This window comes from Hypanus sabinus, chromosome 12 (assembly GCF_030144855.1).
Source record: "Hypanus sabinus isolate sHypSab1 chromosome 12, sHypSab1.hap1, whole genome shotgun sequence".
In the NCBI taxonomy this organism is placed as follows: Eukaryota; Metazoa; Chordata; class Chondrichthyes; order Myliobatiformes; family Dasyatidae; genus Hypanus; species Hypanus sabinus.
In genome coordinates this window covers 90,968,901-91,090,796 of record NC_082717.1, presented here as the reverse complement: position 1 = coordinate 91,090,796, position 121,896 = coordinate 90,968,901, and the positions used below count along the sequence as shown (strand labels likewise).

Here is a 121,896-nt window from a genome sequence, read left to right as displayed (position 1 = left end):
CTGGTTAGCTCGTCTAAATCGCAGAAACTTCATATGGGGGAGGGCGGAATACAGCGAAAACTTGGGATGATCAAAGTTTAGTGAAACATGTTACCGGTCAATGAGTAAAAAAATCTTTTTCGGGAGAGGCATATCCTTATATTATATGTGTGCAGAGCACAAAAACCGACAAAGGTCGCTGTATCGTTGGCCGTTTTTGCAAACATCCGTGCGATGAGAAGGGCAGGGAACAAGACGAGGCTGTACCAACCGGTCAGACAGGTACAAGGGCTTGTTGACACCGTTATTTTCTCAGAACGCATGCGCCCTGGCAAATTTCCTGTTGTATTTTCAATTACAGGAGCAAACTTTTTCCTGTTAGCGCAAAGGTAGCTGGCCAGGTGGGTCTTTCCCTCAACACTTCGTCTCGCCAATCCCTCTCGAAAATAAAGCAAAGGCTCCGGAGGAAGCGGGATCGGCCTCTCCCGGGACACCTGGAGGCTCGGGACTGAGCCTGGAGAAGGATCCGATTTGTATGAAGGAAAGGGGGGTCAGGTGGGAACCCGGCTTCTACCGCATCCCCGCCGAGCGCTCGCAGCCATGCCCAGGGCATTCCTGGTGAAAAGGAAGGAGCCTTATCCCGAGATTCGCGACTGGAACGAGCTGCCCGACGAGGAGCGCGCCGACACCTACATACCAGGTGAAACGGACGTGAGCAGGCTTGGCCGGGGGTGAAGGTGGCAAGAGCTGGTGGGAGGTGAGGGGGGGTGGGGGTGAGGGCGCAGGTGGGGGGAAGGGGAGGGGTGGGGGTGAGGGCGCAGGTGGGGGGAAGGGAGGGGTGCCGGGGCAAGGAGAGCAGAGGGGAAAGGGAATACGGGATAAAAATAGGGAGAGGGGCAAAGACTATTGATTGGCCTCCTGTCCCGCGTGCACACACACAAAAAAACCCTCTTACTATCAGCATCAATCTACCTTTACAGCCTGTTCGGAGAATGCTCGGACAAGGTCCAAACAAGTAAAGCGGGCAGAGCCCGTGAAACAGGCGCAGTCTCACCTAACATTGAGCTGAAGACGAACACTCTGGCCCCCACCCCCTCTCCACTTCTCCTTCAATTGGGCGGGTTTCCATCTCGGAAGAGAACGGGGAGCAAGTGCTCCCGGATACCGAAGTCCCATAAAAGGGCAGGTAGTGTTTATACTGCAGCGTGGGAGCTCGCTGCCCTCTGATTCCACCAGTCTCCAGGTCTGTTGGCAGCTTCGGGGGGGGGGGGTCGGAGGGCACCCCTCCCACCCCACATTGTCACTTAAAACTACAACCTGCCAGCGTAAACATAACGGGACCCGGGGCCCCGCTCGCGCTTCCGCAGGCGCCGTCCAAGGGTCGAATTCATGGCGGGTATCACGTTGCATTCCTTTCAGTCGGAGAGTGATCGGAGTGCCCGACTACACCCAGAATTCAAACAAGCTAAAAAAAAATCTCAACCCATTGTTCAAACTGCTCCCAAAGACCAACGGTCCCCGCAACGATCGCCCTGCACTGGTCACCATTGTGTAAAAGTTTTATTTCCCACTTCCAGTCATTTTGAATAGTTTCCCGAGTTACCAAGATGAGAAAACCGAAAATACCGCAGCCGGAACAATCGGTTTGGACGAACTGTTAAACGATTCAAACGAGCGCCGCCTCCTTTGCAAGACCGGACCGGGCCAGGAGAATGCGGAGGAGCAAGTTCTGGAGTCGGAATTCAAAAGGCGCAGTGTCTTGCGAACGAAAATCAAGGTAAGGCCAAGCTCCTGGAACTCTGGTTAATCATCACCGAACTCGGGAAAGTAAATACAAATCTTCGTTCTCTAAACGAGACCCCAGGTAGCCGCGCATTAATAAGGATCGCAAGGTAAAGATCCGCCCCTCCCCCCAAAAAATACCTTGGCATAGCAAAAAATTATCTTCCATTTATTAAATACAACGCACATTGTTTTGATGCATTTTATTCCAGAAATCGAAAGTAACGTATTCATTTTAGTGTATTGAAATTGCACACTAATCAAAATCACAGGCATGCCTGTAATATAACGAATAATATGAAACAATGTCAAATATGAATGAAAAACAGATTTTCGTTATATTAAACATTATGTTAAATCAAATAGGAAAACGTTGCAAATGCTCAGCAGGTGGGAAGAGAAAGAAGGTTAACGTTACTGAGCATCTGATGTTATATTTTAGATTCACAGCGTCTCCAGCTTTTTTCTTATTTCCATAAGACAGCGAGGGAGAGATCCATTTTCCCCTAAAAGCACCTTCTGTAGCTTATTTTTATAGTGCTACGTTGTTATATGTGTACTACATAACCGGACTCCGCTGATTATTTTATTGATCAATAGAACGTAATAAACTGATCCACTAACGAGCTCTGTGACTTATAGTTTTTAAATCTATTATTGAAAGTAGTACTTATTATTTCCGATTACACATCGTATTTATGAAGCAAATTCAATCGTCTCTGTAGAACTTAATATCGCTGGGCAAACCGAATTATCCGATTGTGCATTATGTAAATATTATATGATTGAATGTGGAGCGCCTTGTATAAAACATTATTTCAGTTGTACCTATGCACAATCCAATTTATTGATCACATTACAATTCTTTATCAATTTACTAAACGAAGTTTCGATCATAAATTGTAAATTATGATTCCATTACAATTTTGTATATGATCTTTTTGCACAGAAATATTTCAAAGGATCCTTTTTTTGCTGAATCAATTTGAAGCTCTATAAAATTAGCAGAGCAGTGGGGCAACTCAAATTATTATATTCTACAAGAAATTATATTTAAATTGTACAGTTCAGGTAGTCCAATGCCAGTGTAAAATCTACAGAACTTATTCAACTTATATTATATTACACTTAGCATATTATATAATTGGAACTAATGGAAATAATTGGAACTAGTGGAAATAACTGGAACTAATGTATATTTACAAATATGTATTGTGTCATTCATACATGATATTAAATGTAATTCCAATTACGTTATGTCAGATTGTAAACTCTATTTGATACCAATTAGTTATTTCGGCTTGCACATATTTCAGATTACAATTGATATATATAAAAATATAAATTGCATCACTTCCGATTATATATTAAATAATGTTTAAGTCGGTACATTATTCCTGATTATATGTAAGGGTAATTTCACTCATTGCGTATTATGCTAATTTCATATTATTTACTAATTAATAAGTTGCTAATCAATTATAAATGTTGTTTTATACTACATAAAGACAATTCAATTTGTATATTTTTAATTATACACACACAGTATTAATAGAAATGCCACTCTGAGTAAAATATGCCGAACCTTCTCAAATTCACAATTAATATTAAAAAGATGACATAAAACTGATTTGCTTGTAAAGAATTGAAAGTGTATTGGTGCTGGAAGAAAGCACAGATTCACGCTTTCGATAAATGGCGGTTCGGGATCCTTGGAGTCCCCTTTGACTTTTGGTTAGTGAAGCTGCTTAATTGGTTGATTATGTATGGCGTGTGTGCTGCAGCCTCTTCAAGGTCACACCGCTTTATTGAGACACTCTTGCATTTTTGTAATGGACTGGGAAAAAGGGAGGACTTGTGGTGTCGTTGTGCTCCTTCTGTGGGGCTCTGCGTGCTCAGAATCTGGTTCTAACGGTGCAGCTAATTAGTGGCTTCGCTTCCCCTTCCTTCCCCCTGCAACAGATCACAACTGGTGAGTGCAGCGAGGCCACCTTCTGCTGCCAGGTGTGCAGCAAGGGCTTCCGGTTACAGCGCATGCTCAACCGGCACATCAAGTGTCACAACCAGGTGAAGCGCCACCTATGCACGTACTGCGGCAAAGGGTTCAACGACACCTTCGACCTCAAGAGACACGTCAGGACGCACACTGGTACGTCTGCCCGTAAACCCCACCCTCATTGAGAGCGTCATGGGAGTAGTAGTTCTTTTCAGTTGCTTTGAATTATGACCTTTAGAAGTCGTCAGAGCCATGGTATATTTTTATCAAAGTACATATATGTTACCATATACTATCTTGAGATACATTTTCTTGAAGGTATTTAAAGGAATATAAAGAAATACAATAGAATTTATGAAAATCTACCCATAAAGACTGACAAATAACAAACAAGCAATATGCGAAGGTGTGTTATATACAGTATGTGCCCACAGTGTCAAATGGGATCAAGAGGAGAGAGAAGCACATAATACAAAATGCTGGAGGAACTTGGCAAGCCAGGCAGCATTAATAGAAAAGAATACACAATCAACATTTTGAGCCGAGACCCTTTATCAGGACTGGAAAGAAAGCAGGAAGCAGTTCGGAGAGTAAAAACTAGAAGGTGATAGGTGAAGCTGGGTGGGTGGAGGAAGGAGGGATGAAGTGAGAAGCTGGGAGGTGATAGATAGAAAAGGTAAAGGGCTGGAGAAGAAGGAATCTGATAGAGAAAAGAATGGACCATGGGAGAAAGGGAAGGAGGAGGGACACAAGAGTGTTGTGTAAGGAGAAGAGAAGAGGTAAGAGGGAGCCAGTGTGGGGAGTGGAAGAAGAGAGGAGAAAGGGAGAAGGGAGAAAGCTACCAGAAGTTAGAGAGATCAATGTTCATATCTTCAGGTTGGCGGCTACCCAGACAGAATATGAGCTAGTGCTCCTCCAAACTGAGTGTGGCTTGATGATGACAGGAGAGGAGCCATGGACTCACCAGTCGAATGTGAATGGGGACTGGAGTTAAAATGGTGGGTCACTGAGTAATCCTCCTTGGTGTGGAAGTGCTTGGCTAAGTTGGCCTCACCAATGTATAGGATGCCACATTGGGAGCACTGGATACAGTAGATTCACAGGTGAATTGTTTCCTCAGCTGGGAGAATTGCTTGGGGTCCTGAATGGAGGTGAGGGAGGAGGTGAAAGGCTAGGCTTGGCACGTCTTCTGCTTGTCAGGACTAAGTGCCAGGAGGGAGCTTAGTGGCAAAGGGGCCTCAGAGGGAGTGATCCCTGTGAAAAGTACAGAGTGGAGGGAAGGTAAAGATGTGTTTGGGTAGGATCCCACTGAAGAGACTGACATTGTGAAGAATAATGTTGTGGATGTTGAGACTCATGGGGTAGTAGGTGAGGACAAGTGGGACTCTGACCCTGTTAAGACAGTGGGAAGAGGGGGTGACGGTGGATGTCCGGTAAATTGAAGAGATGCAGGTGAGGGTAACATCAATGGTGGAGGAAGGGAAACCCAGTTCTTTGAAGAAGGAGGACATCTCTAAAGTTCTGGAAAGGAAAGCCTCGTCCTGGGAACAGATGTGGTGGAGATGAAGGAGCTGAGAAAAAGGAATGGCATCTGTACAAGTGGCAAGATGTATAGACAAGATAGCTGAGGGAATCAGGTTTATAAAAAATATTGGTAGCCCTTTTGCTCCAGAGCTGGAGACAGAGAGATTGAGAAAGGGGAGAGAGGTCTCAGAAGTAGAGCAAGTGATTTACGGGGAGGGTGGAAGCTAGAGGTAAAGCTGATGAAGTTGACGAGCTCAGCATGGATGCACAAAGCAGTACTGATGCAGTCATTGGTGTGGTGCAAAAATAGTTGGGGAGCACCACCAGGGAAGGCTTGTAGCCAACAAAATGTCAGGCATAGTTGTGTCCCATAGCTACACCTCAAGTTTGGAGAAAGTGGAAGGAGCTGAAAGTGAATTTGTTGAGTGTGAGGACTAGTTCCGCCAGAGGAGGGTTGTAGTGGAGGGAAATTGGTTGAGTTTTACTAAAGTGGAGGAGTTCTGTAGTCAGTCGTTTTCAAAGAGATTCCCCCCCCCATTCTTCTAACCTCTACTGAGTACGGGCTCAGACCCATCAAATACAACTCATATGTTAACCCTTTAATTCCTGGGATCATTCTCATAAACCTCGTCCTGACCCCCTCCAATGACAGCACACTCTTTCTTAGATAAAGGCCCAAAACTGCACACAATACTCCAAGTGCAGTCTGACCTATGTTTTATAAAGCCTCAGCATCACATCCTTGCTCTTATATTCTGTCCTCTTGCAATGAATGCTAACAATGCATTTACCTTCCTTACTACTGATTCAATCTGCAAGTTAACCTTTAGGGAATCCTGTCCTAGGACTCCCAAGTTCCTTTGCACCTCTGATTTTCGAATATGCTTCCCGTTTAGAAAGAAGTCTGTCTTTATTCCTTCTGCCGAAGTACATTTCCATACACTTCCCTGCACTGTATTCTCCTAATCTGCCTAAGTTCTCCTGTTTCCTCAACACTACCTCTCCCTGCACCTATCTTTGTACTGTCTGCAAAGTTAGCCACAAGGCCATCAACTCTATCGTGGAAGTCATTCACATGTAATGTGAAAAGAAGTGGTCCCAACACCGCCCCCTGCAGAACACTGGCAGCCAACCAGAAAGGCCCCATTTCCTCCCACTCTGTGTCCTGCCAGTCCGCCAATCTTCTGTTCATGCTGGCATCTTTCATGTAATATCACAGGCTCTTATCTAGATTAGCATCTTTCATGTGCAACATCTTGTCAAAGACCTTTTGTAAATCCAAGAAAATGTCATCCACTGTCTATTCTATCTGTTTTCCTCAGAGAATGCCAACAGATTGGTCAGGCAAGATTTCCCCTTAAGGAAACCATGCTGACTTTGGCCCATTCTATCAAATGAATCCAAGTACCCCAATACCTCACCCTTAGTAACAGACTAACATCTTGTCAACCACTGAAATCAGATAACTGCTCTGTAATTTCCTGTCTTTTGCCTCCCTCTCCTCTTAAAGAATGGAAGTGATATTTGCAATGTTCCAGCTGTACAGAATCATTCCAGAATCTAGTGATTCTTCAAGGATCACTACTAATGCCTCCCCAATCTCTTCAGCTACCTCTTTCAGAACTCTGGGGTGTAGATCATCTGATGACTTATTTACCTTAGATCTTTCAGCTTCCAAAGCACCTTCTCCATTGTAATAACAACTACACTCAATTCTGCCCCCTGACGTTCGAATTTCTGCCACACTGCTGGGGTCTTCCACAGTAAAGATTGATGCAAAGTATTAAGTATAGGAGGTGGAATATTATGTTGAAGTTGTATAAGACATTGGTGAGGTGTAATTTGGACTCGTGTGCAGATTTGGTCATCTACCTAAAGAAAAGATGTAAATAAGGTTGAAAGAATACAAAAAAAATTCACAAGAATGTTACTGAATCTGGAAGACCTGAGTTATAAGGAAAAAAATAAGTAGGTTAGGACTTTATTCTTTGGAATGTAGATGATTGAGAGGAGGTTTGATAGAGGTATACAAAATAATGAGGGTATAGATAGGGTAAATGCAAGCAGGCATTTTCCACTGAGGTTGGGTGAGGCTATAACCATAGGTTAAGGGTGAAAGATGAAAGGTTCAAGGGGAACATGGTGCATGCAGACTCAATTTTAACATTTAAGAGAAGTTTGGATAGGTACATGGATGGTAGGGCTATGGTCCAGGTGCAAGTCAATGAGAGTAGCCATGGTTAAATGTTTAGACATGGATTAGATGGGCTGAAGGGCCTGTTTCCGTGCTGCAGTTTTCTATGACTCTAAGAAAATACTTAAGGAGCTCATCTGCCATTTCTTTGTTTCTTATTACTACCTCTCCAATGTCATTTTCCAGCAGACCAATGTCCAATCTTGCCTTTTTTCTACTCCTTATATACTCTATCTGAAAATCTTCCGGTATCCTCTTTCAATGTTTTACACAGAGTACTGGATGTGTGGAATATGCTGCCAAAGTTGGTGGTAGAGGCAGATACATCAAGGATGTTTAAGAAAAACTGGGATAGGCACATGGATGAAAGGAAAATGGAGGGTTATATGGAAGGGAAGGGTTAGGTTGATCTTGGAGTAGCCTAAAAAGTCAGCACAGCCTGTACTGTTTTACAGTCTATTCTTCATGTTTTGTAATTCTACTAATTTGTGTGATGTCATATTCCCTCTCTTTTGCTTTTATGCTATTTTTGACTTGGTCACCACATCCTCCTTTAGAATGTTTCTTCTTCTTGGTATAAACTTAGCTGCTTCTTCCAAATTACCTTGGCTTTTCAGAAGGGCTTTGATAAGGTGCGGCACATGTGGCTGCTAAACAAGAAAAGAGCCATGGCATTACAGGAAAAATACTAGCATTGATAGAAGATTGGCTGACTGGCAGGGGATGGAGAATGGGAATAAAGGGGGCCTTTTCTGGTTGGCTGTTGGTGACCAGTGATGTTCCACAGGGGTCGGTATTGGGACCATTTCTTTTCACGTTATATGTCAATGATTTTGATGATGGAATCGATGACTTTGTGGCCAGGTTTGTGGACAATACAGAGATAGGTGAAGGGGCAGGTAGTGTTGAGGAAGTCTGCAGAAGGACATGACAGATTGGGTGAATGGGCAAAGAAGTGACAGATGAAATACAGAGAATTGTATGGTCACTCATTTTGGTAGAAGAACTAAAGGTGTACACTATTTTCTAAATACAAAAAATAGACATGCAAAGGGACTTGGGAGTCCTTGTGCAGGATTCCCTAAAATTTAACTTGCGGGTTGTATGACTTGTAAGGAAGCCATATATGCAATGTTACCCCTCATTTCAAGAGGAATGGATTATAAAAGCAAGGATGTTACGTTGAGACTTTATAAAGCACTGGAGCATTGTGAGCAGTTTTGGACCCCCTTATCTAAGAAAAGATATGTTGGCATTGGAGAGGCTCCAGAGGAGGTTCATGAGAATAATCCCAGGAATGAAAAGCATATCATATGAGGATCATTTGATGTCTCTGAGCCTGTATTCACTGGAGTTTAGAAAACAAGGGAGATCTCATTGAAAACTATTGAACATTGAAAGGCCTAGATAGAGTGGATGTGGAGAGGGGAGTGGGGAGTTGTCGTACGCTGTCGTGGGGAGAACATACAAACTCCTTACAGACAGCAGCAGGAATCAAACTCCAGCCTTCCAGCAGATGTTACACTACTGTGCCAATCCATGGGAGAGGCAGGTCTGGAGAATGAATGGAGACAGGACAGCATTCTAGGGACAGTAGGTGGAGAGGGCCAGAAGGGTCTAGGGAGACTGGGTGCAGCAGGGTAGCGATAACCCGGTGATTAGACTAGTCACCTTGACATAGATGACTTACATTGCCAGTGTATTTCTTTACATTTTTGTGTTCCCTCTTGTCATTGTTTTCATTACTCTGGAACTCATATTTATTGGTCGTATTGAGTGGAACAGGATCCCATTCAGATGGTGAATGAATCCTAAGAACAGGAGTGTTTTACAATAGTCCAGAAGATAACTCACATCCAGCACCTTATTTTCCATAGATTCATCAAATGTGTGCTACGGAATGTCTATGACTGATACTTACTCAGCATTCTTCTTCATGAAAACACATTCTACCCCGTCTATTCTTTTTGGAGTAAAGGCATTGAGTGTGACTGAAAATCTCCAGAAAAGTACTTAAGAGTTGTTGACTGCTGTGGGTTTAATTTGGTGACTTGAACCTGGAGTCACTGTGTGTAGAGTGTGAAGCCTAATAAACATCTGATAACTGAGTGCGGTGCTGTGTCTGCAGCTGTACCTCCAGCTGGCCAGACAGTCAGCCATGGAACCTCCCCCTGACCAAAACCCTCCCATTCTTTACCCCTAAAGGTACTCCCAAAAAGTGAATCTGTGACCACTTCAATTAATCTTCTCGTCCAGGCTCCTGGTCAGACTGTTCTAGCAGTATTACACAGCTTTGGTCTCATCATAGAACACTACAGCACAGACCAGCCCTTCAGCCATGATGCTGTGTCAACCTTTTAACCTACTCAACCACCGCCTCCTGCATTTTTTTGTCCATGTGACTACCTATGTCTCTTAAATGTTTCTAATGTATCTGCCTCTACCAGCAGCACGTTCCACACACCCATCATTCTACAGGTTCAAAGAACTACCTCTAACGTTCCCCCCATTCATCTCTGCAATCACTTTAAAATTATGCCCCCTTGATCTCTCAACCTTCTTGGCTCAAAGCAAAATGACCCGAGTTTTGGAAACTCCTCTCTGTTGGGAAGCATCTCTGTATGTTACACAACGGTTGAGAGCTTCCAGTCAGTATGATAACGGGTGCTGAAGTAACCCAGTGAAGCCCCACACACCACAGACACTGCCTGACCTGCCAAGTGTGTCTAGCATTCACTTCTGCTCCAATTAGGAATGGATACTTCTTACGTAAAAATAAAACATTGTATTGGCCGCAGAGTGAGGAAGTGTTGAAGGTGAAATTTCTGACCGATTCAGTGGCATTGCTAATGTGGTCTGTTAAACTCATTTGTACTGTTGTGGAAGCCATTTTCTCACCAGTACACCTTTTTACAAGATGTACATGTTTACTGCGGGCTGTGGTTGGCAGCTCATCTGGAAGGAAAACTCTGATTTGAAACCTCCACTGCCTTGCGGCTATACCCACTCCTGAGGAAGACTTTGGGAGTAAATGCTGACGAAAACTCCAGAGCTGGAGTCCCTGAGGCCATCCTATGTTGAGTTCAATGCTGACTGGCAACTCCTGTGATGGTGCAGGCACAAAACTGTATTGATCTCGGACATTCCTTTGGGTTCATCAGCTGCATGGGCTCTCCATATCGTACCGCCCTGGTTTGTGTAGACAGCAAGGTTGCAACATCTATGGTTGACCCTGATCAATGGAAGGCCTATCTACATGTTTACGATTTTACTCTCACCTCTGGAAGGAGTATGGCAGGTAGTAATTGAAAGGTCAGCTGTGGAAAGGGTGAGCAGCTTCAAGGATCAACATCTCTGAGGATCTATCCTGGGTCCAACATATTGATGCAATTATGAAGAAGGCGCACCAGTGGCTACATTTCATTAAGAGTTCGAGGAAGTTTGGTACATCACCAAAGACTTAGCAAATTTCTACAGATGTACTGAGGATAACATTCTAACTGGTTGCATCACTGTCTGATATGGAGGAGCCAATGCATGGGATTGTAAAGAGCTGAAGAGGGTTGTAAACTCAGACAGCTCCACCATGGCACCAGCCCCCCCACCATTGAAGACACCTTCAAACGGCAGCATCCATCATTAAGAACCCCCATCATCCAGGATTCACCCTCCTTTCATCAATACCATAAGGGAGGAGGTACAGGAGCCTGAAGATACACACTCTGTTTCAGCAACAGCTTCTTCCCCTCTGCCATCAGATTTCTAAATTGACAATGAACCCATGAACACTATCTTACTGTTGTTGCTCTTTCTGCACTACTTATGTACCTTTTTTATATACACTCAGTGGCCAGTTTACTAAATATCTCCTGTACTTAATAAAGTGGCCACTGAGTGTACTTTCATGATCTTCTGCTGCTGTAGCCAATCCACTTTGAGGATCAATGTATTTTGCATTCAGAGATGCTCTTCTACACACCACTGTTGAGTTACTGTTGCCTTCCTGTCAGTTTAGACCGTCTGGCCATTCTCCTTTGATCTCTCTCATAACAAGATTTTGCCCAAAAGATGTTTTTTATTTTGCACTATTCCCTGTAAATTCTGGAGACTTCTATGCATGAAATCCCAGGAGGTCAGCAGTTTCTGAGATACTCAAATCACCTTGTCTGCCACCAACAACCATTCCACAGTCAAAGTCACTTAGATCACATTTCTTCTGTTGTTTGGTCTGAACAACAACTGAACCTCTTGACCATGTCTGCATGCTTTTATACATTGAGTTGCTGCTACATGATTGGCTGATTAGATATTTGGATCAACAAGCAGGTGTACAGGTATAAGGAATAAAGTAGCCATCGAGTGTATATTTCTTCTCATAATTTATAATGTTTTATGTATTGCTCTGTACTGCTGCTGCAAAACAACAAATTTTATGACATATGTCAGTCATAATAAACCTGATTCTGACATTGCTGCTCCCAGGTAAGAAAGATGTACCATATGAGAGATTGAAAAAGCTAGGCCGTGTTTCTAGAGTTCACGAGAATTATGAGATGCAACAAACAAGCTGCTGGAGGAACACTCCGGGTCAAGTGGCAAATGTCGTCAGTCTGGGGGGGAAGGAATTGTCAACACAGATCAAGACCCTGCCTCAAAGTTCAGTGTGGGGAAGGGAGGTAGCCAGTATTAATTTCCCCTGGACCCCACCTTTCACCGTGCTAGAATCCACGTCCACCAAAAGCATGGGTGGGCCTGGGAGGGTAGCATTACTGTAATGTTATTATAATGCCAGGGTTCAACTTCTGCCACTATCTGTAAGGAGTTTGTAAAACTCTCCCTGTCACCATGTCAGTTCTGGTTTCCTTCCACATTCCAGACACTGGTCAGTAGGAGAATAGTCACATGGGTGTAATTAGGTGCCAAGGGCTCATTGGGTCAGAAGGGCCTGTTACCTTGTTGTATCTCTAAATATGCAGGCTAAGCCACTGAGTTCACTCAAAGCAGGGATTGATAGATTTCTGGATTCTCGGGGAATCAAGGAATGCAGGAAAGTGGCAGAGGTGGAAGATCAGACAGGATCCCAATGAACGGCAGAGCAGACTTAAAGGCCAAGTGGTTTACCCCTGCTTGTGATTCTTTGGTTTTGACATCCCGTCACCATTGTTACCCCTTCCATTAGCCCCCCCCATGTGATGTAAAATAGTCATTCGTATCCGTATCTATCGTATCCGATGTATCTATCGTATCTATCTGTCTATCTTATCCGACGGTGACAGAGAAACCTTTGCAGCAGCGTTTTTAAAATGGAAAAGCTGTTGCACTGCAGCAGTTTCACTCTCTCGGCCTCTGATGTCTGGGTCCAGTGGTTCAAACAGTTGTCACAACTGGTACAATTGGTTGCAGTGGATGACTATGACTTCTTCTGTGCCTTGATATGCACTCTGTTGTCCATGAAGCACTGGATCTCACCTACTGGAGCTGACTAGCAATGTAATAAAATACAAGTTATCCCCTGGACATTGCATGAGGCTCAGCTTATTTCTGAAACTTCCTCAGAGAAACAAGCTCCCCTGCTACTGTCAGCAAGGTATTGTGTACATTCCATTGACCTCTATTGTCTGAAAGCTTTCTTCAGAGAGAGTCTACATTATGGAGAAGGTGAAGGCAAGGTAATAAAGTTAAAACTGTTAATAAAAGCTGCAATGTTTTTATTTCCTGTGTAGGTATTCGCCCCTACAAATGCAGCCTTTGCCACAAAGCCTTTACACAGAGATGCTCCTTGGAGTCACACCTGAAGAAAATCCATGGCGTGGCACAGAAGTACAGCTACAAGGAGAGGAGAGCTAAGCTCTACGTCTGTGAGGAGTGTGGCTTCACAGCCATAAACCAAGAGGACCTCTACCTCCACATGAGGCAGAACCACCCAGAGAACCCCATGCTCAAAAAGACTTCCAAGAAAATAGCTGCCTCCTTGCAGAAGAAGCTGCTGCACAACAGTGATGAGAGCAAGGACTCTGAATAGGAACAAAGGTATCAGAGCTACACTGAAGCTTCAATGCTTTAACTTGATGGTTGGTGCCAAGGAGTTAGAAAACACAGCAGGAACTATCAGTGTCAACCAATGCCCTTTGACCTGTCTGCCAGGTAGATGAATCAGAGGACACTTAGGCTGTTGCTGATACACAGAGATAAGATCATATTTTCAGGTCCTGTGAAAAGAAGATGAACTCTAGGGTCCTACAGTCATGGATGGAATCTTTGTCTTTCTATCCCGTGTCTGGGAAGGTGATGGTACTTACAATTTGACCCAATCAATTGAGCCTCTTCAAAGGACAATTACAGTAAGGCTCAGTGTCTGAGCAGTGTTTGGGGCTCTTCAGCATTTTTCAACAGTCTTGTCTGTTAATTTTCTTCTTTGCCCTTTAATTTTTGGTTCTGGGTACATTTAGCTCCAAAGTATGCACTGTATCCACTTATAAATTTGTGAGCTTGGAAAATAAAACATGCACACAAAGGAAAAACATGGTGAACTTCTAATATTTTGTGCAAATTTCTTAACTTTTGGAGATTTTCAAAATGATAACATAATGCTTTACTAACCAGAAAAAGTACAACACTTTGTAAAATAAACACTTTACACGAAGACACAAAATGTTGCAGATGCTAGAAATCCAGGGCAACACACACAAAATACTGGAGGAGCTCAGCAGGTCAGGCAGCATCTATGGAGGGGAATTAAACAGTTGACATTTTGTGCTGAGACCCTTCACCTGAACTGGAAAGGAAGAGGGAAGAAGCCAGACATAAGAAGGTGGGGAGGGAGGGGAAGGGGTACAAGCTGACAAGTCATAGGTGAAGCCAGGTGAGGGGATGGTGGGTGGGTGGGGGATAAAGTGAGAAGCTTGGAGCTGATAGGTAGAAAAGCTAAAGAAAGGGCTGAAGTAGGAGGAATCTGACTGGAGAAGAGAGTGGACCAAGGGAATGGGGGAGGGACACCAGAGGGAGGCGATAGGTGAGAAGGGAAGGGGTAAGAGGGGAGCCAGAATGGCAAATGGAAAAAGAGAGGAGGATGATGTGAGAGAAATCACCGGAAGTTAGGTAAATCAATGTTCATGCTGTCAAGCTGGAAGCTACCTAGACAGAATATGAGATATTGCTCCTCCAACCTGAGAAAGGCCTCATCATGGCAGCAGAGGAAGCCATGGACTGACATGTCCGACTGGGAATGTGAATGTGTGGACCCAGGGAAACCCTGCCTGTTACAGGTGGAGTGAAGGGGCTCGACAAAGCAGTCCCACGGTCTATGTCAGGTAGTACCTATGTAGAGGAGGCCGCACCAGGAGTGCTGGCCACAGGAGATGACCCTGAAAGGCTTGCAGGTGAAGTGTCACCTCACTTGGAAGGACTGTTTGGAGCCCTGAATGGTGCTGAGGGAGGAGGTGAAGGGGCAGATGTAGCACTTGCAGGGATATGAAGATACAATTTATAGTCAATGTCTTCCCAGTCCCTTCAGCAGTTACACATTCTGCTTGAAACTGTTCTTAAGAATCACTTCAGAAAACAAAGTTGGGTTGTTTATTCTGCAGATTGCATGTCAACCACTTCAAACCATATTAAAAATTGTCAAGGTTGCTGGTGAACCCTGGGCTTTGATTTTGTTCTGACTGCAAGAAGCCTCAGTGTTGTCTCTGTAAAACTTCCAAGTAGCTCTAGAAGAGGGATTCACAGACCCCTCAGTTAATGGTAGGGGTCCATGGCATAAAAAAGGTTGGGAACCCCTGCTCTAGAATGTTCAGTCTTGAGAATTAATGAAGAAAAGGATTCCTGGTTACAAAATGGCCATCAGACATGCCAACTGACTTTAGTAACGATGATGGAAGAGTGGTCAGTGACGTAATGCAGGAAGTTGGAAAGTGGCAATTTGCACACGTCAAGGCCACAAGAGAGACAAGATGAGATAACCTTTAAAAGATGCTCATTCATGAATGATACAGTATAGAAATGGACCCTTCAGCCCACCATGTCTTTACTAGCCATCAACCATTTACCAGCACACGGTCTGTAGCCTCCTCTGCCCTGGCAATTCAAGGACAAATCTAGACAATCCCGAAGCTTTGAGTCTCTTTCTCCATCCCACTGTCAGACAGATATGCCCCAGATTCTGAGACCCCTCTGGATGCAAACGTTCCTCCTCCAATGCTCTCTAAACCTTCCACCTCTTATATAAGAACAGGATGCAGTAGAAGCAAGAGTAGGCTACTCACCCCTTCAAAGGCTATTCTGTCATTCAATATGATCATGGCTGATCTGCCCCAGGCCTCAACACAGTGCCAATTCCCCAATTGTTCTAAGATCTTTCTACTTTCCCTTTAAATACCCCCATTGATCTTGCCTCCATAGTCCTCCCAGACAGAACATTCCAGAGATTTACCAATGTCTAAGCGAAGAAGCTCCAACACATCTCAGTTTTAAACTGCCTGCCAATCTTGTAATTGTCTTCTAGTCTTGAACTGAAACATCTCAACATCTACCCAGTCAAGTTCCCTTAGAATCTTACATACTTTGAACAAGATCCACTACACTCTCAGCGAAAGAAAAATACTATTCTTGGTTAGGAATGGCTGACCCTCTTGAGATATACCTCAGGATTCCCTGCACCAGAGACAAGGAAACATCATAGATGGATCAGCAAGTTTGTAGATGACACCATGATTGGAGTTGGGACATTGCAAAGGACTATCAAGTAATTCAGTGAGATGTAGATCAGTTATAGATATGGACAGGGAAGTGGCCGATGGAGTTTAATCCAGGCAAGAGGTCTGGTGTGGGTCAATAGAACTCAGAAGAATAACAGTTCAGCATGGACTAGATGGGCCAAATGGCTGCTTCTGTGCAGTGGTAACCTATGACTCTAAGTGTTGCACTTTAGAGGGTCAAAGGAGAAAATGTTAATGGTTAACAGTTAATTGCAGACCCCTAAATAAAACTGAGGTACAGAGTAACCTTGGGGTCCAGTTCCATAGATCACCAAAAGCAGGAACACAAGTGGATGAGGTGGTAAAGAACGTGAATGGCAGGCTTGCCTTCACTGGTATGGGTGCCGAATATAAGAGTAAGGTAGTCATTCTGTAGCTTTATCAAACATTTGTCCAACTGTACTGGGATTATTGTGCCTGGTTCTGGTCGCTCCATTTTAGGAATAATGTGAAGTCCGTCGAAAGGGTACAAAAGAGGTTTACCAGGATGCTGCCTGGATTCAAGGGAATTAACTATAAGGAAAGGATGGAAAATCCTGGAATGTCAGAGGCTGAGGGGAGACCTGTTAAAGGCTGTTAAAATTATGAGAAGCATAGGTAGGACTGACAGTCAGAATCTAATTCCTAAGGTAGAAATGTCAAAACCTTGAGGACATGCTTCTAAAATTAGAGGGGGGAAGTTTAAAAGCATCATGAAAGGCAAGATTTTTTAATGCAGAGAGTAGTAGGTACTTGTAATAGGTATAGGTTACTGGAGGCAGTAGTGGAATCAGACAGCTTGGTGGAGTTTAACAGACTTTTAGATAGATATGTGAATGAGAAGGGAATGGAGAGATATACATAATATACAAGAGGAGGACATTTAGTATTAATTGGCAACAGGGCTGGCCCACTTTGTGGGCCAAATGGCCTGTCCGGTGTTGTACTGTTCTATGTTCCCTGTATCTACTGTCAAGTCCTGTAAGAACTTTGTGTTTCAATGAGGTCACTTCTCCTTATTCTGACTCCTGAATAGTATAGGTCCAGTCTTACTAATCTCTCCTTGTAGGACAAACCCTCTATCTCATGGATGAATCCTTGTTGGACACTCTCCATCACAGGTATATCCTCCCTGTAGAGACCCAAGAGCTGCACACAGTATTCCAGATGTGGTCCCACCAGGGGGTCATAATTGCATTAACACATCCTTAATCTTCTACTCTAATCCTCTTGCAAAACGGTCTACACACTACTTAATTACCTGCAAGCTTGCTATGCCTGTACATTAGTCGTGGAGCAATACAGCACCAAAACAGGACCTACAGCCAATACAGTCCATGTCATCCTGCCTAGTCCAGCTGACCAGAGCCCTCCATACCCCTCCCATCCATGTACTTATCCAAATGTTGAAATAGAACCTGCATCCACCACTTCTGCTGGCAGCTTGTTCCATACTCTCACCACCCTGAGTGAAGATGTTTTCCCTCAACCTAAATAGAGTGTTACCTCAAGCGGAGTGGCCTGTGGAAAGCGCCGAGTGTGTGGGCCAGTGAAGGTGTGGAGATTTGAGGCTTTGACTCAGGAGGCGGAGGATGAGCTTGTTCCCAATTAGTCTTTACAATGCCTCCTGAGATGGTGATGTGCCTCTCCTGTGAGACGTGGCAGTCTTGGGGAAACTCCCCTCTCCCACAGAGTCACATCTGCCAGAAGTGCTTGCGGCTGGGTGATCTGGAAGACCGTGTGAGGAAATCTGGAGCAGCAGCTGGATGACCTTTGACTCATAAGGGAGAATGAGGCAGTCATAGATGACAGCTACAGGGAGGTAGTCACACCTAGACTGCTGGAAGCAGGTTATTGGGTGGCAGTCTGAGGGGGGAAAGCGAAGAAGAGTAGACAGGTAGTGCAGAGCACCCATGTTGCCATTCCCCTGAATAATAAGTTTACCGTCCTGGATGCTGTTGGTGAGGATGACCAACCAGGTGTGAGGCACTGAGTCTGACCCTGTGGTGCAGAAGGATGGGACGGAGAAGAGGAGAGCTGTCGTCATTGGAGACTCTATAGTCAGGGGAGCAGACAGGAGATTTTGTGGGCGTGAGAAGGAAACCTGCATGGTTTGTTGTCTCCCGGGTGCCAGGGTCTGGGATGTCTCTGACCGGGTACATGACATCCTGGTACGAGAGGGAAAGCAAACAGAAGTCGTGATACATGTTGGGACCAACGACATAGGCAGGAAGAGGGATGAGGTCCTGAAGTGGGAGTTTTGGGAACTAGGCAGAAGGCTGAAGAACAGGACCTCAAGGGTGGCGTTATATGTTCCACACACACTTTATTCCTAACAAGCCTGATAGAGTTCTTTGAGGTGACCAGGCATATAGATGAGGGTAGTGTAGTGGATGTGATCTACATGGATTTTAGTAAGGCATTTGACAAGGTTCCACATGGTAGGCTTATTCAGAAAGTCAGAAGGCAGGGAAGTTTGGCCAGGTGGATTCAGAATTGGCTTGCCTGCAGAAGGCAGAGGGTCATGGTGGAGGGAGTACATACAGATTGGAGGGTTGTGACTAGTGGTGTCCCACAAGGATCTGTTCTGGGACCTCTGCTTTTTGTGATTTTTATTAATGACATGCATGTGGGGGTGGAAGGGTGGGTTGACAAGTTTGCAGACGACACAAAGGTTGGTGGTGTTGTAGATAGTGTATAGGATTGTCGAAGATTGCAGAGAGATATTGATAGGATGCAGAAGTGGGCTGAGAAGCGGCAGATGGAGTTTAACCCGGGGAAGTGTGAGGTGGTACACTTTGGAAGGACAAACTCCAAGGTAGAGTACAAAGTAAACGGCAGGATACTTGGGAGTGTGGAGGGGCAGAGGGATCTGGGGGTACATGTCCACAGATCCCTGAAGGTTGCCTCAAAGGTAGATAGGGTAGTTAAGAAAGCTTATGGGGTGTTAGCTTTCATAAGTCGAGGGATAGAGTTTAAGAGACGCAATGTAATGATACAGCTCTGTAAAACTCTAGTTAGGCCACATTTGGAGTACTGTGTCCAGTTCTGGTCGCCTCAGTATAGGAAGGATGTGGAAGCATTAGAAAGGGTACAGAGGAGATTTACCAGGATGCTGCCAGAGAGTATCGATTACGATCAGAGATTAAGGGAGCTAGGGCTTTACTCTTTGGAGAGAAGGAGGATGAGAGGAGACATGATAGAGGTGTATAAGATATTAAGAGGAATAGACAGAGTGGACAGCCGGCGCCTCTTCCCCAGGGGACCACTGTTCAGTATAAGAGGACATGGCTTTAAGGTAAGGGGAGGGAAGTTCAAGGGGGATATTAGAGGAAGGTTTTTCACTCAGAGAGTGGTTGGTGCGTAGAATGCACTGTCTGAGTCAGTGGTGGAGGCAGATACACTAGTGAAGTTTAAGAGACAACTAGACAGGTATATGGAGGAATTTAAAGTGGGGGGGTTATATGGGAGGCAGGGTTTGAGGGTTGGCACAACACTGTGGGCCAAAGGGCCTGTAATGTGCTGTACTATTCTATGTTCTATGTTTAACCCATGGCCTTTAGTTCTAGTCTCATCAATCTCGGTGGAAAAGGCCTACTCTATCTATACCTCCCGACCAAATCACCCCTCATTCTTCTACACTCCAGGAAATAAAATCCTAACCTAATCAAACCTTCCCTATTACTCGGGTCCTCAAGTCCTTGTAAATTTTCTCTGCAATCTTATTAATATCTTTCCTGTAGGTAGATGAACAGGACAGCACTATACTCCAAATCAGGCTTCACCAATGTCTTACACAACTTGTGTATAGGTCTCTGTGCATCAACATCTTTCAGCCTCTCACCATTTACAATTTACCCATCTTCATCGTGGTTTCTACCAATAATCGCAGATTTTCTCATTTCTTCACATTGTATCCTGTCTGCCAAATCCCTGCCCATTCACTTAGCTTGCCACGTCACAAAGTCTTGCTGCATCCTCTTCTAGCTCACACCGCCACCAGTTCCATGTCATCCTCAAACCTGGACATACACCAGAGCCTGTTTTATTAGGTACACCTGTACACCTGCTCATTGATACAAATACCTAATCAGCCAATCACGCGACAGCAACTCAATTGATAAAAGCATGTAGATATGGTCAAAAGCTTCAGTTGTTCAGGCTAATCATCAGAATGGGCAAGAAGCGTGATCTAAGTGACTTTGACCATGGTGCCAGATGGGGTAGTCTGAGTACCTCAGGAACTGCCGATCTTTTGCGATTTTGATGCAGAGTAGTCTTTTGAGTTTACAGAAAATGATGCGGTAAACAAAAAAAAACATCCATTGAGCGGCAGTTCTGTGGGTGAAAAATGCCTTGTTAATGAAAGAGGTCAGAGGAGAATGGCCAGACTAGCTGAAGCTGACAGGAAGGTGACAGTAACTCAAATATCCACACATTATGACAGAGGTGTACAGAAGAGCATCATGGAATGTAGAACATGTCGAAAGTCAAAGCGGATGGACTCTAACAGCAGTAGACCATGAATATACACTTAGGAGGCGCCTAATAAAGTGGCCACTGAGTACAGATTGAAAATGAAAGACAAATGAATCAAGTAATAGGAAATGACAACTTTATACAGTGAGCCATCAGGATGTGAATACAGTACACAGATGTAGTAGTGGCCGCTTCAATTATAGACCAAGATACATCTGACAGGAAACCATCTCCAGGGTTAAGGGGACAGGTTGGGGGAATGGGACTGGATGGATTGGTCTCACATAGAGCTGATATGGTCTCAATAAGCTGAGTGGCCCTTTTCCTGTTTTTCTGCTGAAGGTGTTTGGATTGCTTCAGGGCACACAGCACAAAACAATTTCTTTACACTTCACTTACAGGGACAAACCTTGCACCTAATAAAAGCAGAGACGTTGAAGTATGTGTTCTTCTGCTTTGCTAGTCAGAAATGCATCTATTTATTACCATTTTGTCTGCAGTGTACTTGGTGGGATGCTGTAACTACTCCACAACTGAGTCTTGAGCTTCAGTCTACATCCGCTGATGATGTCACCAAACCTTACAGTTCATGGTGACAGCTGGTCGAGGATGCAGTAATAGAAACGGTACATAGTGAAGATTTCTAGTCATAATAGTTCTGTTAACAGATAGAAAGACATGGTTTGATATCTGTCTCCTCACATTCTTAGGCTGGTTCAAAATCCCCTAGAGCTTATGTAATAGTTATGGACATCAGGAAACAGCAACAGGAGTAGGCCATTCAGTTCTTCAAGCCTGCTCTACTGTTCGATATAATGGTGGCTATTCATCCAAATGCCTTGTTCCTGCTATCTCTCCATATCCCTTGACCTCTAAAAAAAATCTTGAACTTGAACTCATTCTCGACTATATTTAATGATCTGACTTGGAGTCGATTTGGGGACGGAGCCATGGTGTTGTTTTCCCCAGTCACTCGCCTCTCTCATGTGGGAGTGCCGATCTTCTCCTGGTACTTCTGCAGCCGAAGCAGCCACCTCTGCCAGCAAGTGAGAAGCAGCTCTGGCTCCATGAAGTGAGCATGTGCTGGCCTGCCGTCCTTGTAAGCCACCACGATTAGTCCCTGCTCAACCTGCCGCAGTTAAGGGAAACACATTATAGCAGCAGCACAAATAAAGGAATTCAAAAATAAATTTAAACATTGAACCAAGAGCTGGAGGTTGCCCAGTTCCAGACAATCACTACAGTACTGTGCTGAACTCTGCTGGGGCAGCACCCTGTGAATCAAATGGTACTGTATACCATAAGACATAGGAGCAAAATTAGGCCATTTGGCCCATTGCGTCTGCTCCACCATTCCATCATGGCTGATCTATTGTCCCTCTCAGCCCCATTCTCCTGCCTTTTTCATGTAACTGTTGATGCCAACTGAAAAATGTTAACTTTAAATATACCCAATTACTCGGCTTCCACAGCTGTCCATCGCAATGCATTCCACAGTTCACCATCCTCTACCTAAAGAAATTCCTCATCTCCATTCTGGAGGGACATCCTTCTATTCAGAGGCTGGAACCTCTAGTTCTAGGCTCGCTCACTATAGGAAACATCATCTCCATGTACACTCTATCAAGGCCTTTCAATATTCAATAGACTTCAATGAGATTCACCCACTCCATTCTTCTAAGCTCCAGCAAGAACAAGCCAGAGTTATCAAACACTCTTCATACGCTAACCTTTTTTACTCCTGGGATCATTTTCATGAATCTCCTCTTGACCCTCTCCAATGCCAGATAAGGGGCCCAAAACTGCTCAGAATACAAGTGTGAAGTGGTTCATTTTGGTAGGTCAAATATGATGGCAGAATATAGTATTAATGGTAAGACTCTTGGCAGTGTCGAGGATCAGAGGGATCTTGGGGTCCGAGTCCAAAGGATGCTCAAAGCAGCTGCTCAGGCTGACTCTGTGGTTAAGAAGGCATATGGTGCATTGGCTTTCATCAATCATGGAATTGAATTTAGAAGCCGAGAGCTAATGTTGCAGCTATATAGGACCCTGGTCAGACCCCACTTGGACTACTGTGCTCAGTTCTGGTCACCTCACTACAGGAAGAATGTAGAAACATAGAAAGGGTGCAGAGGAGATTTACAAGGATGTTGTCTGGATTGGGGAGCATGCCTTATAAGAATAGATTCAGTGAACTTGGCCTTTTCTCCTTGGAGCGTAGGAGGATGAGAGGTGACCTGATAGTGGTGTACAAGATGATGAGAGGCATTGTTTGTGTAGATAGTCAGAGGCTTTTTCCCAGAGCTGAAATAGTTGCCACAAGAGGACACAGGTTTAAGGTGCTGGGGAGTAGGTACAGAGGTGATGTCGGGGGTAAGTTTTTTACTCAGCGAGTGCATGGAATAGGCTGACGGCAATGGTGGTGGAGGCGGATACGATAGGGTCTTTTAAGAGGCTTTTAGATAGGTACATGGAGCTTAGTAAAATACAGGGCTATAGGTAAGCCTGGTAATTTTGTAAGGTAGGGACGTGTTCGGCACAATTTTGTGGGCCAAAGGGCCTGTATTGTGCTGTAGGTTTCCTATGTTTCAAATACTCTAAGTACAGTCTGCAGTCTGACCAATGTCTTATGAAGCACAGCAGTGCATCCTTGCTTTTATATTCTAGTCTTCTCAAAATGTTAATCCAGTTAGCCCCTCAGACTCAGCCAGCTACATGCATACTACCTCTAAGTCCTGCCCTACACCCCCACCCCTCTCTCCACGGCCCCAGACATACTTTTCCTTCAGATAACCTGCTGCCTGTTTGAACGCAACCACTGGCCTCCACTGCTACCTTATATTCTGCACATTAGCCACTAACCAGAAAAAGTATTCCTGTGTTGCCTTTGCCCTTTATTCTGTATTCACTAGGACTTAAGCCCACTGCTAATGAAAACAATTTCTCTCCATCTGCTTCTTCGAAGAATGTATGGTTTCACCCTTGTGTGCTAGTCGACAGATACCCTTCAATTACTGAGTCAGATAATTAGCCATGGGTTTCCGAGTCTTCCCTCACACCCTGACTGTCTTATCAAGTTGGTGTAGTGCTGGAGATCTCGGCGAATAACCTCAACTAATGCAAGTTCATCACTTAGGGATTCCAACTATATTCAGTGTACAGAGATCTGCCATCTTTGGAGGACTACTGAAAGCTACTGAACTCTCTGAACTGAACTAAAGACCTCTCTGGCCTAACAGGAGAGCTTAGAATCAAAGACCTCCAATCATTGACCTCTAGGTTTCAATGGAAAAGAACTCCAGGTGCCCAAAGCCTGGGCAATACTCTGACAAGAGCCATTAACTTTGGCGAAACTCCAGATGGCAAAGGGTGTTCAGTTTCCCTGTCCCACTTTAAAGCCACAGAACGTACACATCTTTCATAAACCGAAGGAGCGTGGAATTCTGTAGAGCCCTTCACAACCATTACTGCAAAGTATTTGTCTCTGAACACGATTCCAGGTTGCTCATTGTCATTCTTCAGTGCACAAGTGTAAAAGAGATTGTTACTCCAGATCTATCGCAGAATTAAAACAATATGCATAAAGAGCACAATAAAAAATAAAACAAACAAAACCACAATAAATATAAATATAAAAGTAATCCTATAAAACACAGCGTACAAGTAACTGTTTTCTACAGGGAATGATTATATGCACGTGAAGTGAGGCTCCGTGATGCGTATTTAGTGGTGGGTTAATGGGTGGAGGTGCTGATCATCCTGACAGCTTTGGGGAAGTAACTATTTTGGAGTCTAGTGGTTCTGGCGTGGACGCTGTGTAGTCCTTTTCCTGATGGGAGTGGAACAATGTACATGAGTGAAGTGTAGTTACTATTTTAAAATAGTAAATAGCCCAGAAGCATAGATCAATCTAACATAAACTAACAGCTGGTTTACAGCAGGAGCAATAATAATTCCCCAGGGCAAGAGCCCCATGGCACCAAGGGACTGTTTACTTCTCCCACCAAGTCAAATGGGGGTCCTGTTCTGGGAGAGGGCAGACTCGGCAGTGCAGCACAGAGTGCCAACCTAAATTTTACTCATGATTTTCTGAGGCAGGACTAAAACTGGCAATCTTCAGATGAGAATATAGTCCTTCACCACTCTCACCAGCTAATGGCCAATGAAAAGAATGAGGTGAGCTGACCTGGAAGTCATAGTTGTTGTCGTGGTTGAGGGCCCCAGCATATGCTGCCACCTGCAGCGGGTTGTCGAAGGTGTTTCGAAAATAAGGCTTTGGTTTCTCTGAGGTTTTCCAATCGATAACGCACAGCTTGCCCCTGCACAGAATACACAGCATCAGATATACTGGCATTAGTTCTTACCCTTACAAAAGTGACCTTAAGTCTGTAAAACAATCTTACTGGGGAATCTTACAATAAGCAAACTTATTGCTGAAAGGGCAAAGGCAAGTGGACCGACTCGTTGCTTCCTGCACAGCCTATACAAGAGGAATTCATCGGCGTCTGCTGGCCAGATTCCACTAAGTTTCAAGCTTAAAAGGCAACTTCCTGGATTGACAGAGGAAACACAGTGCCTGAGTGACAAAAAGTGCAAAGTTGGGTCCGGCCGTGCTAAGTAAGCTGATGATAGGTATGGCATCAGCTGGGTTGCTAGACTTCCTGGGATTGTAAGGCAAGAAGCTGGATCCCAACTAGCAGCCGGAAATTGAAAATTGAATGTGAGGAGTTGGGGGTGGGGGTTGGACTGGATGTACATGCCTGGCCTGTAGAAGCTGTGGTTGAGGGTTTGCACTTTGATTTGTAGAAGCCTACTTTACAGGAGATGAAATAAAAAGAGGTATTACACAGCCTCTAAAGACAACCTATCCATTCTGGATATTAGTCTAGTAAACTTTCAGAACCATATCAGATCGATTGCGAGAATGTGGCAAGCTCGCGGTGGGCCCTCTACATGCGGAGGGCTCTCGCTTTTGGTGCAGGCTTTTGAGTGTGCATGTTTTTGTTGTAGCGGTCCCAGTTTGTCACGCCCACACTGCAAGTTACCCAGAGTGTACCATGGCTAACATAACACAGTAAAAACATTTAATCCTACTGCCCCATTGTCATCCTTGCTCCAAGCATAGCTGACAGTTTCTTTTAATGGTTTTCAAAACATTATCATTCTTCGTTAAATAAGGAGACCGATATAGTCTACACAAGCAGTCCTGGGCTCCACAAGGGTTCCGTTCCTAGGAACTGTCTGTAAACTGAATTTTCCACATCAGAAATGAACAAATTCAATGAGAGTCAATCACCATGAACACTTTGTTACAATGTAGTTGTATCCCCATGTAGTTACAATGGCACAGAAACATGACAATTGCAAAGTATCGATGGATTTCACATTGTTTGACCAAGTATTTCTCAAGTGTCAATACAAGAGATTTGCCTTGTCAGTTTCCAAAGAGAATCTCTCAAGTGACATCCTGTTGTCTACCAGTAGCCCATGTTCTTAAAACAAAAGCACCCGTTTGATTAGTACAGGAACATCACATGCCAATACCTCTGTCTGAAGACCTGTCTGTTGTCTTCTGAATTAACTAGCTTGTGTATTGATTTTGACAGCTAGAACACAACATCCATGGTTGACCTCAACCAACAGAGGGCCAGATGAATTAGCTTAGCTGTTACTGCTATTCCACAACTCCTGAGGGTAGAGGGAGAGCCTAATGCCAAAGGGCACTGCCTCAGAATAGAAGTATGTCCTTTTAGTACAGAGATGTGGAGGAATTTCTTCAGCTTGATGGTGGTGAATCTGTGGAATTCATTGCACAGATGACTGTGGAGGCTAAGCCATGGGATATAGTTAAAGTGGAGGTGGATAGGTTCCTGATTAGTAAGGGCATTAAAGGGTACAGGGAAAAGGCAGGAGAATGGCATTGAGAAGGATAATAATAAATCAGCCGTGATGGAATGGCAGGGCAGACACAACGGGCCAAATGGCCTAATTCTGCTCCTATGTCTTATGGTCTTATAACACTTGCTAAATGTCTTCTATACCTGAATTCTAGTCTTTAGTGAATCTTGCACTGGAGGCCAGATCTTTCGCATCTCAACTCTGCAATCACTCATTAATTTTATAATGTATTTTTCTTTTCCCTGGCTAAATGGGAAATTTTACATTTTCCATTGTCCTTTCACTTAAACTACATGTGGGTTCCATCCCAGTGGGGTCCAATGCTAGATTATTGTCCTTTCACTTAAACTACATGTGGATTCCATCCCAGCATAGCAGTCAGTGCAATACTACGACAGATCGGGGTGTCAGTGTTCAGTTCAATTCCAGCACTGCCTGTAAGGAGGTTGTACTGTGATCACGTGGCTCTCCTCCCACAGTCCAAAAATTTACTAGTTAGTAGGTTAATTGTTCTTGGAAAATTGCCCCATGATTAGGCTAGGTGTTAAAACTGGGCTTGCTGTTCTGTGCTGCATCTCTAAATAAATAAACAAAGAGATAAATAAATAAATGGGCATTAACCTCCTTGTGTTCTATTCACAACTCAGTTCCTACCCAGTCTGGTGTCACCACCAAAATAAGCAACCTTTACTAAAATCATTTATGTAAAATGTTAAAGTGAAGGCTCTAACGTGAGCTTTTGTATCACACCAGTCCATCAATCTTCTCTTGAGTCCCTCCAACAAGCATTCTTTCACTACTAATGTGTCCTATAGTCAGGCAAGATTCTGCTAATCATAAAACCTGTCAGTGGAACACAGAGCCAGATCTTACCGATACTTAGCCACACAGTCCACCAGGCCTGTATACTGTAAAGGCAGGTGATTCACCGCACTCTCCAATACTCTGGTTCCTTTAACGTCTTCCAGGACACTCTTTACACTTTGCAAGTACCCTGCTACATCCTCATTGCTGGTCTGCGGAATTTTGGATGAGAGAAGAGCGTCCTCTAAAGCAGAATGGAAAAGCCGCCCTCGATTGAGAATGTCTAGGGAAATATGGAAAGTAAGTATTTTGCCTTCAGCATCCAATGCAACAAGAACAAGCACGACAATGGATAGCATATTTAAAAACAAAAAAAACTAGCATTTAGTGCTCTTAAATTCCTAAAACATCTCTAAACACTTAGACGTGATAGAGCGGCAGGGATGGAATTACCAGTCATGAAAACGTTACAGCAGTGCTCAGTCAGGACAGACTGTACAGCTCATCTACAGAGGCTTCATGGGTAGAACTGAGCAATAAGAAAGGCACGACCGTGTCAAGGGATTAAATTATAGACCACCCAACAGTCTAAGGCAGTTAGAGGAGCAAATTTGCAGAGAGGTCAGACTATTGCAAGAAACATAAGGTTGTGATACTACGTGATTTTAACCTTCCACATATTGACTGGGACTCTAATACTATAAAAGGGCTGGATGGAAAAGAGTTTGTCAGATGTGTTCAGGAAAGCTTCCTTACTCAGTACATAGAAGTCCAAACTAGAGAGTGTGATACTAGATCTCTTCCATCCATCACTTCCCAGCTTCTTACTTCATCCCCCCTCTGCTACCCACCTTCCCCCCTCACCTGGCTTCACCTTTCACCTGCTAGCTTGTACTCTTTCTTCTCCCCCGCCTTCTTATTTTGACTTCTTTACTCTTTCCTTTCCAGTACTGATGAAGGGTCTCGGCACAAAGTTTTAACTATTTATTCTTCTCCATAAACGCTGCCAGATCTGCTGAGTTCCTCTAACATTTTGTGTGTGTTATCTGGTTAGCTGTCCGGGTAGAAGCAAACAAACATTCATCAGGAATTCTCGTTGGCACTGAAATGTCAGGATCTCAGAATACACTTACTTTTAGTGTATGCTTTAAAGCCATCTGGGCCCAACTCTTTCATCATCCTCCGTCTCCATCTTTCCAGATAAAAGGCTTGCTCCAAGCTCATGGTTAGCTGCAGGATCTGTGTTACGCTGGGCAGCCTGGTCTTGGCACTGTTCCTCTGCAGAGGAATCCTCAGCGGTGGCTGGACAACAGCTTCTGGCTCACGCTGAGGACAGTGCCGCTCACCGTTCAACAACGGAGGCAGATTCAGGAGGCCCACAGGTGCCAGCTCTTCCCCAGCCAGCTTTGATTTGATGACAGGTCCATACAAAAGGTCATCCTCTCCCAGCAGTGTCTCAGGAGCCTGCGGACTGACTTTTGTTGACACAACAGAGCGGACCAAGGAGGCATATTTCTCATGGTCTACCTTCTCATATTTGCTTTGGTCCTTTTTCTGGTCATGGAGGCACAGGGAAGTACAGTAACTGTGTTGCAAGGATACCAACTCCTTCAGGAGTGCACCATTGTACTGCTTCAGAGAACTCCTGGCTATTCCGCAGGTAGCAAGACTCAGCACCCCGAAGTAATTCATTTTCCAGTGTGGTTGGGAGGAGTCAGTCAGATCCTCTTCATTCTGCAACACAATACAAGGTTAACACTTTCATTATGTCATCTGCAACAGGACTTCGAGTATAATATACTTAAATAATGTAAACACAAAAGATTCTGCAGATGCTGGAAATACAGAGTAACACACACACACAAAATGCTGGAAGAACTCAGTAGATAAGGCAGCATCTACGGAAAGGAATAAAGAGTTGATGGTTCAGGCTGAGACTCTTCATGAGACCCGATGAAGGGTCTTGGTCCAGAACATTGATTCTTTATTCTTTTCCATAGATGCTGCCTGATCTGTTGAGTTCCTGCAGCATTTTGTGTGTGTTACTTAAATAACATGAAAGGTTTTCCCAATTTTTCTCAGGATGCTCTACAACCAATGAAACATTTCTCAATCGACTGCAATTCTTTCTGTGTTATAGATGCCACCTGTTGACAATCCCTGCCTTGGGATGTGAGATGATGCTGGAGCATGGTAACTCACTACAAGTCACTCTCCGCAGGTCTCCTTCTGTAACAACCATGCTACTCCTTTAAATCCAAACTAGATGACTTGAAGAATTGCTACACCTTATTCTGCATTTTGTTGCCCCTGGTACTACCTCAAGGATCAAGGTTCAACTATACACGTATTAGAAATTTGCTGTGATGTGTTGGTAAGGTATGCAATAAAAAAAAACATTCACCATTTATAAAGAATTATATAAAAATAAGTTAGAGGTTAAGTACAGATACAGAATAAATGTGCATACATACGAGCATGTATTTATAAAGAAAACAGCTTTATAAAAAGTGGTTTAAAGTGTTTACAGTGCAGTGCAGTGACTAAGCTAATAAATAGAGAGCTGTGGGGGTGGCTAACTAGAAAGGCTAAATCAAATTAACTACCTGGGGGAAGAAAGTTATTTGTTTTAATAGCCCGAAAAAGGCAGTTTGCAGGGTGGGTAGTGAGTGCAATAATTTTTCCTGCCCTGTTCTTTGTCCTGGACATGTATTAGTCCTGCAGTGATGGTAGACTGCAGCCAACCACCTTCTTAGCTGACCTGCAGTGCTCAAGGCACTACTGTAATGAAGTGATCTGTATGGAAGGCACGCCCAACAGTTTTTCCACTGTACCTCAAGTACGGTACCTGAAACAAGAATGAAAATTTACATGACTGAAAATGGTGATGGGTTGGTTGGTGTGTCCATAGCAGAAGGGTTGCCAAATCTTTGTGTGCGGCCTTATAAAATCAGTAGTACAGTAAGACTCATTATTTTGCTGCCAACAGCAAGTCCTTCATCTTCTTAAGCCCATCACCCCTACTGGGGCATAGGCCCCCGACTGCAGCTTGCCTGAGTCCACTGTCCTGGGCCGTGGGTTAAATGACCCTGCGGCCTCCACTTTCACAACATAACTTTATACGTCTTCTAGGTGAAGATATTTCTATCCCAGGGATGAGGTCTTTGAACCTTCTGTTGGCGTTTCTGTAGCTCTGGAGTTTTACAGGATGGAGTTGCTAGCCACATGCCTAACCTTCCTCTTTTCACAGCCAGGCTCTAGATCAGGCATGGGCAAACTACGGCCCGCGGGCCATATGCGGCCCATTAAGCTTTATAATCCGGCCCGCAGAACTTGATGAAATTATATTAATAAACCTTGTTAACGTTTTTTTCCCCGCAATTCTGGCGTTTTCCCAATAGATGACGTACTCTATATACATTGACCTTTGTTGAGGTGCAGCGTATTACTCCACATTTGCGCTTTACTCTTTGTTTGGCTCGACCTATTTGTGTGAACAGGCGTTCAGCGTCATGAACGTCAACAAAGCCAGCCACAGATCCAAGTTAACTGACCAATATCTCAGATCCATCCTGAGAATCGCCACAACAAAACTAAATCCAGACTTTGATGTGCTGGCTAAAAAGGGAGACCAACAACGCTGTTCCCACTGAAATTAAAAATAAGTTTCTTCATTGTGTTATGTAAAAAAATGCATCTGAGAATATTTTTTTCAATAAGCCTTACATGTTACATGTCATTTCTGTTAAATGATGGACATGAGCAGTGCGCAGGTGCACGTATGTTCTCAAAATAAAAAATGCGCTCCAGATCAAATAACGCGCTCCGCATACTGGCGCGCTGTCAGAGTTCTGTCTTTGTGCTGGTCGTTGTTGAGTTTTGGCACAGGGAACAATTGAATAAGAAGGAGCAGGACAAGTAGACCTGCATCTACTACCATTTTTGAAATAAAGACAGTCAGGAGGAGAGTGATGATGATAATATCTTGAAGGATAACAGAATTTTCAGTGCTTTAAAATAATAACTGTTACTATTAAAAAAGCTGTATTTTATTCATTTAATTTTCAGTGTTTTAAAAGTCATTTCAATAAATAGCTAAATACCATGGGACTTCAAAGACAGATATTTTGTTGTAATGCATTTGTTCATTTTCAATTGAATTAAAGCACCTGTTTTCTACATATCCCATGATATTTTATTTTCTCTTATGAGGTGTATTACCAAAACACTCCGTCCATCTGCTCCTGGTCCGGCCCCCCTGTCAAATTTTAGAACCCTTTGTGGCCCACAATTCAAAAAGTTTGCTCACCCCTGCTCTAGATTGTGCATAGTGGAGTTGCTAACAGCAAGCAGTAGGAGATATCTGTACACCATAACATATGGAATGATTTTCTTGACTGCACTTTCATGTTTCTGTCAACATTACATTAACTAGCAAAAAAATGTTACAGGAAGGAAAAATATCATAGCTGTAGTGTTTTAGCAAACTATGAATTAATTTTATGCTGAATAAGTTAATAAAGAAAACAGAAGTGCTTCAGGGAAGTAATGGATTGCTTCCATGATTAACTAAAAATCTTCGAGTTCTTTGCCCTCACTCTTGTAGAATTACATATAATCCCTTGAAGATAGAAAATTAAAGTTGACTTACATAAGGTTTGTAAACTAGTTAGAGTCATAAAGAAAACTTCTGGCTATAAATCAAAGCATTCAGTATAGGAGATGGGATATTATGCTGAAGTTGTATAAAACACGTCACCTACCTATAGGAAAGACCTGAGATATAGGGAAAGGTTGATTAGCATAGGACTTTTTCCCCCCGGAGTGTATGAGAATGAGGGGACATTTGATAGAGATATATAAAATTATGAGGGGTATAGAGAGGGTAAATGCAAGCAGGCTTTTTCCACTGAGGTTGGGTGAGACTAGAACTAGAGGTCATGGGTTAAGAGTGGAAAGATAAATATTTAAGGGGAACATGAGGGGGATCTTCTTCAATCATATAGTGTTATGAGTGTGGAATGAGTTGCCAGAAGTGGTGGGTGGGGATTGATTGCACCATTTAAGGGAAATTTGGGCAAATATTTAGATGGGAGGGGTAGGGGGGCATTAATTTGTAGAAAGAACTGAAGACATAAACTGGAAAGAAATAAAATTAAGATAATAACAGCTATCCCAAGCATTTGGTAGCTCAAGTAAAAGCCAGCTGAGGCATCCCACAGGAAGCTAAATAGAAGGACTAAGCAAACCTCAACTAAGGATTTAAGCCAGAAAAGCAACACACCAATGAACTTCCTTTCCTTCTGGATATTTTGCTGAACACTAATATAAAATCGGAGTTACTGCTACCGTCTTCTTACTAGCTTTGTTCCCATTGCCATTACTTAAAGTGACCCACAAGTTATAATGTGAAAAGGTTTAAAAAATGTGAATCTTCAAAGACAAGTTTACAAAGAAATCATTCTCATGATACAGACATTGCTGGAACTTATCGCCTGATGGTAGTCATCTTTCAAGAAGACTTCCCACGGAATGGAGGGCAACAAAAGGCTAATCACAAAATGTGAAGGATGTTTACTAACCAGATTGTAGTTGCAATTGCTTTACAGCCTGATCACTTCTTGCTGGTACCAATGCATTTATTTCTTGACTATTTAAATAAAAACCTGAAACCAAATCTTCGAACTGTCACAGTAGAACTAGGGTACCATCTGTTCTGTCATTCAATAAGATTCTGCCTGATCTTTTACCCGATGTCCACTTCACTACACTAACCTAATGTGTATCGATGTGAAAGCATAGACATACTTCAGTAACCTCTTGTATTGGTAACCCAACATTAGTAGACTTAGGGGCTTAGCACAATAATGCTTTATTCCAGGTGGTTCTGGGCCTTAACATGGTCAATAAAGGGATAGCACCAGTGTGGGCTTAGAATTTTCCAGTTTGAAGACTTTTTCATCTTCAGTAGCCCCATGATTGTAAATGACTTCAGTGACATAAGTCACCCCTTGCTATCTGTATACACTGGATCTGTTTACAGGTTAAAAAAGAATAACTTCAGCTTTTATCATCCCATTCAGTAATTGTTATTTTTCAAAACCTCTGAAAATGGATGTTTGCCTTCAGCATGTGTTCATTACACAGATTTCATTTACTTTAATAATCACCATACACGATATCTGATAATATTGCAAGAATGTCAAAGAATTGAAGAATCACAGGGAATTTCAAAATGAGTGATTATAGCTGTGTCAGCATGCAAATATTGCCAAGAGGAGAACACGCTGATAATGCCCAACAGGCTTACATTATTAGTATGTAAAAAGAGGGACAAAAAGGGAGTAGAATTAATTTATCTATCATAACCTCAGGACAACTCAAAGCACTTCACTTTGAAGTTTGTATTGTACTGGGTGGTAGATTTGTGGTACATTGCTACAGGTTCCTGTAGAAGCCAAGTCATTGGATATATTTAAAGCTTAGGTTGATAGGTTCTTGATTAGTAAGGGTGTCAAAGGTTATGGGGAGAAGGCAGGAGCATGGGGTTGAAAGGGATAATAAATCAGCTCTGATGAAATGGCAGAGCAGACTTAATGGTCTAAATGGCCTAATTCTGCTCTCATGTCTTATTGTAGATATTTACAAATAAAAGAAAGTTAAGCATTTTATATTTACTGAAACCCATAACACGTTATCGAACTCCTAAACACACAAAAGCACATTAAAAATCCTTATGTAACAATATCATGTCAGACCAGTCTCTTAAAATGAAACCCAACTCAATATCGGTGGTTGTGAATTATCCACATTTCTCCCCAATTACGTTACCCCTCATGGACCCCACTAGAATTCACTAAAACTGGCATTATGTGCTTGTCCAGATCTTGGATGAACCACCCAGCTTGGGTCCTGTGCTCTATGAGTGGAGGAACAGCAGATGTCTCTGACTTGTTCACAGGTGCGTCAACACGCTTATGGCCATGTTGTGACACCAGGGGCATGGTAGTGGAATACTCCAAATCTTGGTGGGCCAGTTTAAAGCAATCTATCAAAATACATTCTCGTTTATCCCCCTCATCCATGATAAGCCTTTTCTCCCCATTCCAAAATGCAGAACGGGCCATCATAAGGGTGTGCATTATGGCGGACAAAAACAAACGAGGTACAGGCAGTCCCCGAGTTACAAATGTCCAACTTTGAACAACTCGTACTTACGAATGGAGGGAGGAGAACGCCATCCGCCATTTTAAGTTGGATCACGACGCCGTCTGCCATTTTATGTCATTGCTGTTGACACTGTGTTGAGTGTGTAACTTTGTATTTGGCTTAAATATTTCTAAGCAAGATTCACCCTGACCCCCCCCCCCTTTTCCAGTCAGCACCGCCCCCACTTGTCCCATTTAACCTGACTCAGTGCGGGTCTAGGACTAGGACCTGGGGGAGCAGAGGACCCATACCTGCTGCTGATCCTGCAGTTTTCTGTTCTGTTGATGGAAAACGATCGCGATTGAAAATGAAGTGGAAATAATAAAGTGATCGGAAAGAGGTGAAATGCCATCAGTCATTGTAAAAGCGTTAGGCTGCAGCCAGTCAATGATTGGAACAATTTTAAAGGATACAGGTAAAGGATAAAGTGAGAATAATGGAGCATGTGAAAGGCCCTGCCCCGATGAAAGCTACAATTATTATTAAACAACGCAGTGGTTTAATTACTGAAATGCATATGGTTCTTAAGTGTTTTATATAGTGTTTTGTAAAATATATACTATATACTAAGACAAACATTTGACTAACTGACACTAAATAATAACAGATCTACCTGTTCCGACTGAAAGACGGACTCAGGAACGGAGCTCGTTTGTAACCCGGGGACTGCCTGTAGAATGTAACCAACACACACAAAATGCTGGAGGAATTCAGCAGGCCAGGCAGCATCTATGGGAAAGAGTACAGTTGATGTTTCGAGCTGAGACCCTTCTAGCCTGATGTAGCAGAATGTTAACAGGAACCTAAGAGTGCTGTATGCCATGATGGGAGGTAGGAATAGGTGCAAAGGAATTGAACTTACTGAGGAGGGTGGAACATTGTTGAGAGGCTGACCAAGTGGTCGTGGCGTCAGAAGTGAAATCACCTTGCATTCATAGCAGATGCCCGTATACCAACTCAGCCATGGACAAGAGCAGGTCATCTTTTGGAGTTCTGACCCCCAACGGAACCCATGGGAGATGATCATGCCAACATTCATCGGTCAGGGAAGGCCTCAGAGCAGCCTTTAAGGAGCAATGAAACCGCCTGCATAGGCCATAGACTGTGTGTGATACACCGTGGTGTGATGCAGCCTAATGCTGAGATTCTGGGCCACTGCAGCCCAGAAGTCTGAAATGAATTGGGGACTGTGTTCAGAGGAAACATCAGAGGGGTGCCAAACTGAGCCGCCCAGGTGCTGATGAAAGCCCGAGCCATATCTGTGGCCATCGTCAATGCTAGAAGGATGACCTCTGGCCACCTGGTGGCACAGTCCACCATGGTAAGGAGCTGCACGAAACCACGGGAGTGGGGGGAAGAGGACCTACAAGGTCCACATTGACATGGTCAAACCATCTCTCAGGGACCTCGAAAGGTGCCGATGGTGCCTGAACATGGCAGTTAAGTTTTACCCACTGGCACTCCACACAAGCTGCAGTCCAAATACGCACGTCCTTTCTGAGGCCGTGCCAAACGAACTTTAATGCAACCAGTTTCTCTGAGGCCTTCCAGCCTGGATGCAAAAGGCCACGTATGGAGTTGAAAACAGTCTAGTTCCATGTGAGGACGACTGGTTGAGACATCGCACAGGAGAACCCCTGCTTCCCCAAACTTAATGTCAGCCAACTGCAGGCCCATGATTGCTGCTCGGTAAGCCTGGTCCTCTGGGTCAGTAACTTGGTAGGCTGCCATAATCTACCCCTAGGAGTATGGCCTCAACTGCTGGCTGTGAGAGGCAATCAGCCACAGCATTATTTTTCCCCTGGATATGTTGTATATCGGTTGTGAACTCCAATACGTAGGCCGGGTGGTGTTGCTGCCGTGCAGACCAAGGGTCTGATATCTTAGCCACTGCGTGCACAAGAAGTTTGTGGTCAACGAACGGATGAAATGGCAGACAGCCAGGTAGAAACCAAGAAGCTCGTGGTCAAATGTGCTGTACTTCCATTCGGGGGTGACGTAGCTGCCAACCGAAGACGGCAAATGGCTGCCACATGGCTCTGGCCAACTGTTCATGCACAGCACCCACAGCACAGTTTGAGGCATCAGTTGTAATGGCTATGGGTGCGTTGGGGAACGGGTGCACCAGTAGGATCTTGTTGGAAAGAGCTCATCTGGTATCATCAAATGCCCTGGTCATGTCCGCTGACTAGTCAAGCTCTTGATTAGAGGTATTGCCTTTAAGTACACTATACAGGGTGAGCATAAGTTCAGTTGCTTGTGGAAAGAAGTGGTGATAGGAATTCACCATACCTAATACCTGCTGAAGTTTTGTTGTAGCAAAACTGAAATCTGTAATAGCAGCTGCCTTTGATGGGAGGAGTTTGCAGCTTCTGCAGAAATGCGATGGTTGAAAAAGTCAATGGATGACAACCCAAACTGGCATTTAGCCGAGTTAATAATCAACCCATGTTGGCTTAAGCATTCGGAAAGTATGCAGAGAAGAGATACGTGCTTGGATTTGGATGCATTGGCGCCAAGTATGTTGTCCAGGTAAATAAAAAGAAGTCTTTTAATAGAATCCATCACCTGTTGGAAAATCTGCTGCATTTTTCAGTCCAAACAGAAACTCAAATAGGTCAAATGGGGTTATCACAGCCATTTTGGCAATATCCTCTGAGCACACAGTTACTTGATAAGCCCCTAACTAGCTCGACTTTGGAAAAAATTAACATTCTGGCTAAACGTACCGAAAAGTCTTGGATGTGTGAGGCTGGGTAATGATTGGGGGGGGGGGGGGGGGGGTCATGGCCTCCTTAACTGATTGATGATCACCACTTGTGTGGCAACCACCGTCACACTTAAAGACCACATGGAGGGGTGAAGCCCAGGGGCTATTCAACCGGTGTACAATTCTGAACCTTTCCACATTGGCCAACTCAGCCTTTGTAGTTGCCAGCTTTTCTGCGCGGGCATGGACTGGCAGCTAGATGTGGGAACGTGGTGCACGACCCCATGTTTTGCAAGTGTGGTGGAGAATGCGGGCTTGGTGAGGTTTGGGAATTCGCCCAGCAGTCGAGTAAGCTCACACGCGGTGGTGCATGTGCTTGATAGAGTCATTGTGGGGAACTTACTGGGGGAGCAAGCTAATGAAACAAAGCCCATGAGATCCACAAGCCAGGGGTTCTAAAGATCAACTAAAAGTCCTTGGGCACACAGGAAATCTGCACCGAGCAGAGGTCTAACCACATTAGCCAGGACAAAATCCCAAGTATAACATCACTCACTGAAGTAGTGCATAACCTGTCTTGTCCTGCAAGTCTGGGTGCTGTTGCCATTGGCAGCCTCTAGTGAGGTTTCACCACTCTTTACCTTCTCCTCAATAGGCGACGCTGGCAGAATACTCACTTGAGCACCCGTGTCACAGAGGAATTGAAACCCTGAAAAGGGTGTCTCTGATGAACAGTAGACAACACTGGCAGCTGGAACCCACAGTGTTCACAGACCTCTGAGTCCTGATGTGCTGGCACTGTCAAAGCTGCAAGGTGGTTGGCACTTCCTAGCACCCCTACCAGAGTGAGCATGGTAAAAGCACAGACCTGGCGTAGTCTGCTTTGCTGCCACTGGCATTCAGGGTTGGGGGTTCTGTTGACCAGGCTTATTGAGGTAGAGAAAGGAGGAGGAACGATGTACTGCTACCTGAGTGTAGACTATCAGCCACTTTAGCAGCTCCCTATAGTCCATCATGGGTGCTCAAGTGAAATATTTATGTCTTAAATAATCAAAATCAAAAGATTTTGATATCCCGGTAGGGATATCGAAAATAAGATGGCAAAGTTTAAGTGGATAGATAAGTAAAAGGGAAGCTGAGGAGATGTCTTATTTTTTCCAGCAAAACATCTGGAATGAACTGCAAGAGGTGAAATGAGTAGGTTTAAGAGGCATTTAGACATTCAAACAGACAAGGCGAAGAAGGATACAGTCCTAATGCAGACAAATGCGATTATATAAATGGCCAAAAAGATCAGTGTGCACAAACAGCAGGCTCTGTTTCTGCACTGTATGACTTTGACTTCTCTTACACCAGGGGTTCGCAACTTGTGGACCACGGACCCCTTGGTTAATGATAATGGTCCATTTCATAAAAAAAGGTTGGGAACCTGTCTTAACAGTCCCTTGGGATCAAGGGTGTCCTGATGAAGAGTCTCTGCCCCAAACATCAACTGTACTCTTTTCCATAAAAGCTGCCTGACCTACTGAGTTTTACACGTGTGTGTGTTGCTTGGATTTCCAGCATCTGAAGATCTTCTCTTGCTTCCACTACAGTTTCTGAGATGAGTGATCAGCCAACATGGGAGCTGCAAATCCTTTTGGAGATGATAAAGCAGCTGCCCAAGTGGGTGGGTGGCTCAGTAGTGCTCGCTTCTCCTATTTACATACAGCTTCTCACATATTAACTTGAGGCTCTCATGTACTCTCAGCACTCATAGAAAGAAGCCTTTGAGTACATTCTTCAATCTAGAATTCACAGCATTCTCAAAATACAAGTATTACCAAAACACTCGGTTCATCTGCTCCTGATCCAGCCCCCCTGTCAAATTTTAGAACCCTTTGTGGCCCACAAGTCAAAAAGTTTGCCCACCCCTGGTCTAGTCTCAGCAGCTGATCCACTGCTAGTTACCAGAATTGGGTTTATGAGAATTATTTGCACGGGAATTGGTTTATTATTGACATACCGTGAAAAACTTTTGTGTGTGCCACGCGAATAGATTATTCCACACTCAAGTAAGTGCACTGAGGTAGAAAAACGAGAATAACGCAGAAAGTAGTGTTAGTTACAGGGAAGGTGCAGCTTTTGGTAGCACCTAAGAGTTGAGGCTGGAGTAGATCATCCAGGATCTACAAACCCCCTAGCTGGAACGAACTGAATAATTTGCAGCCGCGCCACGGTACGAACTCAACGGCAAGGGGCAGCTCCCTCCCCCCTCCCCCAACCCCCAACCGACAGAAGGGATGGGCGGAAAACCACTGCCTGGGCAACACAGCAGGCCAGGCAACAGGTGCTGATCCGCGGAGTTACTCGGGCATCTTATGTCTTCCTCAAGATTCCCAGCATCGGCACAATCCCATGGGTAATCCACTGCCTGAGGTACTCACTCTCCATCACAGCCCGTCCGTTGCCCGCTCGACGGCCGCGTTGCCCGATGGCCGCTGGGAATTGTAGTCCGTTGGGGCAAAGCGGCAGGAATGGCCCTATCCACAAGAGATTCTTCAGATGCTGGGAATCCAGAGCAACACTTAAAAATACTGGAATAACTCAGCAGGTCAGGTCGCATCGGTAAATAGTCGACGTTTCGGGACAAGACCCTCCCACAGGACTACACTTACCACAAATCATGGCGCGGAAGCCGCTGCTTACGTCATTAAACTCCTGGAGGAGGAGTCCGTGGACGCAAAGGGCGGGCGGATTTCCATTGTACTTTTTTTCACCCTACCGCCGTAGTCTCCGATTGATTGATGGTGCATTGGACCAATAGTAGAGCCAGACCTCTGAGAACCGCCCGGTCGCCGCATCAATGAGAAGGTGATAAAGGCGGGACCTCGCTCAGAGTCGAGCGGAGTGTCAGTGGAGTTTTGTTTGCTGGGGGTTAAGTTTAACTTCGTTCCACGTTTACCACGGCATTTGGGTTGCATGTATTAGGGTTGATTTCTCTCTTTTTTTGCAAGAGGGAGCGATGTCTGATAGCCCAGCTGACCTAAGTGAGAGTAATAAGGTATGTGAGGTGTGGGTTGTAAACTAGTCGTTTCCTGCTTGTTCATAAATAACGTCTAATGCAAGTTAAGGGACTGGGCGAAATTTAGTCAACCACAAGTCTCAACACAAATGAGATGGAATTGAACGTTTGCGGATGTAAGCTGTATCTTTCTAATGAACGGTCGGATGTCATTGCACATTCAGTCGTTCTTTGCAATGAAAAAAAAAGCAGACATTCTTGCAACCGATATAACAAGTTGGGTTAAAGCTCCACCCCACGTTCTGCTCATGATTGAAAACTTGTTGCTGGTTTTAACAACTTTTTCGGACTCTAGTGAATATTTTAATCGTGGAGACAGGAGTCAGCAGCGGTGCTGCTGTGTTGTGACATCTTGATGGAATTATGCGGTTCCCGTGTCCAGAACCATGCATCCATTTTCATTTAAGGCTCTGAATTTGATGTATGCTGTTAAGGCATCTGTTTTTGGTATCTAAGTACTGCATTGGCATAAAGATAACAGAGTAAAGTAATGACAAATGTCTAAGGCGGTTAAAAAGAATATAGTTGCGTTAGGTGAGTGGGCGTAGATCAAACCGGTACAGTATAACTTGGAGAAAATTTGAAATTCCCTACTTTAGTTGGAGAAGTAAAATAATTAAACGAGAAAGATGGTGGAACTCCGAAATACACAGCGATCTGAGTGTTCTCCTGTATGTTTACAAGAGCTTGATAAAAGGATGAATTGGCTTATTGTTGTCCTATCTTCTGAAGTACGGTGAAAATAATTTTGATTTGCATGCCATCCATCTGTAAATTGAGATAGTACAGGGAACGCAGTTACAGAGAACGGTGCAGGCAGACAAGGACCACGGTGAGATAGATTGTGAAGCTAAGGGTCCATCTTATCGTACTAGTAACAGAGCTGTCTTTGATCCTGGTGGTACTTTCAGTCTTTTAATTCTTCTACCTAATGGGACGGGCAAAGTGAACGTCTGGGGTCGGAGGGTTATGGAGGGCTGTGGTCCCTAGGGAGACTTATGGGACTTGTGGGACTAGGCAGAGTAACGGTTTATGAACTAGGACGGGCTGAACGGCCTTTTCCTGTGACCTGATTCCCAGGCCGGCGCTGACCTCAGCAGGCTAGTTGGCGGGAAGAGGTAACTGGGTAGAGGTTCCTGCTGCTGGTTCACTGATTTGACTGAGGGTGAAACATTGTCATCCAGAACAATGGAAAAGCATGGGTTAACAAGCACATGGGGGGGGGGGGGTGATAAACAGGATATTCCAATGGGGTTAGACGAACAACACTGGGAGGAGGTTGGGCTGAACCATAAACACTAGTCTGTTTCAATGCTGTAAATACAAAATTCTGGTAGAAGCCATTTTCAGAGTCATGGAACACTGCAGCTTAGAAACGGGCCCTCTATCCTACCAAGTCCATGGTGAACGTTTATTCTGCCTAGTCCCATTGACTCCTAGACCATAGCCACCCCTCACCCCATCCCCAACCATCCATGTCCTGTCCAAGCTTCTCTTCAGTGTTGAAATCGAACCTGCATCCACCACTTCAGCTGGCTGTTCCTTTCACACACTCACCACCCCCTTAAGCTTCTCACCTTTCACCCTTAACCTAGGCACTCTGGGTTCTAGTCTGTTACAACCTCAGTGGAAAAAGCCTGCTTTCATTTGTCCTAGCCATTCCCTTATATCTCTATCAAATCTTCCTCCCCACCCCCCTCCATTCTCCTAAGCTCCAGAGTATAAAATCAACTTTTTCTTATAACTCAAGGCCCGTTCTTTCTCCATTCTTGCTCCTCAGCTTGATCTTCATCATCCATCTTGGATATGTAGGATTTGCAATGGCTCCATGGTATTTGAGCCGTTGTCAGTTTTGCTGGGCAGTTGACCATACCAGTGCCCTGGGTTCAGCTCCAGCAAAACCTATGTTGCCTGTTAGCAGAGTTCAGTGGAGAATTGCAAACAGAAGATACCTTTATTTTCAAAACGCGATGTTAAACCCAAACTCCTGTTTGTGGGTGCAAAGATAAAACTATGATTCTAGTTGTGGAGGTTCTCTTGGTGATATGCTCGACAATCATTCATAATGGCTAGAATTATTTTGTATTCCATTCTTTGGAAGGGAAGCAGGGAAATTAAACAAGTTCCTGGCAAATAATTAAACATTTTAGTGATTTTTTTTCATATCTTCATTATGTGCCATGTTGTATGACTTGGGCAATCATGGTCTTTCCTTGATCATGATTGTTCTTGGCAATTTTTTTCTACAGAAGTGGTTTGCCATTGCTACCTTCTGGGCAGTGTCTTTGCAAGACGGGGTGACCTAGACATTATCGGTGTTCTTCAGAGATTGTTTGCTTGGCGCCAGTGGTTGCACGATATGTACCAGCTGCTCATATGACCATCCACCATCTGCTCCCTTGACTTCACCTTGTCCAAAGGTCACCTGCAGGCTAGCAGAGGGAAGAAGCGCCTTTCACCTCCTTTGGTAGCAATGCATCTCCACCCTGCCACCCAATATTTTATTTAAAAGGGTATTTGATTATTATCACTTTGAAGGCCTATTGTGGCAGAAAACAACTGTTTTTTATATTACAGAGGGTAACAATTCAGAAGTACTTAACTAGATCTGAAGCGCTGTTGGATCTTGATGCTGTTGTGATCCAATCATTCTTTGTAAGTTCAGAATGAACCATAAAACTTGTTGGGTACATAAACACAAGTGATTCTGCAGTCCTGAAGGGCCTCAACCCAAAACGTTGACTGTCTGTTCCTCTCCATAGATGCTGCCTGACCTGCTGAGTTCCTCTATCATTTTGTCTTGTGTAAAATTTGTTGCTTACAATCATTTTATTAAGTGTTACAAGAATGGAGAATAGAAAGGACAAAACATGGTGCGAGAGAACAAACAGTAAAGGGAAAGAGAGAAGAGCAGGGGAAAGAGATCAGACAAAGGAGATGGGGTTTTATATCAGACAGGCAAAAGTGAATTCCATTGATAAGGCTAATCGTGAGTAGCCAGATTCAAGTCATGTGGTGACACCATCACTGATGCAGGTTTCCATAAAATTACAAAGCCAACTGCAGCTACTGAAAAAATCACGTAACAGTCACACGTGCACTCGGTGGCCACTTTATTAGAGACCTCTTGTAACCCCTCCACTTCAAGGTTGATGTGTTGTCTGTTTAGAGACTATTGTCTATTTCCTCTGCACACCAGTTGTAACACATGGTTATTTGAGTTACTGTTGCTTTCCTGTCAGCTTGAACCAGTCTGGTCATTCTCCACCGACCTCTCTCATTGACAGGCATTTTCACCCACTGAACCACTGTTCACTCCATGCTATTTTGCTTTTCACACCATTCTCTGTAAACTCTAAAGACTGTTCATGAAAATCCTAGGATTCAGCAGTTTCTGAGATACTCAAACCACCACATGTGACAACACAATCAAAGTCATTTAGATCACATTTCTTCCCCATTTTGATGTTTGGGCTGAACAACAGCTGAACCTATTGACCATGCCTGCATGCTTTTGTGTGTTGAGTTCTGCCACATGATTGGCTGATTAGATACTTGCACTAACGGGCAGGTGTACCTGATAAGGTGGTTGTGTATATTGGTGATTTTATAAAAATACAAACAAGCATTAGAAAGTCAAACACAAGAAAGTAACAATTCTACACCTGAATCTATCAATATTTTGAAACATCATTTTGGAAGACTACATAATACAACAATTCTTTTGTGATGATTAGTCATTTGACATCAAGGCTGCCTACTGTAGAGTCAGTCATGTAGAATAACAGCAGAGAAACAGGGCTTTTGGCAGATCTAGTCCATGCGTAGTCTCTTCAACTCGCATCGGGATCAAAGCCATCCATCCCCCTCCAATCCAAACTTCTCTTGCGTGTTGCAATCAAACCTGCATCCATCAGTTCTGTTGGGAGCTCACTCCACCATGAGTGAAAACATTCCCCCTTAAATATTTCACCTTTCACCATTAACCCATGGCCTTGAGTCCTAATTTTGCCCAACTTCAGTGGGGGGGGGGAAGAACCTGCTTGCATTTACCCCTGTCTATTCTTAAGCCCACCACCCCCACTGGGGCATAGGCTGCCAACAACAGCTTGCTGGAGTCCTCTGTCCTGGGCTAATAAAAGGCTCTGCTTTTACTTCATGACTTAATACGGAGTCATTCCTCTCTCAGGGACGAGATCTTTGGAGCTGCTGTTGTTTCTGTAGCTCTGGGTTTTTGTGTGATGAGATTGCTAGCCCATGCCTAACCCTCCACCTTCCACAACTGGACTTGGGTCCATCCATGGAGGAGTTTACCCCTTCTATAATGCTCTAATTTTGTGTACTTCTATCAGATCTCCCCAAATTCTCCTACACTCCAGGGGAAAAATGTCCTGACCTATTCAATCTTTCCCTATAATTCAGGTCCTCATGTCCCAGCAACAGCCTTGTAAATTTTCTCAGCAGTACCCTTCCAATCCCAGTGACATCTTTCCCGTGGGTAGGTGACCAGAACTGCACACAATATTCCAAATCCGGCCTCGCCAATGTCTTGTACAATGTGAAATAAAATCACAAGGTGTAGGAAATGCTAAGGCTGGGCAGCATCTGTGGAAAAAGAAACAGAATTGTCATTTTGTGCCAAAGATCCTGTCTGTTTAGATTTCTAGCATCTGCAGTTGTCTGATTGCCAATTATAATGTGTTAATGTTTACGGTTAGCTAGGGTAGAAACAGCTGTGGCATGATACATGTGTGTGGAAAGGCTGACAAATGTTTTTTTTAAATTTTTCATGCTTTTAATCGGGATTTTGAATTTTTTGACTGGCTGGTTGGTGAATTTCCTCTCCTGACCAGAGGCAGTATGTGGAACATCCTCATATCCTGCTCACTCAGCACTGGTGTGCAACAGGGGTGTATTCTCTCACTTCTGTTTTCTCTATACACCAGTGACTATGTCTCCAGTGAATCATCAATTAAACTGATAAAGTTTGCGGACTGTCATTGGACTAATCACCAGAGGCAACAAATCCAAATCCAAGCCGGTGTCCTGGTGCAATCACAACAACTCAGAGTTGAACACTCTCAAAACTGTGGAGACGCATATTAGCTTCAAGAGAGATGTGCCTCCTCTCCACCCACTCCTCATCACAACTCTACAGTCAGCACTGTTTCTACATTCAGATTCTTGACCATCATCATTTCACAGGATGTCATGTGGGAAAATCCTTTATCTCCTCCTTTAACAAAAAGGCTCAGCAGAGGATGTACTTGTTGAGACAGCTGATAAGTTTCTATCTTCTCCAGAGCATCCTGGTGTAATTCTACACTGCCATCACAGAAAGCATCCTCACATCAGCCATTACTGTATGGTTAGGTGCAGAACCCTCTCACAATACATGAATTTGTGCATATTTTATTTCATCTATGTACTTTAACATCTAACTTTATGTTTCATATAATTCTTTTATAATTGTTGAATGTTGTTTTGTTGCATGTTGACCCCTGATCAACACAACACAACAAATTCCTAGCACGTGTGAATGTCTATGGTGAGTAAAGCTGTATAACGTCAGCTGTTGAGATCAGCAAGTGCATTTTCTTTTTACCGTGGGGATTGTGATAATTCCCTCTTGCCCTTAGCAGTGCCAAGCTAAATTCTGGGTGTAGATGCTTCTTTCACATGGGATGACATGAGTAACTTCACCTGTCAAAGCCATGCGACGGTACATGGTACAACCTAACGTGAATTGGGTCAAGATCCTTTTGCTTGGCCGTTGCTCAAGAAAACACTATTTTCATTTGCACGATTTCAAAATTTCAAAGCAAATTTATTATCAACTAGGGAAAAAAGCAATAAATTTCAAGGGGCATGGGATGAAGTCTGTGAAAGTGAGTCTAGTGGTTGTGGGAACATTTTAATGATGGTGCAAGTGAACCTTTGGTTCAGGGTGATTGAGGGGTAGTGACTGGTGGTGAGAGTCCTGAGGCTCCCATACCACCTTGATGGCAGCAGTGAGAAGAGAGACCCTGATGGTGGATGCTGCTTTCCTGCGGCAGCGTTTGACGTAGAGGTTTCAGGTAGCGGTTTCGTGTTCCTCTGCTGGAGAGGGAGTTCTAAGTGAACTGTGAGCTGATGGTAGCAAGTGCTGCTCCCCTGTGTGAGTGCAGTGCCTTCTGTAGCTTCGCTCGCTGGTACAGCAGTTGTAAACAAATGCAGAATGCCTCAACCACTTCTGTGTGGGGGGGGCATCTTTTAAGCCCTCCTCACATCTGCACCACCCCTGAAGCACGCTAGTGCTTTGTGTCAACACGGTTATTCCTGAAGTGTTATTACTGCTGTGGAGTTGCATGGAAAGATCCTACTGAACCTGGTGTGCTGATGTCATGGGACCATCTGCATCTTGATTTGGATTAACACCTCGCCTCTCCCTCACCACTGCCTCGATTCAAAGTAAATTTATTATCCAAGGGCGTACGTCTCACCATGAGATTCATTTTCTTGCAGGCATTCACAGTCAAACAGAGAACTACAATTGAATTAGTGGAAAAACTGCACACACAGACTGGCAAGCAACCAATGTGGAAAAAGAAGAGACGCTGTGCAAATAAAAGAACGAGTAAATAAAACCAAACACCTGAGACTATCTATTAAAAACCAGTTTTACCACTCAGTCGATTTTGGCGAGATAGAATCATGATTTGTCTTTCAAATTATTAGTTAGAACTGATTAGAATAATTAATTATTAATTCCGATTTTAAGAGTAAAATTTTTATAACCAAACTCTACCATTCCGCAGTTCTATTGGAGATAATATAGTGAGCAAACTGAGTTAGTAACATAAATGCTGGAGGAACTGGGCATCTACGGGAAAGAGTAAACAGGCGACGTTTTGGACTGAAGCAGTGCCTGGTATTGCAATAAAATCAGTGGGTTCAAGGGGAATGTATATTGAGTAAAATTACAGTTACAGTCGGCCCTCCTTATCCGCGGATTCAACCAACCATGGATCAGGAAAACCCGGAAGTTCTCTCTCCAGCAATTGTTGTTTGAGCATGTGCAGACTTTTTTCTTCTCATTATTCCATAAACAATACAGTATAACAACTATTTACATTGTATTAGGTATTATAAGTAATCTAGAAATGACTTAAAAGTACAAACTGTACAAAAGAACAAAAAGTACAGGGCCTGACAGAATATTCCCCAGGCTGCTCCACGAGGCAAGGGAAGAGATTGCTGAACCTCTGGCTAGGATCTTTATGTCCTCGTTGTCCATGGGAATGGTACCGGAGGATTGGAGGGAGGCGAATGTTGTTCCCTTGTTCAAAAAAGATAGTAGGGATAGTCCAGGTAATTATAGACCAGTGAGCCTCACGTCTGTGGTGGTAAAGCTGTCGGAAAAGATTCTTAGAGATAGGATCTATGGGCATTTAGAGAGTCATGGTCTGATCAGGGACGGTCAGCATGGCTTTGTGAAGGGCAGATCATGTCTAACAAGCCTGATAGAGTTCTTTGAGGAGGTGACCAGGCATATAGATGAGGGAAGTGCAGTGGATGTGATCTACATGGATTTTAGTAAGGCATTTGACAAGGTTCCACATGGTAGGCTTATTCAGAAGGCATGGGATCTAGGGAAGTTTGGCCAGGTGAATTCAGAATTGGCTTGCCTGCAGAAGGCAGAGGGTTGTGGTGGAGGGAGTACATTCAGATTAGAGGGTCATGACTAGTGGTGTCCAACAAGGATCTGTTCTGGGACCTCTACTTTTTGTGATTTTTATTAACGACATGGATGTGGGGTGGAAGGGTGGGTCGGCAAGTTTGCAGATGACACAAAGGTTGGTGGTGGTGTAGATAGTGTAGAGGATTGTCGAAGATTGCACAGAGACATTGATAGGATGCAGAAGTGGGCTGAGAAGTGGCAGATGGAGTTCAACCCAGAGAAGTGTGAGGTGGTACACTTTGGAAGGACAAACTCCAGGGCAGAGTACAAAGTAAATGGCAGGATACTTGGTAGTGTGGAGGAGCAGAGGGATCTGGGGGTACATCCGCAGATCCCTGAAAGTTGCCTCACAGGTAGATAGGGTAGTTAAGAAAGCTTATGGGGTGTTTGCTTTCATAAGTCGAGGGATAGAGTTTAAGAGACGCGATGTAATGATGCAACTCTATAAAACTCTAGTTGGGCCACACTTGGAGTACTGTGTCCAGTTCTGGTCACCTCACTATAGGAAGGATGTGGAAGCATTGGAAAGGGTACAGAGGAGATTTACCAGGATGCTGCCTGGTTTAAAGAGTATGGATTATGATCAGAGATTAAGGGAGCTAGGGCTTTCTTCTTTGGAGAGAAGGAGGATGAGAGGAGACATGATAGAGGTGTACAAGATATTAAGAGGAATAGACAGAGTGGACAGCCTGCGCCTCTTCCCCAGGGCACCACTTCCTCCACAAGAGGACATGACTTTAAGGTAAGGGGAGGGAAGTTCAAGGGGGGATATTAGAGGAAGGTTTTTCACTCAGTGGTTGGTGTGTGGAATGCACTGCCTGAGTCAGTGGTGGAGGCAGATACACTAGTGAAGTTTAAGAGACTGCTAGACAGGTATATGGAGGAATTTAAGGTGGGGGGGGTTATATGTGAGGCAGGGTTTGAAGGTCAGCACAACATTGTAGGCCGAAGGGCCTGTAATGAGCTGTACTATTCTAATTCTAACTTCTAACTACAGGCAGTCCCCGGGTTATGAATGAGTTCCGTTCCTGAGTCCATCTTGAAGTCAGATTAGGAGTCAGAACAGGTACATCTGGTATTATTTAGCGTCAGTTAGTCAAACTTTTTTTTAGTATATAGTACATATTTTACCTTTCTATGCATATAAAACACTTAAGAAACATAAGAAACATATGTATTTCTATAATTAAACCTGCGTTGCTTAGTAATAATTGTAGCTTTCATCGGGGCAGGCCTTTCACATGTTCCATTAAAATTGTTCCAATCATTGACCGATTGTAGCCTAACGCTTTTCAAATGACCAATGGCGTTTCACCTCTTTTTGATCGCTTTATTACTTCCACCTTATTTTCAATTGTGATTATTTTCGTGAACAGAAACACTGCGGATTCAGAGCTGCACTGCCAGGTCCTAAAGTCCACTGCACTGAACATGTTCAATAAAGTCCGGGGTTCCGCTGGGTCCTGAAGACCACCGTACTGGGACAGGTTAAATAATGGACTTGAGCATCTGCGTTTTTTGGTATCCGCAGGGGGGTCCTGGAACCAATCCCCCGCGGATAAGGAGGGCGACTGTATACATCATGGAAGCGGGCCCCTTGGCCCACTGAGTACTTGGCAAACAGTGCCCTCCCCTATCCCCTATTTACACTCAATCTAAATCCTCACAGGTTAAGTTCAAACCTAATTGCTTGCTCTGGTAATCTGCATTGCAGTGAAAGTAAATGTCCTCTTTTAAAAATTTCAGATGGCTTCAGTATCCATGGAAGGAGAGCCCTTAATGCTGGTTGACATTCCTGACGCGCTCAGTGAGAGAGAAAAGGTTAAATTCACGGTTCACACCAAGGTAGGTGACCAAGTATAACATGGAGTCTGAAGGTGCTGCTCCACAAGTTCTGGCTGCACTTTGGACACCCCCCCCTCCCCACAGAGTCCTGATTTCCTGCCCCCCAGTGTGAGGGGGGCAGTGGGGTTGGTGTGAGTCGCTCGGGGGATCTCCTGGCCGGCTTGCTCCTGGGCCTGGCCAGCCTGCCGATTCACAGGCAGTCAAAGGCTCTGCCTGAGCTGATTGCCTGTCCCTCTTCTGGCATGTCTGTGTCCGAGTGTCTGTGGAGAAGGAGCTCGCAGTCTCTAAGGGCACAACATTTAAAATGTGCATTTTAATTTGAAATTGTAAATAGTTATCATGCCTTGCCTACTGTATAGTTTTTTTTGTTAGTGAATTAACTTTTGTTTTAAAAAAACTGGCTCTTGTTGGTGGGAGCCGTAGTAATGACAGTCAATAAGCAAAGTTGTTTTTCAGAGTCTAGTGGAAAAACAGTTAGCAGTTGAAGTGATGCAAAGTTTTATCTATTTTCTTGGAAGAAGGACATATATCTTGACAACTGACAGAGGTTCAGTTGTTGTTCAGACCAAGCATCAGACTGGGGAAGAAATGTGATCTAAGTAACTTTGACTGTAGAATGATTGTCAGTGCCAGATGGGGTGGTTGAGTATTTTGGAAACTGCTGATCTCCTGTGATTTTTATGCATGGCAGCCTTTCAAGCAGGGTTCCCATCCTGGGGTCCACAGGCCCCTTGGTTAATAGTAGGAGTCCATAGCATTTTTTAAAAAAGTTGGAAACCCCTGCTCTAGAGTTTACAGAGAATGGGGTGGGAAAAACAGAAACAAAATCCAGTGATTGGCAGTTCTGTGGGGGGGCAGGGGGGAATGGCCAGACTGGTTCAAGCTGACAGGAAGGCGACAGTAATTCAATTAACCAAGTGTTACAACAGTGGTGTGCAGACGAGCATCTCTGAATGCACAACACATCAAAGCTCGAAGTGGATGGGCTACAGTAGCAGAAGATCACAAACATATACACACAGTGGTCACTTTATTAGGTACAAGAGGTGGCTAATAAAGTGGTCACTGAGTGTATATTTAATGGGTATTTCTATAGTTTTGTTATCGTGCTTCTCTTCACTTGCAACTTTGCAAGAGTCGGTCGATAGCTGGACAGAAGGCGTTGGAATATCCCCACTGAGCCATTTGAGGAAGTGAGCTCTCTGGTGTTGAAATTGTGAGTCTGGAAGCCTCACAGAACTGTTGTCCTTTAGATTTTGTAGACACGTCAGCTCAAGGCCAAACAAAACAACATTCCTCCGAACCAAGGTGCACATTACAGTGCATATACTCTCACAGAACACAAGTAATATTACCACAAATAAATTAACAAATCACAATATGCATTTATGACACAAGCTTAAAAAGTAAACAGTATAACACCACTGGTGCTTCATATGTGTTGAGGCCTGGTTGGTGGCAGGGAGTTCAATAGTCTCTCAGCCTGGGGGAAGAGGCTGTTTCCATCCTAACAGTTCTTGTCCTAAAGCTATGGTACCTCACACCAGATGGTTGGGGATCCTTGACAATGCCAAGGGTCCTGCATACACTGTACTCTGGATAAATATCTACGAGGGGTGGAAGAGAGACCCTGATGATTCTCTCAGCAGTCCTTGTGGTTAGACGCCTTGCAGTTCCCCTACCAGATGTAGATATAGCTGGTCAGGAGATTCTCGATGCTGTTCCTGTAAAAGTTGTTTAGAATGGGGCGGGGGGAGCCTCGTATGCCTCAATCTCTCCAGGAAGTGTGAGGTTGCTGTGCTTTCTTGATCAGAGGTGGTGTCCATCTCCCGCCCCCCCATCCTCATCACATTCTACAGGGGTTGTATTGAGAGCGTCCTGAGCAGCTGCATCACTGCCTGGTTCGGAAATTGCACCATCTTGGATCGCAAGACCCTGCAGCGGATAGTGAGGTCAGCTGAGAAGATCAACGGGATCTCCCTTCCCGCCATCACGGACATTTACACTACACGCTGCATCCGCAAGGCAAACAGGATTATGAAGGACCCCACGCACCCCTCATACAATCTCTTCTCCATCCTGCCATCTGGGAAAAGGCACCGAAGCATTCGGGCTCTCACGACCAGACTATGTAACAGTTTCTTCCCCCAAGCCATCAGACTCCTCAATACCCAGAGCCTGGACTGACACCTTACTGCCCTACTGTCCTGTTTATTATTTATTGTAATGCCTGCACTGTTTTGTGCACTTTATGCATTCCAGTGTAGGTCTGTAGTTTAGTGTAGTTTTTTTTTCTCTCTGTTGTTTTTTATGTAGTTTAGTCTAGTTTTTGTACTGTCATGTAACACCATGGTCCTGAAAAATGTTGTCTCAGTTTTACTATGTACTGTACCAGCAGTTATGGTTGAAATGACAATAAAAGTGACTTGACTTGAGGGACCAGATAAGATCGACCCGGTTTAACTGGGGAAAGGGTAAAGTGCAGAGCATTCCACTGTGTTGTGAAGCAGTCCTCCTGTTACCTTGCTGTTAGTGATGCTAGATGCGAATGAAAAATTTTCATCCTGACCCTTCATAAAGAGATTATTCACTACCCCATCTTCAGTGTGAGCTTCTATCAGGAGCCCTAACTTCAAGACTTTCCTGTGCTGTATACTGCAGCCATGTTAATAATTACCATAGTCACACTAGTTTTAAAGCACACCTCACATTCTCCATAAATTATTCTAGCGCCTCCTTCATGAACGCACAAGAGTCAACAGTTTTAATTATTTTATCCATTGTTCTGACATCTCTACCCACTCGCAGGTTCTTGACTGTAGTTCTGCATTTTCTTTGTCCTGTTTGTCTCTCATTGGGAACCTTATTGCACAATGTTTAGTTTCTTCCTTGAATCTTACATTCTGAGGCATTTTGTGCATTGATTGTGGGTTTACCCACGGCCAGAGTTCCTCAGAGTATAAGACCATGTGATTGTATGACATTGGAGCAGAATGAGACCATTCAGTCCATCAAGTCTGCTCTGCCATTCCATCATGGCTGGTTTATTATCCCTCTCAACCTCATTCTCCTGTAACCTTTGACACTCCTACTAATCAAGAACTTGCCAACCTCCGGTTTAAATATACTCAATCACTTGGCCCTCACAACTGTCTATGGCAATGAATTCCACAGATTTACCACCCTCTGGCTATAGAAATTCTTCTGTTTTTTTTCTAAAGGGGCATCCTTGTATTCTGAGGTTGTGCCTGCTGATCCTAGACTCCCCCACTGTAGGAAATATCCTCTCCACATCCAAACACAAGAAAATCTGCAGGTGCTGGAAATTCAAAGCAACACACACAGATCTGAAACATAGACCATTTACTGTTTTCCACAGATGCTGCCTGGCCTGCTGAGTTTCTCCACCATTTTGTGTGTTGCCCTCCGCATCCAATCTTGCTAGGCCTTCCAATATTCGATTGGCCTTCCCCTTGTTCTTTTGAACTCCAGGGAGTACAGGCCCAGAACCATCAAATGCTCCTCGTACATTAACCCTTACATTCTTACATTCCTGGACTCCCCCTCTCTCCCCCCCCCCCCCCCCCCCAACGTGCCGTCTCTGAGCTCTTTCCAATGCCTGCACATCCCTTCTTATCTAAGGGGCCCAAAACTGCTCACATACCCCAAGTGCGGTCTCACCAATGCCTTGTGAATCCTCAGCATTACACGCTTGCTGTTATATTCTAGTCCTCTTGAAATGAGTGCTAAATATCTGGATTCAGTGATAAAGAAGCCGTAGAGGAGCTCGAGTTTTTCAGTCTCTTGATCTTGAAGATCAAAGACTGTTGCAATTGCTAATTTCTAGCTTTCTATTTGTGTGTGTGTGTGTGGTTTTTTTTAAGTCCTTGTCTCATATTTTAAGAGCACAGACATTTCATCAGATCCTGCCTTAAAGACGAATTCTCTCAACAGTTCTGATAAATGTGACTGATAGAGTACGGTTGGGCAGTGGCAGCATGCCCGGAGATTACTTGGCCAAGTGGGAATGACTGAAAAGGGGAAGGTTGTTTTTTTATAAAGTCCCCCTTTTCTTTTGTTTGATAGTATGGGGAAGTTGCTGTGAATTGAACTAAAGGATTGCAAACTGTGATAAATCTGATTCCTCAGCATAATTTCTCTTACCTCCAACTCTTTGTAGTTGCTGCAACACATGACCTTCGCTACAGAAGTGAGTGACAAGGGGATCGGTTAGATAGCGCTGACTAACGTTGTTGCAAGAGAGATCTCGTGGTTAGCTAAGTCTTGAATTGTGGTCTCACTGGATGAACTTCACAACAAAAAGGAGGAGTGATCATAGTTCTGGGTCTCTGAGGCCAGTATTCTGCTGAAAGAGAGGTTTACCCATCATGGTGACGGTTTTCCTTGGTATCTTGCTTGAGTACCCGTGCAGTCATGTGGCATTGCCAAACCTGGCAGGTTAGTTCATGTGGAAAGCTAAGAGTAAGAAAGAAGACTACAGACTTGGGAGCAGAATTGGGTCATCTGGCCTATTGAGTCTGCCCTGCCATACAATCATGGCTGATTTATTATCCCTCTCAAGCCCATTCTCCTGCCTTCTCCCCGTAACCTTTGATGTCCTCATCAAGAACTTACCAGCCTGCACTTTAAATTCCTCCTCATCTCTGTTCTAAATTGACATTTTTCCTATTTTGAGGTTATCCTCTGGTCTTAGACCCCCTCCCCCCCCGCTACAGGAAACCTCCTCTGCACATCCACTCTATCTACGCCTTTCAATGTTCAGTATGTTTCAATGAGATCCCCCTTTATTCTTCTAAATTCCAGCAAGTACAGGCCCAGAGCCTTCAAACGCTCCTCATTGTTGAGAAGTTTCTAACATGAAATGGAGCACTGATATGTAAGTATTACATGCTAAGTACTGGAACTGATGGGGAAATGAAAAGTCCGAGAAAGCAGGCATGAAGGTCAACAAAGGGAATGGTTCTGGTCCAAGCCACACAGGCAAAAAAATATTGTCACATATACTGAGACACAGTGGAAAAACTTGTCTTGCATAGCATTCTTACAGATCAATTAATTACAACAAAGCATTGAGGTAGTACAAGGTAAAACAACAGGATGCAGACTGAAGCATTTTAGTTGGAGAGTGTAGTGGAGGTAGCCGATAAGGAGCAAGGTCTTTACACACAGGTTGTGAGAGTCCATGTTATTTTCCTAAGGAGCCATTCAATAGGCTTATTTACAGAGGGATAGTAATTGCCCTTGAGCCTAGTGGGACATGGTTTCAGGCTTTTGTATCTTCTGCTTGGTGGAAGGGGAGGGGGAGAGTCAATGGCCAGGTGGGGTGGGCTCTTTGCTTATGCTGGTTGCTTTTCTGAGGGAGCGAGATGAGTAGAAAATCTTCGGAGGGCAAGCTGGTTCCCAAATTGTGCCGAGCTGTGGTCACAACCTTCTGCAGTTGTCTCTGATGCCTCTGGGTGGGAAGCTTTCTTTGGTGAGGGTCAAAGGCCACATGCCAGGTTTCTTTAGCCTCCTGTGAAATTAGAGGTGCCAGAGCTCTTCCTTGGACGTGGCTTCAATGTGGTTGGAACAGGACAGACTATTTGTGATGTTAATTCTCAGGAACCTGAAACTCTCCACACTCTCGACCTCACACCATTGATGTAAAGAGGAGCATGTGCACCCCCTCCTTTCTGAGGTCAATGACCAGCACTTCTGTGTCGCTGACATTGAGAAAGCTTGTTGTCCTGACATCACGTCGCTAGCCACTCTGTCTCCTTTCTGTACTCTTAATTGTCATTACTTGTAATTTGGCCCACTCTGGTGGTACGATAAACTATAGACAGTGTGGAGGGGATCGAGTTGGGGGCTGAGGACATAGTAACCATTGCGAAGGTGTTGCTGCCCATCCTTGCTGGAGGGAAGTCAAAGATCCAGTTGCAAAGCAGTCTCGGGTCAAGGAGTTTGGAGACGAGTTTGCTTTGAATTATAGTATATAGGTAGATAGGTAGAGTAGGTGTCTTTACCCATCTAGATGCTCTCAAAAATGAGTACAGGGCCAGGGAGATGGTGTCCACTATAGGCCTTTTTCGTTGGTTGTCAGATTGCAATAGGTCGAGGTTGTCTGGAAGACTGGAGTTGCTGTGTCCCATTACCATCCTCTTGAAGCACTTCATGATGGATGTCAGCCAATGGGCAGTAGTCACTAAGGCACGTTACCTTGTTTTTCCTTTTTCTAAAAGTTCAATGTACAATAATTATCAACCTTGAGATATGTCTCCGTACAGGCAGCCACAAAACAAAGAAATCCAAAAGAACCCATTTAAAAAAAGCACTCTGTGTGCAGAGACGAAAAATTGCAAATTGTACAAACAATAAGCGCAAGCCAATAGTGTTTTAAACTATTTAAATTAGACCATCCACAGACTCTTAGTTTGGTGTGGAGTCAGGAAACCCTTGCAGAGCGATGAGCTGAATTGGCCATCACTCGTCTCGGGCCCCGACACTCCGACTCTTTCAAAATCATCATCTAATCATCGGGTTCAGTCACCTCGATACGCTCTGTACCTCGCTGTCTCGATTTGGCCTGACGCTGAAATTGTTGTCCAGGAGAAGTGATTAACAAAGTATTTAGTTGTTTTCTTGCCAGAGGTTGCTGAGATTCACCAGAACCATCTTAAGCAAGAATCTGAAGTTCTGAGATGATGGTTGTCCTCTCCAAGCAGGTTGAAGCAGAGAGAGTCTGTAAATACTTTGCCAGCCGATCTGTGCTGAGCCAGCGCAAAATTTACAATGTGCATGGGGCCTCTCGGGACCTATCAGCGGGCTGCAGTCATCGCGAGCAGTCACTCGTTTTGGGGAGAGCCAGCACGAGGTTTTAAAAAGTGAGTGGGCCTTTGGGGACTTCTGGGCAGAATTCGGTCATTGGGATTTATTAGGCAATTTGTGATGGCTAACAAAGAGAAGTTAGACTTAACGGGAACAACCATTGTGTGAGTGGACCAGTGTTAGAGTGGAGGGTTTGAGGCTTCTGCTCGAGGGTTAGGCAGGAAAAGGCACTAGGAAAGGTTTGTTCTTTGTCATTAGTGCGAGACTAGTACAGTGAGAATGGGCCCAGGGTCAGTGGTGGGAGATTGGCCCGATGACTATAATGGCATGAGGTGTATCCGGGTGGGTGAGCTTCTGGAGAGCCAAACAGTGCAGAGTATCCACATGTGGAGAAATTCATTTTGAAAGGTTGAATTTAAGGCAGGATACAGGGTTAATGGCATGATTCTTAGCACTGTGGAGGAACAAGGGGAACTTGGAGTTCACGTCTACAGATTCCTCAGTGTTGCTGCACCGGTTGAGAGGGCTGTTAAGAAGGTATATGGTGCACAACTCTTCATTAGTCAGGGGGAGGGGTCGATTGAGTTCAAGAGTCTCAGGGCTCCATAAAACCCTGGTTAGTCCACTCTTGGGATATTGTGTTTGGTTCAGTTTACCTCATTATAGTGAGGATGTGGAAGCTCGAGAGAGTTGCCGAGGATGTTTGCCGGGGTGCTGCCTGGACTACAGGGCATGCCTTATGAGGATAGATTGAGGCTACATCCACACTACATCGGATAAATCCGTAACCAAAGCTTTTTCTTTGTTTTGACCCCCCCCCCCCCACCCCTGTTCACACTAAAATGGCGTTTTCCTCCCCTGAAAACAGAGATTTTCAGAAACACTCTCCAGGGTGTGTAATTTTGAAAACTCCACTTGGCTGGAGCAGTGTGGATGGGGTAACTGGAGAGAAATAAAAACGCTGTCATGACGTGCTGGAACAGATGGTGACGGCAGTGCGCCATTTCATTGTTTTCTTGAACACAACCTAACAATTTCAGAACAGACAGCAACGAGACTGAAGTTAGAAGAGTTAGAAATGTACTCACCAAATACTTTGACCCATAACTTACTGAATAAATAAGTATACTCTCATTGCCCTGTTTTCTGTCCTTGCTCATATGAAGGTGGTTTACCTATTTATGCAAGTACTTTGACGATAGATGTGTAACAGCCTAATGTAACATTGTATGGAAATACAAGATAACACTGATGCAGACGTGTTTTACACATTTAACAAGGTGCTTTATTAATGCAACAGAGTTAGTTTTTCAATGTTCGTTGTCAGCCAGGTCAATCTGTCCGTGAACTCCCTGTTGTTTGCCTCCATACGCTCCAGTATTTTTTTTTTTTAGTTTTAAGTCCTCCTGAGTGAGAACCTGTCTGTCATTTAAATTTTTCTGGTCTGTAACTGAACAAACGCACTGTCTTTCACAGTGAGATTCGACACCAAACATGTTACTTGTTTTCGGTAGATGTGTCCTGTGCATGTGCAGTAGGAGGAGATTCGCCAAAATATTCATCTTAATTTGGACAGAGATATTTTTTAAAACACCTGGTGTGGACACCTATCATTTTTACGTGAAACCGGCGTTTTCAAAATTATCCGGTCTAGTGTGGACATAGCATGAGTGAGGTTTTCTCTTTAGAGTGGAGGATGAGAGGTGGCTTGGTAGATGTGTACATGATGATAAAAGGCATTAGAGTGGACAGCCAGAGACTTACTCTGCAGGGTAAAAATTCCTAATATCAGGGGGCGTAATTTAAGGTGATTGGAGGAAAGTGTGGGGTGGATGTCAGAGGTAAGTTCTTTACACAGAGTGGTGGTTGTGTGAGTGGTGGTAGAAGCAGATACATTAGGGACATTTAAGAAACTCTTAGATAGGCACATGTGATAGAAAAATGAAGGGTTATGTAGGAGGGAAGGGTTAGATAGGTTAAAAGATTGGCACAACTTCATAGGCCTGAGGTCTGTAGTGTGCCATAATGTTCTGTGTTTGTTAGCCAGGGACACCAAACAGGTTTATTGCCATTGGCATAAAAGATTGTCACAGGAAAGCAATCTCCATCATCAGGGACCCCCACCACCCAAGACACGCTCCATTCGCACTGCTGCTTTCAGGAGCAGGGGAGAGGAGTCTCTGATCCCACACCACCAGGTTCAGGAACAGCTGTTCCCCCTCAACCATCAAGCTCCTGAAACAGAGGGGAAAACTTCACTCGCTGCATCATTGAAATATTCCCACAACCTATGGACTCGCTTTCAAGAGCTCTTTATCTTAAGTTGTTGATATTTATCGTTATTATTTCTTTCGTCTTCTATTTGCACAGTTTGTGCATTTTGCACTCTGGTGGAACGCCCAAGTCGGTACAGTCTTTCACGGGTTATGGGCATTATTCCACAATGGATTTATTGAGTGTGCTTGTGAGTAAATGACTCTCAGGTTGTAAGTGGTGACATATGTGTAGTTCGATAATAAATTTACTTTGAAATGTGTTGTTTTACAGCAGCAGTACAGTGTAGTCCATAAATTCAAGAAACTGTAACACAAAATAAGTGAATGGTGGTGACTGTGGGTTCAATGTGCTGGAATCTGTCAGTGTAGGTGGTGACATTCCAGTCCTCTTCAGTATATGCATGGAATACATTAAGTTCACAGGAAAAGTATGTGCTGTTGTCTGCTTTAGCATGCAATCCCTGCCACAACCGATCTATAGTTTGGGACTTGATTTTCGGACTGGTATTGTCTCTTGGTGTCCCTGATAGCTTAAAGGAAGCATTGTCTTGATTTCTGGTAAGGTCAGATCATCTTATTTGAAAGGTGCCTTGTGTAGCTGGATCCTGGACTTCCTGTCAGATCGCCATCAGGTGGTAAGAGTGGGCTCCCTCACCTCTGCCCCTCTAACCCTCAACACAGGAACCCCTCAAGGGTGTGTCCTCCTTTACTCTCAGTATACCCATCACCGTGTCACCACCCACAGCTCCGATCTGCTAATTAAATTTACATTGATTGGCCCAATCTCAAATAATAACGAGGCAGCCTACAAGAAGTCATCACCCTGACACAGTGGTGTCAAGAAAACAATCTCTCCCTCAATGTCGCAAAACAAAGGAGCTGGTTGTGGATTACAGGAGGAATGGAGACAGGCTAACCCCTACTGACATCAATGGATCTGGGGTCGAGAGAGTGAACAGCTTTAAGTTCCTCAGCATCCACATCACCGAGGACCTCACGTGGTCTGTACATACCGCTGTGTGGTGAAAAAGCACAACAGCGCCTCCTTCACCTCAGACGGTTGAAGAAGTTTGGTGTGGGCCCCCAAATCCTAAGGACTTTCTACAGGGGCACGATTGAGAGCATCCTGACTGGCTCTGCATCACTGCCTGGTATGGGAACTGTATTTCCCTCAATCACAGGACTCTGCAGAGAGTGGTGTGGACAGCCCAGCACATCTGCAGATGTGAACTTCCCACTATTCAAGACACTTCCAAAGACAGGTGTGAAAAACAGCCCAAAGGATCATTGGGGACCTGAGTCACCCCAACCACAAACTGTTCCAGCTGCTACTATCCGGGAAGCAGTATCATAGCATAAAAGCCGGGATCAACAGGCTCCAGGACAGCTTCATCCACCAGGCCATCAGACTGACAGTTGTATTTCTATGTTATATTGACTGTCCTGGTGTAGGTACTATTCATTATAAATAACTATAAATTGCACATTTAGACAGAGACATAACAGAGATTTCTACTCCGTGTATATGAAGGATGCAAGTAATAAAGTCAGTTCAATGCCTAGACTTCTGTAGGGAGTGGATCTCCTGGTTCACCCATGGTTTCCAGTTTTGCAGCACCTAGATTGTCCTCTTTGGTACACAGTCCTCCGCACGCTTACTGAGAAAGCCTGGGATGCTGTTATCGCTCGGGCAGCTGCGGAGTCGTTACTGACTCAGAGCAGCACCGTGCTACTTTCTGTAGTGGGCCTTCCTGTTTCAGTTTCAGTTTGTGTGCTGGCGGAGGAGCTGATTTACCCGGGGGGGGGGGGGGGGGGCAGTCCGTGTCTTTGATGGTTGGGACTCTGGTGGAACGGGAGACATGCTGGTAGTGTTTTTGGTAATACACTGTTGAATTTGGCCTGGTTATCATCAGCAGTGAAGAGAGCTCAGGATTTCCTGTTTAAAGACCATTGACCAGAGAGCACAGTGCTTTGAGTGCAGGCTTCATGTCTGCCTGTGGTGGACGCAGACCGTCGTCAGCATAGTTGATCTTAGACAGGAAGTGCGGACAACTGTTAGATATTCCAGGCTGGCCGAGCAAGGACTCAGCAGGATAGTCACATTTGAGCACCACATTGATTAGGAGGCAAACCTCTCTGTTAGCCTGAGGACACTGTATGGTCCATTAGGTGAATTATGAAGCCCTGGGTTGTACAGCTCAGTTGGGTGAAGTGGCTGGAAGCCATGTTTTGAAGAGACGTAGCACCCAGTTCTCTCTGGTTGTTCAGTCTAGCTGTTCTATGTTGTTCTCGATGCCCCCAACCCCTAAGGACTTTCTACAGGGGAACAATTGAGAGCATCCTGACTGGCTGCATCACTGCCTTGTATGGGAACTGTACCTCCCTCAATCACAGGACTCTGCAGAGAGTGGTGTTGACAGCCCAGTGCATCTGTAGTTGTGAACTTCCCACTATTCGGGACATTTACAGGTGTGTAAAAAGGGCCTGAAGGATCATTGGGGACCTGAGTCACCACAACCACAATCTATTCCAGCTGCTACCATCCAGGAAACGGTACCGCAGCGTAAAGGCCAGGACCAACAGGCTCCAGGACAGCTTCTTCCACCAGGCCATCAGACTGATTAATACATGCTGATACAACTGTATTTCTATGTTCTATTGACTATCCTGTTGTACATACTAATTATAAATTATTGTAACTGCACATTTAGACAGACGTAATGTAAAGATTTTTACTCATGTATACGAAGGATGTAAGTAATCAACCAGTTCGACATGTAGCCCCATCATCAAGGACCGCCCCCCCCCCCCCCCCCCATCCAGGCCATGCTGCCATCGGGCAGGAGGTACAGGAGCCTTGGGTCCCAACACCACCAAGTTTAGGAACCATTATTACCTTCAACCATCAGGCTCCTGAACCAGAGTGGATAACTTCACTCACCTCAACACTGACATGACTCTTTCAAGGACTCCATAACTCAATATTATTTATATACTTTTTTTATTATTTACTCATTGGTTGTCAGCCTTCGTTATTTATAGTTTTTCATAAATACTGTATTTTCTGGTAAACGCTTGTAAGAAAATGAATCGAGGTAGGATTTGGCAATGTATACCGTACTTTGGTAACAAGGTTACTTTGAGTATTAGTGCTGCTTTGGTTGTCAACACTGTTCGCTTACGAAGCAGACGGTTGCTGTTTCAAAGTGCATGCCTTGTTGCGTCAGCCTTCAAGCATTCTACCGCCTGATAACTTGGCATGTTCTGACCCGTCACAGTGCCTGCAAAATAGGGCTGTTGTGCCTTCAACACCAAGCACTGCTCTTCACCCGAGTGTGTAAGGGTCTGGAACAGCTCAAGTGGGTGGTAATCTACCTGATCATCACTTCCCTTCCCCCACCCCACGTATTTAAATCTACAGTGCGGACAACTTCAAACAGTGAGCTACCACTCCGTGTTATAAGAGAATTGAAAACCTTGTTGAATTTTGGAATTGCTCTGTCTATACACACAGCCAGTTAACCTGATGTCCCGTCCCACCCCCCCCCCCCCAGCTCAACCCCATTCTCTCCACTCAACCAATCTTCCAGTGCCACGCTTGGAAAGGTGTAGGTTTCGAGATGCAGCTCAGTACCAAGGCCTTCTCATGCCCCCTTCGAGCTCTCCTAAGTCCTTTCTTTAGCTCCTTCCTGGCTACCCTATATTTCTCATAAGCCCCTCCTACTTCCTGCTTCTTATTTCTAACATATGCTTCTTTTTTCCTCTTGATGAGTTGCCTCATGTGTTTTGTCAGCCACGGTTCCCTTTTCCTACCATTTTTTCCTTGCCTCAGTGGGACAAACCTATCCTGAACCCAGCTCAACTGGTCCCTAAACTTCTCCCACATTACTTCTGTGCTTTCCCCTTTGAACATCTGTTTCCAATTTACTCTCGCTAGTTCCTGCCTCATCCCTTCAAAGTTAGCCCTTCCCCAGTTAAGCACTTTACCATTTTGTCTGATTTTATCCCTTTCCATAGCTATGCTGAAGCTAAGGGAGTTGTGGTCACTCTCACCAAAATGCTCCCCCACCAAGAGGTCTGTCAACCTGACCAGGTTCATTACCCAGAACTAGATCCAGTATCACCTCTCCTCTCGTCGGCTGGTCCACATACTGTGTCAGGAATCCTTCTTGAACACACCTAACAAATTCAGCCCCATCTATCCCCCTTGCACTCGGGGTGCCAGTCAATATGAGGGAAGTTGAAATCACCCATAACTACTACCCTGTATTTCCTGCACCATTCTAAAATCTCCCTACTTATCTGCTCCTCGGTGTTCTGAGGGCTATTTGGGAGCCTATAGACTACTCCCAGCACAGTGATTGATCCCTTCCTATTTCAGACTTCCACCCAGACCGATTCAGTGGACACTCCCTTTGCAGCATCCTCCCTTTCTATAGATGTGATACTATCCCTGACCAGCAATGCCACTGCCCCCCCTTTCTACCCCCCATCCTATTCCTTTTAAAACACCTGAACCCCAGGACCTGCATCATCCAATCCTGTCCTTCGTCCAATCAAGTTTCAGTAATGGCCACAACATCGTGGTTCCATGTACTAATCCATGCTCTAAGTTCATCCTCCTTGTTCCTAATACTCCTAGCATTGAAATAGACACATTTCAACCCCTTTAACTAGCGACAATTATATTCCGTCCCCTGCCTGTCCTTCCTCATCAACTCAGAACTCTTAGCATCATGTCCTTGTCCTTCTACCTTAATCCCTGCACTCACATTCTGATTCCCATCCCCTTGCCAAACCAGTTTAAGCCCTCCCCAACAGCTCTATCAAACCTGCCTGCCAGGATATTGGTCCCCCTGGGATTCAAGTGCAACCCGTCCTTTTTGTACAGGTCACACCCGCCCCAAAAGAGGTCCCAATGATCCAGAAATCTGAATCCCTGCCCCCTGCTCCAATCCCTCAGCCACACATTTATCCTTCACCTCATTATAGTCTTATTCTCACTGTCGCGTGGCACAGGCAGTAATCCCGAGATTACTACCTTTGGGGTCCTGCTTTTCAACTTCCTTCCTAACTCTGTCAGGACCTCTTCCTTTTTCCTACCTATGTCATTGATACCAATAGGTACCACGACCTCTGGCTGTTCTCCCTCCCACCGCAGGATATCTTGGACACGATCAGAAACATCCCGGACCCTGGCACCTGGGAGGCAAACTACCATCCGAATTTCTTTCCTGTGTCCACAGAATCGCCTGTCTGAACCCCTGACTATAGAGTCCCCTATCACTACTGCCTTCCTCTTCCTTTCCCTACCCTTCTGAGCTACAGGGCCAGAGTCTGTACCAGAGGCACGGCCACTGTCGCTTCCCCTAGGTAGGCTGTCCCCCTCAACAGTACTCAAACAGGAGTACTTATTGTCAAGGGGTACAGCCACAGGGGTACTCTCTGGTACCTGTCTCTTCCCCTTCCCTCTCCTGACTGTGACCCATTTCTCTGTCCTGGAGTGACCACCTGCCTGTGACTCCTCTCTATCACCTCCTCACTCTCCCTGACCAGACAAAGGTCATCGAGTTGCATCTCCAGTTCCTTAACACGGTCCCTTAGGAGTTGCATCTCGATGCACCGGGTGCAGATGTGGCCGACCGGGACGCCGGGAGACTCCAGGGTCTCCCACATCTGACACCGAGCACAGAAAACTAGCCCCACACACATACTACCACCTTTTGCAATCAACAACTGCCTCGCCTCATCCCGTTACCGCCGAAGCCTGTTGAGCCAAAGCCCTTTCACTCTGATGCCTCTCACTCCGCTGCCCACTGGATATGGCTGCCTTCTTTTTAAACTGTTTGTGCTCAACTGGCTGACGTCACGTGCCTGCGCAGTCTGGCCTCTCTCTTCCCCCGAGAACTCAAAATGTCTTCCCGCTGGAAATCCTTAGGTGCTCTCCCGCTGCCTTCTTGTTCCAAACCAGTTCACTGTGCTTTCTCTTCAGATCGAATAAATCTTTGGCCTTTTACTAAAGATTTCCGTGGAGAGGAACGCTCAGAGTCTCAGGCAATTTTTTTCACAATTTCTTACGTGAAAAGCAGATGTGATTTACTGTTCACCTGCATGGTGCTTCTTAGATTTGAGTGTGGAATGAAGTGTCTTGACTCACTTGTGGACATTCCACACACCTTGGGCTTTGTCCAAAGCTGGTTGGTCTTCCAGTACAAGGAGTGAACGAACCTTTCTGACATATTACGGGCTGCGTAGGTGTACGTTGGTCAGACTGCTGTGAGCAGTTTGTTTGATGGCTCTGGTCCTGTCCTCGCTGGAGTGGGGATCTCTTTGAAACCTATCAGATATTGAAAGGCCTAGAATCTAGGTCATGGAGAGTCTCCACGACCTGGACTTGAACTAGAGGACATAGCCACAAAATACAATGATGTCTCTTTAGAACAAAGAGAAGAAGGAATTTCTTTAGCCAGAGGGTGATGAATCTGAAGAATTCATTAACCCTATCCTTGTTATATGTGGGGGATATGTTCCTTGCAGTCGACGCATAATGCGAATAATTAGTTAAATGGTGAAAATCGGGATGCATTCCAGAGGGCTTCCTAAGTGTGTTTTATCTGTAATTTATTCACATTTTCATACCAATACGACACAAAAACAGTACCACAAGGCAACATTCATATTATATTTCATCAATTTAAGGTATTATTCAATGTAATAAATCATTAAGTTAACATACTAGGGTGTACAGTACTCACCAATAGTGGCAGGTGTGTTCGCTCTGGGAGATGAGCGGTTGTTGTGGTGTCGGGCAGCTTTACGTGGATAAGGTGGATGGTTGTGATTGTCGGGATCATATCAAGCACAGCAAGGGGAGAAGGAAGAACTCTCAGAACTGCTGTCAGCCGGAGATGACACCGGTTTGAAGAAAGTGGTGAGGGTTGTTTGCTTGGCAGCACTCGGTTTTTCAGCGTAAATTTGCTTGTGGGGAAGAAGGGTTGATGGCAGGGAATGACTGAAGTGCTGACTCCGTTCTAAACGTGGGTCCATGTCCATCGCCATCTGTGCCAAGTGTTCCGACTTCCACCAATCCCTCACCGTTGGCAAATCCCGAGATTTTCAAAATCCTCTGTTGTTTGCAGCATCTGAGAGATAATTTGCCGTTTAAAAAAAAAATGCCTTGAATGTGGATCACATCTTGGTCAAGCGGTTGAATCAGCGATATTGTGTTAGGCGGCAGGAAACACACTGTTATATTAGGATGAATACTGTCCAAATGTTTAGGATGGGCTGCCGCATTGTCAAGCAACAGAAGAACTTTAAAGGCAAGATTCTGTTCCCAGTGGTAGTGTCCCAGAGCTGTATTATCTTCACCTGATGCCACGCTGTTAATAATCTCCAACTTTTTTTCAAGTGTTAAAGCGGTTCTCTGCCTCACGGCTGATGGCCCAAGACTTGGCGTCGGACACCTAGGAGGGACAATTAAGTATTTCAAGCACAAAATCACTGCAACGTAGGTAAAACCAACAAAAGTTTCAGAGCGCGAGATTGCACACCCACACCTTGCCAAAACCAATGCGAGACTGGCAGGAGTGAGATTGTGAGGCGTGCGCACCTGACTTGTATTGGCGGAAAAGCAGTGCTCCTCACATAACTGAGAGTTTTGAACGCATATGAGGAGACGTTGGTAGCAATAGGTTCCTCACATAACTGTGAATCCGTATTGTCTGAAGAAGCATATAACGAGGATAGGGTGTGCTACAAAGGGCTGTGGAAGTCAAGTCATTATGTATATTTAAAACAAAAGCTGATAGGTTCTTGATTGGTAAAGTGTCAAAGTTTATGGGGAGAAGGCAGGAGAATGGGGTTGAGAGGGAAAATAATCAGCCATGATGGAGCAGACTTGATGGGTCAAATGGCCGTGTTTCTGCCTGTGTCTTATGGTCTTCGGGGTTACATTGAAGCTTGCTGTGGCCAAAGCAAGTATTTCATGGCAATGCCCTGTCTAAAGCCCTTCTAACACTGGACATTGAGGAGCTAGTTCCTGTGTACAATAAAACATTACTGAAAGCATTAACTGTGTCATATAAGAATGAAAGAGGTTGTGTGGTTTATTCTTGTAGTTTTTATTCTGGGTAAGGGAGGGGGTATAGAGGGTGCATGTGATTGCTGAAAGTGGATGATCAGCAGATATTGCAGGTCAAATCTCTGCAGCCCAGGCTGAACGATGGAGTTTTGTTCTGCAGGAGAGTGAAGGGTTAAACCCCGCAGGAAGGAAAGAGAGCTGAGCTCAGGTCAGAGCAGCCATGAGTTTACTGAAGGGGGTTAGGTACGAGGGGCCAAATGGCCTCTGCTTGCACCTGGTCTGAGTGTTGCCACCATTTCCCATTTTGGGCTGTCAATGTGGGCTGTTGTAATGGGTGACACATATTGTTCATATAAACTGTTGGACATTATTCACAAACAGTCTTTCAGTTGTGTTCACTTTAGGAGCCGGTGTCGTAGTGACGTCAGTGTAAGGTGACTGCTTTTGCTTTGTTGGGCCATGGCTTTTGTTAAGCACATAAAACTAATCTCGTGTTTTATTCACAAAATGCTACACTAGCACGTCAAGATGGCCCAATAGGAAGGCAGCCGACTGGCACATTCCAGGCTACAGGCTGAGGGACTCACTGAAACTCACTGCAGGGGCTCGAGGAAGGACAACAGTGTAGGGTTCATCCACTACAGGAAAGAGGGGGGTCAGGTCGGTGGGGAAGCCCCACAATTAATGTAATAGTGAAACACCCCAGGGGGTCACATGAGTGGCAACAGTCCTATTGGTTTTAATGAATGGAATTGAACACTCGGTAACACATTGACTGTGAATGTAACAATGAAAAGGTATTGCATCGTGTATGCTTGTAATTTTTCATTACAAGGAGTTTATTTTGATCAAAAGGATTCTAATTTACACTTTCCCCCTGAGTATCACGTTCTGATCCTGGTTTTGTTCTCCGTAAAATACGACACACTAGGGAAAAAACCACTGGAAGTTCAGTCACTAACAAGAGAAAATCTGCAGACGCTGGAAACCCGAGCAACAGACACAAAATGCTGGAGGAACTCAGCAGGACGGGCAGCATCTGTGGAAAAGTGTACAGTCGATGTTTCGGGCCGAGACCCTTCGGCAGGAGTGGAGGGAAAAAGATGTCAGAGTTAGAGGGGGGAGGGGAGAATAAACACAAGGTGAGAGGTGATGGGGGGAAGTTGGTGAAAGGTAAAGGGCCGGAGAAGGGGCAATCTGATGGGACAGGACATGGGGGGTAAGGGAAGGGGAATAGCGGAGGGAGGCGAGCAGATGGGAACGGAGAGCAGTGAAGTTCAGGCTGCGCATGCTCGCCCGCCCCTCATTTACATACCAGAATGCTTTGCGCCAATGCGCAGGAATAATAATTCCTCTTTTGATTTGTTCGCGTTTGTACAAAATCCTTTTACTGCTCTGAGAAGATTTGTTAAAGTGTTGTTTCTGTTCCGTTGTGATTCTGGTGACAAATGTAGCGGGTCGCATTAACTTTAGAGGGGTAGGGGGTGTGTGGGGAGAGAATGGCGACGGCTGATTGTCAGTTCACTCTGGTTTCTCTTCAGATCGAATAAATCTTTCGCCTTTTACTAAAGATTTCCGTGGAGAGGAACGCTCAGAGTCTCGGGCAATTTTTTGTTGCCCTGCGCAAGCGGGGCTTGTTAATCACCAAAAATAGATAGCGATAGGTGTTGCACTCGTTGGAATTGAATCCTATTAGGTTGGATGGTGGGTTCTCCAAACACCTTGGGGTCTACCCGGGGCTTGTTGCTCTTCCAGCACAAGAACTGAACTAATCTTTCCGACGTGTTATCACTCAAGCTGTTCAAGAATTATCCTACGGATGAAAAAATTAACAGACGAGAAGCGTTGATGTCATTCTAAATTAGTGGAACTCTCATTGAAACCTATAGGATATTGAACATCTCAGAATCTACGTCATGGAGAGTCTCCACAACCTGGACTTGAACTAGAGGACATAGCCACAAAATACAATGATGTCTCTTTAGAACAGAGATGAAAAGGAATTTCTTTAGCCAGAGGATGAAGAATCACTATCACTAATCACTACAATGGGGTGTGGAGACCAAGTCATTGGGTATATTAAAGCAAAAGTTCAATTCAAGAATTGGTAAAGTGACAGTTTATGGGGAGAAGGCAGGTGAATGGGGTTGAGAGGGAAAATAATCAGCCATGATGGAGCAGACTTGATGGGTCAAAAGGCCGTGTTTCTGCCTGTGTCTTATGGTCTTCGGGGTTACATTGAAGCTTGCTGTGGCCAAAGCAAGTATTTCATGGCAATGCCCTGTCTAAAGCCCTTCTAACACTGGACATTGAGGAGCTAGTTCCTGTGTACAATAAAACATTACTGAAAGCATTAACTGTGTCGTATAAGAATGAAAGAGGTTGTGTGGTTTATTCTTGTAGTTTTTATTCTGGGTAAGGGAGGGGGTATAGAGGGTGCATGTGATTGCTGAAAGTGGATGATCAGCAGATATTGCAGGTAAAATCTTTGCAGCCCAGGCTGAATGGTGGAGTTTTGGTCTCCAGGAGTGTGAAGGGTTATGCTGAGCCAGAAGGAAAGAGCTGAGGTCAGGTCAGAGCAGCCATGAGTTTACTGAAGGTGGTCAGGCACGAGGGGCCAAATGGCCTCCACTTTCTCCTTGTTTTATGGTCTGAGTGTTGCCGCCATTTCCCATTTTGGGCTGAGAGTGTGGGCTGGTGTAATGGGTGACACATATCATTCATAATAGAAACTGTTAGAAATTATTCACAAACACTGTCTTTGAGTTGTGTTCACTTCAGGAGCCGGCATCTGATGTAGTGACGTCAGTGTAAGGTGACTGCTTTTGCTTTGTTGGTAATGGCCGTGGCTTCTGTAAAGCACATAAATCCTGCACTAGTATATCAAGGAGGCCCTAGAGAAATGCTGCTGACTGGCACATTCCAGGCTACGGGCTGAGGGACTCAGTTGAAACCTGGTGCAGCCTCTGCAAGGACAACAGTGTAGGGTTCATCGACCCTACACTAAAAGAGTGGGGCCCGGTCGGTGAGGAAGCCCCACAATTAATGTAATAGTGAAACACCCCAGGGGCCACATCAGTGGCAACAGTCCTATTGGTTTTAATGAATGGAATTGAACACTCTGTAACACATTGACTGTGAATGTAACAATGAAAAGGTATTGCACAGTTTTTTCTTGTAATTTTCATATAAATGAAATGAAATTTTTCATTCCACTTATTCAGAAAGTCAGAAGGCATTCTATTCAGGGAAGTTTGGCCAGGTGGATTCAGAATTGGCTTGCCTGCAGAAAGCAGAGGGTCTTGGTGGAGACAGTACATTCGGATTGGAGGGTTGTGACTAGTGGTGTCTCACAAGGATTGGTTCTGGGACCTCCACTTTTCGTTATTTTTATTAACGACCTGGATGAGGGGGTAGAAGAGTGGATTGACAAGTTTGCAGACAACAAAGGTTGGTGGTGTTGTGGATAGTGTAGAGGATTGTCGATTGCAGAGAGACATTGATAGGATGCAGAAATGGGCTGAGAAGTAGCAGATGGAGTTCAACCCAGAGAAACCCAGAGTTTTTTTTACAAAGTAAATGGCAGGATACTTGGTAGTGTGGAGGAGCAGAGGGATCTGGAGGTACATGTCCACAGATCCCTGAAAGTTGCCTGTCAGGTAGATAGGGTAGTTAAGAAAGCTTATGGGGTGTTAGCTTTCATAAGTCAAGGGATGGAGTTTAAGAGACGCGATGTAATGCTCTATAAAACTCTTGTTAGGCCACACTTGGATTACTGTGTCCAGTTCTGGTTGTCTCACTATAGGAAAGATGTGGAAGCATTGGAAAGGGTACAGAGGAGATTTACCAGGATGCTGCCTGGTTTAGAGAGTATGGATTATGATCAGAGATTAAGGGAGCTAGGGCTTTACTCTTTGGAGAGGAGGAGGGTGAGAGGAGACATGATAGAGGTGTACAATATATTAAGAGGCATAGATAGAGTGGACAGCCAGAGCCTCTTCCCCGGGGCACTTCTGCTAAATACAAGAGGACATGGCTTTAAGGTAAGGGGTGTGAAGTTCAAAGGGGAAGGTTAGAGGAATGTTTTTGACTCGGTGGTTGGGGAGTGGAATGCACTGCCTGAGTCAGTGGGGGAGGCAGATAGACTAGTGAAATTTAAGAGACTACTAGACAGGTATATGGAGGAATTTAAGATGGGGAGTTATATAGGAGGCAGGGTTTAAGGGTCAGGACAACACTGTGGGCCGAAGGGCCTGTACTGCGCTGTACTATTCTATGTTTTATGTAAATATAGTTTATTTTGATTTTTTTAAAATTCTAATTTACAGTATCTGCACTCTCCCCGAGTATCACGTTCTGATCCTGGTTTTGTTCTCCGTAAAATACGACACACTAGGGAAAAAACCACTGGAAGTTCAGTCACTAACAAGAGAAAATCTGCAGACGCTGGAAACCCGAGCAACAGACACAAAATGCTGGAGGAACTCAGCAGGACGGGCAGCATCTGTGGAAAAGTGTACAGTCGATGTTTCGGGCCGAGACCCTTCGGCAGGAGTGGAGGGAAAAAGATGTCAGAGTTAGAGGGGGGAGGGGAGAATAAACACAAGGTGAGAGGTGATGGGGGGAAGTTGGTGAAAGGTAAAGGGCCGGAGAAGGGGCAATCTGATGGGACAGGACATGGGGGGTAAGGGAAGGGGAATAGCGGAGGGAGGCGAGCAGATGGGAACGGAGAGCAGTGAAGTTCAGGCTGCACATGCTCGCCCGCCCCTCATTTACATACCAGAATGCTTTGCGCCAATGCGCAGGAATAATAATTCCTCTTTTGATTTGCTCGCGTTTGTACAAAATCCTTTTACTGCTCTGAGAAGATTTGTTAAAGTGTTGTTTCTGTTCCGTTGTGATTCTGGTGACAAATGTAGCGGGTCGCATTAACTTTAGAGGGGTAGGGGGTGTGTGGGGAGAGAATGGCGACGGCTGATTGTCAGTTCTCTGGTTTCTCTTCAGATCGAATAAATCTTTCGCCTTTTACTAAAGATTTCCGTGGAGAGGAACGCTCAGAGTCTCGGGCAATTTTTTGTTGCCCTGCGCAAGCGGGGCTTGTTAATCACCAAAAATAGACGTTATATTATGGGTGTAATGTGCCCGCTGATGTTTATTGCTCGTTTACGTGATCGTACCGGGCCGCCAGTACTCCTTCCAGGTGGGGCGACTCCTCTCCTGTGTTCACACCGAACACAGCCTCCGGTGGAGATTAGGAGACCTCTTGGCCGAGCGCAGAACAAGTGGGATCTCCCATCCACTGTCATGAGGTCACACTCAGGTTGGAGAAACAGCGCCTCATGTTCCACTTGGGCAGCCTCCAACCCCGGGGACGCACACCGAGACCAACAACCGGTACTGCTGGCAGACGTTCAACTCGGTGAAAGACGCTCTTTGGTCAGCCCGAAACTTGATGGTCTACCAGCACATGGAGATGTCCGTGGGGGAATGCTGCCGACTGGCACACTCTCGGCTGAGGGACGCACTCAAACTCAGTGCAGCCACCGCAAGGGCCCGGTGGGGAAGGACCACAGTCTAGGGTCCTTCCCCCGTGGGGTATACCCCCTGAATGTAAATATGAAAGAACAAAGTGCCACGTGACTGGCAAAACATTAGAACTTTGAAAATGTAAAGACAGTAATGGTACCAACTGTAACTAATTGACGGTCTTTGAATGGTTATTGTATATAATTTTATTTTGGAATAAAGTATATTTTGTTTAATTTTTAAAAAATGAATATCGATTTCTCAAATTTTCAGTAATGCCCTCAACCACCGTCACGATTCCCTATTCCCTTTTCCCCCTCTCCCCTTATCCCCTTGCCCACACACCTCTGGTTCTCCTCCCCCCTTTTCTTTCTTCCTGGGTCTTCTGTCTCTATTACCAATTACCTTCCCAGCTTTTTCCTTATGAAGGGTTTTGGCCCGAAACATCGTCACTACCTCCTCCCATAGATGCTGTCTGGCCTGCTGAGTTCTGCCAGGATTTTGTGTTATTTATTTATTTATTCCCAGCTCTTTACTTCATTCCTCCCCCCTGCTGCTCCAACTTTTTTTTTCCCACCAGTCCTGCCAAAGGGTTTTGGCCCAAAATGCCAACTGTACATTTTTTCATAGATGCTGCCTGGCCTGCAGCATTTTGTGTATGTTACCCAAGATACATCTTTGGAATGTGGGAGTCAACCCGCAGAGCCATGGGGAGATTGGTACAAATTTCTTACAGACAATGGCGGTAATGGAACTCAAGTGTTGACAAAGTGTATTTAGATATATGCAAAGTGAATGGCTGTGAAGAGCTGACTGATCTACTACTAGTGTGGCACCCTGGCCCCACCCCCCCACTGGCATCAGGAGATCTCTGCGTAAAGCCTGATCCCTGGAGGAGAAGTCGCCGCCGTTGTCTCTTGGTTATTCAAACAACAACACACACAAAATGCTGGTGGAGCGCAGCAGGCCAGGCAGCATCTATAGGGAGAAGCGCTGTCGACGTTTTGGGCCGAGACCCTTCGTCAGGACTAACTGAAAGAAAAGATAGGAAATTTGAAAGAAGGAGGGGGAGGGGAAAATGCAAAATGATAGGAGAAGACTGGAGGGGGAGGGATGAAGCTGAGAGCCAGAAAGGTGATTGGCAAAAGTGATACAGAGCTGGAGAAGGGAGAGGATCATGGGACGGGAGGCCTAGGGAGAAAGAAAGGAGGACGGGAGCACCAGATGGAGATGGAGAACAGGCAGAGTGATGGGCAGAGAGAGAGAAAAGGAGGGGGAAAAAACTAATTTTATCAGGAATGGGGTAAGAAGGGGAGGAGGGGCATTAACGGAAGTTAGAGAAGTCAATGTTCATGCCATCAGGTTGGAGGCTACCCAGCCGGTATATAAGGTGTTGTTCCTCCAACCTGAGTGTGGATTCATCTTGACAGTAGAGGAGGCCATGGATAGACATATCAGAATGGGAATGGGACGTGGAATTAAAATGTGTGGCCACTGGGAGATCCTGCTTTCTCTGGCGGACAGAGCGTAGGTGTTCAGCGAAATGACCTTCCAGTCTGCGCCAGGTCTCACCGATATATAAAAGGCCAGCCATATATCCTAAACGATTTTTTTTGTATTTATCCCCTATTCCACTGCTAAGATGAGCAGGATTAGTGATTTCGATGAGAATAAGCTACTTGGGTAACAGTGGGTTTTTGTTTTGATGGCAAAGTTGGCTGCGTCAGGTCTCACCAATATATAAAAGGCCACACCGGGAGCACTGGACGCAGTATACCACACCAGCCGACTCACAGGTGAAGTGTCGCCTCACCTGGAAGGACTGTCTGGGGCCCTGAATGGTGGTGAGGGAGGAAGTGTAAGGGCAGGTGTAGCACTTGTTCCACTGACAAGGATAAGTGCCAGGAGGGAGATCGGTGGGAAGGGATGGGGGGGACGAGTGGACAAGGGAGTCGAGTAGGGAGCGATCCCTGCGAAAAGCAGAAGTGGGGGGGGGGGGAGGGAAAGATATGCTTGGTAGTGGGATCCCGTTGGAGGTGGCAGAAGTTGGAGAATTATACGTTGCATGGAATATGTTGGAGAATTACGTATAATTACATACATTTTGTGTGTGTTGGTTGAATTTCCAGCATCTGCAGATTTCCTCGTGTTTGCCTCTTGGTTGTTGGAAGTTCACAAAGCTCCCGAACGCGGGGAATTAGAGGCCGAGCTGGAATCATCCGACTTTGGTCTCTGCTCCACCTTCGAAGGCTAGCAACAGCTATGGATGAGGCTGGGATGTCCTGGCAACAGACCAGCTTGAGCAAAGACTGGTGGCTGCCCCAGGGTCAGCGAGTTGTCGGTGTTTTCCAGAGTTGGAGCTTTAGCTGGCAGGAAGACCAGGGTCCGATAGCCCCCTGGGTGAGAGGTGAGGACTGGGTTGTTCTGCCGAGCGTTATGGGCGTGCTCTTGTTGATGCTGGAGTGTGCAGTGATGCGGTTGGACCCCACCCAGCACACCCCGGGTTTGTCGTTTCTTAACGCAAGTGATGATGCATCTCAGTGTTTAATTGTAGATGTGATAAATAAGCTTGAATCTGAACTTCATTCCAATGATGCCACAAATATGTGAGGAGGTGTAGAAAGATGCACGCAATTGTTTGTTTCCTCTCAACAGCTGTGGCTCTGTAAAAAGACCAGTATAGTTCTCCAGTCCTTACTCCTTCTCCACATCTTCCTAAACATGGCAACACACACAAAATGCTGGTGGAACACAGCAGGCCAGGCAGCATCTATAGGGAGGAGCGCCGTCGACGTTTCGGGCCGAGACCCTTCGTCAGGACTAACTGAAAGGAAAGATAGTAAGAGATTTGAAAGTAGTGGGGGGAGGGGGAAATGCAAAATAATAGGAGAAGACCGGAGGGGGTGGGATGAAGCTAAGAGCTGGAAAGGTGATTGGCAAAAGGGATACAGAGCTGGAGAAGGGAAAAGATCATGGGACGGGAGCACTAGAGGGAGATGGAGAACAAGCAGAGTGATGAGCAGAGAGAAAAAAAAGGGAGGGGAAAAAATATATATCAGGGATGGGGTAAGAAGGGGAGGAGGGGCATTAACGGAAGTTAGAGAAGTCAATGTTCATGCCATCAGGTTGGAGGCTACCCAGCCGGTATATAAGGTGTTGTTCCTCCAACCTGAGTGTGGCTTCATCTCAACAGTAGAGGAAGCCATGGATAGACATATCAGAATGGGAATGGGACATGGAATTAAAACGTGTGGCCACTGGGAGATCCTGCTTTCTCTGGCGGACAGAGTGTAGATGTTCAGTGAAACGGTCTCCCAGTCTGCATCGGGTCTCACCGATATATAAAAGGCCAGCCATATATCCTAAACATGATTTTTTTGTATTTGAGAAGCAAGTACTGAATCCCCCATTCCACTGCTAAGATAGGCAGGATTAGTGATTTCGATGAGAATAAGCTACTTGGGTAACAATGGGTTTTTGTTTTGATGGCAAAGTTGAGATGACTTTACCAAAATGGCATGGTTGCATGGCAATTAGCATATCACTTTACAGTGATAAGGGTTCCATTTCTGTCATTTTCTGTAAGAAATTTGTACCCATCTCCCCGTGGCTCTGCAGGTTGACTCCCACATTCCAAGGACATATGAAACTGTCTGATTTCCTTGACTCTGTAAGGAGTACACACTCTGGTCCCGCCAAACCCATGAGATTGAGACTGCTCTCCCACCCCAAACCCCGGTCTGTGTGGAATTTGCTACCCTGTACAACTTGGTGCATGCGATTAAAGGGATTCCATTTATGAATCTTAAGTAAAGAAAAGAAAGGGAAAAACAAAGGGTCCATTAAACAGTCAAACGGGCATGGATTGGAGCTCAACTCTTCTGAAAGTCACACACATCCACCGATCCTCAGTTGGCCCCGGCACCATCGAATCACGGTCCCCACCGGGTCGAGCCCTCGACCGGTTTGCTACAGTGTCGTCTCTCTCCATCTCCTGCCGACCCAGGACCCAGCTCACATTCCAAAGCACTGGTTTTCTCTAACCATAACACAGAAAGCCTCACGTGATGCAGAAAGACCATTGCGTGAGCAGTGAAACCCTTCCCAGGGTGTTATGGGTAGTTTTACGGTGAGTGAGATGAGGGCATGCGATGTCAGTGCTGGAAGCGTGGTGACACTTGCTCCCTGCCCAGCACAATCGTCGCTGAAACAACTCATTTCACTGTTTTACTGTCCACGTGATAAATAAAGATAATCTTTATCTCTGGAGTCAGAAAGAGGCCCTTCAGCCCACTGAGTCTGTGCTGGAAATTGAGCACCTGTTAATCCAGCATACATCTTGTTTTATTCCCCACACTTTCCCATCAACTGCCTGCAGGTCCAGGCCATCTTCTGGGTGTGGGCAGAGGCAAGATTTGATTTTTAAACACATTTTCCTTTACAGTGGATTACATTATGCTGAGAGATCTTTCCCTGAGGTCAGGCAGCCATTGATGCCTCGGCTTGTCAGCTTTAGAGGCCTGGAGTCGATCCTGACCCTCGGTGCTTGATCTTTCATCCTGTGCACCCGGGCTTGATGGAAGAATGAGTGAGGGAGGAGTGGCTGAGCACTTTATGCCCTTGAGTTTAGGAGAGATTTGGTAGAGGTATATAAAATTGTGATGGGTGTAGATGAGATGAATACAAGCAGGCTTTTTCCCTGAGGTTGGGTGAGACTGGAAGCAGAGGTCATGGGTTAAGGGTGAAAGATGAAATGTTTGAGGGGAACATGAGAAACCTGGTGAGAGAGTGGAGCCAGCTGCCAGTGGAAGTGATGCATGTGGGTTTGATCGCAACATTCAAGAGAAGTTTGGAAAGGTACAGGTGGCCCCCGTTTTTCGAGTGTTCACTTTACGACAGCTCGCTGTTATGAAAGACCTACATTGGTACCTGATTTTGCTAACCAAACAGGATTTTTGCTTTTATGAAAAAAAGACGCCCACTTTATACGTTTGTTTACCCCAAGAAAGACTACCATGATTGTGAAGCCTTGTGCGGGCAGTTGTGTGCGTAGGCCTGTACGAGTGCTCGCGTGTATGTGCTGATTTCAGCTCACTGTCTTTCAGATTTTGATAAGTGAAAGTACATTGTGATACAATATTTCTATTTTATATAGGCTGTGTATTTATCATATCATTCCTGCTTTTACTACATGTTAGTGTTATTTTAGGTTTTTTGTGTTATTTGGTATGATATGGTAGGTTATTTTTTGGGACTGCGAACGCTCAAAAATTTTTCCCATATAAATTATTGGTAATCGCTTCTTCGATAACGGGGGAAACCTGTATTTGGATGGGAAGGATATAGAGGGATCTGGTCCAAAAGCACGTCAGTGGAGCTAGGCACAATAAGAGGGGCCAAAGGGCCTTTTCTGTGCTGTGGTGCTCTGTCTCTGACACGAGTAGGTTGAGGAGTACAGGGAAATGGAAGTCGGGGAGGTGCTGGGGTCCTGTAGCCCAGATGCAGGCTTTGCAGCCCACCAAGGCTATGCTAACCACTAAGGACCCATTTCCACTAATCCCGTGTTCCTTACTCTCTGGGCTGGATTCTTCCACTCACCCATATACTCGCAGTGCACCATCGAGAGCTGGGAGGTGCCTGATGAGTCAAATGGCCGCCTAAGGATACAACAATATCTAAACACTTACATGAACATGACCCAAACAATACTTTCCCAGCAGCTCAGTCGACCCTGATTGGTGATGTCCCCAGAGACCCAGACACCGAAGGAGAGATGTTTTGTTCTCCTGATCTCGGAGTTAGTTCAGTTGTGTGACGAATTGGAGTTATGGCAGGCAAGTCAGAATCGGGTTTATTATCACCGGCACGTGACGTGAAATTTGTTAACTTAGCAGCAGCGGTTCAATGCAATACATAATGTAGAAGAGAAAAAATAATAAAATAAAAATAATAATCAATTACAGTTTACGTATATTGAATAGATTAAAATATGTGCAAAAACCAGAAATGCTGTATTTTTTTTAAAAGGTGAGGCAGTTTCCAAGGGTCCATTTAGGAATCGGATGGCAGAGGGGAAGATTCTGTTCCTCAATCACTGAGTGTGTGCCTTCATATGGAGGTCCTCAGCAATGGACATTGCCTTTCCGAGACACTGCTCCCTGAAGATATACTGGGCATGCTAGTACCCAAGATGGAGCTGACTGGATTTACAACCCTCTGCAGCTTCTTTTGGTCCTGTGGAGTCACCCACCCCCCACCCCCATACCAGACGGTGATGCAGCCTGTCAGAATGCTCTCCACGGTACATCTGTAGAAGTTTTTGAGTGTATTTGTTGACAAGCCAATGAAGCAAGGAGGCTGTCTTGCCTCCTTGTGGAACAGCAGTGCAGCTGGCTGGCTAGTATAAGTAAATGAAGATGAGCTTGGTTTCCTGGCACCTGAAATTCTAACGGTAATGATTATAGGTCCCATAATTTCAGTTACTTGCACATTGTGTTTTATAGAATTGCTTTTATATTTACTTATTGTTTTTTATGTTGCTGCATCAGATCCCGAGTAACAATCATCTTGTTCTCCTTTACACTCGTGCACTGTAGAATGACAATGAACAAGCTAGACCGAGAAACAGCTTCCATCATCAAGGGCCCCCACCATCCAGCCCACGCTGTCTCCTCACTGCTGCCATCAGGAAGGAGGTATAGGATCCTCAGGTCCCACACCACCAAGTTCAGGAGTAGTTATCACCCCTCAACCATCAGGCTGCTGATCTGGTGTGGATAACTTCACTCACCTGAACTCGGAACTGATTCCACAATCTATGGACTCACTCTCACAGTCTATACAACTCATGTTCTCAATCTTACTTATTAATATTTGTTTTTATTTGCACATTGTCATCTTTTGCACGAGGTTGTGTGTAGTTTTTCATTGTTTCTATTGTGTTTCATTGTACCTACTGTGAATGTACACAAGGAAATGAATCTCAGGGTAGTATATGATACTCTGATAATGAATTTACTTTCATTTAAACTTTGGTATTACTGTAGAAGTGATTACGTTGCTGTTCTGGGTCTTATTGCCTCTGAGTGACCTGGGGTGGTGTGGATAACAGTGATCTTTCAGAGCATGTTACAGCCTCTCTGTGGTATCTGATGCTTGGCCTGGGGTTGCCCCATGAATATGACACAGGATAGGTGGTGCAGGTGTGTATGTTGGTCCTGGGGTTCAATTGAAATGGTGCTTTTTGCAGAACCATTTTGGAGCTTTAGGCCTCTCAGGCATTTGCAGTGATAGGAAACTACAGTAGAAAGCTATTGCTTTTCCAGAGTAAACTGTTGTTATATTTGCAATGTTACAAATTCACATTGCTTCCATTTTCAAGTCCCAGATCTGGCTCACTAGATGTTGGCTCGATTCTCCAGGCTCCTGTGCTCTTTTTAAAAGACATGGGTCTCTTATCAGCACTCCTTTTAAATGTACAGGGTTCAGTGGAATGTTACTGTTTTTAATTTCAATTAAATATGGAATATTAATAACAATATCTGTCCAGAGCATGCCAGATTAACGGATTTCTGCAGAACTTTCTCTTCGCTGCTCTGATCTCCCATCCTGTGGTCAGAGGGAGACTTGCCCACCAAACCCAGTGAGTTGGGATTGAGCTGAGAGCCCAGGGTGTGTCAGACCTGGGGGGGTGGACGGTGTCACAGAGCAAAGTACTGATGCTCGTCTTCTCCTTGTACAGACCGCCTTGCCATCCTTCAAGAAAGCTGACTTCTCGGTGATCCGCCAGCACGAGGACTTTGTCTGGCTGCACGATGCCCTGGTTGAGAATGAGGAATACGCTGGGATTATTGTGAGTAGCTCCCGACGGCTTCTGTCCGTCACTCCATTTCCGCGACCGAATGTACATGAGGATCTGTGCATTTGGGAGTTGAGACACGATTCACTACAGCTGGTGAATAGGTGCCCAACGTTATAGGGGGGGGTTTAATTAGAACATAAGACCAGTACAGCACGCAAACAGCCCCATGGACCACGATGTTTTGTCATGCTAATTAGGCAGAGAACTGAACTAATCCCTTCTACCTTCGCAATATCCATATCCCTCCATTCACTGCATACTATACTCATGACTAACAGCCTCTTAAATGCCTCTGTTGTATTTGCCTCCACTGCCACTCTCGTAGTGCATTCTAGCCACATCCCTCATGCCACCCTTGTGTACTTCTACACAAAACTCTCTTTTCAACTTGCCCTCTGCTATTAGACATTTCAACCTGTGGTTTTATTTCAAGTCTCCACCACTCCAGAGAAAACAACCCAAGTTGTCCAACCTAATCCAGCCGAAATCCTCGTAAGCCTCTTCTTTTACTTGTCCTCTCTCCACGTTGCCACAGTGAGTCAGGAAATGAAATGTTCCTGGTGCCCGGAGCGTGAGGGAACCCCACTTTGTGTTTTAGCAGAGATATGGTGCCTTTGGACTGGGTATATATTGCAGATATAGAAATGATACCAGTTTGGGATTTAATTGTATCGTCTTCTGCAAACTCCACCACTGCTCTAGAGTTTAGTGGGTTGAGTGCTAATTCTTATTGAGGAGTTGAAAGTGAAGATTAAAAATAAAACGCAGGTGTTGGAAATCTAAAACAAAGACAGAAAGTTGAGGAAATACTCAACCAGTCAAGCACTTTCTGTGAGGTTGAATCCCCAGAACTTTGATCTGTGTTTCCAGTATGACATCTTTAACTCTTTTTCTCTCTTTACAGTTCTCTGCTCCTCCTTCCATAGATGCAGCCTGACTTGAGATTTTCCAGAAAGTTCAGTTTTGAGCTAAAATGGTACAAGGGTTTGATGCTAGTGAGAATGTGGGCATACGAAGAGTGACATTGGAACTATTTCTTCACTCACTGAAGGAAATCCAAGGTCCCCTCTGGAACAACTGGTGGCCAACTTCAGCTGTAAAGATTGGACGAGGCTTAAGTTGGGTGAGGGAACTGAAGGTGGGCAGAGCATCTGACCACCACTATCGAAGCCATGCTCTCTTCTTGCTGCTGCCATCAGGTAGGCAGTACAGGAGCCTGGGGTCCCACACCACCAGGTTATCACTCTTCAGCCATCAGGCTCCTGAACCTGGACCACAATCTATGGATTCACTTTCAAGGACTCCAGTACTCGTGTTCTCATTTTCCCGAAATAAGCCATCCAGTTTTGTTCATCAGTCTCTGTGCAGTTTTTCATTGATTCTATTGTGTTTCTCTGTTCTGAAGAATATTAATCTCAAGCAATTATACACTGGCATGCATGTACTTTAACTTTCTTTAAAGAAGAATATTGCCCTAGATTTGAGTGCCTTGGTGCACTTTGTTATGAATGTGTGCTTAATTTCCCCAACTCAAAGGGTAGGTCAGCAGGTTGTGATTGGATATTGGATGGTCTGGTCCACCTGGAGCAGATTTAGGACTTCCCTTCAATCCATTTTGAAATGGGCACATGCCTTCGGTTATCCTTGAGAAAGCAAGTTTTAGTCATTAGCTAAAGACATTGGTTTAAGTGGGGGTTCCCAACCTGACCCATCAACCTTGGCTAATGGTCAGGCGGGGACCCACCGGTTAAAGGAAATGGGGGTCTGGGGAAGGACATGTCCTCGGGTAAGTATGTGCAGAGCGAAGAGGATAATGTGAAGGGTGGTAGTTCTTGGGCCGATTGGGTATGAAACACAAAGATGGCCTGTGCTGAGACCACAGTTCTGTTGGAGTTGACTCCTGTCCTTTCTCTGCTGACACCATGGTAGATTCCTCCAGCACCTGCCAAGCCTGACTTCGACGTTGCGAGGGAAAAGATGCAGAAGCTGGGAGAAGGGGAAGGATCCATGACGAAGGAGGAGTTCAGTAAAATGAAGCAAGAGCTCGAGGCGTAAGCTGACCGGAGGTTGCATCCACTGGTTTCTTGTGGCTGAGAGGTTGAGGGGTTAGACTAATTCCTCGAGGAACTGGAGGAATCCTTGAGGAAACTGGAGGAAGGGTTGAAGGGTTGAGAAACTAATTCCTCGAGGGATTAGACTAATGGTTGGTGGGGGGTGCTGTGGAGGGGCTAGACTAATGCCCGGAGGAAGGGGTGTGGAGGGGTTAACTGATGCCTGGAGAGGGCTCTGGAGCAGTTAGACAAATGGCCAGAGGTGGGTGTATGGAGGGGTTGGACAAATGCCTGGTGGGGGGGCATGTGGAGGGGTTAGACTAATGCCTGGGGTGGGGGGTAGAAGAGTTTAGTCTAAACTCCAGAGGAAGTGTTGGGGTGGGATTAGACCAGTGGTTTCCAAACATTTTCGGATTACTGACCCCTTGGTCCCAGACCACATTACCTCTCTCCCTTTCTGGCCATTACATAATAACTATAAAGAGTTTTGATTTATGATACACAGTAAAGGAAAATAGGAACTGCAAACTCAAAGCAGTGAGTTTGCAAAAAAAATATTCAAATCTAATTTTAATTGTTTTAAATATTTCATTACAGTTAAAAAATCATCAATTTTTAGAGCATTAGTTATCCAACTATTCATTATTTCATTGCTTTTTCACCTTTCAATGAAATGGATGGGCTTGGTGAAGTGATATCAGCTTCTCCACATCTGGCTGAATGTCGTTCAGAAGGAATCTCAGATCCCCACGTTCAGTAATTTGCATGTTGTTTCATTGCAATGGAAACAAAGTTGGGCAATTGCACAGAAACCATGCTCCACTAATTATGATGTTGAAAAGGCAATTAAAAACATCTTGACCATTTTCTACAGTGAAGCGTAGCATTTAGAAATATCTTTCTGCGGCCAGAAGTCTTGATGTGATTTTTTTTTAACTTTAGCTTCAGCTCCTACAGTTTGTTCTTCCTGTTAATTCCTCATTACAGTGTTCAGGAATGGATTTATTACCCAATCTGGATCGAGAGAAGATCCTGAAATCTCCCTGACATGTCTTTTTGCAGCTCACCCAGGTGGGCACAGTGTACTTGAAGCTGATTATCTGGTATTTCTTTCTTCCCCAACTCAGAGGCTCGAAAATTTGAAAAGGTTGTGACAGCCGGTGTTGCATTTAAATGGGTTAACTTGGACAGAAATGTGGCGAGGACTGATTTGACTTTGATAAGATTCACATCATTTCCTTGCAATTGAAGATTGATTTCATTAAACTGATAATTCTATAAAAGAAACAATGTCATGCCTAACATTCTTGAGTTGATTACTGAATGAAGCATTGGAGGCTCCAAAGAATGTTATCAGTTTCAAAGAGTGGATAAAAGGATCTCAGGCCTTTTGCAAGCCATCTGACTGTTTGTGAAACAGCAAGCGTTCAAATTGTTCCTCAGTCTCAATACAATGCTGGTTGAGAATTGAGAGCATGGGACTTGATTTTCTTTGCCGCTGTGATAACAGTATCTTAAGATTTGTGCAGTCGATCACTTAGGTAGTTTTTGCGACACGATGTCTGAATGGAATGGAAAGTATGTTAGGTATGGCATTTTTTTAAAAGAAAGTATTAACCCCATGGTGGCGTTCTGTCATTGATGGTACTCCATCTGTTGCACAAGCGAGAAAAAATGTTGGTGAGTGGAATGGCCTTCTTTGAAAAATTGCTCAAAAACCCAAAATACTGACACTCACTTCATCTGTTTCTAGTCCCCTTGCAAATTACAACTTTTGAATCATGTTTTCATCTTCTCTGAAGCAAGCATGGCCAAGAAGCAAAGATTTGTTGCCTGGCAAAGTGGCTTATTCAACTACAGAGCAACTCTGTTGTCCTATGTTGCACAATGTGTTACCAAATTCTCAGACTTTTCATCTATTTGTCTTTGAACAGAGTTGTTGCTGAGTGCAATTGCTTTAATTGTTTGGTCTGAACCGTACTCAGAACCTCCCTTACTGCTGGCAGAATCAGTTCTTCAATTGGGTGGGACTTCCCGGATTTAGCAGTGATATGTTGTATGAAGCAGGCAAGCCACCATTGTTTTGTTGTGAAACACTGGCAAACACATTTTCAAGTGTTTTCTGTTTCTGAAAGTTTTCACAAAGTGACAGAAGATAAGCCAAGTTCTTGTTTGCTTTATCAGAGTGAATTCTCTTCAAATGTTCAAGGAGCCCGGATGGTTTTATTGCCTCTTTTGAAAGAACTTTTCTACACAACAGGCAAATTGGCTGCTTTTGGGTGCTTGGTGCTGGTATAGACCTGTACTGCAGATACCCCACACTATACTGCCTACACTTTTTCCATTTGATCTGTTTCTGCCATTTTTGTTATGGGTAAGCAACCAATAACAAATCACTTATTGTTGAAGTCCAACATCATGCGCTGTAATCAATAAAAGAGAAAAGTTCTGACGTCATCATAGCTCAGGTGAAACATGACTCTCTGCCTGAAGGTATATAAGGTGGGGCAGAGATATCTCAGTTGGGCTGTGGCCCGGAGAAATCCAGTCAAGACCATTTGAAAATGCAGATTCTGAACTATACTCCATTGATACCATACCCTAATTCATAGGGATTGTTACACTGTGTGATAAGAGTACTGGAATCGTACTAGCTACTACTGTACTGCAGTAGTGAGAAACAATAATGCACAGAAATAACATCATTTCTTCATTCCCCATTACTCATGATATGCTAAATACAGAACTGTCACCTTACTTTTCAACAACCTAGTGGACTTTGAGCAAAGTCCAAGAGATTAGTGGGTTAGCAAGAGATGAGGTGACTATGTGATCATTGTAATCACTGAGAATCAAGTGCTTATAATAAGTAATTCATTTAATAAATTACGCCTGTAATCCCCTCAACTGCCCCCTTGCTACTGAGTGCCCCCTCCTCCACCACCACCCTCCTTATCGCCTCTCAGAAACTCCCACCACCCCCAGGGGTTGATATCACCCACTTTGGGAACCACTGGGTTAGACTGTTGCCCAGAGGGAGTTGGCAGGGTGAGATTAATGCCCAGAGAAACGATCAAGATTGCATTGGCCGAATGAATTTATTGAACACTAGACTTCAGCAGTTTCTGAACGCGATGCCAGTCTGTTTTTAAAGTAGAGTGGTTTGGTGAATTTAATATTTTGTGTTATGAGTGTTTGCTTATTTCCCTGGCCTGCTGTCTGTTATGGTATTTATTGCTCCTGCAATCTGGTACGATGTCTCCTGAGATGTCTGTCTTTTGTCTCATTGATCAGAGAGTATCTGGCTGTCTTTAAGAAGACTGTCTCCAACCATGAGGTGTTCCTCCAGCGACTAGCAAGCCATCCTGTGCTGACCAACGACCATAATTTCCATGTTTTTCTGGAATACGATCAGGATGTAAGTAAGGAATTTTTCTTTCTTCAATTGTCCCGTGGCTGGAAGCTAATTGGGATCTGTCAGTCTGGTCTTCAGGAATTTAAACTGCAGAATAGAAGGACATCCTTTAAGACAGATGAGGAATTTCTTCAGCCAGAGGGTGGAACTCATTGCCACAGGCGGCGGTGGAGGTCCAGTCATAGTGTATATTTAAAGCAGAGGTTTAAAGGTTCTTGGTTAGTCAGGGTTATGGAGAGAAGGCAGGATAAAGAGGTTGAGCCATGATAGAATGATGGAGCAGACTTGATGGGCTGAATGGCCACATTCTGCTTGTATATCTTGTATGTCAGTGGATCACAGATGTGAGGTCTATAACTGCCTCATTTTGTCCTGGATCAGCATCGCAGGGAATGTGTATTAGAACTTGGAGGCTGTGTAATGATGCCACAGATTCCTGTAAAGCTGGTCCAGTTGTGGATAGGCAGACGAAGGAGGGATGAAGGGAGGGTTTATCATCTCCCAACTCCACCCACCCCCTCTGATGTTGAATGGTTCCCTGGGATAAGATCTGTCACTTACATTTGCCTATCAGTTATTTGATGTGGTACGTTGGTCAGGCCTTGACCAACAACGTTCAACAGTTATGAAGTGTTGTATAAATAGTTAGAAGTGCAGATATGCGTTCAAGTACTGGCATGTATTTACAGTATAAACAGCTTTATAAAAAGTGTTTTTAAATGTTTACAGTGCGGTGATGAGGGTAATGGTTCAAAGGGGGTGTTGGGGGCCTAACTAGAATGGCTGATCAGGAGTAAGAGTCTTCTAGGCAGGTGTGGGGTTTTGTTTTGTTTTAATAGTCCAGCTTTAAATGGCAGTTTAAGTTGGGTAATGTCCGCAATGGGTTTTCCTGCCAGCTTCTTTGTCCTAGAAGTTGTAATCAATGGTCACTTTATTAGGTACCTCCTGTGTCTAATAAAGTGGCCACTCTTGAGCGGTTACAAATCCTGCCATGTTGGGAGACTGCAGCCAATGACCCCCTTCTGCTGTCCTGACAGAATGTACTCTTCACCTCACTATCAACCCCTTTATGACCTGCACCCTATTGTCTGCTTGAAGTTCACTCCATCCGTACCTGTTGCATTCTGTAGTTGTCTCTTTACACTGCTCCAATGCACTGTGGAATGAATTGATTTGTAGGAACAGAATGCAAAACAAGCCCATCTCTACGTCTGTGACAATAACAAATCAATCCCAGTGCAGTCTGCCCATTGGTTCAGAATCAGGTTTACTATCACTGATCTGTCGTGGAATTTGTTGTTTTCTGGCAGCAGTGCAGTGCGATGCACAAAAAATATTATAAATTGCAAGAGGAAATGTATATTTAAGAATAAATTGTTTAAATAGACAGGAAGAATAGTGAGGTTGTATTCATGGGTTGGTTCATTGTCCATTCAGAAATCTGATAGGAAAGGGGAAGAAGCTGTTGAGTGTGTGTTCATGGTCTTCTGCTGCTGTAGCCCATCCGCTTCAAGGTTCGATGTGTTGTGCATTCAGAGATGCTCTTCTGCACAGCACGGTTGTAATGTGTGGTTATTTGGGCTACTGTTGCCTTCCCCTCAGCTTGAACAAGTCTGGCCGTTCTCTTTCATGAGCAAGATATTTTCATCCACAGAGCTGCCACTCATTGGATGTTTGTCTTTGCTTTTCACACCATGCTCTGTAACCTCTAGAGACTGAAGTGTGTGGAAGTGTATGGAGATCAGCAGCTCCTGAGATACTCAAACCACCCCATCTGGCACCAACAATCATTCCACAGATCACATTTCTTCCCCATTCTGATATTCGGTCTGAACAGCTGAACCTCTTCATCATGACTTCATACATTGAGTTGCTACCACATGATTGGCTGATTAGATGCTACATTAACGAGCAGCTGTCTAATAAGGTAGCCACCAAGTGTAGATCATGATAGGGTTCCAAAGCTGTACAATTGAAGGAACGTTAAGTACTTCGATTTAGAGTTGGCTGGAGGAGGGGAAGTGGGTGTGGAGGAAATTATTCTACAGTAGGGTCACCTGGGAGCTAGTTTCCATAACTTGAGGTGCAAGGCCTCAGTTCTAACTTTCCTGGTGACTGCTACTTTTCTAGACCTGGTGCTGATGGGCTGTGAGCGACTGCTGAAAAATTAATGCAGTGGATGTAAAGGCAAAACTTGAGAAGTGACACGAATGTCACAAGGCAGTTTTTCGTTAAATCAGTAACTTATAGAGTTCTTCATTCTATTCTGGTCATCAGATTGAGGAACAACGCCAAGGGCTCAGGGAAAACAGCAAATAAATTCAGAGCGATGGGAAAGGGGTTGTAGGGAAGCTGAGTTGGGGGTTATTGAGGCAGAGAAGGTTAAGAAGGGATTTGATGATGGGAGTAACTGAAGAGAAACTACCAGGTGATCCTTGCAGTAATTGGCAAAAGCGATGGGATGTGGGAGCAACCTTCAGCTCAGTGGCTTGTTGCAATTCTGATGGCTACAGTCGCTTTGGGTTCTTAATGGAAAAAAGGAGAGCAAATGTGGGGTAAATAGGCAGCTTTCTAGACTAGTACAGGCACGATGGGACCAATGTCCTCTTGCATGCAAGAGCAGGTACACCCCTGTTGCTCTTTGCTGTGGCAAATCATAGAATAAATTGTGGATAGGAGAGAGTTCGGCTTGAGGAAAATCCAGGTAGAGGTAAAGGTTTAGTTTCATTTGTCACATGTATGTTGAAATGTGAAGTTTGCATCAATGGCCATCACAGTTCGAGGATGTGCTGGGCAAGTGTGGCATGTTTCCAACACCAACTTAGCATCTGAACAACTTACTAGCCAGTACGATCTTAGGTTGCAGACACCCAACATACAGAACTGTGTAAAAGCCTTAGACACACGTATAGCTAGGGTGCCTGAGACTTTTGCACAGTACTGTATTTGTTAATGTGGAGTGGAGAACAAGTTTATAAATCTGGGGGGAGCAAAGGGTGTTGGGAACAGTGAGGGAGGAGTGTCACAGGAGGGGTGAGAGACTGATGACAGAGGTCCCGGGGACAGTGGGGGGAGGGGGTAAAGTTGGTGCAGGTGCAGACACACCCAGCCCTGAGACATCAGACAAGGTCATTTGATTCCAAACAATTGATTTACTGATCTTTGCATAATATCTCTCTGGCGCTTCCCACTCCCTCCCCTCTCCCTTCCCCTTCTCCTTTTCCCAACCATGACCACTTTGCCCCCTTCCACAATAGAGACCCTATCACAATCAAGTTTATCATCACTCACATATGTCATGAAATTAGTTTTTTTTTGTGGTGGCAGTACAGTGCGAAACATAAAATTACTACAGTGCTGTGCAAAAGCCTCAGGCACCCTAGCTATATATCCATCGAGACTTCTGCACTGTACTATAGGCATGAAAGCCAACAGTATCAGGTTCAACAGTCCTTGCACTCGTGCGCTCATTCCTACAGATGTCAAAACTGCTCACACTCCCGCTCTACACTTACTAACTCTTCTTTCTTGTACTTTGAGTGATTTGATGTCATTCGTCACATTACGGTGAAGGTATTGTTACCATATCGAGTGAATTTTTGTGCACACTCCAATTTATGAGGTGGGGAGGGGAACAACATGTGGTCATCTGTAAGAATGGAATGGAACCAAATAGTGGCACCTTCACCTGTTTCCCCATAAAGTGCTTGGTGCTCCCTTTGGGAAAGAGAAGTACCCTCTTTTTAAAAAAAAAAGACTCGCCAATTAATCTGCCTCTCCTCTTTCCTCTTCAGCTGAGTGTCCGCAGGAAAAATACTAAGGAGATGTTTGGTGGCTTTTTAAAGAGCATGATGAAGACTGCTGATGAAGTCCTTGTCTCTGGGGCCAAGGTAACTGGACACTGTCAAAGTTCTGCAGATGTTGGAAATAAAAGTAATGCACGCGCACCTCCACACCGCCACCTGGAGGAACTCAGCAGGTCAGGCAGCATCCACGGTCAACATCTTGGGTCGAGACCCTTCATTGGGGCTGGAAACGAAGGGGGAAGAAGCCAGAATAGAAGGGTGCGGTTGGAGGGGAAGGAATACAAAATAGCAGGCGATAGGTGAGGGGGATGAAGTGAGAAGCTGGATTGTGATAGGTGGTGAGGGAGGAGGAATCTTAACAGGAGAGAAGAACAGACTGTGGGAGAAGGAGAGGCACCAGAGAGAGGTTGAGCAGATGAAGAGACAGGGGTAAGAGGAAGCCAGGATGGGGAAAGGAAAAAGAGAAGGGGAGGGAGGAGAAATTACTGGAAGTTAAGAGAAATTGATATTCATGCTGTAAGGTCGGAGGCCACCCAGATGGAATATGAGGTGTTGTTCCTGCAACCTGAGAGTGGCCTCGTCGTGGACACTTCTGTTTTACAGAAGAAACATTTGTGAATTTGGGATTTAGGCAATATTTGAAGTGGTGGAAAGCAGGAATTTGTAAATGGAGAGAATGTTGGGGGCAACGTGTCGGGTGACGTCTGGAGAGAAAGGCAGGGCCAATGTGTTAGGTCGAAGAACTGGAGAGGTTAGAAACCTAGCAAGCCTGAAGCTGCCAAAGCTGAAGGACGGAGAGAATGAAGCAAGCATCTGTGAGATGCGTTGACCGAGAGAAGGTTGTTCATTGTTCACTTAGGCCCCAGCTGAGCACCATCTTGGCTCCATTCACAAACAATTCCATTGTAGTAAAATGTGACTGAAGTGTACTATCGTGAGGTAGTGATTAAAGTTGGGTCAAACACTGACCAGTCAAAGGGAAGCAGCTGTTCTTGAACATGGTGGTGTGGGACTTGAGGCTTCTGTACCTCTTGCCTGGTGGTAGCTGCAAGAATAAAGAGTGTGCCAGGATATGGTTTTAGGTGAATGTTACGTCTATATTAAACTAACTTGGATAAGTACATGAGGGAAGAAGGGATTTAAAACAAAGATTTAAAGAGATAAGCTGAAAGATTGCTTGTGTGGGGCAGAGAGGTTGGAATAGTGACCTTTCATAGCATTTAAAGTTGTGCGCTAAGTAACTTTTTATAATTCTGATCTTGTGCAGGATATCGATGAATTTTTTGAACATGAGAAGATATTCCTTGTAGAATATGGAACCAAAATTAAAGACTCTGCACTAAAAGCAGAAAAAATGACAAAAACTCACAAAAGTAAGTTCAGATTGGCCAGCTGCAATTAATGGTATTTGACCAATAGTAGTAAATAAATAGTTATATTAAATACAGTATAAGTACTTATTTTTGAGTTGATGGAAGCTGTATCTGTTTCTCTCAGATGTCTCTGATGACTACATCCACTTATCTGCCTCCTTCAACGAGCTTAGTGTGGAAGGAAAGTCTCCCTTGACCAAGTGAGTACTTCCATGTGCACACACACTGGTTGTGCTTTTTCCTTTTGGGACTAAAATATCAAAGCAAGGATGTAATGTTGAGGCTTTATCAGATATGGTGAGCAGTTTATCTAAGAAAGGATGAGCTGGCACTGGAGAGGGTCCAGAAGAGGTTCATGAGAATGATGCCAGGAATGAAAGGGTTAACACGATGAACATTGGACGGCTCTGGGCCTGTAGTCGGTGGAATCTAGTAGAATGAGGAGGGATCTCATTGAAACTTACTGAATATTGAAAGGCCAAGATGGAGTGTGTGTGGAGATCTTTCCTATAGTGGAGGGTACAGCCTCCGAATTCAAGGAGATCCCTTTCGAGCAGAGATGAGGAGAAATTTCTTTAGCCAGAAGGTGGTGAATCTGCAGAATTCATTACCTCAGATGGCTGTGGAGGCCTTGTCATTGAATATATTTCAAACAGAAGGTGATAGGTTCTTCATTATTAAGGGCGTCAAAGGTTATGGGGAGAAGGCAGGAGAATGGGGTTGAGAGGGATAATAAATCACCCATGATGGAATGGTGAAGTAGACTTAATGGGCCAAATGGCCTAATTCTGCTACTGTGCTTTATGGTCTTGTGGGATTCCCAACAGAGTCAACATAGCATGCCAAATCTCACTCATCCTAATCGTACGTCTTTGGAACGTGGGAGAAAGCCAGAGCACCAGGAGGAAACCCACGCGGTCACAGGGAGAACGTACAAACCCTTAGTGCCCGTCCTGTGGCATGGTAAGCTGCAGGAGCCTGTATGACAACAGATTTGCCCCGAGGCTCCCAAGTTAGAATGGCTTGTGGGGACACACGGCCAGACGGGGAGGTGTATTGTGCAGAGATGCTGCTGTCTGCAGTCACCCCCGGGTGGTGACGTGGGCAGTCCCGTCAGATGCTTCGACAGGTTACTTTGGTGCGTTTTGTACAAGGGGTGCATCGAAGCTGTGAGGTGCCAGGATGCAGGCCAGCTCTACCTCGCCTTAGTTTCTGTGTTTGTGTTCTCTCTGAGATTCCCAGACAACTCTGGCTGCTCCTGAAGAGAAATCAAGCAGGGAGCCTGAAGCCATTGTTTAATTCAAAGCCTTTCTTTTTAATTTTCCAGTCACTACGTAAAACTTGCTGAGCTGTTCGAAAAGCTTAGGGTAAGTCTGGATTCTTTAAGTACTAAGTGAGAAAAGGGCAGATAGAAATTGTTTCATTGCTGCCGTTAAAACATTGAAACGTACCCTGAAATGCATCATTTGTGTCAAATCAAGGATTGTACTGGGCTCCCCACAAGTGTTCCATGCTGCTGGCAAAGCGTAGCCACAACTTACTAATGGTAAACGTACCTCTTTGGAATGTGGGAGGGAAGCAGAGCACTGAGAGGAAACGCATGCATCGCAAGGGAGAACGTACAAACCCTGGTCTTACAGCCGGCACTGTATTAATGTTACACTAACTGCTACACTATTGCGCCGTCCCCAGTGTAAAGATCGGAGCACCCCAGTGTATTAGTGTTGTCCTGGATCATGGGAACAGGAGCCATGTGTCTCTGGGTCCTTCCCACAGTTCAGAGTACTCATGGCGAATGTATGCCAGCTGCAACTGTTCTGAATACAGATCTACCTACTGATCATTACTCTCTTGAATCAATTCAGAGTAAAGCTATTAACAAAGTACATATATGCCACCATATACTACTTCGAGATTTGTTTTCTTGCAGGAATTTACAGGAAAGTAAAGAAATAGTTTTATGGAAAAACTATAAATGGCAAATACTGACAAATATCCAATGTGCAAAAAAGGATGAACCATTTCAGTAAGAAATTTAAAAAATAGTACTAAGAACATGAGTTGAGTCCTTGACAGTGAGTCTGTAGGTTGTGGAATCAGTTCAGTGTTGGGGTGAGTGAAGCTATCCACACTGGTTCAGGACCCTGATGGTTGAAGGGTAGCAACTGTTCCTGAACCTGTGCCTCCTCCCCAATGGCAGAAATGAGAAGAGATCATGGCCTTGGATGATTGGTGTCCTTGATGATAGGTGGTGCTTTCTTGTGGTAGCGTTCCGTGAAAATGTACTCAACGATGGGGAGGGTTTTGCCAGCAATGGACTGGGCCGTATCCACCATATAGACACTTCATTGCTGGGCAACGGCGTTTCCATACCGGGCTGTGATGCATCCAGTTAGGATACTCTGTGATTGTCAGAGTATTGGGTGATGTGCCAAATCTGTGCAAATTCTAAGAAAGCGCTGTTGTGCTGACGCTTGCGTGCTGTAATTCTGCTTGCCAATAACTTGTGTATCACTTTGCACCCAGAATAGGTATCGCAGTCCCCAGTTAGAGACTGCTGACTCTGCTATGATCTTCCTTTATCAATGGAGCAACTCCTTCCAACAGGACCACTTAACATTAATTTGAAATACATTGGCTCAAGTTTACCAAGTTGAGGCAAAAATTAGACTTGTATTTAACTTGTATTTGCATATCTGAAGCTTTGGGGAATGTGCAGTCAGTACGGGGAGGGGAGGCAATCCTTTGCTTCAGCAGCTTTAGATTCTGTTTTTCCACAGGTCAATTTAGTGGGATAGTTTTCCAATGGTTTAAGGGTGACTATTAACCTGGTTAGCTTACATCTATGTTGGGTAGCCACGGTAACAGGGTATGCAGTAACGGGTAGTTCTGATCTTTATCTGAAATTGGGAGGAGAAAAATGAATCTGCAGCAACTTTATGCTGCTGTAAGTTTACAAAAACAAAAATGGCAGGAGGCATTTTAAGTTTCAGTGAAACCATAGCAACTAACTTTATTGTCAACCAAATGTAGCACATAATGTTTGTAGAAACCTTCACGTCCGACACTAGCTCTTAAAGTGAACCCCAGCTCAATGTTGGTGGTTGTGAATTACATAAGTTTCCACCAGTTACATTACCCTGCACAATCTCCCCTGGAATTACGAGTCAGTAGCTTGATCGGCTGCCATGCCAGCATGGCCAGCCCCTATGTGTAGTCCTCAATGGCTGGCTGTGAAAGATAATATTTTTCCCTTAGATATGTTGTATATTAGTTGTGAATTTTGATATGTATGTCAGGTGTTGTTGCTGCCATGCAGACCAAGGCTGTGATATTTTGGCCATCACATGTACGAGGAGTTTGTGGTCAATGAACGCTGTGAAATGGCGACCCTCTCGAAAAAATGAAAATGGATAGAGATAGAGCAGCTCGCGGTCAAAAGTGCTGTACTTCCTTTCGTGGGGACAGAACTGCCGGCGGAAGACAGCGAGTGGCTGCCTCACGCCTCCGACCAACTGTTCACACACAATACTCACAGCACGGTCTGAGGCTCCAGTAGTGATGGCTGTAAGTGCATTAGGGAGCAGATGCACCATAGAGTTGCATTGGATAGAATTTGTTTAGTGTCCTCAGATGCTCTAGTCATGTCCACTGACCAGTCAAACACTTAATTAGGGGAATTGCCTTTAAGCATACTATAAGGGTGCAGAGGAGATTTACAAGGACGTTGCCTGGATTGGGGAGCATGCCTTATGAGAATAGGTTGAGTGAACTCGGCCTTTTCTCCTTGGAGCGACGGAGGATGAGAGGTGACCTGACAGAGATGTACAAGATGATGAGAGGCATTGATCGTGTGGATAGTCAGAGGCTTTTTCCCAGGGCTGGTATGGCTATCACGAGAGGACACAGGTTTAAGTTGCTTGGAAGTAGGTATAGAGGAGATGTCAGGGGTAAGTTTTTTTAACGTAGAGTGGTGAGTGTGTGGAATGGGCTGCCAGTGGTGGAGGCGGATACAATAGGGTCTTTTAAGAGACTCCTGGATAGGTACATGGAGCTTGGAAAAATAGAGGGCTATGGGTAAGCCTAGGTAGTTCTAAGGTAGGGACATGTTCGGCACAGGTTTGTGGGATGCACTGGCAACAGGTATGTCATCCAGGTAAACAAAGCAAAATCCAAGTCTTTTAATGCAGAGTCCATCAGCCGTCGGAAGGTCTGTGCTGCATTTTTCAGCCCAAACTGCATGTTCAGAAACTTAGAGGCCAAAAGATGGAAGAAAAACAAGAAGAGGAAGAAACTGCTGGTAACGATGGAATCTCTTGTTTCATTTCTGTTTTGGGAATGTCCCCTCTGAGCACACTAAGTCAACTTCAGAAAAAAAAAACAACTTTCTGGCTAAACGTGCTGAAAAGTCTTGGATGTGTGGGACAGGATAACATTTGGGGATGGTGACCTCGTTAAGGCATCTGCAGTCACCACATGGGAGGTGACCATCTTCAAGCTTAGGACCATGTGGGGGGTGGGGGAGGGGGTAAAGCCCAAGGACTACTTGACCTGCGTACAACGCCGAGCCGTTATATGTTGGCAAACTCTGCCTTCGTGGTTGCCAGCTTTCCTGGGTCCAGTCTGTGCACACAAGCCTGGACTGGTGGGCCAATTGTGGCTCCACCCCATGTTTTGTGACTAGTGGAGAATGTGGGCTTGGTGATATTTGGCAATACCCAGCAGTCGAGTAAACTTCCTTACAGTGATGTGTGCGCTTGACAGTCGTTGTGGGGAGCTTACTGGGGGAGCAGGATAACGGCCCAGAGTCCTTGTCGTCCCCAAGCTGGCAGTTGTTAAGATCAACTAGTCCTTGGGCACACAGGAAATCTGCACCAAGCAAAGGTTTAGCCACTTTAGCCAAGCTGAAATCTCATGTGTAACGTTGTCCTCTGACACACTCTAAGCCAGGATCCTGCTACAGTCTGCAGCCACCATAGAAGTTTATTACTCTTTGCCTTGTGATTAGTACACGACATTGGCAGCTGGAGCCCACCATGTTCACAGATCTCTGATGTGCTCCACTGTCGAAGCTGCAAGATGGTCAGCACTTCTGGTGTTGGTACCAGGGGGGGCGTGGTAAAAACACAGACCCGGTGTTGTCTGTTCCACAGCCATGGTGTGTGTGTGTGTGTTAGCAACCCTGCTGACCTGGCAAGGAAATATACACCTCTGCCAGACTGAGGGGGGGACTCAGCCATTTTAGCAAGCTCCCTTTAGTCCTTCATGGGTCCATTAACGAGGGCTATGCGAACGGGATCAGGCATTTGCTGCATGAAGAGTTCTTTAAAAATAAAACAAGGATGGCAGTTTCCCGGGAGAGACAACGTGTGGTCCATTAGCTCCAGCATCCCCAAGGCTAGATGAGGAGAGCAACTGTTTGGTGACTCAGACTTCAATGGTCCGAAAGTCTAATGGGTGGGCCTTCAGCAGGCGATAGTTGTCACGTTCAGGTGGGTGTTCAAGCAGACTCACCACTCGTTGCTGTGGAACTACTGAGCGATGCTATTATGTAGTAAGGTCTGGTGTCATCCACGGAGATTTCTTGCAGCGTGCACTGGGTTCCAGCTTGCACAAGCCAAGCGACAGCATTTTGATCCCAAAACTCCAGCGGTTTCAACTTCTGCATTGGCTGACATGTTGAATAACTCTGAAATTGTCCTAGAGCACTGGGGTCAGCCATGCAGGTTTTCGCAACAAATGGCAAAAGCGTTTTAAGTTTAAGGGGAACCATTACAACTCATTTACTGCCAGCCAAACACAGAACATAAAAATGCGGTAAAAAAAATCTGTCATTACATCATCACATCGGACCAGCCTCTTAAAGTGAGCCCCAACACTTTGTCGGTGGTTGTGAGTTGTGTATGTTTCCACGCACTACACTGGCCCTCTTTCCCTTTGATTTGGAAATTAATGATCAGTTCTAGTAAGCCGAGGTTCATAGTGAGCTGCAAGGTGGCAGAGGTCTCAATGGACGTCCCTTAACATTAACCCTTGGTGCTGTGTATTGGATACAAAGCAAAAGAAGGTAGTTAATGTGGTCTTTAGGTTAAGCGTAGCTCCTAGGTTGCCGCAAGAAAGCAGCATCCATCTTCAGCGACCCTCCCCAGGCCACGTTCTGATTTTGCTGGTGCTATCAGGAAGGGGGTACAGTAGTTGTAGGTCCCACACCACCAGGTTCAGGAACAGTTATTACTCTTCAACCATCCGGCCCCTGAACCAGCGTGGATAACTTCGCTCGCCCAACTCTGAACTGATTCCACAATCTGTTGGACTCACTTTCAAGGCTCTACAGCTCATGTCCTCAGTGTTATTTATTACTGTTCACTTGGTTGTGTTTGCACTCTGTGTCTCCTGCACATCGGTTGTTTATCCATGTTTGATTTATTTTTCATTGATTTATTGTGTTTCTTTGTATCTGTTGTGGGTGCCTGCTAGAAAATGAATCACAGAGTAGTACACTCTGATAAATTCACTTTCATATTTTAATTTTCTACTCTAAATTGGAATTAGTAGTGATGGTCCAGATTTCCCACACCCCTGGTCATCATCCTTGGTGCATTATTGTCTTATTTTGCCTGTTCTGAGATCGTGGAATTTGCCTTTTGCCAGCCATGCTGGCATTTACTGTCCATCCCCAACTGGCCTTGAGCTGAAGAGGTGAGAAAATATTTACAAGGATGTTGCCAAGACTAGAGGGCATGAGTTACTACTGACCAGGCTATGTACCTATTCGCTGGAGCATGGGAGATTGGCGATTCCCACAGTACTGTCCAAAGGCCTATGCTTCTATATCTATATGATATCTGCACAGTACTGATCTGTCAATGTGGAGCAGGTGGTTTGTAAATCTGGTGGGCACGAAGGGTGTTGGGACAGGAGGCCGAGGAGTGCCGAGGTGGGATGTGGTGCAGGTGCAGACACCAGGCAAGGTCGATTGGTCTGTATCCTCTCACGGTGAGATGTGGTGTTGCTCTTTTATGCAGCTCACCTCGATATCAAACATTCATGCCTGGGTGTGATCAATGAACTTGTAGCTGGCGTAATCACAAGGCATAACTTCCTTTCACCGCTGTGTTGTCTTTCTGCTCCCTCTCACTCCTGATCTGCAGAAGATCGAAGGAAGAGTGTCCAGTGACGAGGACTTGAAGCTGACGGAGCTGTTGAAATACTATGTGAGGGACATACAGGCGGCCAAGGTAACGTGCTCTCGGCAGATCTCTCTGTCCTTACTGTCTTGCGGTTGGATCCCCTGCCACGCATTGATGCAGCCAGACAGAACACTGGCCGGTGCTCCTGTAGGAAGTCACTCGAGGGCCTTGCATACTCCCATCGCCTCAGGAAGAGTGCCTTCTTGACGAGTGAGGAAGTGTAGTGGAGCTTTCCTTTAGAGGCTCTGCACTGAGGTGGAGACGGTCTGGGGCTGCCAATTCACCCGCAGCTGGTTAAGGTCACTGGGACATGAGAGGACTGGCCAGTCAAGGAGTATATCAGGCTTGTTTCAATGGGGGGGGGCATTTGAGGAGCTGATTGTCCTATTTCTGTTTGCTGTTGGATCCTGATGATCCAAAGGAAGTTAGGAATGAGGCATAAAAATGTGTTGCTCATGGCTGTTTAATGAAGTGTTACTAGAACAGAGAGAAAAAATTAGTCATGGTCAGACTAGACATAACAAAATTCCATTGATAACAACTAACCTGTAAAGAAGTCTCAAAAAACAGATATTTCTAGAAAAAAAACAGAAGCAACTGTTCTGTAATTACTGAAAAACTCTGAACAATTACATGTACATAGGTGATGCAAACAAGCACTGGGAAGTTAAACTAGAAGAACAATAACGATTCTACACCCTGACACAGTGCTGCCCAGTCATGAGTTTCCCAGTGTTGGATGAGGTTTTCTGCTTGCTTACCTGTGTTTGCATTAATTTGTAGGACCTTCTGTACAGGAGAGCCAGAGCTCTTGTGGACTTTGAAAATGCCAGCAGAGCTCTGGACAAGGCACGGATTAAGGGCAAAGACGTGAAGCAGGCAGAGCTCCACCGTCAGTCGTGCTGCCAGAAATTCGAGAAGCTGTCAGATTCTGCCAAGGAAGGTACAAGCTCCCTCGTGTCTCAGGAAAGCCCCTCCTTCACAACCAGTCAAGTAATCGTTCACTGCACACTATTCTTTTCCATTCATAGCCCCCCAAGTAACAAATTTGTATGAGGGTAACTTAAGCGTCCCATAAATGAGTTACCTCAGCGTGTGGTTCCACTTCGTGTCCAGACCCGCTGCAGCTGCCTCTCTCTGGAGTCAGCGTTCCTGTTGCCCCACCACTGATGACCACCCCTCAGCTAGACGAGTTGTCTAAAGCTTCCATCCCCTCCGCCTCCACATTTGAGAGGCTGTGGTGTGGTGAGGGAAGCTTCTGAGTCTCAGCTCCGGTGTCCCAGGTTCAGAGAAGCAGAATTCGGCCATTCTGCCCCACCACTCATGGATGCCCCCCCCTATTCTGAGGCTGTGCCCTCTGGTCTTGGACTCCCCCACTATAGGAAGCATCATCTCTATCCGCATCTTTCAGCATTCAATAGGTCTCATTGAGATCCTTCCTCATTTTCCTAAGTTGCAGCAACTACCCACCCAGAGCCATCAAACACTCCTCGTATGTTAACCCATTCATTCCCGGAATCATTATTGTGAACAATCCCTAGACCCTCTCCAATGCCAGCTGTTCTTTTCTTTGATAAGGGGCTCAAAACTACTTTCAATACTCCAAATGCTGTCTGACCAATGTCTTGCAAAGCCTCAGTATTATATCCTTGCTTTTATATGCCAGTTCTCTCAAAATTAATGCTAGCATTGTTTTTGCCTTCCCCACCACTGGCTCAACCTGCAAGTTAACCTTTCGGGAACCCAGCACAAGGACGTCAGCAGACTCCCTGCTCCCTCAAAACTACTCGTCCCTCCACAAAGCTGGGCACAAAGCCGTCCATTTTCCAAATCATTCACAGATAACAGGAAAAGAAGAGATCCCAACACCAACCCTTGAGGAACACCCTAGCCACTGCCAGCCAACCAAAAAAGGCTACCTTTATTCTCACTCTTTGCTTCCCACTAGTCAGCAAATTTTCTATCCATGCTAGTATTTCTCCTGTAATACTATAAACTCCTAGCTTGTTCAGCAGCCTTATGTGTCACCTTATCAAAGGCCTTCAGAAAATCCAAGTAAACAACAGGGTTATGACCAGTGGTGTCCCATAAGGATCTGTTCTGGGACCTCTACTTTTCATTATTTTTATTAACAACCTGGATATGGGGGTAGAAGGGTGGGTTGGCAGTTTGCAGACTACAAAGGTTGGTGGTGTTGTAGATAGTGTAGAGGATTGTCAAAGATTGCAGAGAGACATTGATAGGATGCAGAAGTGGGCTGAGAAGTGGCAGATGGAGTTCAACCTGGAGAAGCGTGAGGTGGTACACTTTGGAAGGACAAACTCCAAGGCAGAGTACAAAGTAAATGGCAGGATACTTGGTAGTGTGGAGGAGCAGAGGGATCTGGGGGTACATGTCCACAGATCCCTGCAAGTTGCCTCATAGGTAGATAGGGTAGTTAAGAAAGCTAGTGGGGTGTTAGCTTTCATAAGTCGAGGGATAGAGTTTAAGCGTCGCGAGCTAATGATACAGCTCTATAAAACTCTAGTTAGGCCACATTTGGAGTACTGTGTCCAGTTCTGGTCGCCTCAGTATAGGAAGGATGTAGAAGCATTGGAAAGGGTACAGAGAAGATTTACTAGGATGCTGCCTGGTTTAGAGAGTATGGGTTATGATCAGAGATTAAGGGAGCTAGGGCTTTACTCTTTGGAGAGGAGGAGGATGAGAGGAGACATGATAGAGATATACAGGATATTAAGAGGCATCGATAGAGTGGACAGCCAGCACCCTTTCCCCAGGACACCACTGCTCAATACAAGAGGACATGGCTTTAAGGTAAGGGGAGGGAAGTTCAAGGGGGATATTAGAGGAAGGTTTTTCACTCAGAGTGGTTGGTGTGTGGAATGCACTGCCTGAGTCAGTGGTGGAGGCCGATACACTAATGAAGTTTTAGAGACTACAAGACAGGTATTTAAAGTTTTAGAGACTACTAGACAGGAATTTAAAGTGGGCGGTTATTTGGGAGTCAGGGTTTGAGGATTGGCACAACATTGTGGGCCAAAGGGCCTGTACTGTGCTGTACTATTCTATGTTCTATGTACTGACTCTCCTTTGTCTATCCTTTGTATTTCCTCAAAGAATTCCAAGAGATTTGTTGAGCAAGATTTCCCCTCTAGACAACCATGCTGACTTTGGCCTATTTTATCTTGTGCCTCCGTCCCCTGAAATCTCATCCTTGACAGTGGACTCCAACGTCTTCCCAACCACTGAGGTCAGGCTAGCAGGCCTATAGTTTCCTTTCTTCTGCCTCCCCACCACCTTAAAGAGTGGAGCGACATTTGTAATTTTCCAGTCCTCTGGATCCATTCCATTATCTCGTGATCCTTGAAAAATAATTGCTAATGCCTCCACAATCTCTTCAGCCACCTCTTTCAGAACCCTGGGGTGCAGACCATCTGGTCCAGGTGTCTCATCTATCTCCAGACCTTTCAGCTTCCCAAGCACCTTCTCCTTGGCAATAGTAACTTCACTCACTTCTCTATCCTGACGCTCTTGAGTTTCCCACTCTTGGGATTCATGATCCCACAGCATCCCAATTTCCCCCATCTATCTGTGTACTGAAATCACCCTTTGCCTATTGTACCACTGCTCTTATTGTGTGACTTTCCATCTCCTGTTGTAATTTGTAGCCCACATTCTGGCCAGTATATAACTTCTGTCAGGGTCTTTCTACCCTTGCAGTTTCTCAACTCCGCCACAAGGTTCCGAACACTCTGATCCTTTGTCTCCTTTTTCTACTGATCAGATTTAGTTTTTTACCAACAGAGCGAACCCCCCCCCCCCACCACCGCCTCGCTGCATGTCCACTCGATACAGAAGGAGAGGAAATAAACTACAAGAAAAATAGGGAGGGGAAGAGATTCTCTAGAAGACTCGAAGTTAAATGCCCCTATTTTTTTTTTATTGAAGTTCATCATCAAACAAACATTTCCATAAGATGTATTTCAGACATTGTACATATATATCATATAATCATATATGTCACAAATCTCCACAAAGTATTTATCTGTGGTATACGCTTATAGAAAAGAGCAGAGAAAAAAACAAGCAAAAGGGATAAAAACTATGTACAAGTAGGGAATGATCTTTTTTTTTACAACATATTCATTGATTTGTGAGAATAAAATCAGGCCTATGAGCCATTATGTAGATAAACCATTTTTCTCAGTATGAATCAAATTGTTCCAGCTTATGGTTAACAGATGTTGTTATCTTCTCCATTTTGTAAATGTCCATTGTAATTTCCATCCATGTATTTAAAGTTGGGCTCTCCTGTGATAACCATTTCCTAGTAAGAGTCTTTTTACCAGCCACCAACAGTATATTCATTAAATATTTATCTCTTTTCAACCATTCTTGAGGTATATATCCAAAATATATGGTCTTACTCTCTAAGAGTATTCCACATTTAAAGATGTCTTGTAGGGCATTGTGTATAAATGCCCCCCTTTTGTCACGGAAATGCCACTAACTACAATGTTTGTTTCAAGAAAACGCAAATAAACTGAACTGCTAACAGTCTTGAAATAGCTTCTAAGCTCCATGACGTAATTCAAGCTTCAAGTAGAATTATTTTTCCGAAGTAAAATACCATGGTGTGGACAGTAAGTAACATTTGTCTCACTTGTGAGCTTGGTGCCAGTTTATTGTGGACACGTGCAAAGACAGTGAAAAGTATTTGTTGACATGTCATCAAGACAGATTATTCCATGTGTCGAGATACTACAAAGCAGAATTGCATGAAGAATACTCACTCAGTGGCCACTTTATTAGGTGCAGGAGGTGTCTAATAAAGTGGCCACTGCGTGTGTGTTTGTGGTCTTCTGTTGTTGTAGCCCATCCACTTCAAGGTTTGACATGTTTTGCATTCAGAGATGCTCTTCTGCATGTCACTGTTTTAACTCATGGTTCCTGTCAGCTTGAATCAGTCTGGCCGTTCTCCTCTAACCTCTGTCATTAACAAGGCCACAAAATTACTGCTCTGGATTTATTTTTTTACACCATTCTCTGAATTGAATTGATTTTATTACTTACATCCTTCATATACATGAGGAGTAAAAATCTTTACATCTTCATCTAAATGTGCAATTTATAGTAATTTATAATAAATAGTATGTACAACAGGACACTCAATATAACATAGAAATACAATTATAACAGCATGAGTTCATCAGTCTGCTGGCCTAGTGGAAGAAGCTGTCCCAGAGCCTGTTGGTCCTGGCTTTTATGCTGTGGTAAAGTTTCCCGGATGGTAGCAGCTGGAACAGTTTGTGGTTGGGATGACTTAGGCCCCCAGTGATTCTTTGGGCCCTTTTTGCACACCTGTCTTTGTAAATGTCCTGAATAGTGGGAAGTTCACATCTACAGATGCACTGGGCTGTCCACACCACTCTCTGCAGAGCCTTGCGATTAAGGGAGGTGCAGTTCCAATACCAGGCAGTGATGCAGCCAGTCAGGATGCTCTCAATTGTGCTCCTATAGAAAGTTCTTAGGATTTGGGGACCATACCAAACTACTTCAACTGTCTGAGGTGAAAGAGGCGTTGTTGTGCCTTTATCACCACACAGCCAGTATGCACAGACTATGTGAGATCCTTAGTGATGTTTAGACTGAGGAACTTAAAGCTGTTCACCCTCTCAACTCCAGATCCATTGATGCCATAGAGGTTAGCCTGTCTCCATTCCTCCTGTCGTCCACAACCAGCTCCTTTGTTTTTACAATGTTGAGGGAGAGGTTGTTTTCTTGACACCACTGTGTCAGGGTGATGACCTTCTCATTATTATTTGAGATTATGCCAATCAATGTAGTGTCGTCAGCAAACTTAATTAGCAGATTGGGGACACAGCCCTGAGGGACAGAGGTGGGGGAGCCCACTCTTAACACCTGTTGGCGATCTGACAGGAAGTCCAGGGTGAAGGTCGAGGTCTCTGAGCTTCTTGTCGAGCCTGGGAGGAATTACGGTGTTGAATGCTAAACTGTTGTCCAAGAACAGCATTCTCACATAAGCATCCCTCTTCTCCAGATCTGTTAGGGTGGTGTGGAGAGCTGTGGCTACTGCGTCATCTGTCGATCAGTTATGTCAGTGGGGGAATTGCAGGGGGTCCAGTGTGGGTGGTAACTTGCTGCAGGTGTAGTCCTTGACCAGCCTCTATAGAACTTGCTTATTATTGAGGTGAGTGTAACAGGATGCCAGTCGTTCAGACATGTTACCTTGGTCTTTTTAGATACAGGGACAGTGGTGGATATTTTGAAGTAGGAGGGCACTCTACACTGGGAGAGGGAGATATTAAAGATGAGTATAAACACCAGCTGGCTGTGCTGTGCACACTCTGAGTACCCGCCCTGGGATGTCACTCTAGGAAACTCTGAGACTGTTGTGTGAAAATCCCAGGAGATCAGCAGTTTCTGAGATACTCAAACCACCCTGTCTGGCACCAACAATCATTCCACGATCGAAGTTATTTAAGTCACGTTCCTCCCCCATTCTGATGTTTGATCTGAACAACAATCAAACCTCTTGACCATGTCAGCATGCTTTAATGCATCAAGTAGCTGCCACATGATTGGCTGATTAGATATTTGCATTAATGGACAGATGTACCTAATGAAGTAGCCACTGAGTGTAGTATAGACATTACTGGGGAACACATGACAACATCTCATTTAGTTTTGTCCTTCCGCATATTGCTCTCTGAGTTTTGATTATTGTTCGTTCCCCCACCCCCCCCCCACACAGAGTTGATTGCTTTTCGAAGCAGAAGAGTGGCAGCGTTCCGCAAAAGCTTGATTGAGATGACCGAGCTGGAGCTGAAACACGCCAAGGTGAGTAGGCCGCAGGGTTGACCCTCCCACTGCAGGATGTGCTGGTGGAGTCCTGGGTTTGAAGCCAGCTGTCATTTTCTCCTCCAAACAATACACGCGCAATTATAACTTACCTCAAAGTTCCTATTCGAATGAACTGTAGTGAACAGGCCAAGCTATCAGTAAAGATCTTTCTGCATTCAGATGTACCCCAGGACTTAATTTAATTTCAATTACTTTTAACTATTTAATATATTACTGTTTTCAGTTTCTATACTTGTATTGCATTGTACTGCTGTTGCAAAGTTAACAAATTTAACAATGTATGCCGATGATAGTAAACCTGATTTTGATTTAAGACCTTCAACTCTGTGCAAATGCCCTGATTATAATGGTAAAATTGCAGAGCCTCAGAGCCGGAATTATCTGATTACTCATGAGCTTTTAATACATGTTCAGACTTGACTTGTTAGTGTGAGGGTAGAAGTTCCGGATGGCTTCAGAGTGTCAAGGACTATGGGGACAGAGATGCTCCTTATTGTTCGAAGTTCACAGTAAATGTGCCATCGAGGGGCTCTGAAATTCATTTTCTTGCAGGTATTCTGAGTAGAACAGAGTAACACACAGAATCAATGAAAAAACAAACACAAAGAAAGACAAACGACCAGTGTGCAGAAGACAACAAATTGTGCAAATACAAAATAAACATTAATAATAAGAGATAAATAAGTAAAATAATATTGAGAACATGGATGGAGACTCCTGGATGGGTACATGGAGCTTAGAAAAATAAAGGGATATAGGTAAAGCCTAGGAGTTGTAAGGTAGGGACATGTCTGACATTGTGGGCTGAAGGGCCTGTATTGTGCTGTAGGTTTTGTATGTTTCTCTGGGTTGTAGAGACCTTTGAATTGATTCTACAAATTGCAGACTCCCTTTTGAGTTGGAGTGAGTGATATTGTAATATTGTAGCGGTGTGCTACACGCAGCGCTAAAATTACGACACGGTAACTGCAGTCGTAGGAAAAAAACTTTATTCGAAATCCTCAGCCTCACTTTTAAGCCTCCCTCAACCTGCCCCCCGTGGTGCAGAGGCTCCAAAGCTCTGTGCTCGCAAACCCCCGTAGGCTACCTAATTGTGAGCCGGTTCGGATGTGCCAGGAAATGGGTCGCCACATAACCCCCCCCCCCCCCCAGAACCGGCGATACACCCCCCAGTGTCCACAGTCTGGGCCAGAACCTGCTTGGGAGGTCGGCCTCTGCGCCGAGGTGCCGGAAACTTGGCCGGTTGCGCCAGGTCCACATGGGCTGGTTTGAGGCGGTCCACCGTGAAAACCTCCTCTTTCCCCCCAACGTCCAGCACAAATGTGGACCCGTTGTTCCGGAGCACCATAAACGGCCCCTCGTATGGCCGCTGCAGCGGTGGCCGATGCCCGCCCCTTCGTACAAACACAAACTTACAGTTCTGCAGGTCTTTGGGTACGCAGGTCGGGTTCCGCCCGTGCTGTGAAGTGGGTATGGGGGCCAGGTTACCGAGCTTCTCGCATAGTCTGCCCAGGACTGCTGCGGGATCTTCCTCTTGCCCCCAAGGGGCTGGTAGGAACTCCCCGGGGACGACCAGGGGCGCGCCGTATACCAACTCGGCCGACAAGGCGTGCAGGTCGTCCTTGGGCGCTGTGCGGATGCCGAGTAGGACCCAGGGAAGCTCGTCCGCCCAGTTGGCTCCTCACAGGCGGGCCATGAGGACCGACTTCAGGTGACGGTGGAAACGCTCCACTAGCCCATTCGACTGTGGGTGGTAGGCAGTTGTGTGGTGCAGCTGAGTCCCCAAAAGGCTGGCCATAGCTGACCACAGGCTGGAGGTGAACTGGGTGCCTCTGTCGGAGGTAATGTGGGCCGGTACACCAAAGCGAGATATCCAGGTGGCGATCAGGGCTCGGGCGCAAGATTCGGAGGTGGTGTCAGTGAGCGGGACCGCCTCTGGCCATCTTGTGAACCGGTCCACGATAGTCAGGAGGTGCCACGCTCCGCGCGACACTGGCAGGGGGCCCACGATATCCACATGAATGTGGTCGAAACGCCGGTGGGCGGGGTGGAACTGCTGCGGTGGGGCTTTGGTGTGCCGCTGCACCTTGGCCATCTGGCAGTGCATGCACGTTTTGGCCCATTCACTGACCTGTTTGCGGAGTCCGTGCCAAATGAACCTGCTGGAAACCATCCGGACAGTTGTCCGAATGGAGGGATGCGCCAAGTTATGAATGGAGTCGAAAACGCGGCGCCGCCAGGCTGTCGGGACGACGGGAAGGGGTTGGCCGGTGGCGACGTCACAGAGTAGGGTCCTCTCACCTGGGCCTACGGGGAGGTCCTGGAGCTGCAAACTGGAGACTGCGGTTCTGTAACTCGGAATCTCCTCATCCGCCTGCTGCACCTCTGCCAGTGCATCAAAGTCTACCCCTTGGGAAAGGGCATGAACGGTAGGGTGAGAGAGCGCATCCCCCACGACATTGTCCTTACCCGAGACGTGCCGGACATCCGTCGTGTATTCAGAGATGTAGGACAGGTGGCGTTGCTGGCGGGACGACCAGGGGTCGGACGCTTTCGTAAACACAAAGGTAAGCGGTTTGTGGTCCGTGAACGCGGTGAAGGGCCGACCTTCTAGGAAGTACCTGAAATGCCGGATTGCCAGGTAGAGCGCCAACAGTTCCCGGTCGAAAGCACTGTACTTGAGCTCGGGTGGCCGCAGGTGTTTGCTGAAAAACGCCAGGGGTTGCCAGCGACCTGCGATGAGTTGCTCCAGCACCCCACCGACTGCCGTGTTTGATGCGTCCACTGTGAGGGCGGTAGGGGCGTCCATTCTGGGATGTACTAGCATCGCGGCGTCCGCCAAAGCTTCCTTCGTTTGAACGAAAGCGGCGGCGGACTCCTCGTCCCAGGTAATGTCCTTGCTCGGACCCGACATCAGGGCGAACAGGGGGCGCATGATCCGGGCAGCTGACGGGAGGAAGCGGTGGTAGAAATTGACCATACCTACGAATTCCTGAAGGCTTTTGATCGTGGTGGGTCGGGGAAAGTGGCGGACCGCATCTACCTTAGCGGGCAGAGGGGTTGCCCCGTCTTTAGTAATCCTGTGGCCCAGGAAGTCAATGGTATCGAGTCCAAACTGGCATTTGGCGGGGTTGATTGTAAGACGGTACTCACTCAGTCGGGCGCAGAGTTGAAGGAGGTGGGACAGATGCTCCTGACGACTGCTGCTGGCTATGAGGATGTCGTCCAAATAGATGAAAGCAAAGTCCAGGTCCCGTCCCACCGTGTCCATTAACCGCTGGAACGTCTGTGCGGCATTCTTCAGGCCGAACGGCATGCAGAGGAACTCGAAAAGGCCAAACGGGGTGATGAGAGCCGTTTTGGGGACGTCGTCAGGATGCATCGGGATTTGATGGTACCCTCGGACGAGGTCTACCTTGGAGAAGATCCGTGCGCCGTGCAGGTTTGCTGCAAAGTCCTGAATGTGCGGCACAGGGTAGTGGTCCGGTGTGGTAGCCTCGTTCAGCCTGCGGTAGTCGCCGCACGGTCTCCAGCCTCCCGTCGCTTTGGGCACCATGTGCAGGGGGGAGGCCCATGGGCTGTCGGACCACCGGATGATCCCCAATTCCTCCATCCTCTGGAACTCCTCCTTCACCAGTCGGAGCTTGTCCGGGGGAAGCCGCTGAGCACGGGCATGGAGGGGTGGTCCCTGGGTCGGGATGTGGTGCTGTATGCCGTGTCGGGGCATGGCCGCTGTGAACTGCGGTGCCAGAACCGATGGGAAATCCGCCAGGACCCTGGTGAAGTTGTTGTCGGACAGCGTGATGGAGCCGAGGTGAGGGGCTGGCAACTGGGCTGCACCCAGGGAGAACGTCTGAAAGGTCTCGGCGTGTACCAGTCTCTTCCTGGGCAGGTCGACCAGTCGGCTGTGAGCCTGCAAAAAATCCGCACCCAGAAGCGGTTGGGCTACGGCGGCCAGTGTGAAGTCCCACGTGAACTGGCTGGAGCCGAACTGTGGCTGCACCTTTTCGGGTGCCATAAGTCCTTACTGTGCTGCCGTTCACGGCCCTCAGGGGGGGACCCGGTGCCCTGCTGCGGGTGTCGTAACTCGTCGGAGGTAAAACGCTGATCTCGGCCCCAGTATCGACCAAAAACCGGCGTCCCGACCTTCTATCCCACACATACAGGAGGCTATCCCGATGGCCAGCCGCCGTAGCCATCAGCGGTGGCTGGCCCTGGCGTTTCCCGGGAACTTGCAGGGCGGGCGACAACGGCGGGCTTCTGCGCCCCACCGCTGGTGGTAGAAGCACCAGTGTTCCTAGGGCCGGGGGTTGGCGGGCTCTGCGGCCGGGCCTGGACTGGTTTGCTGCCGGGAGCGTGGCTGGGAGATCTGTGCGATGGACGCCCCGCTCACCTTTTTGGCGTTCCATAGCAAGTCCGCCCGGGCTGCCACCTTCCGGGGGTCACTGAAATCCATGTCGGACAGCAGCAGGCGTATGTCCTCGGGCAGCTGCTCCAGGAATGCCTGCTCGAACATGAGGCAGGGTGTTTGTCCGTCGGCTAGAGACAACATCTCATTCATTAAAGCCGATGGAGGTCTGTCGCCCAAGCCATCCAGGTGCAGTAAACGGGCAGCCTGCTCGCGCCGTGAGAGTCCGAAAGTCCTGAGGAGCAGGGCTTTGAATTCCGTGTACTTGCCGTCTGCCGGGGGCGACTGTACGAACTCCGCGACCTGGGCCGCTGTGTCCTGGTTGAGGGAGCTCACCACGTAGTAGTAGCGGGTGTCTTTGGAGGTGATCTGGCGAACGTGGAATTGGGCTTCGGCTTGCTGGAACCATAGGTTCGGTCGCTGTGTCCAGAAACCCGGCAGTTTCAACGAAACCGCATGAACAGAGGCGGCGTCGGTCATTTCTGGTCCAAAAATCGTTAGGACCGTCGGGGTCACCAATTGTAGCGGTGTGCTACACGCAGCGCTAAAATTACGACACAGAGTCGGTAACTGCAGTCGGAAAAAAACTTTATTCGAAATCCTCAGCCTCACTTTTAAGCCTCCCTCAACCTGCCCCCCGTGGCGCAGAGGCTCCAAAGCTCTGTGCTTGCAAACCCCCGTAGGCTATCTAATTGTGAGCCGGTTCGGATGTGCCAGGAAATGGGTCGCCACAGTATATTGTTAACCAGACGTAGTGCAGCAAATAGTGCAAGCCTGCACCGTAGATGTGAAAGCAAAATACTGTGATTCTGGAAATGTGAAATGGGTGTGGCAATGTCTAGAACTCTCCATTGGAGAGATGCCGTGCTATGGAGACTCCACACGTATGTGTGTGTGGGGGGGGGGGGGGTGAAGAGAGGGGAGAGTTGGGAGAATACGATACAAGGAAAAAGTTGTTTTGGTGGGATTGCTTTGTTGGTCTGAGTCGTCTGCTTTATCAAGTGGGCGTGGAGAGGATGTTCCCTGTAGAGGGCACAATCTTAGAATAGAAGAACAGAGATGAGGAGGAATTTTTTTAGCTAGAGAATGGTGAGTCTGTTCATTGCCACAGACGGCTGTGGAGGCCAAGTCATTTAAGGAGAAGGTTGGTAACCTACCACAAGTGTCTAGGAGTACCGTTGGAAGCCAACACAGGTATGTACCCCACAGAGCAGCACCGGAGGTCAGGAGCAAAGCTGGGTTGCTGGACACTCATTAAGCCCTACTGAATATTGAAAGGCCTAGATGGAGTGGACATCGAGGTCATGTTCCCTATAAAGGGGGAGTCTAGGACCAGAGGACCCAGCCTCGGAAGAGATGAACCTCCTATTAGAACAGAGTTGAGGAGGAATTTCTTTAGTCAGATGGGGGTGAATCTGTGGCATTCATTGCCACACATGCTGTGGAGGCCAAGTAATTTGAGTGCATTTAAAACGGAGCTCAATAGGTTCTGGGTTAGTCAGGCCTAACTCTCTTCCTGTGCCTTATGGTCTAACTGAAGTGCCCCTGTCTGACAAAACTCCTCTGTTGAATCAGGTTTGTTATCGTGGCATTTGCTATGTGGTGGCAGTGCAATGCAATACATAAAATACTGTCGTGTGAAATAAAGTCAGAGCAAAATAGGGAGGTGGTAATCACGGACCATTCAGAAATCTGATGGCGGGGGAAAAGGAAGCTGTTGCTAAAATTTTGTGTGTATCTTCAGGCTCCTGTACCATCCTCCCTGCCTACTGATGGTAGTAATGAAAAGGGGGCATGTCAGGGGGGTGGGGCCCCATTCCCATCCCCAGAACAACATAACTCGATTTCTGAAGACTTTGTGCTGCATCAATTCCTGACTTCACCTTGCACCATCAAAGAAAAACTCTTTTTCTTTTTGTTTCAGAACAATGTACAGATGCTGCAGAGCTGTTTGACTGCACTGAGTAACTAGTGTCGTGTGACTGAATGAGACCGGAGATCCTCGTGCTGGCCTTACTTTGCCCCCTGAAGGGACTAGTTTATAAGCTGTGGCCCGAAGTCATTGCTACCCTGGCTGCTGCTGCAGTGACTATGGTCATGAGATGGGCTGCACTGTTGTTTAGCAGTGTGCATCTCTGCTTAGCTCCTGAAAGCTCGGATAAAGTGTAAAGTTTTTTTTTGAAGAAGCTAAACTTTGTTCCACATAAGTGCCTAACTGTTGTGGTACTTCAGAGTTCCAAAATCCAAGCTGGACCAAATTTTGTAAGATAGTGTTCTCCAAAGCATATTTAGTTTTGATACAAATAGCAAGTGTTAAATGGACCTTCCACAGTAATGGAAGATTAACCTAGATTAACCAAGTGACAGTTCAAATCAAATTGGGCCAATGTTTTAACAATTCTTCCGTTGAAAGTGTGTGCGAGGACCAATTTTTTTTCCAGCTGAGTCTTCCTGTTTGTAACACTGCACTAACAACTTCTAAAACTTGTTCTTTTTCTGATCAAATCTACTTCTGGTTGGATAAGTGGACAAAACGGTGTGATTCCATTTGCCTCCTACAGTAAGTACAATTTGCAAAGAGCTGAAGTTGAAGTAGTTGCGAGCTTTACCATGTGACTGTATGTTATTTTCAGTTAATGCCCCTCTAGTGTTAAAAATGTGCTTTACCCCCCCCCCCCAAAACCCTAGCTAAAAACCTAATAACTGCTTACTTTGGGTAAAAGCCCTCTGAACTGGGCAGCTGCTTGGAAGTAATTACGATGGCTTTTTCAGTTTTGCTCGCTAGAGTCAGAGTGCAAGATATTATTGGGATGACTTCATGACGATGAGTTGGAGAAGAAAGGATCAGTTTAGTTGGGGATTTTAACCCCAATTCCTAACATGCTGTCTGCCATATCGGATAACAGTGGATGAGCTTCTGTTGAATTTAGAGAATGTATGCTAGCATTGCTGCCAGTGTCTGCATGTATGTCAAACAATATTCTACCCCAAAATTTGGTTCTGGCTTGTTTTTACAGTCGCAGATCTCACTAGCTCTCTCTGAGTTAATCACATCGCTCCTTGTTCCTTCTCACTTGTTGCTCCCCTATGTTCTCCACCTTTCCCTGCCCCCACCCCTGAGCTGATTTATCCCTATTATTGATCATCCTTTGGTTTAAAACCAGAAACTTTGTTTTGAAACCACTCAGTTGGTGGGGGCGATGACTAGATTGGCCAGTAAAGCTCCTGGTGCATGTGATTGGACAGAAGATGAACAGTGTGCTACAGGCAGGATCCATTTGCTGCACCCCTTCCTCATGCCAATAATGAACAAAAAACAGTGCTGGTCTTTCCAGTAAGACTTTCTGTATTGTGCATCTGCATTAGAGCATGTTTTTGCCTCGGCGTTTTATCACTGCAAAGCCTGTTTGAAGAAATTTGAGCAGTAAAGACATTTGAATCTGCTCTGGCGTCTTTATTTTTATTGTGCTGAAACTGATGATTGTAAGTGTTTAAAAGTTGAATATGTACACTCAATGGCCACTTTATTAGGTACACCTATGCACCTGTTTATTAATGCGAATATCAGACTGGGGAGGAAATGTGATTTTTGACTGTAGAATGATTTGTTGGAGCCAGAATATCTCAAACTGCTGATCTCCCGTGATGCAAACACCCCCCCCCCCAAAAAAAAACACAGGCATCATACTCTTCCCTACCCCTCAGTACCTACCTCTGCCCAATCAGGCAGAGTGCCCTGCTGAGGTGGAATGTATGCGCCAGCTGGGTCACCCAAGGGAGAAGAGTCGATGGATACTGGAAAGGCCACTTTGCACCACACTTAAACTAGACGTAACACTTGTGTAGTGCTTGTCTCGTGTGACTGGTCGCCGCACTCTTTGAGGAAAATTAAATTACATAGTACTGCACATGGTGCTAGCCGGCCACTGGATATCGAAAGCAGGCAGTGAGCAGTGTTATTCATAGAATAAACTTTGCTACTCCAATTCCTCTAATTAGATCTAGTGTTACTCCCCATTTAAAGGTTTACAGACTGACCTTTTTTAAAATCCCTAGTTAGAAAACTATTTGAATTCCTTTTCTAAGTATTATGGTTAACTTCAGTTTCAGTTCAAGTTATTGTGTCTACAAATTGAAATTCAAATTCAAAATGGTATATCTATACAGTTTGATTCCTGACAACTCTCCAACGTCACAACTTTTAAACAAAGTAAATCCCATTCAGTAACTTGTTAAAGTCTTTGCAAACATAATCAGTTCTTGCAGAAAATCAAATTCAGATCCTTCGAATGAAAATAAACTTGTATATCAAACTGTATTAAATCCTCTGCGGCATTACACATTTTGTTCCTGCGCTGGTCCTTCATCTGGGGTGGCTAGCCTCCTTGTTTCGTTGCATGAAATAGCTGAACACCCACCATTCACAATGCAAATCCCTTGGTGTGATTTAACAGAGCTAATTCACGGTTACACGGTAGATTTTGGACGCTCATCTCTGATATTGTCTCGTTACAGCTACTGCTTGCTATAGCCATACCTTTAATAGATCTTTTATCGCTATCGTCTCTCCTCCAGGGATTTCGCCCTGAGGTTTCCAAGTAGGCAGGGCAGAGATACTCACTATGAATTCCACTTTTAACAGTTTATGTCCTTAGTTTCTAATAGCTTGCTATGTTTCTCTTGCTTTCCTGCGCTGTCAGCTACGCCTCCTTTCGCTTAGCTTTTTATCTCGTTATTTTTTTAAAATTCGGTAAACCTCGTTTCCATCGCTTCACAGGTGGAGCTTTCTAACGTTACATCTTTGGGTTTAATTAACCAGGGTTACATAGGCATCCAGTTGGAGACTAGCACTGGTAACCTGGCTGGGAATTGCCTGTGCTAAGTTGAAAGTTCAAGGTAAATTTATGATCAAATTGCATGTACACTCAGTGGCCACTATGTTAGGTACACTTGCTCATTAATGCAAATATCTAATTAGCCAATCCTGTTGCTGCTATTCAATGCATCATGGTCAAGAGGTTCAGTTGTTCAAACCAAACATCAGAATGGGGAAGAAATGAGATCTGAGTAACTTTGACTGTGGATTAATTGTTGGTGTCAGATGGGGTGGTTTGAGTATCTCAGAAACCGCTGATCTCCTGGGGTTTTCAAGCACAACGATCTCTAGAGTTTACAGAGAATGGTATGAAAAATAGAAAAAAAATCTGGTGAGTGGCAATCCTTTGGATGAAAGTTCCTTGTTAATGAGAGAGGTTAGAGAATGGTCAGACTGGTTCAAACTGATGGGGAGGAGACAGTAACTCAAGTAACCACACATCACAGTGACTGGATGCCACAGTAGTGTAGCTGTTAGTGTATTACAGCTCGGGCCATTTGGAATTTGGGAGTTCAGGTTGCCGACAAGTGGTAAGAGTGGGCTCCCTCACCTCTCTCTCAACACAGGAGCCCCTCAGGGCTGTGTACTAAGCCCCCTCCTTTACTCTCTGTATACCCGTGACTGTGTCGCCACCCACAGCTCCAATCTGCTAATTACATTTGCTGATGACACTACACTGATCGGCCTAAACTCAAATAATAATGAGGCAGCCTACAGAGAAGTCATCACCCTGATGCAGTGGTGTCAAGAAAACCTCTCTCTCAATGTCACAAAAACTAAGGAGCTGGTTGTGGACGACAGGAGGAATGGAGACAGGCTAACTCCTATTGACATCAGTGGATCTGGGGTTGAGAGGGTGAACAGCTTTAAGTTCCTCAGCATAAACATCACCGAGGATCTCACGTGGTCTATACATACTGGTCCTGTGGTGGAAAAAAACACAACAGCATCTTTCACTTCACAGGGTTGAAGTTTGCTATGGGCCCCCAAATCCTAAGAACTTTCTAGGGGCACAAATGAGAGCATCCTGACTGTCTGCATCACTGCCTGGTATGGGAACTGTACTTCCCTCAATCGCAGGACTCGGCAGAGAGTGGTGCAGACAGACCAGCACATTTGTAGATGTGAACTTCCCACTATTCAGGACATTTACAAAGACAGGTGTGTAACAAGGGCCCACAGGATCATTGGGGACTCAGGTTACCTCAACCACAATCTACTCTAGCTGCTACTATCTGGGAAATGGTACTGCAGCATAAAAGCCAGGACCAACAGGCTCTGGGACAGCTTCTTCCACCAGGCCATCAGACTGATTAATTCATGCTGATACAATTGCATTTCTATGTTATACTGAGTGTCCTGTTGTACATATTATTTATTATGTGTGTGTGTGCCCTTAACTCCGAGTGGAACTGTCGGGGATGCCGTCATGACAAAGTTTTTACACCGATCTTCTTGGTGATTGCTCATCGTAAGGCGTGTCTTGGGCATCTGAAACCTGGTGGAGCCCATCCCTCTCCAGCTTTTTTTGGAGCTGGCTGGATTTGAACTTGGGAGCCATCGCTCCGAAGTCCGGCACTGATGCCACTATGCCACCAGCTGGCCTACTATTTATTATAAATTACTATAAATTGCACATTTAGATGGAGATGTACCGGTAAGTTAAAGATTTTATTCATGTATACGTAGGATGCAAGTAATAAAAGTCAATTCAATTCGATTCCAATGCCGTCTGTAAGGACTTTGTACATTTATTCCCCGTGACCGTGTGGATTTCCAAAAACGTACTGGTTAGTAGGTTCATTTGCCGTTGTAAAGAGTTCTGTGATGAGGCTAGTGTTAAATTGAGAGTTGCTGGGCAGTGTGGCTCATTGGGCTAGAAGGCCTGCTGGTATTGTTAATTAAATGTAATGCTAATCTTTCAATTCAGTCATCTTGGTCAGGAAGATCAAAAATCTTGCACAGTTTGACAAATGTCATCCATGTGAAACGTGAGCTCAGTGACTCTGTCCACAGCCTGACTCGAGAGGTCAGGATGGACGTGCGGCTCTGAAAAGAATATGATGTAGACTCTGCCACGGTGCAGCACTCGGTTTGGCCTCTGGTATATAAAAAAAATGCAGGTGCTGTAAAGCTGAAATAAAAGCAGAGAAACCCAAAGACAAGATGCTCCTGATGCTGGGATGAACAAAGAAAGGACTCTGGGTCATACAGTGTCTGTGGTGAAGAACATGACATCACTGTTTCAGGATGAAAGTCTGTGTTAGGGCAGGGAATGAAAAGGGAAGCTGGACAGTAGGAGGAGAAGGGAAAGGATGAAATACGGTTGCTTTTCTTATAAAGAAGACTGCTCTCATTAGGCCTCTCACTGCTGGAAATGGCATTCAAACAACAGTTGTGACCTTCCCCACTCCGCCCAACCAGCCATCTTTTCCAGCGGGGAACTGATATATGTCCGTGTTCCCTCTTCCTACTAGCTACGGTTTGCTTTTGCCCTCAACCATTGAGTGATGTGGACGCTGATCGTTCAGCCCACAGCACAACGTGAGCCCGGGACACTTGACACCGCTCAGTCACGTCTCTGAGGTGAACCTGACTGGGAGAGAAATGGTGGTCAGCTGCCACTCCTGAACTTGGCTGCGTTTGGGCAGATTCCTGTTCTGACAAAAGAGTCTCAACCCAAAACATCATCTGCTTTATTCATTTCCACAGATGCAGCCTGACCTGCTGAGTTCCTCCGGCATTTTATGGATGTTGCTGTGGATTTCCAGCACCTGTAGGTTCTCCTGTGTTTTCCATTAAGAGAGTGTTGAAATTAACAAGCATTCACAGCAAGCTGATCATCAAAGTTTGTCTTTGTCACTACTTACTACCTACAGATCCTCTGTTTTGCTTTGCAGGCATCTGCAGGAAAAAGAATAAGATGAGGGGATGGGAAGGAGGACTATCTAGAAAGGGAAGGTTGGGGAGGGAGGTGTGAAGTAAGTGGCTGGGGAGCGATGGGTGGAAAAGGGAAAAGGGCTGGAGAAAAAGGGATCTGTTGGGAGAGGAGAGTGTGTGATGGGGGAAGAGATGGAGGGGGCCCAGGGGGAGGTGATAGGCAGGTGAGAAGAGGTAAGAAGCCAGAGTGGGGGTATGAAGAGGAGGGGAAAATTTACCGGGAGTTGGAGAAATTGATGATCATGCTGTCAGGTCGGACGCTACCTAGATGAGGTGTTGCTCCTCTATCCTGAGAGCGGCCTCATCGTGGCAGGAGAGGCAGCATTGGACTGACGTGTTGGAATGGGAATCGGGATAGGAATGGAAATGGTTAGCTGCTGGGAATTTCCACTTTTTGCAGGTGGAGCTGAGGTGCTGGACAAAGTGGTCCCCAATCTACTTCAGGTCTCGCTAATGTAGAGGAGGCCGCATCGAGAGCACCGGGAATAGTCGATGACCCCAATGGATTTGTGGGTGAAGTGTTGCCTCAGCTGGAAGGACTGTGTGGGGCCCTGAACAGAGCTGAGGAAGGAGGTGAATGGGCAGGTGTAGCTTTTTTGCCTCTAGCAGGGGTAAGTGCCAGGAGGGCATTCAGTGGGGAGGGACAAATGGACAAGCAAATCATGGAGGGTGCGATCCCTGTGGAGAGTGGAGGGAGATGAAGACGTCTTTGGTGGTAGGATCCCTTTGAAGATGGTGGAAGTTGTGGAGAATGACTAGTTGGATGTATAGGTTGTTAAGGACGAGGCATTCTATCCCTGCGAGGGTGGTGGGAAGGTGAGGTGATAGAGAATGTCTGGGAAGTGGAGGTGATGCTGATGAGGGCAGCATCAATGGCGAAGGGAGGGAAACTCTCTTCTTTGAAGAAGGAGGATATCTCTGATGTTCTGGAAAAGAAAGCCTCGCCCTGGGAACAGATGCAGCAGAAAGAAAGGATTGAGAAAAGGGAATGACGTTTTTACAAGAGACAAAGTGGGAGGAGATAACTGAGGAGTCAAGGTAACTGTGAGAATTGGTGGATTTTCAAGAAAGGGGAGGGAGGTGTCAAAAATGGACCTAGTGAATTTAAGGGCAGGGTGGAAGTTGGAGGCAAAGTTGATTAAATTGACGAGCTCAGCATGGGTGCAGGAAGCAGTACCGATGCAGTCATCAATGGAGTGGAGGAAGAGTATAACCAGGGAAGGCTTGGAGCATGGACTGTTTTATAAACATGAGAAGTGTTGCGGATGTCAGTGGGAAGGGACTGAACCAAGGGAGATAAAATGGAGTGTGGTATACAGACTTGAGTTCAGTGGGGCAGGAGCAGGCAGAAACAAGGACCTACCTGGAGTGTCAGGTTTGTAGATCTTGAATAGAAGGCAGTGGAGGGTAAGGGAACCATGAGGTCTGTGAATGGGAGATTCCAGAGTTGATGATGGTGGTGGAGACAAAGTCCTGGTGGTCCTGAATTGGGTCTTTTTCAAGGGGTAAGTGAGAGGAAGTGTCTGCTAGTTGCTGCCTGGCATCAGCAAGCTGGAGGTCAATCTGCCGCACTACAACAACACCCTCTTTGTGGGTTTGATGGTGAGGTCTGGATTGGTGCAGGGAGAATGGAGAGCAGAGCCTTCAGAAGGGGCAAGGTTCAGAAAAGAGAGAGGAGTTTTGAAGTTAATGTCTCATCAGCAATCAAAGGTGAAAAGATCCAGAGCAGGCAAAGGACCATTGTGGGATGTCTAAAAGAGCGGGAGGGTTGGAGATGAGACAAGAGGTCATTGGTGCGGTGTGGGAAGTTTTTGCCAGAGAAGCAGGCTTGGAGATGGGGGCAACTTCATGGCAGGTGCATGACTCACTGAGGTGGGGGCAAAGGGGGACGTAGCTGAGGGCAGAACCTTCTACCTCAGAGAGGGAATGGTGAAGACCCAGCAGGGATTAGGGCTCAGTTTGGAGGGGGGAAGAGAGTTGGTTGCATCATAGGAGAGTGGCTAATAAGATAAATAATCTTGTAGAAATTGGCAGGTATGATGTTACAGGTGTCACTGAGTTGTGACTGAAAGAAGCTCATAGCTGGGCTTCCTTGACACCTTTTATCGAAAGGACAGGCAGGTAGGCAGAGAAGGTGAGTGGCTCTGTTAGTAAAAAATGAAATCAAATCGTTAGAAAGTGGTGACAAAGGATGGAAGATGTAGAATCCTTGTGGGCAGAGTTAAGAAACCATAAGGGTGAAAGACCCTGTGGAAGTTATATACAGGCTCCCAAGAGGTAGACAGGATGTGGAATATAAATTTCAATAGGAAATACAAAAGTTATGCAATAAGGGCAATGTTACAATAGTCATGGGGTTTTCAATATGCAGGTAGATTGGGAAAAATTAGGTTGGTGCTGGATCCCAAGAGAGGGAGTTTGTACAATGCCTATGAGGAGGCTTTGTAGAGCAGCTTCTGGTTGAGCCCACTAGGGGAAAAGTAATTCTGGATTGAGTGTTGTATAATGAACCAGATTTGATTAGGGAGTCTAAGATAAAGGAATCCTTGGGAGACAGTTTGCAGTTTGAAGGGGAGAAGATGAAGTCAGATGTATCGATATTACAGTGGAATAAAGGGAATTACAGAGGCATGAGAGAGGAACTGGTCAAAGTTAATTGGAACGGGACACTAGCAGGGATGACAGCAGAACAGCTGGAATTTCTGGGGGCAATTCAGAAGGTGCAGGATGGATACATCCAGAGATGAAGAAGTATTTCTAAAGGGAGGTTGAGGCAAACGTATCTTACAAGAGAAGTGAAAAACAGCATAAAAGCAAGAGAAGTCATATATTATAGCAAAAATTAATAGGAAGTTAGAGAATTGAGAAGCTTTTAAAAAACCAACAAAATGCAGTTAAAAAAACCACAGAGAGAAAAGATGAAATATGAAGGTAAAGTAGCCAATAATATCAAAGAGGATACCTAAAGTATTTTCAGATGTATAAAGAATAAAAAGGGGTGAGAATGGATATTGAACAGCTGGAATGTGATGCTGGAGAGGGAGCAATGGGGTGGGGGGGGCAAAGAAATGGTGGATGAATGTAATACTGTAAGTATTTTGCATCAGTCTTCACTGGCACTAGCAGTATGCCAGAAATTTGCAGACGTGAATGAAGTTGCTATTATTAAAAGGTGTTTGGGAAGCTGAAAGGTTTGAAGCTAGATAAGTCACCTGGACCAGATGGACTACACTCTAGATTTCTGAAAGGGGTAGCTGAAGGAATTATAGACATTAGTAATGATTTTCAATAATCACTAGATTCTGGAATGGTTCTGGAAGACAAGAAAATTGCAAATATCACTCCACTCTTTAAGGGCAGAAGGTGGAAGAAAATAAATTCTAGGCCAGTTAGCCTGACTGCAGTAGCTCAGGAGATGCTGGGGTCCATGATTAAAGATGAGGTTTCAGGGTACCTGGAGGTGCATGACAAAATAGGCCAAAGTCAGCACGGTTTTCTTAAGGGGAAACAGGTAGAATAGACAGTGGATGGTGTTTATTTGGATTTTCAGAAGGTCTTTGCTCAGGTGCCACACATGAGGCTGCTTGACATGGTGTTACAGGGAAGATACGAGCAGAGGGAGTAAATTGGCTGACTGGAAGGAGATAAGGAGTTGGAATGAAGGGGATCTAATCTGGAAGGCTGCTGGTAATGAGAGGTGTTCTGCAGGGGTTGGTTCTGGGACCACTTCTTGTCATGCTATGGAATCAAAGATTTGGTTGGTGAATTGATGGCTTTATGGCCAGGTTTGCAGTTAGATGGAAGGTTGAGTAGTGTTCAGGAAGCAGGGAGGCTACAAAAGGACTTCAGATAGACATACTTCGAAGAGATAACAGTGAAGCAGCAATCATAAACACAAGAAATTCTACAGATGATGGGAATCCAGAGCAACACACACACACACACACAAAATGCTGGAAAAACTCTTTGCAAACAGTTGACGTTTTTGGCTGAGCCCCTTCATCGCGCCTAGAAAGGAAGTGGGTAGAGAACAGAATAAGAAGGTGGGGCAGGGGAAGGAAGACAAACTAGAAAGTGATAGGTGAAGCCAGGTGAGTGTGGGAGGGAAGGGGATGAAGTAAGAAACTAGAAGGTGATGTGGAAAAGGCAAAGGACTGGAGATGAAGGGATCTGATAGGAGAGGAGAGTGGATCACAGGAGACAGGGGAAGAGGAGGGGCACCAGGGGGTGGTGATAGGTAGCTAAATAGAAGAGGTAAGAGGCTAACGTTGAGAAATGAAGAGGAGGGAAGGGGCGGGGAAGAAAATGATCTGAAGTTGGAGAAATCAATGTTCATCCCGTCAGGTTGCAGACTACTTAGATGAGGTGTTGCTCCTCCAGCCTGAGAGTGGCCTCATCGTGGCGGAAGAGGAGACCGTGGACAGACATGTCAGAACAGG

The 121,896-nt window shown here is 45.3% G+C and overlaps 3 protein-coding genes and 3 non-coding genes across 8 annotated transcripts; 5 read left to right on the top strand and 1 right to left on the bottom strand.

The window, feature by feature from the left end:
- The first annotated feature begins 286 nt into the window (after positions 1–286).
- On the top strand, positions 287–20,668 carry LOC132403136 (putative transcription factor Ovo-like 1). Of its 2 annotated transcripts, none has more exons than XM_059986439.1 (4): positions 287–679; positions 1,557–1,756; positions 3,724–3,910; positions 13,199–20,668. In XM_059986439.1, the coding sequence occupies exons 1-4, from the start codon at positions 580–582 to the stop codon at positions 13,495–13,497; spliced, it is 786 nt and encodes a 261-aa protein (XP_059842422.1). In that variant the 5' UTR covers positions 287–579; the 3' UTR covers positions 13,498–20,668. The 2 variants fall into 2 exon arrangements, with proteins under 2 accessions (XP_059842422.1, XP_059842423.1); XM_059986440.1 differs by lacking the exon at positions 287–679 and adding an exon at positions 921–1,165.
- A 143-nt stretch (positions 20,669–20,811) lies between these two features.
- mgme1 (mitochondrial genome maintenance exonuclease 1) lies at positions 20,812–39,927 on the bottom strand. 2 transcript variants are annotated; one of them, XM_059986438.1, is made up of 5 exons: positions 39,737–39,927; positions 28,525–29,125; positions 27,461–27,674; positions 24,876–25,008; positions 20,812–21,818 (listed from the first exon to the last, which is right to left on the bottom strand). In XM_059986438.1, exons 2-5 carry the CDS (start codon positions 29,081–29,083, stop codon positions 21,672–21,674), a joined length of 1,053 nt encoding a protein of 350 aa, XP_059842421.1. In that variant the 5' UTR covers positions 29,084–29,125; positions 39,737–39,927; the 3' UTR covers positions 20,812–21,671. The 2 variants fall into 2 exon arrangements, with proteins under 2 accessions (XP_059842421.1, XP_059842420.1); XM_059986437.1 differs by lacking the exon at positions 39,737–39,927 and adding an exon at positions 34,610–34,765.
- A 257-nt stretch (positions 39,928–40,184) lies between these two features.
- Positions 40,185–113,085, top strand: snx5 (sorting nexin 5). The gene is made up of 13 exons (XM_059986436.1): positions 40,185–40,353; positions 49,841–49,939; positions 80,394–80,504; positions 82,443–82,564; positions 85,859–85,982; positions 89,774–89,869; positions 91,053–91,158; positions 91,283–91,358; positions 92,486–92,525; positions 98,310–98,396; positions 99,132–99,291; positions 105,124–105,209; positions 111,566–113,085. The coding sequence occupies exons 1-13, from the start codon at positions 40,315–40,317 to the stop codon at positions 111,611–111,613; spliced, it is 1,194 nt and encodes a 397-aa protein (XP_059842419.1). The 5' UTR covers positions 40,185–40,314; the 3' UTR covers positions 111,614–113,085.
- LOC132403345 (U5 spliceosomal RNA) lies at positions 65,016–65,130 on the top strand. Its single transcript, XR_009515251.1, has one exon. It is a non-coding gene; the product is annotated as a U5 spliceosomal RNA (small nuclear RNA).
- LOC132403337 (U5 spliceosomal RNA) lies at positions 68,648–68,761 on the top strand. The gene has a single exon (XR_009515244.1). It is a non-coding gene; the product is annotated as a U5 spliceosomal RNA (small nuclear RNA).
- LOC132403341 (U5 spliceosomal RNA) lies at positions 72,111–72,224 on the top strand. Its single transcript, XR_009515247.1, has one exon. It is a non-coding gene; the product is annotated as a U5 spliceosomal RNA (small nuclear RNA).
- Positions 113,086–121,896: the final 8,811 nt, after the last annotated feature.

What these genes read in the sequence shown, in the direction of transcription:
- snx5 (XM_059986436.1), top strand. Translation starts at nt 40,315, where the DNA reads ATGTCTGATAGCCCAGCTGACCTAAGTGAGAGTAATAAG. An exon ending in ACCTAAGTGAGAGTAATAAG is followed by an intron (nt 40,354 to 49,840) that starts GTATGTGAGGTG and finishes TAAAAATTTCAG; the next exon opens with ATGGCTTCAGTATCCATGGA. An exon ending in TGGAGCTGAAACACGCCAAG is followed by an intron (nt 105,210 to 111,565) that starts GTGAGTAGGCCG and finishes TTTTTGTTTCAG; the next exon opens with AACAATGTACAGATGCTGCA.
- LOC132403136 (XM_059986439.1), top strand. Translation starts at nt 580, where the DNA reads ATGCCCAGGGCATTCCTGGTGAAAAGGAAGGAGCCTTATCCCGAGATT. An exon ending in TCTTGCGAACGAAAATCAAG is followed by an intron (nt 1,757 to 3,723) that starts GTAAGGCCAAGC and finishes CCCCTGCAACAG; the next exon opens with ATCACAACTGGTGAGTGCAG. An exon ending in ACACGTCAGGACGCACACTG is followed by an intron (nt 3,911 to 13,198) that starts GTACGTCTGCCC and finishes TTTCCTGTGTAG; the next exon opens with GTATTCGCCCCTACAAATGC.
- mgme1 (XM_059986437.1), bottom strand. Translation starts at nt 34,669, where the DNA reads ATGGCAGACGGCGTCGTGATCCAACTTAAAATGGCGGATGGCGTTCTC. An exon ending in GCGTTCTCCTCCCTCCATTC is followed by an intron (nt 29,126 to 34,609) that starts GTAAGTACGAGT and finishes ATTGTGTTGCAG; the next exon opens with AATGAAGAGGATCTGACTGA. An exon ending in GACTGTGTGGCTAAGTATCG is followed by an intron (nt 25,009 to 27,460) that starts GTAAGATCTGGC and finishes TATTCTGTGCAG; the next exon opens with GGGCAAGCTGTGCGTTATCG.